The sequence below is a fragment of the Cuculus canorus genome, chromosome 1 (assembly GCF_017976375.1).
Source record: "Cuculus canorus isolate bCucCan1 chromosome 1, bCucCan1.pri, whole genome shotgun sequence".
In the NCBI taxonomy this organism is placed as follows: Eukaryota; Metazoa; Chordata; class Aves; order Cuculiformes; family Cuculidae; genus Cuculus; species Cuculus canorus.
In genome coordinates, this window is record NC_071401.1 from 166514673 (window position 1) to 166658851 (window position 144179).

At 37.3% G+C, this 144179-nt stretch overlaps 1 protein-coding gene and 1 long non-coding RNA gene across 9 annotated transcripts; one reads left to right on the plus strand and one right to left on the minus strand.

Annotated features, from left to right (window-relative positions):
* Positions 1 to 1306: 1306 nt before the first annotated feature.
* On the minus strand, positions 1307 to 57286 carry KITLG (KIT ligand). Of its 4 annotated transcripts, none has more exons than XM_054068904.1 (10): positions 57071 to 57283; positions 31033 to 31146; positions 22618 to 22680; positions 18175 to 18354; positions 16112 to 16274; positions 15117 to 15212; positions 8341 to 8450; positions 7789 to 7865; positions 6231 to 6314; positions 1307 to 5247 (listed from the first exon to the last, which is right to left on the minus strand). In XM_054068904.1, the coding sequence occupies exons 1-9, from the start codon at positions 57083 to 57085 to the stop codon at positions 6275 to 6277; spliced, it is 858 nt and encodes a 285-aa protein (XP_053924879.1). In that variant the 5' UTR covers positions 57086 to 57283; the 3' UTR covers positions 1307 to 5247; positions 6231 to 6274. The 4 variants fall into 4 exon arrangements, with proteins under 4 accessions (XP_053924879.1, XP_053924897.1, XP_053924880.1 ...); XM_054068922.1 differs by lacking the exon at positions 57071 to 57283 and adding an exon at positions 54402 to 54543; XM_054068905.1 differs by lacking the exon at positions 57071 to 57283 and adding an exon at positions 52607 to 52711.
* LOC128852389 (uncharacterized) lies at positions 55087 to 73638 on the plus strand. 5 transcript variants are annotated; one of them, XR_008450218.1, is made up of 5 exons: positions 55088 to 56432; positions 57642 to 57743; positions 59360 to 59765; positions 62315 to 62447; positions 62564 to 73638. It is a non-coding gene; the product is annotated as an uncharacterized LOC128852389 (long non-coding RNA). The 5 variants fall into 5 exon arrangements; XR_008450214.1 differs by having other exon boundaries at positions 55087 to 56432; positions 57642 to 59765; XR_008450216.1 differs by lacking the exon at positions 55088 to 56432 and having other exon boundaries at positions 57551 to 59765; positions 62564 to 62617; positions 65589 to 73638.
* Positions 73639 to 144179: the final 70541 nt, after the last annotated feature.

A 144179-nucleotide genomic window follows, 5' to 3' on the forward strand; every position in this document is an offset into this window, starting at 1 on the left:
TCTTTCTGTGAAGAATTTTTTTTCTGATATCCAGCCTGAACCTCCCCTGGCAGAGCTTCAGGCCATTCCCCCTTGTCCCGTCCTCAGTCACTTGGGAGAAGAGGCCAGCTCCTTTCTCTCCACAACCTCCTTTCAGGACTTAATCAACGCGAGCTTATGACCCGCACTTACTGGGAATTCCTCGTTCACGGGGAAGAATTGCAATCCCCGATCCCCATCACGAATGGGGTTCAACGGGTTACCCGCGCCTGCCGGCGGAGGGTAGGCACAAGCTGAGCCAGTCAGTGTAGCGCGCGTGCGGCCCCGGACATCTAAGGGCATCACAGACCTGTTATTGCTCAATCTCGGGTGGCTGAACGCCACTTGTCCCTCTAAGACATGACTTCTGCTATACCATCAGTGCAGAGTCCATTGCTCCACAACCTTCAAGCCTAGCAGCTCTGCGTTTCTTCAACACCCGTAGCTCTCATTCTTCTCCATGCCTTAAATTCTGCCATCCCCAAATTTTGTTCCCATCTCCCAGCCCATTTACCCTGTTCTCTGCTCCTTCTCATCAGTCCAGCCTGTACGTCACTCCTATTTATAAACCCCTATATCTGCCTATTGCAGTTTCACCTCAATTTCTTCAAAGTCTCCTTACCTTTCTCAAAGGTAGATTTAAAGTCTCAGAAGGATTATCTCTTCCTCTAAGGCTGATGTTCCCCCATTCGCTCTCAGGATCAGAGAGATGCCAGAGAACCCTGAGGAGGTCAGTATTTTCTCCTAAACTCCTCCCCTTTCCTTGGGCTTCTTACTGAAAAAATACAATAAACTATTAAAATCTGAAAGGAAGGATGCCACGCTTACAGGGTAAGCTCTAATCTCAGCTGAAAAACTCTGTTATTTGTAATACAGCTTTGAGTTGGTAAATGCCACTTACTGCAAATGAAGTGCATTAACAACATTCAAACTTTTTAGTGCTAAATTAAATCAAAATCCTAATACATGGCTAACAGCAAGAACAGGATGTGAAAAACCGCCTAAAGCAGGGCACAGATTTAAGTTCATTATGGAGCTACAAGAATCCAAAGTTTGATTAATTTTCACATCACAGATTCACTACGGATCAGCATTGAAGGCCAATAACGAGGATATGTACTTTGATGGTACAAGACTTCAAAATGCTTGATTAAGAAATGAAATGCATTATGAAGAAGTCTGCACCTAGTAGCATACATTCCAGCAGAAAATTCTTTCAGGAGATGACAGGACTTAAAAAAGGTCTGAAATGGGAGTGGCACAAAGCAATATACTAATTATTTGGCAGTGCATAATATCTTTATTTAGAACAATAAAGTATATGTATATAATGTAAATTCCGAATTTGAACTGGTATAAAAAAGGATCAGGGAAAACATCTATCTTTAGGAAGACACTTATATACAGACACATCACATTTTATAAACTGTGTTGATTACCTTCAGTCAGAATGTAACTATGCAAGATTGTGTTGACATTTACCTCAAAATAAATGAATTTGCCAATGATACAACCAGCAAAAGTCTATGTCTCTATCACTAAAGAGTCTGAAGTTTCCGCGTTCCATCAATTTGAGATCTTAATAGCAACATGCCACCATTACTGAAGATTTGCGTTTAATAGTTGAATCAGATTCCTGAATTGAAAAATGTTGGATAATTTCTAGATGTAAATATAACACAAAATATCTGGTTTTATACATAGAGTTAGTTTTTCAATAGCTGTATTGTGCGTGCTGAACAGTTCCAGCATATTACAAAGAGAGAGCAACAGAGAAAACAGCTGGTAGAGATCAGAATCTAAGATGTGCAGATTGTCCACATATTCCATTATATAGCACATTTTATAAGCTTATTTATAAAATGACCTTGTGATGAAATAAGTACCATTAATTTATTCAAGTAAACACACATCTGAAGTAGCACATTGAGTTACTCAGTATATCACTATCTGCTTTTTATTCTCACAGGGCCACTATTAATTGCATGCAAAGTTCAACTACATCAAAGGAAACCTAAAAATGTTAATTTCTCACAAAACCAGAGATATCTGAAAACAAGATTTGGCTAACTTTCATATAAAAAAACCGCAACACTAACTTTCCCTCAATTTCAGTTTAAGAGAAAGGGCGAGTTTTTTCTGTGTTAATGCATGTGTTATTGTCTACTCAAAAACAAAGACTGAAAAACTGATCACTTCAGAAGTGAAATAGCTTATGACTACAAAGAAACAATAAGAGACTATTTCTGCCATCACTACTTCGACTGAGCAGTAAATTATCCTATTTGCATTGATTTAAAATAGGTAGCACAAGTCAGTAGTCTTACAAAATTTCATTATATCTGAAGTAAGGGACTCCTCAGTGGGTGTACAAACTGGGCACAGAAATTTTCAAATAATATCTGATTGAGAACACCCAATGTTTTGTTCAGATGTCTTGAAAGACGGTACAAAGAACAGGAAAACCATGAGCTCCAATTACATTTCTGCCACTTCATGTGTTGTACGACTTTGGTTCATATTCTAAGAATAATGTTTGCAATGTGAAGTTGGAAGGTTTATACATGAATTTTCTTTCTGTTCTCACGCAGCCTTGAATTTACCTTGCTCAATGGAAGAGATTAAAGTAGGTGATATTATTTGAAAGTAACTTAGCTACTATTTGAAGATGTTACTCTTCAAAGGTGAACATTTGGCAGCAGCCTATAAGGGTTTAATGTATGTTTCAATTTACAATGGATAATTACTTTAGTATCAATCAGTGGACTAAAAAGCCTAAAATACAGTGCATTTTGAATATCAAAGTATAATTTGGGGCACAGTGATGTGCAATATTATTGTGTACTTGATTTTCTGGAAAAAAAACATTTAGAAAAACTAACATTCTCATGAACAAAGAACATAAATAAATACAGGATTTGTTTTTAACTGAATTTGAGAAAAAAACTGTAAGACATCAAATCCATAAGCTTGGTTTAAGAACATAGTGTATAGCAACATGAAGTATTTAAGGTTTCTGTAAAATGTGTATGGATAAATTGCTTCCATTTATTATGCATAGTCTTCTACTCCATCAAAACCAATACATAGTTATTCCCTGCACTACCAATAAGGTGCCCATTTCCCATCCATTAGGTCATTCTGACATTTCTTTCAAGCTAAATCTTAAGTAAGTGTGAAACACAAAGTCCAAGGGACTTTTGAGGAAGAGCTACACAATGTCAAATGAGACTGAGTTGCAGATGGAGAATTCCGTTGTTGCAGAGGTAAAATCTGCAATGCACTTGCTGTTCAGAAGTGATGAGTAACCTTGATTTTTTCTTATTAAGTGGTGACAGCTCCACCACCTTCTGAATAAAAATAAAGGCCTAATTCTCACACTGAGCTTCTTTTGATTTACTCTAAGAGAAGTCCCTCAAAACTCTGTTAACATTAATGGAACTATGGTAATTTACACCAGCTGAGAGGGACTTGAGAACCTCCTTCTGACACCCAGAAAGTGCAAAAAGTATAAATAAAAATAATTCCACATGGTCAAATCCTTGTATTAGTGTATTCACAATAAGTTTTGACATTGATCGCAGTAGGGTCAAAATTCCACACAGAATGGCTGCATGCACACGTAAGCTCTGTCATCAGACAGTAGGATTTTGAGGGTTTTTATTTTCAGTAAGTATGAAAGATGAATTTTACCCATAATACACACACACACTCTCTCTCGCGCACGCACACATATATATTATATGTATGTCATACATAATATTCTTTTTATGCATGGTTCTCATAAAATTCAGCAGATGATTAAAAATTAAGTAACAATATATTTTAAAGAGAACAACTTTATGCAAAACACTAAAAAGGTAGTGTTTGTTTTTTAAAAATAACTTCCAAGTTATTTAAACTAAAACTCTTGCTGACCTGGTGAGTTTGATGACAGATGACAATTTGTCATCTGAAGTGAGCTACCTTTACCTTCTGAAGTACAAAACCCTAATACAGATAAATAATTCATACCCATTATCTGGAAAGAGCCAGGAAAAAAAGATGCACAACTACACTTCTAACTTTTACCATAGTATTTAGGATTTACTTGAAAATGCATGTCTGTATGTGAATCCTGTACAGGTCCCATAGATCATAAAACAGCAATAGATGCAAAGACAAGTGAGAAATACAGCCTTTCTCTTTTGTTTCAAGAATTAACTTTAAGAGTGTAGAAAGCCAGGATAACAAAGTCTACTAACCATTTAAAACACAACGCAAATGCTAATCGCAGCTGATGTAAGTAAAAGATAAATACATTCTCAAAATCTTTCAGATTTTCTATGTTATACTTTTAAAGACAAGGTAACAATGGCATGCATTTTCAGGATTCAAAATGCATTTCATGGATTTGTCTTTATTCTGATGTTTGAACGCGATTCAGACTCTTTACTTTCACTTCCATTCGCACGGCTGGAAACTTCACCAGCGTTCACATACCCAACAGTTACTCATAATGCTTCTAAGTTCCATGAGGTACTTTCACCTCCTGTGCACTTTGTCTTCATCCAGTATTTGCTTCTCCTGAACAGAGACCACCAACGGCGATGAATTCTTGAGGCTTTCTAGAGTGGGCAACCAGCCACCTGGCACCCGACAGAGACTACATGTTGCTTTACATGACCTTTGCCAGGCATAAACACAGCTCCTTGTAAGTAAAAGGCTGGAACACAAGTCCATGGCATGACTTTGTTTTCAAGTTTTATATACAATATTGAATGGTATGTTATCTGTATCCATTTCCGCATTTTCTGTCAGTTCGGAGAACCCCATCTGAAGACATGAAGGTAAGGCAGAGGACACAGAACTTAAATTAAGGATGCAAAGGTATTTATGACTTTCCATGATTACACACAGTTGTAGACATTTGAAAGATGGTTATTGTTCAGGACGTGTACTTTGTTTGCCAGAGTCAGGTGTAAGTATTAATGCAATAAAAATCACAAAATGCCACACAAGGTAGATATTCACATAAGGTATAGTCCTGCTAAGTGCACACTCTTCTTGCTGTTGTTCAATTCAGTGTTGGTTTCACAGTAACGAACACAAATTGTCCTCATTTCTGTATCATGTCTATGGAGTCATGGGCAGCAACAACAGATGCAGACTCAGTCTGTCACTCCAGAAGGAATACGAATGTGCTTAAAGCTGCTTCATTTATGAAGCGAACATGGAACTGTTACCTGCCTGAAGAGAAAAACAGAAATTATGATTTTGCTGATTAGATTTCCTCTCTGAACAGAGGAAACAGTAGAGCTTTTAACAGATGTATGACAACAAACTTCCTTTGAGGCAATCTGGACAAGCCAATACCAAATTGAGTTTACATCTTTGAAAAAAATCAAACGACTTGTCCGATGCAGTTCCTTTCTCAGCGAGCAAGTGTCAGAATAAAGCAGTTAGACTCGAAATCTCTCATGTTGTAGCTAACTTGACCACAACGAACACCCTGCAATAAACCTGAGAGAGACCGCTACAAGATGAACTGCAAAACTTGAACTGGCTGTTACACTCTTAGGCTGCTCTTTCTACTCATGATATACAACGAAGTATTCGGCACTTCCTGAAAGTTCCAGACCCTTGCCAGAGGTGCAGTGGGTTAAGTGCAGCACAACTCCTGTTGTACCGCTGCACTGCTAGGTTGCACTGTCTTGTGGAGGACTGCTGGGACCAGGAAAGCTCGCTTGCATTTGCGGCTCACTCTTACATACTAAAGCAAGAATGATGGGTCTGATAAAGCTATGAAGACTTGCTATGCTGAGTAAACAATAATTAATAGGAGCTCAGCACTAGTTGGCCTGTTCTCCTGCACTTATCTGCTGGTTTAAGGATTATGTGTTTTAGGTCACACTGCTTTGAATCAGCTGTAGGACAAAGGCTAAAGACTCCTCCATATTAGCTCTCACACTAAAAGGAGAAGCTGTAGCTGTCCTTCACTTTGGAATTTAAGCATATTTTGCTTTGCAATATTCATGTTAAAAGTCAAATGCCTAAATTAATGATACAAGATTAATTACATTTGCATCTAAATATCTTCACTGCAAACAAACTCTACTGATAATAAGTTTTATTTTATATTTTTTTCTCTGAAATGGACTCCAAATCACTTTGTATTTGCACAGACAGGAGTTCTTAAGCCTATGGTAAGACTCTCAGCTGTAACAACTTACCAGTATATGAAAAGGTAACAGTGTTGAGGGAGAAAACACAACAGCTACACTTGTAGATGTTCTTTTTCTTTTTGCTGCAACACACTGACAAAAAAAGGTACTTTATTACTACATTGGTAGCGTTTCAAAGAAATAGAACAGTAAGTTTTATCAGTTAGTTACAATAAAAACATGCACATATAGTAAAAGGGAACCAAAACTATTAGAATTTGAATATTTCAAATACCTCAAGGAGGAGGGAGAAAAAAACATGCACAACACATTTAAGAAGATTTCTGATGGAGAATATAACCCGTTTAAATTTTCTGTTTAGACCTTCTCCTGCATTTAACTAATTGTTCTGTTTTCTCTTTTCCTCCTATAAAGCAGTGTTTTATACTTCCTGTGACATTAAAAGGAAGACGCATTTTCCATTTCAAAAGTTTTTCTATCTCTGAGGATGAGGTGAGGGTGAGTTATTTTTAGTAGCTGATATACTTAGTGAATACAGTTTTCCATTCTATGTGCTGCAGGTGAAAGAAACTTGTTCCAAGAATGCATTTTTCTGGAAAGTTTAAACACTGAAAATTTCAGCCTCTGTGACCAAAACCTTGCCTGCTCCTGCCTTCAACAGCAGACAGCACCAGGCATTTCACGCAGCATGAGAAACCTACAGTATAAGATATATCCTTTAACTCTCTGCATCAGAATTTTCCCTTATCCCTCACAGTTTAAATTTGATTAAACACCCAGAAATATGAGGTTAAATAATGCCCTCAAAACATTTTAGCATGAACTAACTATCATTCTAACTTAAAATATCCCTAAGTCCTTTTCTGAATTTCACAGACTTCTTGCCCAAGTCATGTCCAAGCCACTTTGAATGCCTTAAACGATTATTTCTGAAGTGATTAACTGAGTTACACAGATTTTTTGTTCCTCTTAAGAATAAGCTAGAGCAGTGTTTAAATATGAACAGAGTCGTGAATCATTCAGGACAACCTTATGAAGTTATTAGGACTGGAATGAGTTCTCATTACCTTTCTCTAAACAATAAAACCCCTGGAAAACATAGATTCTTATATACACACCCTGGAGAATGTGAAAAAGTAAGAGAACATACAAAATATTAATGTAAAAAATACTTAAAAGGATTTAGAAGTGCAGCCAGGAAGACACTGTTTTCTATTTATTTACATTATATCAACCTAGCTTTCCACCACCCAGCAAATGAAGACATTCACTTTTTACTGTTACTTCCCCTATAATTCCCCCTTGGCAATCCTTTCTCACAGTGGAAATAAGAACACCTAAAGTAATGGCAACGTCTCATTAATAAAATTTTGTATACAGAAATCTGCACAGTATCAATTTTTCTATTTAAAGTAAGAACTCCTTTAAGGGACACACCTTAAGCACACATTTTGCCTCTACAGCAAAACTCTTGTGTTTGGGTTTTTTTGTGTTTCTCTTAGTTCTAGAGAGAAACATTCAAGAATTAGCTCTCAAAGATAAACTTACATTTGTATATATTTGCATATATTTGTACATATTTGTATATATAAGGAAAACAGCATACCTTATCTCATTTTCCTCTTGACAATTCTGATATTGTGTAGTTTCATCACTTTCTGGTCTGGATTTCGGATGTGTTTTCTAGGAAGAAAATGCATTATATATCAATATTCTAAATAATTCTTTAACAACTCCCTTAACCATTTTATGTTTCAGTTTGCTTTAAATTTTCAATATCAAAGTAATCATGCAAAATATAGGCCAAATATTGTCATCTAACATACATCTACTACTGGTATAATGTTACTGTCAAAACCCTTGTATTGTAGGCAGGGGCACAAGAGGCAAAAGCAGAAGAATCCTCTTCTCAAGATATAATATAGGAACTGGGAAATCCTGTGTTTTCAGTTTCCAATTAGACATCTATCATGGTGATAAGACATTTGTACTTCAGTGGTAGAATTCAAGAATTTGCCATTAGCATGTCACACAGTTCAGTGAAGATCAAAAGAGATGTCTCTTGCTTTCAAACGGAGAATGGTTCTGCTCTTCCCACCTCTCCATATCTAAGAAAAGTAGTATCACTATGTAAATAATTAAATGTAATATTTCTTACCTTCCAGTATATGGCTCCCAAAATAAAGCCAATAAGAACAGACAGCAATGATGTCAATGCTATGCTGATCCCTTGCAGGCTGGAGCTGCTAATGAAGCCGAGTGCCTCTTCTGCAATTACAGATGTTCTCATTAGTGAAGACAGATTTATAGCAGAAAACTATCTTCAGGGCAAGGCTATTAGCAGTAGCACTTTCATGTAACACATACATAACAGCATCTTAAACAACAGAACAGACACTTCAAAGTGCTGTGTAGATGAGATGCACTTCATACAAAAATCACAGGAAATTTTTGACCACAATGATGCTCCACCCATTTCTGAAACAGATGTGTTGAATAGTTTCAACACTAATTCCCTTTTAGTCATTTGTAGAGCATTTTCTCCTTCCTGCATTTCAAAGTTTGGAGTTTATATATTTTTAAAGGTCCTAAGTTTATAACATAAAGTAATTCTTTGGAAAAGAATATATACGTCACTTCACGCATTTGCTTCAGTTCCGTAAGACACATCTCATTCATTGCAGATAGACATTTCACCTTGCAGTAATAAACAACCCACGTGAGGCCTCCCGAGGGAGGTTAATTTAAAAAAAATAAGCCTGACTTCAATTCTAATGTCTGTCTGGAAAGGTCTCGTTGACTTCAGTAAGATCAAACACTTGTACCTTGAAATCTATCTGAGTGTTATCTTATTGCAATTATTTCTAGGTAGCTTTTTACATTTTATATGGAAGATCTCCAGTCCTAGTCTTTTATGTACACAAGCAATTCCATTCCCCTCACAGGGAGCTGTATGCTTGCTGAGACTAAAATGTGGCCCTCCAGTTACTTAATTAAGAGCAGTACATGAAATATCCAACAGAGGCACCCTGGGATCCACCTTCTGAAATACAAAGTCAACCGGAGGAGACTGCTAGTTTAGACACTATCCACCCAGTTTTAGTTCATTTCAAGACTCGGTGTCTGGAGCTTGGATGGTGGGTATATTGTTCAGGTACAGGAAAAGGACCAAACTGTAAGAACTGGAAAAGTCTAGGTGGGTAGATATGGAAATGAAAATGGACCAATACCACTAGAAATTTATGTGACTCATGCAAACAGCAAATGTCTAAATATATGCGGTATAATATAGAGTCAAGCAACATGTATTTAGTACATTATTAAATAGCCTCTAAGAAAACATTTTAGTCTAGAAAGGAGCATTCTCATAATTAAATAGCAACTCATTTTCAACCCACTGACATCTTCTGGTTGTCATTTTGCAAGCCTTTACACAAATCTTTTTATGTCTGAAATTCAATTGTGTTTTCTGGAGTCACAACTGACAAAACTAAAAAGTAGTAAAACAAAAAGTTTGTATCTTATATACTATGTATACCTCTGCCTCTCATACAGTGCTTACAAATTCCAGGTTCTGACTACGGAATTGAATTTTACTTACATCCAACAGGCTCAGTACACTAAAGGAAACATTGGGCAAACAGAACGAATGCCCTGGAAGAAATCTGTCTACGGAGGAGATGGGAAAGATAGCAAAGATCTACAGAGGTGAACGTCAAATGAAAAAGAGAAGCTATCAATTAGTTTGCCTCTGTCTGCTTGGACATTAAAATGAGGATCAGAAATTAACTGTGTGGGCACATCTTTTCTCAAACTGTCCCAGATTAGGCACAGAGGAGGTTTGCTTGCAGAACTTAGCTTCATGGAATCTGGACAAACTCAAGTGTCATAGAGCAGGCCTGAACACTTAAAAAAAATTTGTCATTACTTTATCTGAATCGTATTTTCAGTTTATTCTTAGCAGAAAAAAAGCTATATTGCTCCTGTGCTTTAGCCAAGGAAAATGCAACACTGATTTTGCCTGATACCATTAGCCATTCTTCCCCAGTGAGAGACTGCTGAGTTATACAACTGAATTATGTAAATCCCAAGGGGACTGTCATGTTTTCTGGATTCTGCTTTGCAAACTTCAGAAAAAAAGGGAAAGTGAAATAAAAATCAAAGGAAAAACCCTCCAGGTCATATAGAGCATAATTTATTTGATAACATGTTATGTTAGAGTGTGTAACCTCAAAAATCCTCTGCATCCTCTGCAATGTTGGGCAGCATGTCATGGCAAGCATGCTCGATTTTTACATGAAATTCTGCAGAAATATTCTGTATGCAGGGTGATCAGTGACAGCCTAGGAACCTCATTTTTACCATCACGTTTTCACAAACTTTAGAGAATCTTAGACAACAGAAGAGCCCCCTTTTAATGAGATATCTAAAAGTAGAAAAATGTGATTTCTGAAAAGAAATCTCCAGTGCAGATGCTTTCTTCAGCATCTATGGGAAACTAAAAGGAATTAATAATTAGATTTCTACGTGGGAACCTACATTCCAGTGATGGAGCCTAAATACAGTCAAATTGTAACATTCACCCCTGCCTACCTTTTAAAAATGGCAATAGATTTCTTTTCATAACTAGATGTCTATGAATTAATTTGAAAGCTACGTAACCTGTAACTACCTTAAAAAGCAAATAACAACAGATTATTCAATTTCACTTTTAAATTCAGAAAAAAGTTTCCTGAAAGATCTGGAAATAAGTCATGGCAGGTTTCTTCACATGCTTTTTATTTATAGTATAGCAACATCTAAAGCAGAACAGGTTGGAGATTTTTCAGTCTGGAGAACATCCCAAGGACCTGTGTCCTAATAAAAAAAATGGAGATATGGCAGGCAAGCTGGTTGCCAACAGGTTTCTATTAGGAGTCTTTTTCTCTGTTAGAAATTTTAGAGCTCTGCACATAAAAATTCCCACTCCCAGCAGCTGTAGAGGCAGAACAGGAGAAGGAAGAGGAGTATCAGTAAATTTGTGAACTCCTTGGGCAATGCCAGAGCAACTGCTGGCTTTGCAGTTAGTGTATTACTCACTTAAAACAGACTCTATTCAGCAAGGTACAAAAAGGGAGTGGAAGCGGGCCAGCACCTCTCAGAGCTCTCATTCTGCACCTTCTGCAAGAAACCCTCAGGAAGCGAGCACATCTGATGTAGATTTATGTATAGGCTTCATGGATATTGGGATATTAAGCTGTGACCAAAATATATTTTCATTAAAAGCCACTTGGCTACACAATTAAGTTACTGAGCTGCTCTCCACCTTGAGCCATGTGTGTAGGTTTAGCAACCAATTATGATTCAAAGCACTAGCTCAATTTTTTTGCCATATACGTCTCAAAGGAATTTTCAGTTTACCTCTGCTCAGCTCCAACACAATTACCACAAGATCTTATCTATAAAAATGCAGAGCAGCTCTCACCTGTTCATTAGGGTTTTCCATTAACTATAAAGTTGGAACAAAGGAACAAAGGCACAGAAGGCAACGCCAACTACATTAAGCCATGGGTTAACATTTTCAAATTATTGAGCAATTACTGAATTAAACTATGGTATTCTTTACTTAATTATAAAAAGAGACCTTCTTCCTAAAAAGTTAGAGGTCTCTGTGTTTACATGTTCTTTGTGCTGTTCAGTACTGGATAATAAAGCTAAATTATTATGAGGAAATTATAGGTAAAAAATGGAAGAAAGCAACACTGAACTTTCCATGAAAATTTGAATTATATCATGGCAGTAAACTGAGTGAGAAGTGTTAGTAACAGCTTGTAAGTTGATGCTTTAATCAGAGCAATATGAGATTCATCTGAGCAGAAGAAAAAAGACTAGTATTTACTGTTTGGTTCAGTCAGCGAAAGAAGAGGTCAGGACTCAAGACTTCTCATCCTAACAGTTGTTCTTTACATGGGAAGCATGTCTGAGTTCTCCAGAATATGTATGGTATAATGATACAAAGAAATATCAATGAGACTGGGACTTGAACTGTTACTTGGAATTTATACTGGACTACAGTCACTTAACACAAAGAAAAGAAAATGAATCAGCCTAAAAAAAATTGGAGAGGTTAGTGATGGTGTCTGAGAATTTTATGGGGGAAAAGATGGAGTGGGAACATGCCACAGATCTACATTCAGTATTACAAGGATGAAAAGAGCAATATTGCCATTAAAAATAATTAGAATGGATAATTGTTCCAGTATACACTTAGCTAGGGTAAGACTTCTATTGTAGATTTAGTCAAGGTCCTAATCTTATTATAGTATAATTTTATTGTTGTGCAATAACTACAAAGTAATGAAATATGACTAAACAAACGTAGCAACAAAATGAAAAAAACCATACTTTGGCTAATTTGTATTCTATACAATTTCTATATTAATTATTTCACAAATTATTTTATTAGATGATGCACTTCTGGTCTGTCTAAGTTGAACTTAGAATTAAGAGCAGTTTGAGCAATCTAACTACACAGACTTTATTAATAGATTCAAAATTTATTATTAATCTGGAGGAATTGTTTTGCAAGCAGTGAATGCTTCTAAGAGGTGTAGAAATTATTAATTTTAAACAGTTTAATTTAAAACTGTTTAAAATGAAAGAGAGCAATATAAAAGAGTAAAATGCAGTAGATTGTGTCTAGATATGCTTCTTTTCAGGTTTCCCCTCTTCCCCAAGTTTTTCCCTTTCTGAAATTTGAATCTAGTGGTGCTGTTCTGAAGCTGGGCTGAGAAGTCTTCACAGGAGAATAAGGGTTATTCATTGTTGTTCCTCCCCAAAAGGTAGGAATTAACTAACCCAGAAAATTTACTTAGCAATAAAGTCAAGACAGAACTAAAATTAGTACTGAAGACTATTTTGGGGGAGTAAGATAGAGGGGCCAATAAAGATGCCACTCCTTCCTCCCCACAAAAAACTCCAAACAAATAACTCAAGTGTAACCAGTCAGCATCCAATGCCCAAGTTAATGTAATTTAATCTGATTATGAGTTCAAACCGTCCCCAGCCCCGAGACATGCAGTCCTCATGTCATTTCTACATAAGGGTGTTAACTGATATCCAATTTTCCAATAAATTGCTTAAGAAAATGATAATCAGTTAAAACACACCTGTACAGCATATGGCCAGCCAAGCAGTATCATTGACTTACTGCATTATTTTAATCAGGCTTTTTTCCTACTGGATTATCAGTTCCATCAATAAAACAAGATTAATAAACCTGCTTCTGTATTCCCCTCCACAGTACAGACACAGGTGCCATACTCTGCAGTGCTGCCTGGCATCCCTCCTGCTACTGTACTGGGTCAGGCTCCCATCATTTGAACTGCTCCTGCAATCTATCTGTCTTTTTTTTGGCTTCTTGATCCATTCCCATTCCTTCAGGCTGCAGCTGAATATTCTTCCTCTAGCAGCAACAGCAAAAATTATCACATGTTCAGACCTGAGAGAGACAAATACGCACTCTTTAGCCCCCTCCTGGTGTCTTATAATTGGCACTGGGCTCATCACGTTATTTGCAGCCAGCTCTGTGACCCCTTGGCAAGGAATTTATGTCAGTAAGACCTCTCTTTTTCAAAGAGGCAGGCTGGTTGCCAGCAATCAAAGGTGGGTTTTGTTCCAACCTTCTACTCAGAGGTTTATGGGAAATGAGGACTTAAGACCTTCTCTTAATTAGAAAGCAATCAGCAAGGGCTTCAAATCTGACAGCAGCTGTGAGCCAACTGAGAGGTAGCACGCATGGTGATAAAACCCCAGAGAATAACTAGATTACAGTTCCAAAGAGAAGCAGTGTGAGAAGAAATCTGTTCTTAGTAATATCTGTCCCACGATCAGGAGCTACCTTTGTGCCTACCAGGCTAGAATAGCTGCCTCCTTGCCCATGTTTTCTTAAGCAGAAGGAGTACCAGCCACACACTTACCCCTCGCACAATTAGATAACATGAATGCATGTGAAGTGAAAAGGGAAATTCTAAAAGAGATACAGATTGCCATCCTGATGTGTCTGGGAAACAGGAACAGGGGAAACAACAATATGGTGAAGCTTTAATCACCATTTCAGGAACTTCTAAGGAAAATCCCCTTCCTTTGTTCACATGGAAAGCTCCAGAGAGTATTCACTTTGTTGTACATGATGTCACTAAAAGCACCTGAAATTTTATTATTTCTCTTCACCTCAGATTACTAAACCCCTTCTGATCTCAGAATAGGTAATGTTGAGGCTATTAAGCAATGATTCATGGTTCTCTTATCTGTCAGTGACCAGTTATGTAAAACACTGACCACAACAGGCGAGAAACATGGAAGATGGCCATGCCAGAGAGATTACAGCCTGCCAAAGGTGTAGTGACTTTCTCTTTGACCTGAGCTGGAAGCAAGCTGCCTGTGGAGCTGGCCGTACTGTGACTACAGCAAGTAAACACCCGGGCTGTCTTCAGGTTTGGTGCCAAACTTGGGATTGACAGTACTCTCAAAATGCAATGTACAGGCAACCTCTTTGTCCACGTGAGTACCCTGGACCCAATCCAGGACAGCTATTCTGTTTGTTTGGAGCAACGTCCTTTTCTGAGAGTGTTTTATGAGGTGTCTGTGGCAGCCAAGTTTGCTGAGGCCATATGACTAGTGAGACCTCATGACAGCCAAAATGAAGAGACCTGCCCTTTCCAAGTTGTAGAGAGCTGTCACATCACTGCAACTTGATAGCATCTCTAAATTTTGATTAGATAAGTTCATTGCATTTCAGTATGACAGCTGAGAAACACATGGTACACCATCAGGCACAAGCAACTTCCCATTAATTTGCACAATTAATGACATTCTTTTCCTCTGAGCTCTCATAACAACCAGCTACTAGAGCAAAATGGAGACACATATATTAATTCAATCACTTGTACTTACTGTTACTGCTAGTGTTACTGCCAATGCTGTCATTCCTAAGGGAGCTGGCAGCAACAGGAGGAAACAAAAATGTTTTTGTGACAGCGACTCTGGAATCTAAATAGAAAATGAGTGTGTCAGCATTATGTAACTCAAAATACAGTTCCCTCTATATAATATGCTGGGTGACAGGGCCACTTCAATGTGGCTATAGGGCTGTTTTAAAAACCTGGCTAAAAGGCTGATGGTGAAGTGGATTAAACTAAAAAAAGACAGTCTTATTAAGAAACAGATGTATCTACACACTGACCTGCTGCTTGAATAACTGTTCTGGAAAAGCAATTGCTTTAAACAAGTTCGTAGGTTATGACACTGATCTGGTCCTAGTTACTATGGGTGTAACTGTACAACTGGATATGTTGCCCTAATTAAAAAGCTAATAGCTGTCATTGGAGAGAGGAAAAGATATGAAAATACAAAACCTCCATTTACTGGAAGGATGAAAATGAACTGCAGCAGCCTAAATTGAGCTTGTTATTTTTTTTTAATGAAGTAATCATAGCTCTTTTCAGGAAAGGTTGGATGAATGTGGAGTTGGCTCGAGGCTGCTGCAATTTACAACTTGTCTTAGCTTCCTATCCTTTCAGTAGTGCAATCTTAGGCTCCTTTACTGCATTATGAAAATTAAATAAGGCATTAATAGAACATAGGAAGAAGAACAATGTGAGAAGACGATCTAGGATATACTGGGGATGAAAAGAAACAGAGCAGAGCATTGTGAGTTTATTTGAATTACATTAAGGAATGATGTCACTAGGAGCGATGGCACTAGTTTTACTGGCAGAATAAACGTGACATAACAGAAATACAAGCTTCAATGTCGGTAGTAATTTTAACTGGCAGTTAAAAGGAGACATGGAGATACAGGGCTAGATGCTTAGCATCTCTGAAATAAAAGCAAAATTACCCATTTATATCTGCTTAGATTCTGTCCCCCAAAATAAGAGCCATCTTACCATTCTCTGGTGTTTCTACCGTTGAAGGCAGAATGCAGTCATTCTTATCCAACGTGTCTGCAAACTCCTTGTAAACCTCAATGGTACTATTAAAATGTCTAAAAAAATCCTCAGGAATGAAGTGACCTTCTTCATAAAGGTGACCATTTTCTTTTACAAAATCCTAGAGTAAAATATTGAATTCAGCTTGAAAAAAGGTCAAGAGAGATCTTAATTTCAGCACCTCAACAGATGATAAAAATATCCAAAGATGACATAAAGTAGTTTAAATGTTTAACCTGCAGAAGACCAGATTTGCTGTATACGGTATTCATAAAACATACAAGCCCACTGATCTGAGGATCTCAAACTAGCTTTGCAAATAGAAATACATTATTAATTCAGCGTTGCAAAACTACCAAGAAATGAAAGGCAGCCTCCCATCCTACACTGAAAAAGAAGAGACTTTTTTTGTTTCCCTCAATAAAAACATAACCTTGATCTCACACTACTTTGCAATGTTCCACATGATCCTTTTAATCTGAACACAGGAACAAAACACAATCATAGCTATTGTCATAAGAGTACAGGGAACAGAATACAATAGCTGGGATACAGTAATGCACAGAAGGAGGCTGAGATCCCTGATAATGTACCTAAAAATAAGAGCAGGACTATAAACAAGGAAGCCAAATCACTCTGAGGTCAAGCAGACAAGTGTGTTATGTCAGACTAAACAAGATGGAAGTGCATGTTAAGATATTTGATGGTTATCTTCTTATTTTCTTTTTTCTTAACTCTGGCTTTCACAACAACTGTTCATTACATGAGCAGGTCAAATTTGGTTACTCTATACTCCCAAGAAGGAGGACAGTGGTAAGAACATGAGTTAAGTATATACTAAAGAAAACTTCCTAGTTCGGGTTCCAAAATTATTTATGTTTAATGCTGAAAGTACTAGACCTAAGATCATTCTTCTCTGAGGATATCAATAAAGAGTTGTTTCTCTGAATTACAGGATATTTACTTCTTCATTCTACAAAAGAAAATACCTCTTCCCCAACTGCATTCCAGCTGAGTGCTTCGAATCATTAGGACAAGAATAGGGGGGTAAAAAAAGACATATTTAAGTCTGGACAGAATTCAGTCTGAAATTGAAAGGTAGGGAATGTCTAAATACCATCTGCAATATAATTCCAATATATGCCAAAGTCACAAGGATATGACACTCTAAATGACATTGAGTATTTTAGTCCATTTGATTAATTCTGAATGTTAAAAATGTGCAATTACAATAGCTAAGGACTTGATAAAAATAAAATGTATGTGGAAGATGAAATTTTTGCCCTAAAGAATGTGATGGATTTTGCCCAACTTGTTCAGTGGAACAAAACCTTCAACTACCAAACTTATTTTTGATCTTCAATAGACTACTTAGAGCTGGGTAAAGGATTAAAAAGTGTTTTTTTCCCTATCATTTTTCACTCAAGAGAATCAGATGTCTCTTGAGTGGGACTCCTGAAATCCTTCTAGATGTGACTGAGATCCAGAAACACACAGAAATAGGCCAATATCCTCTAGTATTTGCTATGTCTTTGTATAGAAGTTCATTAAACCATGGTGAAGCTCTCAGACCTCCACAAACTGTGATCCGCACTAGAAGTATATTAATAACTCCAACCACATAATCTTTAAATTTACATTAGGATCACTAGCAAAATGAATAATGTAAGCTGCATGCACAAGGAAGATTTCTGCCAGTTTCAAACAGACCAGAATAAATTATCTTAAAGATGACGGTTACATTTTTGACTACTTAAATAACTGTATACAGGTCACTGTATATACTGTGATTCCTTGTAAGCCATTTTCCTATTTTGCTTTGAAACAAGAGACATGAATAGCCAATGTTAGCACAGTGTACTCTGTGTTTCTAAACAAAGTAGAATTTCAGATGTACAGGAATAGAAATGAGAACAAATGTAATGAAGTTTTGAACATTTTTAAACTATTACTGAGTACTGTGAAACAGAAAATTCAAATAAAAATATCCAGCAAAAAAGTAGAAAATCTGTATTAATTACCTTATTTTTATCGAAAGCTAGACATGCCATAAGGTCATTAATTATCCTTGTGAGATTATTGATGATTAAATAGTTGCTTAAAACATCAGACATATCTGAAATATCTGAAAACTTCTGGAGAAGATTATGTAGACTCCTTGAAAATTCAGGCACCATCAAATGCAACCAACAGTGATTAGGCTGTCAAGGGGAAAAAGGAGAAAAAGAGAGGCAGATAAAATATCAGATTTTTGCAAAAACCAGTTAAGAAACTCAATATGCAAAAGTAGATTAAACTGTTCCTTCCAATTTAAATTATCTTAAAAGTCTAAATTAAAATTCATCTTGTTTAGTGTGGCCAACTTTCTCCTCAGCCCTTTTGGTAAAATTTCTATTCTCACTATTACTGACATATTTATGGTTGTCTGTTAAGTGCCATCCCTTCATTAAATTCTTAATGAATGTTAAGAATCAGTCTGCTGAGAATTTGAGCCTTGGGACATACTTCCATGCTTTCATTAACCTATTTATTTTTTCAAATAACTACTGCATTAATTTCTTTCTCCAGACTTTCTTTGAAACAATCTGTTTTCATTTTATTATTGTTACCCTATATGACTCAGTTAACCCCATAGATCCTTGATTTAAACCTCTTCTGAGGAAAGATTCTGTAAACATTTTGAATGAAATCCATCTGTGCTTTTATCCACCTCCAAGTTAGTTAGCTCAGTTAACAAATTCTCTTCAGCTTTTTCACTAAATGACATTCCTGAGAACAATTTCCAGATCTAAATGTTTCCCTGTGTGTTTGCTGACAAAATGATTTTGCACAGCCTCCTGTGGTATCTGCCACATCTGTGCCACTGGAATAGATTTCAAATTCTTTCACTGACACCTAAGCAATTAGTTTGCAGATAAAGTTTGTACAGCTATTCACGTGATTGAAATCTGGTCATTCATCTTTCTGCCTTAGAGGGAGTCCTTAACTTCTTTAACTTAGATTTACATAATAGTAGTCAAGCAAATAAAAAAGCCATCCAGCCCAGGAAAAACCCTAACCCAATATGGTCCGAAAAATGCAGTTAATGCATTAGTCACACTGCAACATGTACCTGGAAATCCCTTCCCAATATAAATATTGAATTTTTAATCATAAATGTCATGGGAATTTATTCCATATGTGAAACTAGTTTTCAAAATGTTTGAAAATGTCTCAGGATCATTAAAGCCTGCCATATACCAAGATCTTGGCCCAGCAACTCTTAAGTATGCTGCCCTCATGGATGGGCAGCATCCATTGAATCCAATTCACTCCATCTTCCACAAAGCACAGTAAATGTTTAGCAATGTATCCGCTTCTAGTCTTAATCTCATTTTACTCTGTTTCTGCAATAAACATGCACACAGATTCTTTATTAAAAATAATGTATCTGCTATTATCAATATTATTACTTGGTGACCAATTGTTTTCTTGGTGACACAAGTGGTGTTCTACCTTGATGTGTAAAAGTTTTCAATGAGGGAAAACACAATTCACGCTTTTGAAGACTAGCTGGACTATTAGGCTTCCAGGCTTAGAGAACCAAGTTGTAAATACATTGTTTAGCTTCACATGACTTTTCACTTTTGTGTATACCTCTCTCATACACTGAAAACAAGTTACAAGTCAGTATTATCATCTTCTGCAATTAGCTCAACAATCCCTTAAAAAAAAAAAAGAAACAAAATGAGGAATGGATTGTGTTTGACTTGATTTTGATTCCCTCTTTTCCTTCAAGCACAAGGATGGGAGGGGAGCGACAGAAGCAAATATATCAGAGGAAGCTTGTTTGAAATACACTCTGCTCAAGCAGCTTGTGCTGTGCCATTTCCCACTGTCCTCACGAAACAGACAACACATTTTCCTCTGCTTTCATGCAGGAGCGTGGACACAGAACTTCTGTGCATCCCTGAACTGCAAACCCAGAAACCCGTTTCCTCTGAGGTCTTGCGGGTGTGCATTCTCTGGCACGGACTTGCAAAAGCTTGCTGCTTCTCCCAGTGAGCATTTGGTGATTCCAGCAGGGAATCTAATTTGTGGCTCCCGCGGTTTACCATGTGTGTGGGAGTCTCCTCTGACTGAACTGTTCTGACCTAAAAAGCTGTGTTTCACGAGAGCTTCAAGTTTTCTTTCCAGTAATATCAAACTCTTCAATCGCTTGCTTTCTCAATACCTATCAAACACAGGGATGAAACTGTTGAAATTGAGAAATGTAACGTTGGTTGCAAGAAAAAATGGAGGTTTATCTTTGCCTTTTTGTGCAAACTTTGATCAAGATTTACATTTTAGGACAACTGCAAAACTGACTGCCTCTCTATTTCCAGGTAGTCTTCAGTTTTTTCTCCCTATATGTATACATAGCTAAAAGCTTCAAGTTTATTTCCTCCTTCAAGTTCAGCCCCTGCTGCTGTTATCTTTACCTTTTAACCTTCAGGTTAGACTACACAATTCCCTCTATGTGAGACTACTTTTAAAGCCACTCAGATGTTTTGAGCTAGTGCATAATGCAACAACTCTTCTGTTTAATGGATCGGGTCAGTCTGTTCCTGTTACATGCACTACACTGGCTTCCCATCCGCTTTGCATTCACCCTACCTTTACTCATCTACATTTGAGGCTCGCTACCTTGAGAACACGTCTTACTTTATGCACAAACTGAAGATTGAAATCTGTTGAAAATAATTGTAGAGCACGGTTTCAATCCTTTCAGAGCTCAATAAAAGGTATTCGCTTTATGCAAAGCCACGGGTTTCCCAGCTTGCAGGGAACTTGCAGAACCCAGAGCCACCTATTTACTCATCCAGCCTTTTCTGTGGTATATGTAACACAACCTGAAATCCCCAGAGAGGAATTTGGCAAAGTCAGATGTGAATACCACAGAATACTTCCTCCTATGAAGGCAGGTAGCCAAGAGCTGCACCTTCTAACACTATAACTGAAAGTGGCGTATGAGCAAAGGGAATATGGAAATCCCAGCTCTGAACACCTCTTTCTATTTATTTTTCGGCTGCTCATCATAAATGTAAACAGAATGTAAGTTTCTGGATGTGATGCAGCTAGATGACATGACATTCAAATTACAGAAAAGAAACTGTGTACTGGCAGCCAAAGCTTACCATTGAGCAAGGTAAGACTTAGCAGTGAGAACAACCAGGACTCATAGCTCGAGCAGGTTCTCTGGCCTTCTTCATCTACAGTGCCAGCCTCCCCAGGAGCACAGTGGAGGAAACAGCCCCAGTTCAGCCCAACTCTCACCCACCAGCTATCGCGCTCTGCCACAATAAACCCTAACCTCACAGCTCAGGGACCTTTACCCCACAGCCTCCTTTTCCTCCAGCCGCCTTCTTCTTCTTCTGGTCTGAGAGAGTGCTGCTTCCGGTATCTTTCTCCAATATCAATAGGGAATATTTCTGGATTTGCTACGATGTTGTAGGTTATGATGCTTTTCAATATGTGTATGGCATACAAACTGGGTTTTCATACTGAAGACTTTGTATAGACACAACTTCAACTTTTTACACCTACCAGGTGATTTCCAGCTATTGATGTATGTGTACAATGACTCATTCTTAAGACAGGCACAATATTGTTCAGTTCAATTGACAAATTAGTCCTTTTCTTACTTTTTTCTTTCCTTAAAACTACATAGGACAGTAGAGCTATCAGCATAATTTCTACTTTGACCTTATTTCCTTCTCTCCTTTTTCTTGCAGTGTATGCAACAACCAACAGAGCAGCTTCAATGCATCATTCTAAAAATATATTTCCAGATTAAGGAAAAACATAAAAAATATTTTGTAGAATAAGCAATAAGATAATATGAAAAAGCTTTTAATAAGAAATGTTACAAAATTTAAAGAAGGTAGATGATGCTTATTTGAAAGTATCACTATGTATTAACTATGAGATTATATAGAAAGAATACTACAAATCATGTTTGAATGAAATAATATCCTCACTTTCTAACAGTTTAGTTCCTGATGCTAGCATTTGCTCAACTTAAGAGTTCTCTTTATTGGCTACTCAGTATTTGCTGTACTTTAATGGCATTTTCACTGGCTGAAATGAGAAGGACATTCTACAGCATATTCCAAAGTACAATTAGAAAGGAACTACTTCTTTAAGAAAGAACCAATTTTTGGTCGATGTGACAACACCATAATTTGACTTTTCCCAGAGCAACTGTTAAAAAATTTAATACAGAGAAACATTTTTCTAAGATTCCTATAATTAAAAAGGTTTTAAGTGACTGCTAGAATCTCTCTACGATTCTTTTAATTGAATACTTGCAAAGTATATGTAAAATGAAATAACCATTATTTAACTGTAACTTACTAAGCCATAGGACTAGATACAAAATGTTATGGTCATCACTAGTTCCAGTGGGCTATTTTATTGGATTAACTCGAAGTGGTTGTACATACCAGACTATCCATCTTCGGGACATATTTAAGGGTTATCATATAATCATTTGGGAGATTTCCGACCTACAACAAACAGATCATAAAGATGTTATTACTGACTACGCAAAGTAAGACTGAATTTCCATCACTGTATTCAACAAAATCTGTCAAATGTTCAACATAGAGATGTACAGGAACAGAAACAAGAACAAATCTAATCATTTGGAAGATTGAACACAACTTTTCAGTTATCTACCAAGTGTAAAAGCTTACATACTGTTTCCTGTGGAACTGCTACTGATTCTTATTTGCTTACAAGTGAAGCATATCTTCCACACCTCTGTAACATTCCCACACCTGATCTGACCATGTTCAATGCTACCACTTCCCAGCAGAAAGGGGAATGAGGAGCAGAAACTCCACTGCATTTTCATCTTTTAACAGCATGTCTTGAAGTGTTTACATGGCAAATTCTATGTAACCTCAACCACTCCAAACAGTAGAGGACCCAGTAGTCTCTAAGCCTTTTTCTTCCAAATAATTTCCTACTTCAGCAAGCATCTGAACCTAAAGAAGCACTTGCCTGCCTTGTGCTTAATTAGGTACCAGGTCAGAAAAAGACTTGAGCACAACTAACTTTGAAGCTGTACCTCTTACTAACGATAAACAATATAATTACAACAATGCCCCGAGGTAAAACAGAGCTTCCATACATGTAAGCTAAGCATGGCTTTGCAGATGTGGGTGAATAAGGGGGCGCTGAAGCAAGGAAAAGGAGTGGAAGAAGGGTTATCACTGAATTATACAATGCAGTCTGCCACAGATGGCATCCACCATTACCGTGAAATGCCATTTATCATCTGGGGAATGGGCTGAGTGAAGAGATGAAGAGGGAGATGCTGCCATTATCCACAACCTCTTGAAGAACTTTCTTCAAAAGGTTTACCAATACTATGATGCTTACTGACACAGTAATACTATCTCTGTTGTATCAGTGAAATGTTCAATTGATATTTCTCATCCTGGTTTGAAATCCATTTATTCCAAAGGCAATAAGCACCTACGTAATTCCTTTGGTGAACCAGAATCTACACTTTATTCAGCAAAGCGTTACTACTTATCTAGGTTAACGATGTTATGGCTGCTTTTGATTCTACTGCTATAGCAACCAGCACAGAGGGGTTTTTTCTCATGCATTTTTAGGTAGTATTTTGTTTGACACAACAGAATGTTGTATTTGTTAATTAAAATTTAGTTTCAATTAAAAACCGAAATAGCAATTTCAAAATTATATAGTTCTAGAAATGATCAAGGACCGATGCACAGTCAGTCAGCAGTAAATTACTTTTTTGTTTTAATTTACAGTATGGTCTGAGCCACAGTCTTTCAGTTCAATGACATCTAGCTTTCTCCTACAACTTTAAAATCCAACTTTTACACAAATGTATATTTCTTTTGACACCAGAATTGTCTATATCAGTTTCTATTTACCTGGCATTTTGGGGAATTTTCCAGATGCTCTAAATACTGTAATGTATTGCAAATTCTTTCTTTAGACCATCTGATTTATTCTAAATCCTCATTAATAGGTAATCCAGTTCCTTTTTTAGCTTCCTTTGCGTGCCTAGAGAGGTAGAAGTAGCAGCTCTTCAAGCAGAAAAGATAGTGAAGATGCTACTGTATGTGCAAAGTTTGCCATACTCACTCTAGAGGGATTCAATACTTAGCAATGTCAGCAAAAGCACTGTTCTTTAAGAAAGGTCACTGGAAGATTGAATTTGTTCCAAATCAATGAACACTACAAGAACTGATATGCATTATGTATACTATCTACTTTACTGGCATTAGAGCCTGTCAAGCACTTTTCATGTACAGTTAAAAAAAAAATGTAACTGCCCAAGAGCTCTTACAGCTTCTCAAACAATGCTGGAGAAGGCAGCTCAGCCTCAGATATTTTTCTCCTTGACAGATTGTGAATCAGAAAAGATATTTTTGAATTTACTATTAAAAATGAAGATCAAGGGGGGAGAGGGTGTTAAACACAAAATATATGCCCTGCCTCAAGACAAAACAACTTGTTAAAGTTTTATTGATTAAAGTCCACACGCCAGATGCTCTGCCAATGGTAAATGATGGAGTTCAGTTAAAGCAAGGGAGTTATTTTTGTGTCCCAGTTGGACTTCCCAACTCATGCATGGAAAATAGGGTAGAGCCCCTGGTGGAAGTGTAAGGATATATTTGTACTAAATCTGTGCATTTTATAGTCTCTTGCTTTCCTGAAATGAATCTTGAAATTTCATTGAAGGCTAAGCACCAAGACTATGATCCAAAAGCGAGGACTTGATTTTCAGCTGCTGAAATGATCCTGAAAAGAATGAAAGGACTCTGTGCTTGTTCTGTGCAGGGTGTTTAACTGTTGTGGCTCCCAACAAGGATTTGCACACGGCAGAGGACAAGAGGGCTTTTTGCTGCTTGAGCAAAGGGGGATGGAAAGGGACTGTCCTTTGAAACTCCCTGAGTCCCAGAACAGCTTTTTAGATTCTTGTGCTCAACTCCTTAAGTACAGTGATGAGTGTGGAGGTAACAAAACACCTGCCTGCATGACTTTACTTTTCAGTCAAAAGTAACAGTTTTGATGATTAGAATGTCAACTGATAATCTTGGAAAGCAATGTATAGAGCTAAGATAACCCTGCATTGCAATTAAAATGTTACAAAACCTTTCTTTGATTTAGTGGGGGTGTGGTTGTAGAAATCAGACTTAGAGAAGAGCTGAAGAACAGAGAATCTAGATGTATGTATTTGTATTTGTATAAAACCAACATTAAGTGCTATATTCCCAGTTGTAACAAAATCTCCAACTGAAGAATGTAAGATCCCTTTTGAAATGCAGAGGTTTGAATATTTAATACAGCACTGTTAATGCTGCATAACCCAAACATACTTTTAAAATATGCTCATGGTCACATAGACAGGGAGACGAAAAACGGATGTTGTAAATGCGATTTAGGTTCCATAAACTACTCTTTCATCACAACAGCAGAACAGAAATGAAATGACCTATTTCTGCAGTCGGCTTTGAAACAAGGCCTACTGCTCTTGGAAATTCTTTTTACTGTGACTGTTCAGAAAATTTTAAGGAGACAGTCATACATATCATTATTTTTATATACAGATCAAAAATAAATTTAAGTCCTTGAAGTAAAATTTACCATTTACCATTGTCAATGATTTCTTTTTCTCTGAGGCATACAACAGAAAACCCAGACTTTCCTTTTGGCTACCATTTCTACCTCACATTTTTCTCTTTCTCATTCCCCTTTCCTACTCTTTAATGCCTCTGCATCTCCTTTCTTTGCATCCTTATCTTTTTGTTTCCTGCATGAGCTTCCACTTTCTGTCCATCATTTATGCAATCTACTCTATCTCATCTGCTAATGAAGTAGTTAATAAAATCCTCATCATTTGGCTGAAGACAACATGCTAACGATTTCAGTTCACACTTCTTACAGCCATAGTGGCAGATTATTTGCAAGATAACAACATTGGATCATTTTTTAGAACCCTCTCACTCAGGAGAGTTAGATCCATTTAAAAATAAATATAAAATGTTGCAGAAAGCATAAAGTACACATTTACAGCAAAGATGCAATGTGAAGGTAAAGTGAAATAGCATGTCTCAAACAAGCAGTCTGGTCAGTAAATGATGACTATTGTTTGTGCTTCCAACATTCAAAAGAAAAAAGATTTAGAGAAGAAGATCATGAAAGAAGAGTTGAATATTTTAGATTTTGTTAACTGATGAAACCAAATTATGTAGGTACATTCTATACATACTGCATAGTTCAGTGAAAATTCTTCTTATATATAGGTTTGATGTTCCTATTTAACAAATATATATATATAACAGCTTCCTAATTCTTATGCAAAATCAGAGTCACAATTACAGCAATACACCTTTCTGCTGACTTACAGTGCTGAAAAGAACAATAGGGAGAGATTTTATTGACAGGTGCTGCAATTACAGTTTCATTATATGGAACATTTGTTCATCAAGTAATGTGTTTCCCTCCAGACACCTTCATTAAAAAAGAAGCAGGAGTTCAAATGATTAGTAAAGCAGAATGAACACACTCTAAATAATTTCGATCTCTATAGGCATGAAATTATGCTCTTTTAACATTCTTACTATTGAAAAAAAAAACCCCTTGTTCAATTGTTCTTTGGTTCCTAAAGTCATTTTACTTAGGTCACATTCCTTCTATGAAAAAATTATATTATAAAGATTTGAATAAATTTAATCTTACAGAAAATAAAAGTCATTTTTGTATGAACACATACTAGTCTGGTTTGATCTTAGGTTGATTAATGCTTAGGAGTTTTGTTATTGAATCTGGTCTTCCTTTCCAACTCTAATTTCTGGTATGAATCTTGTATGATGCTAGTGAGAATCCAGATTAACACCACAGAAAACAAGTTACATCATACATCTGTCTTCAATTTATTACTCAACACAAAATGGATTAGGCAAATGACCCACACTGTCAGGCACTGCACAGTGTGCCTTATTTATTCTCTAATAACTTAGGTTTAATAGACATCCCTAATCTACATCCATGGAAAGTGGATGAGATATGTTCTTCTCACATTCCTAGAATACCACGCAGTTGAGCGGAACACAGCCACAACCGTGCTCAGGGGTTTTCTAACAGTGATACAGGAAGTTTATAGTACTTGGAACAAGCAGCATGGAACCAAATAAATGAAGACTACACTGTATCGAGCTACAGGAAAGAGAGTTTGGTAGGCAATTGTGGTACTGTTTTGCTAGCTGTATGTGAACTGCAGCAGAGGTAGGGAAGAACACAGTAGGAAAAAGAAAGAAGAGAGACACGGATTCATGTTGCAAAGCATTTTAGCATGAGATACGAAGAAAGAATTTGCCTGGAGTTCATCAAGGAGCATCCTTTCTGTGCCCATGGACAGCATAGAAATGGAAATACCATGGAAATAATGAGGAGAAGCTAGGACAAGAGGGCAAACTCAGCATGTGTTAAGACATCACAGGCAGTGCTCATAGTTAGTGCCTTTGAAATAAATAAAACAGGAAGCTTGCTGTTGATAATGAAAAAAAAGGAGGAACAGCTTGAAGGAAATAAGCAGAAGATACAGGGTCAGGGTAGCAAACTAATACACAGAAGGGCAAAATTATAGAAGTCAAAGCCAGAAAAAGACTCTTCTGTGGACTGGATTCTTATCCACCAAGAATATGGGGAAAAAAATGCATTTCTGTGTACAGAGTGCTACAAAAATATTTTTTCCCATTATGACAGGAAAAACAACATAGGTTATAAAAGTGAGCATACAAGGGTCTGTGAATTGGCAAGAGCTAAAGTGGACACCTTTGTTATAGACCTGAATGGCTCGGGAGAGATGGTGATATACCTTTACAGTGAGGATAAAAGGCCCAGGGAAGACTACCATTTTGGGGAGATGAAAAGATCATAATACACCTCAGTGGAGGATTCAGGCCATACTGAATCTAAGCTGTAATCTCAGCATTTGTGAAAAGACCAGAGGAAGACAGGTCAATATCCTAAAGTAAATAATGAGACTTTTTTTTTGGTACTACTGCTGAATGGCTGGTTTATTGCACACAGACACAGGACTATATTCCTGACTATGAACAAAAGGGTTTAAAGAACATGACAATGTGGCTGAGAATAAAGCCTTTAGAAATAACTGTCATGCCACCCTCAGCAAGTGTGACAGAGTCTGTGGATAACACTACAACAACTATGGGAAACATAACTGCTTCTGTGAAATTCTCGGTGCTACAGTTTGGGGAGGACACTTATTAAAGATGCTGTGTCCTACTGGCACAAACTCTTTGGATCAGCAGAGAAATAAGATTTTAATGGCCAATAGGTTAAATAAATAACTCAACCACCTATGGGTGCTATATCTATTTTTGAAGATGCAAGTTATCAGAATATCATTCTCTAATTTGATGAATATGTTTTGTTTAAAAAAGTAGAAATGGTACAAAAACATTTATAGTAATTTTCAAGAGTTGTAGGGTCTCCTAAACAGCATTTTTAAGCAAAGTCACCTCAGAGTCCATATTATAAGTACAAAAAAATATAGTCCATATAGCATAAAAACATAAGACGTTTTAGCAAAGAGATGTGATCGGTCAGTATTGTCTGTGAATTTCTCCCTCCTTATAGTCACATTGTCAGCTAATGATATTTTGTTTCAAAAGTGCTCTAAATATTTTTTTCTAATTTGGTCTCAATGTCAAGTTGTCATGGTGTAGCATCTCAAAACAGTGACCACCTTGTAATATAGGCAGTTTCATTGAAACCAGGAGTTCTTATACTGAATTTAAGATACTAAACTTATTTCCATGTTGTCCTGTCAACTCTCAAGCAGCTTTATAGAAATTATTTCTGTGTGAAAAATCTATGCAAATATTAGCACAGACAGACAAAACATGGATACAGACTTTCCTCAAACATTCTCACACACGCAACTCAAAAGTGAGCGATTCCAGGTGTCTGGGCTTTGCATTTTCTAAATCTTTCTGTTATTTCTCCAACCTGAAATATCTTAGGTCTTGCTAATTAACTTTACTCAAATTTTGCATGTGTTAGAGAGATCTGAATGATATGGGTGTAAGTCAGGAGAAGGACCGTACAGCATCTCCACTGAGGAGTGGCTGGAGGAGCTCAGCCCTACCGCACTCTGCTCAGGCTTGGCAGCAGCAGAAGCACGGTGCAAGCAGGACAGCTGGCAGAAGTTTTCATCCAGGACAAGCAGCACAGACACCAGAACAGTTACCATATCAAAAGTCCTTCCCGACCAGCTAGCAGCCCAAGGAAAAGGGCATATAACTCTGGCAAGAGCCCAAAATGCTGCTCAAGTAGGCATCGTGCCTAGGGAGCATGGGAGAGAACCAGCAACCATGCTGCATATGGACAACTGAGAGAAGCGGAGGAGGATAGGGGTATGCAAACAGAGAGCTGCAGGAATATATGCAAGAACTGCAGCTGCTGGACTAGTCTGGAGGAAGATGTAGGAATGTGATATGGAAAGTCACAGTCAAATTAAAGACTGACCTAATTTTCATTATATTACGTTTCTTCCATAATTTATCTCAAAAGCAAAGTATGATTGCTCAAGCTTTATGCAAATGTTTGTAACTTGTATTTATACATTCTTGAAGTTTAAATTGTGCCAAAATGAAAGCTAAAGCATTTGTTATGAGAATACATAACTGACAAAAAGTTATCACTAACACTGTACCAGACAATTTTACCTGGCCTCACAGGAGTTCTGTTGTTCTGTCATGCTTTCAGCAGGTTTAAATCAAAGCTTAGTAGTCTTTCAAGAGATGAAATATTATCTTGAATAAACATGCCAATACATCAGAATTCTGCCTAAAGGGACTAATATGAAGCACTAAGCATTTGAATAGGATCCCCACAGATTTATACCATATGCCAATGTATATAAAAATGTCCACAGAAAACAAGTTAACACTGCACTGGCAGCAAATGCAAGGGACTCCAAATTAAGTGTTTGATAATATTAATGCTGGTATTGCAACCATTTTCCCATAATGAAGCCACAACCTTCATCTGAAGTCAATAAGTAGATGAAAATACACCTCTTAAGTGGTCAGTATATATTATTTCTTAAAGTTATCATATTACTGACTTCAGTGGAGCTAAATACCAACACAAGAAGATGCAGTTTTTCAGGTTAATGCAGTGCTCAATCAAGTAACTGTTAAAATGCACTCAAATTAATTCAGCACTTTCATGAAGCTCTGAGTCCTTCAGACTTGATTTAAACTTATCGGTACAGCATATAGAGATAGAAACATGTAATGAGTGTGGCCCACTCATGCCTAAAGACTATAAGAGCTGTTCGATTGTTATTACCTTGCTTACTATAACGATGTCTAGTATCATGCTACTTTTATATATGGCACAAGTTTCCTATGTACCTAATGTAAAAACTACTGGTTTATTTCAGTTGTGTTTGCTGTCAGTCTGCTTCACAGAAATCGGTGACATAAAGACAATAATCTTTCATCTGCACAGAATACAAGCTGATAGCAGGCAATGTTTGAGGAAATCAAGACTTTTGGCAATTTTTGTGGAACTTTGGTGGGAACGAAACAGATATGTACATACACTGTAGACTGGTAAAGAGGTAATTTTTTAATGAATTCTGAAACTATTCTCCAGTGTCTGCAATAAAGGCTTTAGTTTTGAGCAACTGACAGATATTGATGGATTTTATTCTTTTTTTTTTTAATATTCCGCCGGTTGTAATACAGATTTGCTGACTTTGCTTAAAAATATAAGTACATTAGCCACTGCTTATTGTTTAACATAGAGAATAATTTAAAATAAAAGCTACTTACCAATTTTGCAATGTCATTCACATCATCTGTCACTGGATTCCCGCAGGAACTCTGGGCTTTGACAAGAGGATTAAGTAGGAGTAGTTGAAGACAAAAGCAAGTGATAATCCAAGTCTATTTAGTAAAAAAAAGAAATAAGACAACCCAAATAAGCAATCTCCAAACATGAAGCAGCAAGAGATTGTAACAATATTTTTCATATACAAAGTCTAGATGCAACAATAATTCTTCATTTTTCATAAGGACATGCTCACACTGCTATAGTATAATCTTTATGGCAGGGTTTTGCAGAAATGCATTTAATTGATCTTTTCTGGAAGCAAGTATATTCAGAATAATAATGGAAAACTTGGTATTGAGCCAACAGATTATTCGTGCAGCATCCTGCTTAGGTGAGTTTCTGCAAAGTTTACAGATAGCAAAGAAGAGAAAGAGACAAACTTTGCAATGTTCTTCATCATCAACACAAAGGTAATGAAATACTGTCATTCACCTGATAAGGTATATGATAAACCCCTACCTCTAATGTGATAATAGATTATAAGCAACAAAATTAGACTAAAGCCCACAGCAAGAAAAAAATGAGTAAGTTCATAATCACAGACACTGCATTTGTGCACTCAAACTGCAAGGTAACCCATAACTAGACTCTGCCCAAACACTGAGATCTCAAGCAGCAATGCAAAACATTTTCTCTACGTGACGTGCCCTGGCCTCTCAGGAGTGGCAGCTTGGCTTTGGCACTATATTCCCCTCCAAAATCCTATGAGGACCAGCAAGTCAATGTACCCATACAGGCTTGTGAGTCTCAGCCAGAAAAGCACCAGATAAGTAGCTGTGATGCACCTGGGTGTCTCCTTGGTACACTGCCTGAACTTCCTCGCCTTCTGTTGTTCCTTGTGCTTCGCTGGTTTCCCACAGTGCCCCGTGCCAAGTTTAAGCTGCAGATCTTTATTTCCAGAATGTTAAAGCATTTAAGTTATGGATAATCAAAAGCTGCCTCAGGTTGTGAAGCTTCTTGTGCCAGCTGACTGAAGCTGTCAGCGAGAGCCGATGATGGTGTACATTTACTACAAGTATGGAATTTGCCTGTGCAGGCTCTCAAGCCTTCACGAAGGCAGGAGTTAGACCAGCATTTGTTCTTTGCATTAACTAAGATGCATCTCAGCCCCATTTGTTCCATGTGATAGGTAGACAGAGAGTTCCAGCCCTAACTTCAAATGCCATCCAGTCTTTTAATTTAAGACTAAAGTAAATAGAACAATATAGACAAAAGCTCTCTAGGAAAGGAGAGAGAGAAAATCACAGATTTAAAAGATTAAGTGTCATTATAGTAACCTAGAGGGGCTAAGAAAGCATGATGCTAAACATAGTTCAGGAGCTACATAAACATGACGGAACAGTGCCAGACACTTTTCCTAGAGTTGTTAAAAGTACAAGTAAATTTCTCTCTTCTATCGCCTATCTAAAATCTTACATGTATCTTACATCTCAAGTAAAACCTGTCATTTGCTTTCTTATAATATGGTTTTCTGACTCATTTAAACAAAACCAGTGTGGGTGCTCCTGGAAAAGACAACCTAGCCTCCTCCTCCAGCCTCTTGCACTGGCACTGATGAGATAGTTTAGCCAGCTGTACCAGCCAGACAACTTCCATTTTTGTTTTCCTGTGCTATTTTTTCAGGCAGAACAGTTTTCTGACCCAGGTAACAGAGATGGTAGAAATGCTCTATTAGAGATAGGATAAGCCAGGACTGCCCATTTCAGCAGAGACTGTACTCTGCTTTCCCTAAACTGTACCTTCAGACACCACAGAATGAGTACCCATTATGATGACGCGTAGGCTTCCAGACAGAGAAATTGAAAATATTCTAGGCAAAGTGCACGTTCAACATGCAGCATGTCATTTGAGAAAGCCTCTTGATTAAACACAGCTAGCATTTAGAAATACGGTTAATTTAATATCTGTACACGTAATTATTGAGAATAATTACCTATGTGAAGAATTGAGAATAAGTACCTAACTTTAAGGTTTTCCTACAAAACTTCTGTATCTTATGCTATACAAAATTACAAATATATAGATAGATATATATATATATATATGATCAAGTCAAGCTCTGGGGAGATGCAAGACGTTGCTAGTCTCTGAAAGCACCTTTGAGAGCTCCTTGCTCTGTTTAAGAGCTGAAAGTTGTTCAAGAACTAGCATCTCCTTCTCCTCATACAAGCTCTGGAATCACAGAGGAAGCCAAAGGAGACCTCCAGTTAAAATAAATTACTCCCCTACTGTCATTTTTCAAATAAAACCATTATATGGAAAGGTAAGAAATCAATGACAACCAGTTCCCAAACAGACTAACTATCCTGCTTTCAAGAATTAAAAAAAAGTAGTTTACCATCAGGGTTAAGCAGCACACTAGCAGTTACACACACTGGGGTTCGAGGATTATTCCCTGAATGTGTTCTTTGGAGATGAAGTCCAAGCCAGAAATAGCCAATTTCTTTATTGGGTTCCTCAATACCGAGTTGTATGTAAAGGAAGATGGACTTTGTTCACTGACTTGTGTCACTGTCATAGGACAATGTTTAAATCTAACAGTCTAATAATCAAAAAAGTAACAAAACCCTTTAACTGGAAATACTTTTTTTTTTGCCAGATCAACTGAGTAATATTAATAAAAACAGCAGCACATTCCAAATAAAATCGGAATTCTGCTGCGTCTTGCCAATTTTCATAATTCTGGATCTGGATCTAAAGACAGCCTATATGTGAAGCTTACGAACACTACATATTTTACAATTATGCAAATCAATAGTAACACACTTTTTTCCCTATGTAAATAATGGAATTTAAACATAGCAATTTTTATAACTGCTATAAAAAACTAATGCTTTGCAAATTTTGAGATTATTTGAGGTTTTTCTTCCTTATTTGTTCCCTGTGTCATCCTGCAGGAATTTAAAATCTGCAAAATACTGCTAGTTGCAACGTGCCTATTATCCAAATTCTTTTAATTATTTGCAGTTACAAAATATTTATATGACACATGCCTACAGGTACATAGTATGTAAGGACTGTACAGATCAAAGAGCTAAGTTATTTTTATGTTATTTACTAATGACCAAAGCTGCTGTTTCAGCAAAACATGAATAGACTGAATTAAATCAGGGACAGAATAAAAGGGAACCTTAAACAACATCTTTATACATTGAGATTCCAATTTTACACTTTATTAAGCACAAATGAAAGTTACCACACAGCACTCATAACAGATTTCCATATATAATTACTTCTAAGCTCAACTGGGATTTTCAAAGCTGGCCACAGTATTTAATCACAGATCACCTACCAGCATTAAATTGAAGATACATGACAGACAGGAGGAAGGCTTACTTTCCAAAGAGCCTCTTCCTATTTTTGGCTGAAAATGTATTCAACAGGTTTTATACTCTGAAATACTGATTATTTAATTGTTTTTGCGAAAGGGGGAAAAAAAATTTCATTGGAAAGGATAAATCAAATTAGTGATGTAAAGTACACACTTTTGTTCAATGTAAATGATTTTTATTATTGCCTCTTTGCCACAATCTATAATTTCAATAAATAGCATTTGAGAGGCTTAGCTAGTGTTCCAATGTGTTGAAGGCTATCCTTTAAGTTGCAAATCAACAACTGTTTCATTTATGTTCTTCATTTATGATCTGGAGTGTTGACAAAGGTTGCTGAATGAATGCTTTAGCATCCTTTTTGCAGTATGCTACCAAAGATACTCGATCACTGGTTAATGTTCAGTGAACTCCTCAAATGGAAAGCAGCAAGGGGAATACCACATTGCTAAATAAGCAAAACATTGGAAAGTCTGGACGTTTCCAAATACCTTGTTTATACTGACAAAAAAAATAATCTTAAGTAGGAAGAAATTATAAAAAAAAAAGCTCATAATAAAATGCAAAAAATCATCAAGCATAAAAAAATGTAGTAACTACACAGATGAATGGGTTATTCATTACAAAATTTCTTCCATTCAATTCATTTTAGCCATGGAATTTTTCAGCCCGCTTCCTGGAGCAAATCATCCAATTCACTGCAACCAAGTTGCAGTAGCGTTAGCTGACAACATGGAACAACAGTCACCCTTGGCCAGACTTCTCAAAATTATTTTTTGTTTCTGTTAATGCTGGAGTAGGAACATCTCTCAATATTGGATCCTCAAGCAATGTTTACACGCTGCTTTGCTGAAACACAGCTTATAGACTTCTGCCATAGACAACATTTGTTTGTCCATTACAGATAGTTAATTTTCATGCTCATGCCCTAAAAAGCCTTTTGTAAGAAGATTTGAGAAAATTAAAATAGCAAGAAAAGATCATTCTCACTTTTTTTTTAACCTTAAAGCATCCAGAAACATAAAAGTACAATCATTATTTCATATGTCTACTAATCTATTTAGTTACATAGCTGCGACAGAGATAATGTCTTTAACTAATTAAGAAATTTACTGTAGGCATGGAAAAATCTTAAAGAGAAAGAAGAGCATTATACAGAATGTAATCCGTTTTAATGGTATTCAGCGATACCTTCACCCAGGAAAACGACAAGGCTAACTTTAGTACTCTAAATGGCTGTGCCTAAATGGCGCTTAAATGCTAAATATTGTGCAAGCCCCCAAACAGTGACCCGCCTATGACTACTTAGTTCTGGAAACAGTGAATTATTTTGACAAGCACATTGGGAATGGGGAAGGTCCACACATGCTCTCAGGTACCCAGGAGATAACTTCAGTGCAGTTGGTGAAAACATTGCATGATCCCCGAACAATGCTTTAAATACAGTGTGCAACCATCACCGTCCTTCAGAAGACTGGGTTCAATTTCCTCTAACTAAGGTAATTCCAATTCATGGGAGCTGGGATCTGTTCCTCCAAGATCCACCTCCAGAGGTACTTTCCCATCTATGATGGCTTCCTAGCCAGAATGAGAGTACACTGGTATTCCTGACCCCTACCTTTCAGAAATTATGCATTTTACACCATCAAGCTATTACATAGGGAAAAAAACCCCAACATATTTGCTGCACAGGCATCAGAACATTTATGTATATCCTCACATTGCACACGCTCCTCCATATGGGCACCCTAGCTTCTGGGAAGCTCCCCAGTTAACATGTGAGTTTTCTTGAACAACCTTTTGGTAGTCCCTTGAACAAAACAGAGGCTAACTCCAGCTCAGTGAGTCACACTGCCAGGATGAGACACCTAAAAATCTCTGGATCACACCCTACATCCTTTGTTATGATTACAAAAAGCAGATGCATACTTTTCTAGTGACAGATACTGTTCTTCATTTTTCGTAACAATGATGTGTAGTGGGGAGAACGATGGTAAAAGTAAACAAAAATCATCACAGAGTATCAGAGTGATTTATTTGGATTCTGATTTAAACAGACTACAGAAATGCTGGTCATTCTTTTTCAGATTAATTTTGGAGTGCTTTGAATATGAAATATTTCAACATGTATTCAGTTATTTACAAAATATAGAATAATTTACACAGTTGTGCATATAATATGTAGATTATGTAATATGAGGGTACTTCATGGGGCAAAGGGGAAGGAAATTCCCCTTATGTTACGAACACAAGCAGGGAAAGGTGCCATTGCCCATGCATTCAAGTTAGTTCAACGGACAACCTGCTTTCACAGCTATTTAATCCTTTAGTGACATAAGGAACGGGTGGATGAAGTGCTTAGGGGCATGGTTTAGGGAGTGTTAGGAATGGTTGGACTCAATGATCCGGTGGGTCCTTTCCATCCTGGTGATTCTATGATTCTATGATTCTGTATTTGTGTTACTATGACGTTCTCAATCATAAAAGCTCTTTCCCCTAACCTTTGCCCACTCACATGCTTTCCCATGAGGGACTTCTGGATTGCCTAATGACAACTGGCAAGAGCAGGATTTTTCAGCTAAATGTTCATTTCATGGCAGAATGGTGAAGTGGCACTTGCAGGACTCCACCAGACACATGTACAAAGGAGAAGCCAACTGTTGTATTCAGATACTTACAGGTCTTGTTCCCTTCTAAGGTGCACTGTTAATGAATCAAAAATGATTCTCTTCAGGCCAGTAGATAAAAGTAGTTCCAGATCTGTTAAACACTAATGCAGAACTGCTTTTTCTTCACTACCTTTTCTTCAGCTGGCGGGAGAAACCATTCTCTAGTTCTGACAAGCTATGCACATTTTTCTCCTGAGACAGACCAGTTTAATGCACGCAGTCTTACTGTGCTGAGAAAATGATGAATCACACGATTATTTCCCACCATCTAGACCTTGGGAAAACTAGGAAGGTGCCTAGACTATATGCCAATTTCATTTCTTGCAACCTCAGGCCAATTACTATCATTCTCTATCCCTTCCAGCTCTCCTTGTTAGATGCAGAAGCAGCAGGCAGCTCCAGCCAATGTGCTGCTGCTGCATTTAGCAAGGTGCAACCAAACTCCTGCTGTGTTTGGTTCATGTCTTTAAGCTGGAACCAGCAGGAACATGATAAGCAAGAGGAACTGATACAGTTTGCCTTGCAAATCAATGTAATCCACGCATTTCGTAATTACAACTACAAAACAGTGGTTTTAATGTGTAAATTAATGTACTTATTTTCCACCCCTGTAAGGATACCAATGTGAAATATTTGGCTTTTCTAAAAATGTTGGCTTTGGCTCTTTAAAAGTGTTTTCTGTTCCATAATAAATTTTGTTTGGTCTTTAAACTCACTTGACAATCAGGGATTCAGACAGTTTCCATGTATCCTAAATCTGTCCTGGATGACAGCCCGTTTGTTTAGTTCCCAAACACTGGGAAGTGAAGTTACCAAGAGACAGGTAATTATGTATGGGTATTGCTTCTTTAGCTTGTGTTCACAGTGTCAAAATAAACACTTACTGATAATCATCCATCAAGTGGCATTCTAGTTCCGCAAAGAACCAGGAGTTCTATGGCCAAAAATGTTTCAACTGGAAGAAAGGTTAAAAATAAAATATATATATATATTTTGCAAGAAATTTTCCTGTCATAATCAGAGGTTATGAGGACCTTCAGAGGTCCTTCATTTAGCACAGACTTTTAGGCCACACATACTGGCAAGAGATTTTATTTTTCCTTCCTTATAAAGTTCCATTACAACCATCTATGATTGGTAATGAAATTTTACATTTTTGTATCCCAATTTAGAGTGTAAAAGACCGATATTTACTTGTTCTGTTAACAGAGATACTGAGAACCAAAATACCTACACAATTGAAATAGAAATAAGCAGAAGATCAGACTTCGGTTGACTCAACAAAACCTCCCACAAACTCCAAAGAGGAAGTAATTTTTTTTTTTTTTTTCTCCCCCCTTTCCCCTGCCCCCACCTCCTGGGAAGAGTTATAGAAGAGTTTTGTAGCATAGATCCAAAGGCATTTTAAAGTAATTGAAAGGGAAAGGCAAAGTAAGATTACCTTGGCAAGGAAAACTATTCTCACACTGTATGGAGGTGGATGATCTGGCTTCCTCAGGGAATAAAAGGACGTTCTCTTAAGTAAAATACTTAATTAAAGATTTCTTTTAAAGATTTATTTCAGATGTCTTGCTTGTTTGCCAACTTTGTGCAAAAAAAAAATCCACTATTTTGAATATTCTTTTGGATTAGAATGAAAATGCACACAGAACCATCCTTTTTAATCTTAGATCTTCAAGCACCAGTAAAGGAAATGGAAGAAGAGTTCTTACAGGTATTCTGTACTGGATCTTTAATTATAACCATCTGCTATAAATTATATGAAATTTGAGTTGGGAGAACTATTACACTAACAAATTTTTTTTAAAAGATCAGCTAGTTTGATACTTGGCATACAATGAAACTCATGTACATTATGAAAATGTCTGTCTTCCCTAGTACTTCGTTAGTAGTATGAGGTAAAACACTTTAAGTGTATTCTTACTCTTTCATGCACATAAATTTTACTAGAAAAATCTGAAGAGTTTTCAGCTCATGCTTAAGCCTATGGAAGGAGAACATCAGGGAAAAAAATATTTTTAATAAAAATATTATGTGCTTTTTCTTTTTTTTCTCTTTTTTTTTTTTTTTTTACAATTCTTTTATACTTTATTGCATAAGCAGAGGATGATTTTTGAAACACAAATCACAGGTCTTAAACCAAAGGCATGTCCTCAGAAAGACAGTGTTCTCTTCCTGAACTCTGAATTTCTTTGAAAACACCTCTGATAGGCCCCGTATCTTTAAAGAGATATAAATTCAGAACTAATCTCTCTGACCTGCTTGATACAGGAGATCTCATTGCAAAAGGATAATTGCTGAACACAGACTAAAACTGGAAGCCAGTACAGTTGAGATAAAATTTGTTTTATCCATCTGACTTAAATGTATTATGTTTTTAGAATTACGAGCTTAGATGTGATTAAAAAAACACTGTTTGGATCTTTCCGACATACCAACACAGGGAGAACCTTTGATAGCATTGAAGAATAATATTTTTTCACATCAGAATTGTATTATATATTGTCAGACTATTTATTTCCTGACTTTTTACAGCTGCTGTATATAGTAGTGCTCTACAAGAAAACTCAGGACATGGTGAGAAACAGAGGTTGCATAAATGATATGGTCTGCCTTGTGATAAAGACTGTGGAACTGAGCTCCAACAACTTTCCTCAGCCCCTCTGCCATTGTGATGATTTCATAACCAACACCAGGCAAATACAGTACTCCAGCCTATCCCAAAAAGCTCTGGTATCGTCTACTACTACGACAAATGATATCAGTAATCTGAATTCCAACATACATGGGTAGGTCTAGGCAGTCCTCCTGAATAGGCAGTCCAAAACTTTGTATTCCTGAAGCATAAATCTCTTGACTGATTTTATTTGCTCCACTCTACAGCAGGTATAAGTTTTCAAAGTCATTGTGGGCTTCAGGCAACACCTGGAATAGGTAGGCTCCAGATGACTGTTTTGTTATATCCCACTCCCTAGATACCACAGATAGCTTACATTTGTAATACAACTAGGTAAAACCGAATAGAAAGAGTGGAGGAGTAAAGTAGGAGTGGAGAGAATAATCATTGAATCATAGAATCATTTAAATTGGAAAGACCCTTAAAATCATCAAGGCCAAATATAAAAGTAACTGCCAAGTCCACCACAAAACCATATCCCTAAGCCCCACATCTACATGTCTTTTAAATACCTCCAGGGATGGTAATTCAACTACTTGCCTGCACAGCCTGTTCCAATGCCTGACAACCCTTTCAGTGAAGGCTTTTTTCCCTAATCTCCAATCTAACCCTCCCTTGGCACAACTTGAGGCCATTTCTTCTTGTCCTATCATTTGCTACTTTGGAGAAAACAGTGACACCCACCTGGCTACCACCTCCTTTCAGGTAGTTGTAGAAAGCAGTAAGGTCTCCCTGCACCCTCTTTATCTCAGACTAAACAACCACGGTTCTATGTCAGTCACTCCTCATAAGACTTGGTCTCTAGACTCTTCATCACCAGCTTCGTTGCCCTTCTTTGCAAGCACTCCAGCACCTCAAGGTCTTTTTTGTAGGGGCACAAAACTGAACACAATATTCAAGGTGAATCTTAGGAAATTGTTCCAGACCTTCACTGTTTTGGTGATTAAATGCTGCCTTGTGCTGTCCAGTTTAAGTATACTGATAGCAGTCTATATCGATGTGTTCTCATGGCATCCTGCTCCTTTGCTTATGCAGTTATACTCCCGTCTTTCTGGTTTACTCTCTTGATGCATTTATCCAAGTCTTAGTTATGCCTAATTAAAAAGCACTTCCAGTGCTCCATGACACAGAAGCAACATAAAACCTCAAAAACTCATCCTTTCTCCTACCTCCTTTCATATTACAAATTATATTATTTATTCTCTATAGTAGATTAGTTTCACAGGCTCTCCTCTTCAGCAAATGTAAACAGAGGATTACTCTACCTCTTACTGAACATTGTTGTGGCGATTACAATGGATGCAGTATCCAGCCAGGTGGTTGCTTCTAAAGTGGAGAGAACAACTTAAAATGAATGCTTTAAGTCATGCAACTTTTAAATGAGATTGCTCTTTGATAGTCAGAGCAGTTTCTCCCATTGACAAAGAACAGCTGACATAAAACATATTCACAATTTACTCACACAAAAGCTAGCTTCTCTGGATATATTCCAGAGAGGAGCACCTGCACCAACTTAAAAAGGCTTGGAACAGGAAATTTCAATGCACCAGAACTGGGAAATTTTCACTTTGATCCCTAAACTCCTCAACTGATAACTTTTCAAATTATGTTGTAACATGTATTTTTCTCTTGTAAAATGTTAGTGAGGAAAGTGATTCTATATTTTGAAGAGATTGAAAAAAAAAACCTAAATAACGAGATATTTAGCCAAGCATGTGGTTAGAGTTTTCAACACCAACTACAACACTGATGAAAGAAGATCATTCTGCTTTTCAGCTGCTTTAGATCTTGGATCTTTCGGAAAGTACTTTAGGGGTATATTAGGTTTCCTCCGATCATCAATAGTGACACCTAAGATTTTGAAGGCAAGTAATAAAAGCTGTTACTGGTTGTTTCAGAATTCAAAAGATACTTTTATAAGCACTATTCTAAACCTACAAGATTACCTTCAAGTACATAACAGGGCTGAAAAATATCCTTCACACACTTTTCTAACGTAGGATGAAAGGGTGCCATTGCACAACTCAGCTGCAGAAATAGGGCCAGGTCATCATCTTCCATAGCGAAACTTGAGTTTTTGTTCCTTTTCACTATTTCTCATTTCATCAAGAAATTTACTACATCGGACAAAATGTTTATTAATGTTGTGCCTGTATACCACCCATGATTTAGAAATGTGGCTTTAGAGATTTAATGTAGTGATTTACAGCATCTTGCATACAAAATCCTATCCTAAGTCAACAGAAGACCTAGTAAGTGAATATCCAGAGGAGAATGCAATATAAAAGTATCTGGTTTGTTAGAAACAGTGAGTTTTAAAACAAATGCATAACCCTTCCCATACCATCTTCTGTTTCCAACAAAACACATGCTATTAGGCAATGAAGGCCCTATAAACAGTCACTGCAGAAATTTTAACAATAATCTATAGTAAATTTTTTTACAAAAACTGCAGGAAGTATCTGGAAGATAATTTTTCAGGGGAAAAACTGAAAGCACCTGCAGGCAATCTGTTTAAAAGACAGCATACTAAAAGAGAACAAAATTGAAAAATGAAAACTGCTTCTGCTGACTTTAGTGCTAAGTTTTCATATCTTCCTTTATAAGGAGATGCAGGAAGAACCCTGAGGACTTTGAGTGTGTTGAACTTATTTGACACAATTAAAACTCTACTGTCCTTTGTTCATTTACACAGTGTTTATTGACACAGTAATTGGCTTACAAGAAGGCCTGTCGTGATATTACCCTGGGAAACGCATGATTTTAAACCTTAATGTTAAAAAACTTGGTGCATATGACTGCATTTTTGTCAATAATCAAAATGAAGTTTCAATGAGCCCCTCAGAAACAACTGGGCCAGGCTTATATGCTTTCTAAACCTATTTAGAACTACTCCTTTTCAAGATTTCAGTAGATCTTGATTTTGTACTTCTTATAACTGTGCCTGACAAGCTGAGCCATACATCTTACTAGCGCACTGAAAGATGTTTGTAAGAATCATGCTAGTTTGTCTCAGCTGTTTCCAAAGTAGAGTAAAATAAAACCAGATTTAAGTTTTCTCACTGCAAAACACCAAATTTTTTCCAGTTCCTGATTTCAATTCAATTTTATCATATTTATTTATGGAAGCTTCCCAGTAAATAATTTTGCTTCTAAAAAATGCTCTAAGCATTTTATTTCCTGCATAATTTGAACCACATGCTTTCCGATACATACTCAAAACTCAAATGAACAATTAAGCATTAAAGTAATGATCTCTGGAAGAATAACACAATCCTACATTTACACTGAATAAATGGACATTAAGAATGAATCTTTATTTTTTTCTGAAAAGTATATTTATCCAAAGTAATAGACTGATGGATGAGATTAATCTCAAATGCCTTGAAGTTACAGCTTGTGGGACTGTAGATAAATCAGGTAACTGACATGTCAAATTAGAAACTAATCTTCAAAACATTTAAGTATGCTTGCAAGACAACATAAGCACTGGGCAGGCAATAAGCCATTTACCTCAGCAAGCTGGAATTACAAACACATTATGCCTTGTGTTAAAGCAATTAGGTTGGTATATTAGCAAGAACAAATCAGCTATTTCTCTTAAAGTTTTTGATCTAAATTGAAAGCATTTCCGTAAGTCAAAAACACCTAAGTGATTACTATTCCAACTGCACATTCTTTAACCATAGAAAATAAACATCAATTCATTTTTCACAATTTATTAACTGCATCGTGCCATTGTTAATTCTACAAGTTCTTTCTGAAATTATTTTCAGGAGACGTGTATTTATTCTTTTTAAGGAAAGCAAATGTCCATAATGGCCATTTTAGGAATTTGAAGCCACAAAAGGTTGTTCCAGGACGATGTAAGTTGAAGATGGCAAAAATGGGATGGGACAGGACTGATCAAAATGTTTCCTATAACATAAAAAGTCAGTGACTGCATTACTGCATCAGAGATGCAAGTATGTTTTGAATTCCTATGCACCCCTAGAAGGGGAGGACATACTCCTGCTCATACTGAAGTACAGGATAAGACTATCTTTCATGGATGGTCCATGGAAACTCCACTGTCTTTCAATGGCCAGAGCTATGCAATATGTCAGAACTACATAAAATTTTATGAGTTCTAACCATGCATACTCACAGGCTAAAAGAATGATCTTTCAGTAAAAATGTCTCAGCTGTCATTACTTTCACATGTAATCGGAGTTCAGCTACAATACATTTCAAAGGGTTTTCCTTTTCTCAAAACTAAAGGGTGAATTGTTACAGATGGTAATTTTGGCAGATGGCTGTATATGAAATTGGGTTTATAATTAGGCCAAATCTGACTTGTGCAATTAAGGCAATGAAGATTTGGAAAATAAGAAGTGTCAGATCAATACATGATCAGTCTGGTAGCCACAGAAAAATGAAGAAACCTCGTCATTCACACTTACAGAATATTGCCAATTTGAAAATTTCTTCTTAATTGCATGAATTAGAAGATAAGCAACCTTTCATGGTTGGAGTGTGAACTAAACTAAACATGGCTTTTCACCTACTTAAGAGTATAATCCTTTTTTCCTTCAGTCTAGGTTAATGAGATGGTCTGAAGCAATCTAACAGCTCTCTGCTGCTGAGAGAGGGCTTTCAGCATCTCCTTCTTGGCGGCTTCCCTTTATCTGACATTCACTCGACCCTTCAACAAGTCAGTAAATTCACAGACAGTGACTAGTGAATTCAGCTCACAGACAGAGAACTACTCCCTGAGGAATGAGTGGAGGCGAAGAGATTTGCAAGGATGAGAAGACTCATAGACTACTCCTTTTGGTGGAAGTGACCTCTTGGGCTCACTCTAACATATATCAAGCTGTATTTCAAGCCATAGTATATCTAGTGTAAAACCCCTTTCCAAATGGCTAATTATGCGTGGAGCTAGCATTGCCTGTTTTAGCATCTTCTGACTTTCATTATGTTAAGTATTTCTTTGCTCTTGTACCAAGAAAGGTTCAGTAACCACTCTCTCTACCACTTCTTGCATATCACTCAGTAGTTTTTTGCCCTCAGCTTTGTTTCCCTCGATATGTGCATTGTTTCCAAAGAATGCTTTTGCCTATTTTAGAACCACTGTTTCTGTTACATTCTTTTTTTCTGATGGAGCAATCAGGACTTTTTTTCAAGAAGGCTAACTATGACCATCATAAAAGCATTCCCCTTTTACATTTATTTTTCTGCGCCTACTGAATCCCAGCATGTTGGTTGATTTATCCTACTACAGGTACAATACAAGGATTCTTCATCCATTTTTCTGGACCAAGTATTGCTATAGTAACAAACTGTTGTTATTAATGTAGTTACAATTAGTTCAAAACATTCCTTCCAAAATGAATCCCCCTGCCTCTTCAATACAATGCACTCCACTTGACATCGTGCCATCTGTTCTCCTATGGTCTCTAAACCTTTACAAAGTTCCTCAGAATCTCTTTTAGTTTCAATTAACATGAGTAACTTATGTAGCTTGCACATGTAGTCATCAATCTGCAAGCCCTCTTACCAGATTGAACTATATGAGATTGCTGACAATTAGGGAACATTATCTCTTAGGCTTTTGCCATGTTGTTACAAATTAATGGCTTATTCCTACACTTTGCTTTCTGTCCTTCAATATTTTTTCCTCAAACTGTTATGATAAGGGAGACACAATGTGTGACTGCTTAGTTTTTTTCTTAGATTTGTTTTAAAAATCTAAATAAGCAATTTCAATACTTTCTTTTTATTCATCCATTTTGAAACACAAATAATTTTAGTACATTGAAAGCATTTATTTTACAGTAGCTAGGCTTTTCTATTCCTTTCATTGAACTCTATCCACCTTCCCTCTACTAACCAATTTAAAATAGAGCAAGATCTGCTGCCAGCACAACAATAGAGGCAAGGTGTTAAGAACATTTTTTTAAATTCTGGACATATTCATTGACTCTACAGATGAGAATTAAGAGTTAATGTGTTAAGAGTTACTACATATTTAAGAAAATGGAGGAAACACCACTATCGCCTATATTTATCAAGTTGTAAACACCTTGCATTTACGGTAAATTTAACCCAGTTTAGAATTTATACCCTGCCCTGAACTTTAGACTGCTCCACACAGATGGTAATTCTAATATCCTGGTAGCTTGTGGATGGGTTGAGATGGTTTTTTGTTTGGTTTTTATTGGATATTGTATATTGTAACAACTACCAACTCCATCACAGTGTTTCAAGTACTTCAGTGTTTCCCCACAATTCCCGCCAATTCCCTCACAAAATCCAGGAAGAACAGGCACATTCCAATGATACATATCAACATGCAAGTGCTCTCAGCATAGAGCAAAAAGACATAGGCTATATCCTAGCTAACTTCATTGTCACAGAATTGTGACTACAGAATGAATACAAGCATCATTCAAATGCTGCATCAATGTTTTCGCTTGAGTTATGTTAACTAGAGAGAAATGCAAATATCTAAACTTAAACCTGAAGCTCCACTTGCTGCTTTCCTTAAAAACTTCACAAATCATGTGGCAAACTTACTGAAAGGAGTCAGTCAGTTTGCAGGTTAGTATGACTATGGAGATGTAGATACAACTGGAAGAAAAATAATCTGAGAAAGAAGCTACTTGAGCCTGTACAATTTTGAAGAAACGTGAGTGCCTATTAAATACAGATGCCTATGAAATATAATTCTAAAGACACCAGTAACACAGTACTTTGGATTTAGTAAATAATTGATAAGAAATGTTGGGTGGCCTCACAACATATGCAATGACACAACACAATGCAAGCCTTTGACAAAAGCTATTTTACTTATGATGTTACTGATGACTTTCACAGGGCTCACTTGTAAAAAACCCAGTTGTAAATTGCGTGTGGTGTGTTTACATCTTTTAGAGCTTTACCTTTGATCAAAAGTATTCACATGAATTAGAAACAGCCACAGCTGTAAGTAGTGAAGCTATTCCGGCAAGTGCTCAGCAGCATCTTCATTACAGATATGCTCATAAATTCATGCAAATATTGACACAACTTAAATTATTTATTAGAATATTTTTATACCTAGTTCTCAAAAGCTTCCTAGGATTGCTCTTCTTAAAGAATATCTACTAAGTTGCCTGGCCTATCATGAAATTTCTTTCTAATTAATCTAACAGGAAACATAACTCGTCATTGAGAAGATTACTGGAAATCTCTTCAGAGTATGTACTTTTCAATGTCTACACTCCAAAATCCCAGGGAGACAAGTTAGGTATTCTCATAAGCAAGGCAGCTTCTTAGAATTTTACTTAAGCGATATTTGTCAATTTGTACGGGAAATAAATTCCTCCTGGTTTTGTAGGAATTGTGCCATTTGCTCTAAAATAAGCAATGGAGAGTGTATGTTAAGAAGAAGACTCTATCATAGTGAATAAAGCCAAAAATCGCACTGCAGTTTGACAATTAGCACTTAAAACAGGTACAAATTCAACAGTAACTGAAATAATGTTCTTGGATGCAAAACAAGAGGGACTTGTTTCAAAAGAAATAAACTAGTAGGCTAAAATCAGATTAGCTTCACATATGACTCAGACCATTTGTAAGTGTCAACAACACTCTGCTACAGTGGGAAGCAATCAAAAGTAATGTAGACAATCGGACTATTACTGGCAAATGTCTAGTTGATGTCTAAAACCCATGTGTGAGAAGAGACTTTTTTGAAATGCGCTGAGGCAAAAGAGAAGACAGACAGGAAATTCAGTCCAGTTGATTTAAAGAGCCTTTAAGGCCAGAGTCTTTTAAAGGCCAAATGAAAATCCCAAATTAGATATTTCTAACATGGTTACATAACAAAGCTGAGAGAGATATAAGAGAAAGCAATAATAATTACTTCCAAAAAGATTTCCTTTCGTCTCAGTAAGTATCTGACCCTTAAAAAAAAACAAAAAACAAATGCCCCACCAAGGATTTTCTTAATACATTAAGTAAAATACTAAAATGTAGAGGAAAATGTATTGTCACTCATAGAAATGGCAGAGCAATATTCAGGATAGCTCTTTATAACTGTGTTAATAGCTTATGAGTGCCATCACATAAGTAAACAACATATTCCACAGAACGATGGATTCTTTCTAATCTTGAGACGTTTACTTTTTACAGGCAAGACGAAATACAAAAGAAATCAGGCTATTCAGAAGATTAACATTTGAAGTGGATCTCAAGAAGATTGTGGGAAATAAAAATGGCCACTGGACAGACTACTACAAAAATTGTGGAAAACATGCAGCAGAGATGAAGTTTAGACTGTGTGGAAAGAAACAGGATGGTGACAGAGACACTTTCAGTATTCTGGATGTCAGAAATGCTGAAGTTGTATTGTCCGAGGTGAGGATGCTGCCTTACATAAAGCAGAGGCCAGGAAAGGTGCACAAAAAAATGAGGGTAACATAGTCAGTTTTCCTGCATCTCTGGCAGAACAAAATTGATAAAGGATTATGAACACCACCATGCTTGGGAAGGGGTATACTTTTTAAACAATAGCAAGATTTTTCACTTGATTTAGTAGCCTGAAAAGAGAGCTTTCACTGCCCAGCCTTACACTGTTAAAGGAGCAAATACTAAATAAATTTATCAAAACAGTTTGGAACAGACTGATTATGGCCAGAATTTTTAAAGGACATTGATTTAGAGAAGGCATGGCAAATCTAGGGCACACTCTGTACCAGGGTTTATAATACTGAAGATCAAAGCAGCTTCAGTGACAGTATTTAAAATTAAGGTTTATAAATAAGGTTCATATTTCCTTGAAAATAAAGAATGCAATACCCATCAGAACCACTTAAACTGGTGGCAAATACAGTGTGGTAGGTTTTGCTATTAGAATAGAAATACAATCCACATGTTTCAGAACCACAGTAACTTGAAAGAGACAGCAATTACGAATGTTGCAGATACAGTTTTTCCCCCTCCTTTCTAAAATAACCACCAAAAAGCTCTGTTTATTCAGGAACATACTTTTTAATCCAAATGAAAGAGGGTGCCAAGCAGTGTTATACAAGCTTCCTAAACTCATTTGACTGACTAACGTTCATACTCCTGCTTGCTTCAAAGAAGTAGGAGAAAAACAAATCTCAAGAACTGACACTCAGATCTATATCAGTTTAAAGACATACTGCATAATATTGTCTGCTTGCCATTTAATGCAAAACACACATTTTGCTGAGTTCACTTAATAACAACTAAATGGAAGGTGGAAATTAGAGGGCTGGAACTTAGGACTTCTTTACAATAAAACTTTAGCATGTTTTAATTTCAACCTCCCTAACTTTCTAAGCACTTCTTTTTATTTAATGAATTATTCTGCATGCATGCAGCGTATTATTAGTTTAAATGCATCACGCCTGACTCCTTACTGCCTTGCTTCAGTTCATTACTTCAGTTAAAACATGGAAGTCAGCATCTCAATATTCTACTCTCATTTTATACAATTATGAAATCTCCATAAACAGAGAGGAATTTTTTTGATCAATATGAAATGGAGGAATAAGCTTCACTACAACCTTTAAAACCTCCACATTTACAGACATGGTTCAAAATCACACTTTAAAATAATGAACCTTGTACATTCTGAGTGTATTACTCAGAATTTCAGTATGTGCTGTAAACATCATTAAGTTCATTCTTTTGTTCAGGAGCAGCTCTTAGAAAAAGAGCTGCTATATGATTTGCAGAGTTCATTTTCCTCTTCTAAACGGAAATAGATTGTCGGGACATGCACAACTTCGTTTTACAATCTTGCTTATATTGCCAGAATAACTTTTTTCCAAAAGTAATTAGAGTTCATGTGTTACTAAACAGACTGAAGAATCTATCCAGTGATGATGTCTCATACTGCAGGTATAAATAGAAGACATATATAGTGGTCTGCTGCTGCCAAGCAAGTGCAAGGTAGCAAGGAAAACTTCTTTTCTTTGTACTTTCAAATTAAAATGAAATGTATATACCTATTATGTATTATCATAAAACTCCTTTCAAAAAAATAATTAAGGAATTAAAAAAAATAAGGAATTAATTTCACCTGTCACTGAATTCCAATTTCCACAATAAAGAACAGATATGTACAAAGAAAAAGACATAGATCTACTTGACAAGAAGGGTTTAACATTATTTTGTACAGGACTCAGACAAACCATTATTCTGAGAAGGTTCTCTTGTACTATCCTCTGCCTTACTTCCTTCAGCGTAAAGCACTGTGCCAGTTCACACACAGGTTATGTCTCTACTATAAAGGAAATACACACCGTTGGCAGGTACTTCTGCACATGTCTTATTCTAGGCTGAAAGAAGACACTCCCAGGGTTCTACTGTGTCCACATTACACAGAGATCTTCAAATCTGTCAGGCAGAAGGCTTGCACAACGTGCTTAGGACCTTCACTGTAAGCAACTTTATGCACAGACAGAGGTAGGCATCCAAATAAAGACTACTGAATATGAACTGTTGGTGTGTGTTCCTCTCTGTGTATGTGAACACTGGTTCAACGGGTTGAGATATTTGGATTTCTTCCCAACTTTCACTACTTGCAAGGAACAAACAACAAACAAAAAAAGTGTCATTCATTTAGGAGAAAAACATTGAAAGGCTATCAATACAAGTGACCCTGCCTACATCAAGCCGAGAGATGCCAGCCACAGCAAATGAATAATACTATCATACCGCACAGATTGCATATACATCATACATTTCTAAAGATATATTTAGAGTGCTCCTGAAAACTTCTTCAGGTACTTCTTTAGAAGAGATGGTAGAGCAAACTGGACTACACTAATCCTTGGCCTTAACTGCCAGTGAACTCATGTCCCTGGACCTGATGGCAACAGAACAAATGAAAGGCCACTGAACAAATGAAAGACCAGCTGAAAGAGACACTCAGTAAGGCTTTACTGAGACAGTTAATGTGACTGTGTTGAAGCCAGGTTCAGTTAAATGGGATGGCCATGCTTAGCAGTAGAAATCTTACATGAACAGATAGAACTGGCAGACTGCAATCTGTGAATTTGGATATATGGCCTGAAATATAATCCACCCTACATTTCTACTTTATGTGTCAGCCACACTCAAGATTGAACAAATAAATCTAGCATCTCAGTTAATTTGGTCTTAAAGTATGACTTAACTCAGAGGTGTTAAAATCTTAATCTGCATAGACCCAGTTCAGATTTAAACGCTGAAGTTACACTTTGGATCCAGAGCATGGATTTGATTTTTCTTTCTTCCTTCTGGCACAATACATAATTACTTATACAAAGTAGAACAGCTTCAACAAGAAAGACTGGATGGTTAGATCCTTCTTGGAGACTTAAGTTCTTACTCAAGAAAAGATGTGAACCTACGTCTCTCTCACTCCAGTGAGCATGCTCAGGTAAATTCTAGTAGATTAAACTTTTTCCGTCTGGATTGAATCAAGGTCATTCACAAACCCAGAGGTAACCTCGGGAGACCATACAGTCATTTTTTATTGTGACAGCCCAGCCTAAACCTGCAGGCTTTGCAGAATATCACTTTGAGCTGAAGTGTAAAATCCACCTCTTTCCCAGTCCCAAGGCTCCCACCACGCACCCCCTTCTGACTTCCCAGATCTGCTGCCCCAAATTAGTGGGAAGTCAGTGAAGGTGAAGTACCAAGATACCCAACCTAACTCTTAGAAACTCTTCACTAAAACATTAACGAATACCACGCAAATAGCTGTTACAAACAGGAGCCAAATGAGAGATGGGAGAAGAGGTAGCTCTTGAGGCCTGGGCTAAATATGATCTTGAGGTTCATTCCTGAACCTCATCTTCTCCATCTAGTAGATTTTGCAGCAAAAATGAAGTAAAATAATCAAATGCTGCAATCCTTGCACGCTTACAAGTGCTTTTTAACAGCAGTTAAGGTGTATTTACAGCAGACCTGTTCGAGAAAGCCTTCCAGGACCCCTGACCAGTGTCAATGAGCACTGTTGGCCCTTCAGAGGGGAGTCTGCACTCAGCCTTCCAAGACTGCACTGCCCAGTCTCACCTCTAGCACCAGTGCGAGTAGTGATGCAATAGCTGGAGCCTTGGGACTTAACTACTTTGCAAAACTGCATGCTCCAAAGTATAGTTGCAAAGCAGTGAGTACCACGAAGGCCTCCTTCAAGCAATATCTGTAGTGAAATCTTAGACGATGCCATTTTTGCCTTGGACCTAAACTTAAGTCTGCTCCACACAGCAATGATAGTACAAAAATACGTATGAAGCAGAAAATTCCTAATCATATTTAAAATAGTTATCATATCCATCAACATTGTATAATTTAAATATTATTTAAACAGGAACAACCGCCAGTCATCCACCCAGTGGTTATTAGATAACAATAGGAAATTAGAGGATAATTTATTTCCTACATTATTGTGACCGAAAGTGTTCATTAATCTGAACTCCTAAACTGGCTTTTATTTAGACATACAGTAGAAATAATGCCTTCATTAGCGTATCTGCTTTCATTGACCTCAGATACTATGTATGCTACCAGCTTTAATCAAATAAAATAATTAACATTATTTTTGGTTTTTCTATAATTGCAACACATTTTCTGTTTTCATTTTCATGCTAAGAGATGTCTGATACTACTTACATTTCTCAATCACAAAAAGCATCCAGCAAAGAAATCTCTATTTTGTGTGCTTCCCAAAGTCAGTTATTTCAGCATTGGTAGTCTTTAAGAATGTTGGGTTTGCAGGTTTACATACAACTCAGTACAAAACGAAAACATGGGCCAAACAAAAAAATAAAGAGGACAACTAACCCTCTCTACTCACCTTACATTGATCCATCTCCTTTTTCCACAAATGCACAGGAAAAAAAACAAAACCAAGCGGATCTGCAGAGTGTTTAAAAGGCTGACTAACCTCTGGTTTGGCACACCAAAGACCAGCGCGAGAACAAACGCTTTCGTTTTCATCTGTCAGCTCCCACACCACTCAAGTGGAATTGCGTAGGGAGATTTTTCCTGCCTTGCTTCAAATAAATGGGTGTTGTGTTTACATACTGCATACTGAGCATTGCCCACACGAAGCCAAGGGCTGCATCTTGCCAACTCTTAACTTTCGTACAATATGGCGATTACATGAGCCAGCATACCATTAAGTCACAGAAAAAAACTCAGAGAATGGCACTGTCAGATAGTAGAACTGTACCTGAGCAACTGACATGCAATGCACAAAAAGAGAAACTAGATTTCACTGTGATGGCAGAACTGGGTCAGAAGTAGACTGGGTCAGCGGCCTCAGCCTAAGCTACAAAGCCAAGTGTCACATAGTTCATGGAGATAAAAACTTACAGGTGTACAACACAAGCAGGAGAAGAAAAAAAATAACAAAGAGATCACTGAACATGCCTTACAAAATACTCCTTCACACCAGAGTCTCCTAGGTCATTTGCTGTTTATACACTATACAACACTAGTCGCGGATGTTCTTGTTTGTTCACAAACTGGCCTTCCCTCAGCAGAGTTAAAACCAAGGGAAAAGAGAAAAAACCACTTAGTCCATTACTCAATCTGAATAGCACAATTTCTGGCTCCAGCAAGTTTTCCTTTTCTGTCTTGAGAAGCAGCAGATCTATACTTACCACGAACTCCAAATGCCTTCCAGTGCCTAGTGTTTTGTTTTTTTCTTCGCAGAACGAGTAAGAAAGATCAGAGATCAGACCTCACTATTTCCCCCAACGTAGTGACTCTTCAAGCTCGCACCAAGGTATCGGATAGCTGTTCTGCATTTCAGCCTGCCAATATGAGACTGGAGTGGGCAGTTTGTGTATTAATTCTTTTTCCAAGTACCATTCCATAGTTATTTCTACAGAGGCTCCCACTTCAGGGACACAAACACTACAGATAGGACAACCTAAGGTCATTTAACTATCAGCAATAACGTGCACATTCAGAGGTAAAAAGCTGACCTGAGAGCTAAGCTGATCTGAGGCTTTAAAGAGGTTGTACACCTAACTCACTGCTGAAGATCAAATGCCTGAACCAGGTATCTGTGACACAGATCAACATCAGCAGCCTTCGGAGCTAGCCCCACGGATGACCACTCCTTAGAGCGTATTTCTTTGTAACCTAATCCTATTTAGATTGTCTTCAAGTCAAACAAAGAACAAGCAAATCAGAAATCTGTTACAGGTTTTTGCAAGAATGTCTCACACTACCACCACTTTTTCTGTTTTATTCAAAATGCAAAAGGCTGTCCAGACATCAGTGATATTTTATTTGGTGTAATATTAGCATGCAAAATGACACAAAGTCACTTCTGATAATAGTTTTAATTCCGGAGTATATAGGACTGCAAATCCTTTCAGACAAATAATCTTTCAATAAGATTAATTCATAAAATTAATTTGTTTGACTGGACTCTAAATGTTAAATCACATTTTTAAAGGCATTATTACTTAAAAAAAAATCTAGAAGGTGCTGATACTTTTAAAACAAGGGGCTATTTATTTATGAAAGTGTATAGCTTCAGAAACAGTCCTTCTAGGACTGACGCTGTTGGGGAACATGCTTCTGCAGTTCCTGTGGTTTCTCAGGTTAAGAATGATTTAAATAAACTGACCAACCTGCTTACTTCTAGTCCAGCATTCAGCACGACTCTTCTCTTTCAGCACTTCCGTTGCACTGATGTATGACTCAGCTACTCCTTCAGCTGCACTAGTTAAATATTATGCCTGTGTAACATTACCTCGAACATCAAAGTCCCTGATTTATTTTAAACATTATCCAGGTATTACTAAGTGTTTTCATGGCTCAGTGATAGAGTGGATCTCACGTTCTGAGTTATGTCTATTGCAGAATATTTTATGAAAAGAAATGTTAACTTCTTTCCTGGTTTCCCAGTCCTGTTCTTTTCGCTATGTCAGTTACCAGTCTAGACAAAGGCAAAAGTATTCACAGGAGAGCATAAAAATTAAAATTTACTGTAATGTGCCGAGTGCTCCAGCGCGCCTAAGTCCTCCTCCTTGTATCTACTTCACTTGCTCTCTCTTTGCACAAGGGTCTTCACAGCTTTAGTGGAAAGTCTTTCTTGAAGTATCTCCTGATCTGATCCCCTCAGAAAGATTAACTGTTTGGTATCATATTTGTTTGCTAATCCATAAAATGAAGAAAACAATCCTTTGGAGAGCTAGGAGTCTGTCACTGCTTCCAAAAAGCAGGAAGCATAACTGCTTGAAGGCTGACAGATGCTTCACCACCATGACAAGAAGCTGTTCCACAGGCTACAGCTCGTGAGTCCCTGAGTCAAGCCATATGGTCCTAAATGCCAAGACTGCCTGTCTTTCCCAGTTTACTGGGAGAGAGAGATTGTTTCAGCTTTGCTCTGAATTTGCAAAGTACTCTGTTGGTTTTAGAAGTTTACATTTCATTTGAAATAAAACTCTACCACTTGCATTCAGAAATCCTCATTTGTTTGCTGAACAGTTTTTTCTTCTCTAAAGAAAGAGCCCTACATGTACATTTCCATAGGCTAGGATAACATCTTGTGACTTTATTGATATCCACTCTGCTATTAAATGAATGACTATAACTAAGCAAGCATAAATATAGCTTTTACACTTTAAGACACCCTTCCCAACTAATTTTCTATTCAGCACATTTGATCGAGTTTGTATCTAGGGGCTGAAACGACAGCTTTGAGGTGCAAAGAAGCTTTAGTAATCTAAAAGGAATAAGCAAAATGGGTATATGCTGATAATTTAAGATAATACTTCGCTGTACTTCAGCATCACAAAAATTAAGTCTCCAAGTTATGACTCCTTAAGCATGGGTACATTTACCAGTGCTTTGGCCAGCTGAGATTTAAATATTTCAAAAAGCAAGTATTTCTAGTTCCTGTCACGTCTTGCAAAACTATTTAACTGCCCAAAAGACTTCAGCAAGGTCTTTCCCCTTTTTTTTTAAAGAAAAAAAGCAAAAACATTTTGTGCCTTTGCCAATGACTGTATGCTGAAGTGTCTTCAGGCTACCGGCACACGGGCAACCCAGCAATCGCCAAGGAACAGATGAAGGCAAAAAGTACCTCGCTTCTAAGCAAGAAGTAGAGGGGAAGGCACAAGACCAGTGGTGTTTGTGTCCATGCATGCATTGCTCTGTCTCACAGCTCAGTCACGGCACTGAGGAGCCCCCTCTCACCGCGGTCAGTCCGGATGGAAGGTCCCAGCCCCTTGCAAAGGCAAGCCTTTAAACTTTTTAGAGTTTCCCTGAGATGCCTCTTCTTACAAGATGATTTTTTCACTCGTGTCTCTCCCAGTACTGCCGTTTAAAAAAAAAATGCAGAGCGCAGCGCTTGCAATCCCAATAAAACTCGGAGAAATAATAGCAGGGACCCCCAAAACTATGCGGAGCGGCTCCCCACGGTGGGGGTGGGCAGGGCGAGGGGTGAACGCCGCAACCCCTATCCGGCGCCGCTCGGACCCTCCGGAGCGCAGCACCCGCGGCGCTGCTGCCTCCGCTTAGTCCACGTTTTCGCCCTCACTTCGTCAGCGCAACACAAACGGATTTGCCAAGGCAATTTTCCCAAGCGCCTTCCGAGATCTCCCACGGCTTGCTGCAACTTTTCCACAGGCTGCGGGCGCCGGGAGCAAAACCGCCAGGTAATTTCTTTCTCCCTCCTTGTTCCCCCAAGTCGCTCATCAGCGGCCGCAGCTCCCACCCTCAGAGCCCTTCTCGGGTCGCTGGCGGCCGCCGCTCCCCGCATGCCCGAAGGGATGCAGGGAGGGTGAGGGATGCCCGAAGGGTGAGGGATGCCCGCATGGTTAGGGATGTCCGCACGGGTAAGCGATGCCCGCACGGGTGAGGGATGCCCGCACGCTTAAGGATGCCCGCACGGGTAAAAGATGCCCCCACGGATGAAGGATGCCTGCATGGGTGAGGGATGCCCGCATGGGTAAGGGATCCCCGCAAGGATGCTCGATGCTCGCACGGGTTAGCGACCCCCGTACGGGTTAGCGATGCCCGCACGGGTGCGCGATGCCCAAAAGGTGAGGGATGCCCGTACGGGTAAACGATGCCCGTATGGATGCGCGATGCCCAATGGGTGAGGGATGCCCGCACGGATGAGGCATCCCCGCACGGGTGAGCTATGCCCGCACGGCGGGTGCCCCGACCCGAGCACCCCGCTCGTGTCCAGCAGCCTTCGCTCCGGATCCGCAGGGAATCTGCTCCTTCGGTCCATCCCTGCCCGGCAGGTAGCGCTCATAGCCCCGCGCCCCCTCCGCGCGGTCTCACTCACTTGTGCCTTCTTCATAAGGAACGGCAGCGCTGCAGTCCAGCCCAGCCGGCCGTGTGCAAAGTCCCTTCAGCGGAACTGTAGCTCCAGCATAATGCAGCAGCGGATAGTCCACGCATTGGGGTTGCCCGCGGCGAGCCCCACTGCCTGCCCCGCTTCCCACGCCGCAGCCTCCCTCGCCGCTCCCCTCTCCCCACGGCGACAGCGCCCGCACCCACTGGAGCCACGGCCGGCGCCCCGCCAGCTCTTTTATATCTCCGATCTGCCTCCAGCAGCGGCGGCGGCAGAGCCAGGCAAGACACGCCTTTCGCTACCCACCCTCCTTCTTTCCCTCCCTCCCTCCTAGAGGACCGGGAGCTCGGGCAGACCCTGCGGGGCGGGGGAAACCCGAGCGAACTTATGGAAGTTAGAGGCAGGAACAAGCCGAGCCTGCCCCTTCCCAGGGCAGGACGGCAGAGGGAGGGGTGCGGGGCTCGGAGCTCCCAGGGTGCACGATATTTTTAGGGCAGCAGCCTGCACAGCCGGGAGGCAACTCCGGGGTTGCGATTTGCATTTCACTGCTGCTTTTCCACAGTTGGCAAAGACGGGAACAAGCATTTCAACTTGAAAACTCCTTATACCTGCTCCAGCCACGGGAAAAATTGTTGAGCAGTGCCTCCTAATGCTTGTGTAAAAGGTAATCCTGCAGGTCTTTTAACCTGCCACTGCAGTTTGCTCACGGTGTGTTAGTGTTGGGTGTGGAAAAACAACGCACGGGTTTCCTGCATGGAGTTCTGCTGGCAAGTTCATCCCTGAACTAGCACCAGAGTTTGAGTCTTCTTCAGAGACCACAGCTGTCAGGTTAACTCGGACTAAATCCTGAGCGTGCATCGAATGGAAACGTGTGTTTTATGAAACTAGCATTTCTTGAGACAGCAGTCTTTGGTGATGATTAATAAGCACGTTAACATGGAATGAAGAAATAATGTCTGCCCAAGTCAATGGTCATTTCCTAAAGGAGATTAGATATGCACAGAGTACACAGTAAGGTATTTCATTAGAAAGTTTGTCTAGTTTTAACCTAGGTTTCTGCCAGCTGTTCAGGTACACAAAGATTTTGAACCCCTCTCCAGCTCCACTGTATATTTGGCTTTCACTATAGGGCAGATCAACATCATTTCTTTGTGCATCTGCATCCAATCCGGAAAAACAAGCCAATAATTCTGTTTTACAGCATGACATGGCTGATGAATTCATTACAGGTTATTTTGAGTTTCATGATCATTACCATGCTGAATTACCTTGGACTTCTTTGTTACCTTCTGAGGCTTCTGAGTTTTGTCAGACCATTTTATATGCATATTGTAAGAGTCGCTTCCTCTAAAAGATTATGATTCAAGCAATAGACAAGCAGTGAAAGGGAGGAAGCGTGTAACAACAAAATAATCAAGGACCACACTCACTGAAAGGATATTTTGTATATCACCTGGTGGTGATCAGCCAATGCTGCTTCCACAGTCTATGCATTTAGCAAAGAAGGCCAGGAAATTAAAAGGTTGTGGTTTATTTCCTCCTTAGAACAGATGACACATTTAGTCTCCTGGGGAAAAGGCCTGGAAAGTGTGAAAGAGCAGTCTGTCAGAGGAGTTACATACATTATGGAAAACACTTCTGGTCTTTCTCTGCCTTGAAATCCATCGCAGTCCACTGTCAGACATGACAGGAAATCTTTAGTGGACACTCTGCACCCACTTACCTTACTGATCATCACGCAGATAGGATAAGAGTCTTGTGCCTAATCAAGTTTCTTTATCACCCTGGCATCACGCACCTTTTTCCTACATCGCTGATCTGAGTTCTTGAACCTGCCTTTGTGTTTAACCAAGCCCAGCTACAATGGAATAATACTCTTGTCATCTCTTCCTGGCAATTTGCAAGTCTGTTGCTGCTGACATTGGTCTCAATATGGTTTTGGAAGTCTTTTCTATGAAATTCAGAGTTTACTATTTTAAACGCCTTAATAACTTATGTTCAGAAGCCGTAAAAAGCATGTTTTTATCAGTCTTGCCCATTTCCAACATACTACCAACTTTTGATTTACCAGGTGAGAACTGTTCATCCATGAACCGTTAGCATTAGAGTGGTAGGTTTCCAAAGCACAACTGCAAACCACATTCACTCTTTTATGGCCTCCCTCATTTGCATTTCTAAATGCTCCAGGGTGAACACAGATTTCTGTCACAGTTCTGTGAAAACCTGTTTCTTCACAGGGAAGCTATGGAAAATAGCATTGGTCATCCGAGCTTTCCACAGGTTTTTGTTCTGCTCACTCAGCAGGATTGTCCTTCAGCAGGAGAACTGTTCTGCATATATGCAAATGGAGACAATTTAATTATAAATGAGGTCTTTCCAGTCTAGTGTGAGTGGAAGAGTCCCACCATCTCCCGTACATGAGAAATGACTCTTAAGTGCTGGTTATTCTGTAGTTTTATGGGATAGCTGCTGTGCTTTCTGTAGCTCCAGCTGTGAGAAGAATGACCCCACTCAGCATGTCACTAGCTTGGCGGCTGGCTGGAGCAGCTGGAATTCAAGACTATGCAGAAACAAATCCAGCCGTAGCCACTGAGGATGCTGGGTTGAAAACTGCTCTGCACCAGCTTGGAAAACTGAAACATTTCTCCTATGAAACCGTCTGAGCTGTGAAGGCAAACACCAGTGTGTAAGTATTAGAAAGATAACATACTAATCCCATCTAATCTATTACAGACTGAGCCTGTGGAGGCCTTTGCTGGCACAGAGGCACAGTCTGTAGCATTGGCTTAGTTAACTCTTCTCCCTCTGGTCTTTTTTTTAAGGGCATAGATTAATAGGTACAAGCTTTCTTAACCTACTCCAGGTATGTAGAAATAAAGAATGAGTTGAAAATGAAGTGTTTAGTGCCAAGAAGGTCAAAAGATGCCAAGTTTTTTTAGGTTTTATTTACAGAAGTACTCAATCATAGAGGAATCACTTCTCTTCAGAAAAAAAACTTGCAAATTTGCAAGATACTTTGCTATTGAGGAAGTACATCGAGATAACTGTTTCCTTAAGACACCTTCAGTACCACAGAATGTACTGGGTGTTATTCTGTGATTGAGAACTCATATATTCCAATTGAGCACAAGGACAACTGAGTATTAATGCTTCAGTATTGCACCAAAGTATATATATTTAATTTCTAAGTGAAACTTTTTATGCTTAACAGTTACCAAAATGACTGTTGGGTTTTTTTAGGCACCTTTGTGCTTTATACAAATGACAGGAAGAACTTTTCTGGTTAATTGATATTACTAATCAGTGAGTAAATTAACAACTCAATCAAGAATTTGATCCATGAGGGCACCTACACCACTATGGAGGGACTTTTATTTCATCGACCACCATAAAAGCACAGGATCTTTCTTTCATTCACATGATCTGGCTCTAAAGATTAATTTGCAAAACGCAGTTTCCGTGTAATTGTTTGATTCTGTCTAATATATTAGTATAGACTGGGATTTTAGGGATAATGATGTTATATAGTAAAACCACTAACTAGCTAGTCCAACTGGGAGTAAACACAATATTCTGTATGAAAAGAGGTATCTCCAAATTTAAAAAAAAAAATAAAATTTGAATTGAAAGTCAATTATTTATTGAAATGATAGCATGAGTAGCTCAGTAGTCCTTTATGATGCCTCTAAAAAAAATCTGTGCACTCTGAAAGCCATCTAGATATAGGACAAAGAAGCAGCAAGCAGTGCAGCATAAAAGTAGAGCAAGGTGGCTTTGGACTATTGGAAATCTGTTCAAGAAGTGCCACTGATGGAGACTAGAGTTACATGGTTGTGTGTGGAATTTGTTTGCCCAGAAGGAGTTACGGAGACAAACAGGTAGACAAAGCTAGAATGTAATCTGTTTTCATTGAACAGTGGGCTCTGTTTATCTGACTACAATCCTGGTCTGGAATTCTGATGGAGAGCAGAGAATGGTGAATTTTTACTGAAAGCCTAAAACTTTCTATTATCTTTGCTATTTTACTTTGCAGTAAAATGACAGTTTTGTTTCCATTAGCATTATACAGAAGGATAATTCAAACAATACTCTGTTTTACTAAGGAAAGTTTTTGGATAGGACAACCCCAAAATAGGAAGTTGCAGTGATACTGTTAAAAATTGACCAGAGCCTGTAAAAATATAGTTATAGCTGCTATTAAGTGTCTGTTTCTTGCATGAAATCTTCCTTCTACTATTCTTTCAATATACAACAGCTTTAAAGTAGTCTAAAATGAGCATCTGAAGATCTCATTGGCATTGGGGATTTCTCAGCTAGAATAAAACTAGTACAGGCACAACTTAGCTTGGGATAAACTGCTGCTGCTGGAGTTCTGTTATCCTTGGCAATCCTCCTTTGGCTTCTCATGACCCTCTGGATGTTAACAGACATTAATAGAAATGGGAGGCTGCTTGAAACTCTTCTAAAAAGTTTTGCAGCCACCAAGGTTTCAAGAAGATCAGAGGACAGCAGCAATTCAAAGCTTTTTTTGGTCTTAATTCACTTTTTTTTTCATTTGTGTGCTAAGCGGGGTCTGGTCCCTCAGGGATTGCCCTCAAAAACGCTACATCTGCTTTTGAGGAATTAGTTATATGTGTAGTGTTAAAAGTTATTTAGTTGTCCAGACAAGGGAGACCTGGTGGAATACGCTGTGATTACTCTGTTGGCATGCTTCTGTTTCCTTCTATGGTGAGGGAGGCTGCAGGGCTGAATGGTGCCCATCCAACTGTGGTCTTGGCATTTGGTCAGAAAGAGACCACAGTATGAATTGGGAGGGCCAAATCAACTGTCTTCTAAGCCTCAAATTTGCATGTAACCACAGTACACCGTGCTGCGGCAGTTGCTGGTGGTTATGTTCAACAGTGTTCAGGATGGCTTAGTTTACCAGAGTCCAAACACCTTTGTCCTGTTTCTGAAACGATGAAATACCGAGCCCTTCACGACAACTTACTTTTATTTTCAGAAGTTTCTGTACTGAGTTTGTTTGGAGGATCGAAGAGCAGTGCTCTGCTCTCCTAGCTCTGAAGAATACTATTTCTGAAGTCCACCAGCAATTCACGGTGAAGTGCTCCCTGGCATGTTGGGTGAAAGAACAGCCGTTTATTGTACAGATACTGATTTCTTCAAGATGCTGTAGTTGATATGACTTCTAGGGATGACATTCTATCCTAACATTTATACTGGTGTGTATTTCAGTATCCACAGATCTCCAGCTATAAAGGAACAGGGATGTTTGCCATTACTTCTTAAACAGGAATATCAGATGCACTGGCATGACTATTCAAAAGTGCTGGAGCTCGTGCTTCCAAGGAGCGTATTCATGGACAATGTAAGACACACTTTCTACAGCTTTACAAGGAATTATAGCTACTGTATTGAATAATCACTATTTCCCCAACATTCATATGATTTTTAACTTTCCTCACATTTTGCCCTGTTTTCCAGTTTGCGAGAAAAAGAAGACAATTACTACACTCACCAAGCCAGGCAGTGTTGGAGGTAGAGAGTCTCAAGCTAATACATCGTCTTTGACATCTACTGTGCAACTAGATGTTTATTACAGGACAAGACAGCCTTTGCTTATTATGTCTAAAATGCAGTTGTTTGCCTGTCATGAGATCAGTTTGTGTAGCCTAATGCACTAATTATAGTTATACAACCTCAAAAAAAACCCGTGTTATTTCGCTTGTACAGTTCTGTTTCCAAAGAAAATAACATAGTTTATCATTTTTGCCATACTTAAGTAGCTCCTTGCTATATTCATATTTTGATTCCAGTAATTTAGAGGTGATAAATATACGAGAAATAAATACCTGTGTTCCCAGATTTGTTGCTTGCATCTATTTGCATTAGTCTACACCATCCTATTCACAGTAATTACAGCCCTAGGGAGTGTCATGATAAAATGGGTTCATTTGAAAACAAAAAGCTGTGTAAGTAGGATTTGATATAAATATTCACTGTTTATAGGGAAAGCTGAGGCTATTCCAGTTCAATGAAAAACTGTGATTTTTTTTTATTGTTTTTGTGTGTGGTGCGTTTAGTCTGAAGAAAGAGGTACAGTATCAGGTATGGTGACTTCAGAGCCATACTGCATTATCACTTTTTTCTTTGTTGATGAAGTCTGATTGCATTAGGAGTGTAGGAAGGACTACAACATAGATAGGAGTAAAAAGACTTCCCAGTCTGAGCTCCCTGCCATTAAGAGAAACTGCATCATTCAGTCTTTTTGAAGATTTATGTATTTCCAGCACAAAATGAGTTAAATTTCTTGCCCCTTGCTCTTCTGTGGGAATGTAGTTTTAGAACTTGACTCTGCATATGGTTGGAAACCTTTAATATGAAGCCTAATATATTCATTGTTAATTTATACATGTTTGTTGTTGGGCCAAAGTTATCCTTTACCATAAATAGCTCTTTCCTTAGCCCTACTGCTTTTTGATCCTCCTGCCCAACCTACTGGCAATATGCACACTAATAAAACAAAGATGAAGCGCAAGGGCTCAAGTACTGACATGCAATGGTCTCTGGAGTTTAATTTTTAACACCCGATTTGGCACAGTTTTGGTCCAGCCAGCTCGTGTTCTACAGATCTGAGCTCAGCCAGGGGAAGAGTACATGCCAAGATCCGTTTCCAGTAGGCAGTTCCCCCTTGTTTTGGGGAAGGAAGAGTGCTGAGCTGCATGGATGCAAGCCATCCTCTGCCACTTACCCTGGAGCCAGAGAATGGGTCCAGGCCTAAAGCTGTGGTTTGGATTGTTTCTATTAATGCATGCACTAAAAATAGGATTTTCAAGTTGAGGGAAAAAAAAAAAAGAGTTTGGTAAAACAGGTGTTCAGGAAATCCCCAACTGCAGCACCTGTGCAGTAAAAGTCAACCTTAATTCTAGACTTAATTCTGGAATTTCCTCCCTTTAGAGGTTTGGAAATGCAATCAAAGCATGCTATTAGCATGGGGAAAAAAAGGTGGGATGCAAAAATGACCTTATGCTGAAGTATTCTCTCCTTGACTAGAAGGTCTTCTGCTGCCAGAGAATGAGATCTCACTGTGCCAACAGGAGGTTGTGGTACAGCGAGAAAGTGCTTTTGTTATCCGTATATATTACTGCAGGGAAACATTCAGTTAAAGCTTTTAAACTACCGAAGAAGGGAGGACAGGGAGACCATGCAGCGAGACCATGGATTTGCTCTAAATATCCCTTTAAAGATAAAGTGAGAGGAAAGGTAGAAAGTTAATGATTTTTCCCCATTTAGAAGGAAACCATGTGACTGAGTGTATTCAGTGCAGCTGTAGAGAGAGGCCCTTTTCAGAACTGGAATCCCAGTTAGAATGGTGAGAAATGTTTGAAATTAGTTTTGAGCGATAGTTTAAATCCTCCCAACTAGCTGTTCAGTTTACTGTGTGTTTCTTGTGTAAGAAAATACAGAATTAAGCTATTTTGCTTTAATTTTCAATTTCATTAAGATGACTATGAATCCAAGCACAAGCCTTGAGCTCTGGTAAGACAGATAATCAAGAAATGTAAAGGTGAGATTTTTCCCACCACCTCCCAGTTTTGGAAATAATAAAAAAGGAGAGTTGTGACACATATGTAGGCCTGAGTCATTAATCAGACTGGTTTCATTTGTGGTTAACTACTACGTTCTCTTCTACAGGATACAAAAAAAAGTGCCACTTGTGTGGTAGAAGCATGATGTATTTTCCTGTTCTTTTTTCTTAAGATTTTATAAACAGTGGCAATTTTCATTTAATACATTCAATCTATTAAGTTGTTCACTAATTTTAAAGAGTAGTTATAAAAAGGAGATGTAGTTCAGTCTGCTTTCAGACTGAATGAATTCAAAGGATTGTTTTTAGAAAGACAGATTCATATGACAACCCTTTCCCCAAAGTTTCCAGCTCTGGAAGACTGTGCTTAATGACCTGCATTTTCTATTGCATCATGCAATATTGTCTTAACAGTCATCATCCTCAGCTGTTTCAGAAGGATGATTTGCCATACTTTCTCCCTTAGTCTTAGATTTAGTGAATGGTTATTTCAGAAAGCATTAGGAAAGTATCTGTGAGAGAGACAGAGAGCGAAAATGTAATGCAGATATTTTTGTTATTCATTTAATTTTAATCTAATCTTGTTCAAATTTTCAGAAGCTATTTCTCAATTATTGTATTACAATCAATTTCATAAGCTAACTATGCTTCTTGTAAAATATATGTACTTTTTAATTTTAAACAAATTGCCTTTCAATGTCATTTAGTTACCTCCTATTATTTATTTAGTGTAGAATTTACAAAAGACCACTTAGTGTATTTTTGGGGCTTCATTAGTTATTGCGTATCTAAAACATATCTGCTTACCTTTTCTCTATCTAATAACTAAACCTTTTCAGTGCCTTTTTATAGGAAAATCATACCATGACTTAGATAAATTCCATTCTCTATCTTTTACCATAGCTTTCCCTGTTAAACGAGGCTGAAAGAAGACATATTTGTTCTGATGGACGGGAGCTGAACTTACGGAGTGACATGAACAGCACACTTAAGACCAGTTCTGGAAATGATGCGGTTAATCTGAAGGAAACCAGCTGCTAAAAATTGCTGTCAACAAATTCTGCTGCCCCTAATGGCAGTTTTTCCCCAGGAGCTTTGTCTCTCTGTGCTGGAATTACTCTTCCTCCTCTTCTCTTAGACTGAGTCCTAGTTGTCCCTCCTTCCCTGTACGTCTGTTTGTCTGCATAGGAGAAGGAGAAGCATATCCTTGCCAACGTCTTGCCTCCTGACCTGGCCCTGAAATTGGTTGCTGTTCCCTTGGCAGCACAAGATCCTGGAGCTATACAGCCGTACGCTGCAGCTAGTGACAAATAGACAACTTTGAGTTGCCTTCTTCATCTTCTGTAACACATTTGCTTTCTCAACACATTTATTTTGTCTGTAAAACAAAATGTTAAATCCAGTTCTAAAAGTTAGGAATCACAAATGTGGGAAAAGTGGTTTCTTTAGTGTTTGAAATAACAATTTTTCAGTGAAAAGAAGCTTTGTAAATGAAATAAATCAAGATCCTATGTGCTTTTTAATATTTAAGAGACACTTGTAGCTGCGGAAAAGGTAGAGATGGTAGTTGATCCACCATATACCCTGCAGCAATAAAGAAGTGTTGAGGCACAAAGTCCTCCTAAAGTTCTCACCTTTAATAATCAATGAAGAATTATGTTAACCTTGGTTTAAAAAAAGGTTATTCATTTTGAATACCAGTAAAGCAGGCTTGTATTGGAGGATGCAAGTTCTGTTTTGTGGAAAAGGGGAAAAAGATCTTAGTTTACTCGACCTGGTAGGCCAAAGGCTAATCTGTACTTTTCTGTGGAAGTCAAGGAGGTAAAGCAGGAAAAATAAGGCAGTAGTATTCACACAAGGACATGTAGATATAAACTGGCCAATAGACAGCTTGACCTGGAAACAAGCAAACCACACAGGACTGATGTTCTGGATCAGATTTGTTTTCACAATTGCCTGTTTTCCTGGGGTAAGCAGAGTAGTGAAAAAAATTACAAAGTTAAATGGGTTAGAGCAAAATGTATTCATCCTATTGTAGATTCTTTTAGCCAACTGAAGTTCTGTCTTCAAGCAGTTTAGACTCTGTACTGGATTCTCTGTAAAATCCCTTTGTATTCTACATCTTTTTCCATTTGCTTTTTAAGAGAAATCTAAATGTACAGAGATATAACATTATATATTCTATTCACTGTATGTGCATTCATGTATTCGTTTCTAATTGCTATTCCTGTGGGTGCCGCAATAATAAATTAGGTCTTTGGCCAGCTATTCCAACAATTTCATTTTACTCAGTGGAAATATTCTTGATTTATATACATAGTCACATGATCAGAATTTGACCTTCTGTTTAGTTTTTTGTTATGCTGTACGTACAATAACAATATAATGAACTCGTGTCATTTCAATGGCTGCGCTGACATTAACAAATGGTCTGGAACACAGCAAAGATTCCTCAGCAAGATAAGATACTATAAATTTAGCTACTAGAGCACTGCAAGTGACGATGCCGAGGTTTGATTTTTAAACAGAATAGCTGCGTTAATCCAATCTCCATTGAATGCACAAAGGAAGAATTCATGGTAATTAGGAAGAGACAAATGGCACCATTCACTTCTGGAATTCTGGGGCCACATAAGCATCCAGTAATCACTTTAGGTCTCTAGGTTTCTTACTTTGCAGAAAAGGAATTATATACAAGGGGAACTTGCATACTAGAAGGAGGCTCCACTCTGTCTCCAGACATACAGAACATCTACAGGATGGGTGGAAGCAGGTTTATAATAATTATACAGGGAGCTAGAAACAGCCTCATTGCCTAACATGTTCCATTTTCATTTTAAATTTTCTTGCATCTGAGTTAAATTTCCTAATACCTTCTCTAATGCTGCTATGTATCAACAGTTTAGCCTAGAAAAACGTATTTTCCTTTGTTTCATGAAACTCTCTTTGAGTTTATTTAAATTAGAAACTGCAAAAAAATGCTGTTTCTTTTCTGACACTTGTATTCCTCAGGAAGACTTTAGCAATCTGCTGAAATATTAGCTGAACATGAACAACCTGAGAGTGAATCTGTTCTGTTTTGTAGAGGTACATGCAGAAGTGCAAATGCTCTAAAGCTTTCAGAGCCATGATAGTGGAAGCAGAAGGTGAAGGAGAAAGATGGGTATATTGTCTTTGCTTTCCAGATTCAGCAAAGCAAAGCTTCTAATGATGGGAAAGAAAAGGAAACAGAGTGGACTTGGCTTTCTGGAGGGGAGGTGACAGTGGTGCATCCTACTATAGAATAGAAGCTGGCCCTAGCTTGTGGCTTTTCAAATGAGACTAGCAGCTTCAACTCAGGTCTGTTTATATGCTGAAGAACTGACTTCAGGGGTTTTCCCTGGACATGTCACCTAATTTACAAATTAGAAAACTCTCCTCCCCTCCCCCCTCTTTTTTAAAAGATAGGATATTCTTTTCATAGTGTGACTATTAGATCGTATTTTATGAATGTTCCAGAATTTAATAAATGGTACACGTACTGTGCCTGTTGAAACCACACTTATGTGTCTTTAATTAATTAATTGTACTGAATGTCTAATTATATGTCCATCTATTGTTTCTCCTTTCATTTAATGTGTGGGACAGATACATAAGGATATAAAATGTCCTGACCAGCCAACACGCAACAAAAAATTAATTTGGCATTTCCTCAGATTCCTAGTCCTTGCTTTTGCATTCTCAAAATATTTTAATAAAAACAGGATAGCATTGGTTTTAGTATTTCATAGGCTGGAAAATGCATGCCAGAACAGCTGTAATCTCTTCATATGGCTTAAAAGGATAACTAAAGCTTAGCAATTCTGGAGGCTTCTTATATAGTGACACTTTATATTAGTGTTTCTTGAGGGAGCAGAGATAATAAAGGTGCTTCACTCAGAACATAGTTTCCCTCCCTGTGTATGTATTTATAATATTTAATCCAGACTCTAAGTATGTATCACTTACTACAAACAAAAAAGTTAAAGTATGTTAATTATCACACAGATTTATTAGTGTTTATGAACAGAATGAAAACAGAGGAGAAGAGGAAAATAATTGTCTTAGAATAGGAATCCCCAGGGAGCAAAGCTAAACCCTATCATTTTACGAATTTTGAAACAAGCATCATTTTTACCACATTGAGTGTCAAAGAACAGAATATAACATAAATTCACCAAAAAGGAATTAATTGCCTTGTATGTCAAATGCAATTTGAAATGCCTTTTGAACACCGGAAGAGTGCTCTTTTGCAAAAGATCATTAAATCAATGCATTTTGATTCTTGCTTGTGTGTTGGTATATTGTCTTTGTTTTTAAATCTTATACTTTCATCCTGGCATAGAAATTATTTGAATTTTTAAAATGCAACATAATAAACCTGACATTTTTAAGGAATTCTATTGCAGGCTTGTATTCAGGTGGCCTAAATTCCAGTACTCATCCATATGCTTATCTTAGAGTGCTTATGTACTAGGAGAGATTCCTTATATGTGGGGTACAAACCTGCTTAATATTTGGCCATGCTTGCTATTAAATTTAGAATTAAGAAACTTCTAAGCTAAGAATGGAGTATTTGTCCCTATACTTTTCAACTTTTGTTCATTGGGATTAATCCTTCTGTAACTATGCTATTACTATTCAGCTTCTGTTAAGAGTAATCATGTAAACGTGTATTGGGTTAGATCCTTGGATTGTGATTACAAGTCAGCTCTGGTATAGAAGTTAAAAACTTACTACAACCTAGCTATTATTTGCATGCACTGAAATGGGAAAAAAAAAAGGTGAAACAAAACATGTTTCTTTTAACTTAAGCCTGCGATACCAGACCTTCTGAGAAGGATTGTGTTTCCAGATATTTGCTCAGAAAAATAATCACCCAAACATACCACTTGTCCATATTTAGAAAATAAAGTGTTCTCACGTGGTTATGCTCTTTAAACTGCAGTGATTGCAGTATGGGAGTAGAGATGAAAAGGCATATTCAGAAATTCTCCTCCTAGATCTGCAAATGCCTTCTTGTGAAGCACTGAGAAAATGATCAATAGCCTGATTTTAATAGCAAAATTTTGTAATAAGGAGCTACGCATTTTGTTCATATTGTCTTTCAAGATGCTTTATTTGTGAGGAATTTTAAAGTAAATATTGCCTACTGAAATTGCTTTAAAAGATATTCAGTTAACGACCAAAAGGAAGCTTAAGTATTTGATGCTGTTCCCATTGAAAATTTACTTCCTTGACTTCCATCGAAGCAGGGTTATGCTCATAGTATTGATTTTGCTTGCTCTAGTGATCAGGTTTATTGTTAATTTGATTTTCCCTTGAATCAGGTTTTAAGCAGCTTTCAGATCTGCACTAGCTGCAGATCTGGAAGGAGAGCTCTGGAATGCCACTGTGCTCTTTTTTCATCATCATGGCAAGGATCAGTAAAAAGAAGCTTCAGGGGTGAATTATAATATTTTTAAAAAATTGACAAGCCTTTTCTCTGGTATCCCATAAGAAACACTTTGCACGGTTTGTAATGAAAACTGTAATTAGGGTCATAGTCTAAAATCAGATTTAGGACACTCCTTTTTTAGTTATTGGTAACCTCAAGCTGCTGACTCGCTACTTCTGTCCAAGGGACACCAACAGAGCTTCTAAAGTCTATAGAGAGGAACTACTGCGTCAGAGGCATGTGTTGTTCCTTTCCAATGACTGTTTAAGTCAGGATGCTCATTAGAGTAAATGGAATGTCATCCTCAAGCCATGGTGCTCTTTGTGCCTCAGTAGAGAGATCCTGCATGCAACAACCTTTTCCTGTTGAAAATGTAAAGAAACAGTATGCCTGTTATCACAAAAACTGGACTTTTAACTGCCTGTTAACATTGTTTTGATTTATGGTACTTATGAGTTCATTCCCTCTGGCAGAGACTTGAACAAGAAAATCTGCCTCTCCTCTTTCAGATATATTTCTTTAAAAACAATGTAATCTTCTCCTGGAATTTTACAAAACAGCAGCCAGAACCTTAACTAGTGCAAACTGGCCTCCTGTATTGACTATGACAGAGTTTTGCTAATTTACATTTGCTGTTTATCTGGCCTATGTTTTTTGACTTTCAGAAATGCAGAGGGCTTTTTCAGGGACCAAAAAAGCTTTACTTGACCTTTAAAATTACTTACACTTAAGGGAGATGAGACATGCCTCTGTTTGTTCTTAATCCCTTACTGCTTTAAAATTTAAACAAGTGCTTTGAAAATAGCTTAAGACAATGTTAAACACTTTTATGGGGCTAACAATTTTTTTCTTGTTTTCTAAGACCTTTTCCAATTTCATTTTAGCCAAGGTTAGACCTCTAAGTGCTAAGCTAACTTTGCACTTGGAAATAGAGGAAGCCGTGCACTGAGAAAGACATTTTGGTGTTTGTCTTATTACTGTCTAAATAGTCTGAGAGTAAAAAAAAAATAGGGCAGTTTACCTGGAAAAAGATTGTAAGTTTATCTAATCGTGGTACTCAATCTGAGAAAAAATACTGCTGTACAATCATGCTGTCTTTCCCTCCTGTAGCTTCCATTCTATCAGATCTTCCAGTTACAATTATTTTATCACACAGCTGGCCTTTAGCACCTGCCTATTTTCCTTGACAGTGGCAATGATACGTGTCTGAAAATTTTTATTGCCCATTAACACGAATTGACTTGCCTGACATGAACATTTGGGGCTTTCACTTCATTACCCTGTTCAGCATATAAATTGTCCTCCCAGTTTCCAAGTCAGCACTGCTCGGCTATAATGAGTTGTACCTCAGATTAATTCTGCCTGTGCCTTGTTTCCGCAGCACAGGTAGGTCTTTGCAGGGTGACTTCTGTAGTCCAAGAAGCGTAGACTTATGTCACACAGCACGTTAAGGAGAACAGGCAACACCCTTCCAGTTGTTTTAGAGTTAAGTGCCTGGAGCTAACAGAAGCAAAAGTGTGATGGCTTAATACAGTGGAGCGATTCTCCAGACTTTGTCCACTTTAGACAGGACTAAGTGACTTTTCTTGCTCCAGTAATAGGCAGCCATAGCGCTGCTGCTCGCAGGGATGATCCTGCACTTGTCTGATCACTCGCTCCCACCCTGTTCTCTCTGTGCTGGAGGGGAGGCCATGCAAATAGTGGAGAGTTCCAGCAATGGGAGGAAGAACACAGGGCACGGAAGCCCAGGTAATTCCGTGCCATAAGCCCTCTCCCCTTCTGCTCCCATGCAGAAGATTGCATTGCGCCTGCACCAGCACAGTTTTGCCTTCACCCTCCAGAAGGGCGATATCAATGGGGTATTTCCATTTCTCAGATGAGGGTAAATTTTGATGCTCTAAAGATGAAGGTAGAGTATGGTTTCATTTGCACAGTTGAAGTTTTGAGCTACTTTTTTTATTAATGGACATTTTACGTTATGTACAGTCAGATGAAAAGACCATTGACGCTCCTATATTGAATGTAGGTTTTGTGTGCCTGTGCTGATGCCGTGCAGTAGTGTAGTTTGAAACTAACTCTCAGTTGTCCTCACTTGATGCATGTTGACTTGGTTTCTAGAACAGCTTTTGTTCATGGATACTAGTTCCCATCTGTGTGAAATTAAATCAGAAGCTTTTCTCCAGGAACTTATAGATGTTCTCTGACTCTTACTGGGAGTCCAGACCACTGACCAGTCCTTGGATAAATTATGAATCATGTGCCTGATAGAGATGTTCAGTTCAAGGCATCGGATCAGATCTAGCCTGAAGGACCAGCTCTCAAGCGTACACTGTGTGGATGTGGGGACAACAGCAGCTTCAGTGTGTCAATCTGCTTTTGTTTTATAAATTACACGTTACTGTAAATATGCCCTTAGCTGCCTACAGGGAGATTCATGGGCTCTCAAGATTTTCCATGGAACTAGCCCAGAGCTAGGAGGAAGAGCTAAATAGTCTGTGGGAGGCTATGTCTATGGGAACACCTAGAGGCTTGTATTTTATAGAGTTGTTTGGTGGGAATGCTGCTTCATGCCATCATTTCCTAGGAAGAAAAAAGCACTCCACAAAACAGATGCATTTTTAGACACTCTTCCTTCATTGCACAATTGGAGCTCTAACTTTAATCAATTCTTGAACTTGCCAGTGGGAATAAAAAGCTCAGAGACACAGACTTTATGTACCTTTTGAATATTTTTTATTGGTTGAGCTGAAAGTGAAGAAATCCATGTCATACAATGAAAAGACAGAGACAGTAAGTTATAAGAAAATAGTTTTGTTGACTGGATAATTAAGCTCAGCTGCTTGATTCCTGAATAGCTCTGGTGCTTCACTCCTATATACGAATAATGCCATTTTTCTATCCTTATCTAGCAAGTAATTATATTTAATGTTATACAAATGTATTAAACATATGTAGAATAAAAAATAGATGTTTTTCTTACATTAATTCTGTTAAGATGTAACTATTTTATGAAATCCCTACTGCATAAACCATATAAGACCAAAGGATAAACCCACCCTCCTCAGAAAAAAAAGCAGATGGGGTAAGAAAAAACTTTCTTTCAACTTTTTAACTTGCTTGTTTTTTTCTTGTTTGTTTTGATTTTGTGTTGTAATCATTGAATGAATTCCAGATGTTTTCACAATCTTCCCACTTATTTCTCATACTATGCCATGTATTTAAGTAGGCAATGTTTTCTGTGTTTGAAAGTTTTTCTCCTTTTGGATGTTTTATATAATTTGTATGATTATATAAATACACATCATATACATGTTAAATATTATATATTATATGATTTATATACACGTACATAGGTTGTATATGTTATAGATTGTGCATTATGTATTTTATGTGTGTCATATATATAATGTTTTATATAATTTTCATTGTTAAAGTCTACACACAGATGAGAAGAAAATCACGTAGTGTAATGTCATGCATCACATGTGGCATAAAATTTCAGCCAGTGTCAACTACGGTCCGGCAAATTGTGTTTGCTTTAAATGGGTCTTTTTAATGACAACTTCATAATGATTTGAAAATCAGAGGATCACAATACTTTTGTAATCTGTTTTGATGGAAAAATCACACCATGTCCCTAGAACAGTCAATCGTTTGGGAAAAAGAGGTATTGCTCTTGCATGTTCAACACTGTTTGACTGAGCATCCTTTGTTTTTTTGTAAAATGAACAAGAGAATATGAATGCTCTCTGTGAGTACCTTACCCACTGCTCAAGGGATGTATTCCAATGCATTATGACTTTCTCTGTTTCAAATTCAACTGTGCAGATTTATCCAAAGTAACGTAATTTTGGGGACTGTGAAAAAACTGGTGGATTTACTGGTATCATTCTTCAGCACTTGACCATTCAGTGCAAGCATGTAGGTTAGTATAAACTCCTTACAGATAAGGCTTCATTTTTAGGTCGTGGTGAATACTTTCCCTTCCTTTTGAAGGGAAGTACTCTTTGATGTTGGTGACATTAGCAAGGGTGGTACCAGTGTCTCCCAGAACTGAATACGCAGTCACAAGGACCGTATTAAGAAGGGAGGTGAAACTACTGGAGTCCTAGTTTCATGCTCAATAGAGTTCTGGCTGAGAGCTAAAACAGCTCTTTAGTATTCAAATTATCACTAGACTAATAGAAACACTGCAGAGAGATTATACTATAGAAAAAGAACTATAAAGCTATGTAGCTTTACTTCTAAATTCTAAGCAGTTTAGCTTACTACTTTAATATGTTTTTTTTGTATGCAACTGTTTTTTACATTAGCTCAGATTTGGTAGATCTTGGAAAGGTTTCACGTTTTTAAGAAAAGCATTTAAGAAAGATAGTTACTCATAATTAACATAGAGAAAAGGGAGAAAATGCTACAAACTCAGGACATAAATGTTGACCTATGTTTTTGATAAGACAATGGTTCCTGCATTTTAAATGTCATTAAGCAGCTTGGAAAGGGCAAGGAGTAAGAGTGCTGTTTGCCTGATGCTGACAAGTTCAGAAGCCTTTCTTTTCCTAAACAAGTGTATACACTACTGCTGCTTTTTATATTTAAAAAATATAGTACTAAAATAAAGTATATTTATAGTATATTTATATATATAGTACTAAAATAAAATATATTTAAAAAATAAGTACTGCATATTTTATATTTAAGTGAAACCTGTAAGGCAGAGTAATGAATTTACAGAATATGTTAAGATTTTGCACTTTGAAACATTTTAATACCTAGTTACCTGTGTATCAAGGAGGTATTCAAGATTTCAGAAAATACTCAACTTCCTTAAAACAAAAGTGAACAAAAGACTTATGTGTCCCCAGGAACTAAGTCACATATCAATGAATCTCGTTAATGATTATGACTATCAGTCCACAAAGGATTAATATTACCCCAGGTACAAACAAAATAAACTGTTGGATTTTGATAGAGTTATTCCTGTGTTGGACCGCAGTAACTCTGATGCAATACTGCTGCATAAGTCTGTTGTGTGGCCTTCCCACAGAAGCCATGCGTGTGTACAGAAATGTCTGCTTTTTGACTTGACATGACACTATGCATGTTCTTCAAGATGTGAGTGCAAGTCACATCATCTCCCCTACCCATCCTATCCTGTTGTCAGAAAGGCCCAAAAGGCGCTTTAGTCAGTGCAATAGTTTCTGTGGCAAACATATCCTTCTAGGCACTCACCAGCCCAAGCTAATTTGAGCATATGACTACTCAAAAGAACCTGAGCCAGATTGCTTAATGTACTGTGCCTTATAGTCATCAAGTCTGACTGAATTCTTTTTCTTCACAAAATGACAGAAATCCTGAAATGGTAGAAAAATGGAATCTTCTTAATGTGGCCCAGGAATGCAGTTTCTACACAGCTCCTGAGTATTTGCTAATCAGGGCACTTTTTCTACAAGGCTAGTTTTCTGTAGGACTGGAAGCTGTGGGATTCAGTCTCAGATGGTCGTCTGTTGATCTCCCTTTAATGCCATGCTGCTTTCTCTTTTATTACTCCTAACTCCCTTCTGTTCTCATCCAGTTCCCTTCACCTGCTACTTCTCGATGTCTTAACAATAGCACTTGATTTACCCCATGCATTTCTGCTGCTCCTTTATACTTATTCTTTCTGATGTGCCTTTTGTCATGTTCCACCTCTTGTATGATTCATTTCTGCTTCAGTTGCGCCTAATGAAGCAAAAGCCATTCCTCCTTTCTTCTTTGTGTATCAGACTAATTGTGTGCTTGGTAGGTTTCTTTCAGTAAGTATTTGCTTTACTACTTTCTTTCCGCATTCTGTACCTTCCCAGGAGATCAAAACCACACATTCAAGTGTTAGATCTTATAACATCTGTTTTATTGTCATTATTTTGTTGCTTTCAATCATTCCTTTCATTGCTCTTTTTAAAGTGGTACTACAGTGTTTTCTGATCAGTTGCATACAAATAATTGTCCATTTTTGTATTCTCAACCACTTCTTCAATAGGTCAGTCTCCTCTAAAGCAGCAGCACATTAATAATTCCCTCTACCTCCAAGATAAAAAAAGAGCCTGAGTGTATTGCAATAACTTACTAGAGAGTTTGGGGAAAAGAACTTCTTTCAGATGAAAGTAGTTATAGTACTCTTGTGTCCAGAAAATGTACTACATACTCTTTTTTTGTATTTTACTTTCATTTGTGGATGTTATTCCATTCAGCCTCTCAGTTCTTCCTCTGTATCAGGTAATTTTATAGATGACATATTTTATAGCAGTCTTAATTTACAATAGACTACTTTGATTTTTCCTTAATTTTTCTTCCTCAACATGTCACATATTTGGCAGCAATATATTAGTCTAGTGACTGGCTTGTAAATTGTCCAGCTAGCCTAGTAGCCTGTGTCTCGCAGTGCTGAAAATTAATGAATCATAGAATGACAAAATTATCCAGGTTGAGGAGACATCGAAGATCTCTACTCCAAACTCCATCTACTCAGTAGCCTCCTCTTAGGCACTGGAAGACTGCTATTATATCTGTCCTAAGTATTCTCTTCTCCAGGAGAACAAATGCAGAAGCAGAGAGAGCCTACAGTATTACTTCCCAAGAATACTCTCCCGACTTCCAAGAATTTGTGGCTTAGTGCCTAAATTTCTGTTTCATCGATGATGAATTTTTTAATAGCCCATGAGCATACTGTCTTTTGTAACTCTTTGAAAACTTCCTTGCAAAAAGCTTCATAGCTTAGCTACATTACCCTGTTTTTTTTTGACCCAGCCAATCACTAGTTTTATTTGATGACTCCTCCTTCTATTGGAAGAAAGAAGGTGCAGTCTATTCAGTGGCACAATGACACTGTTTTCTTCTTAATACTTTCCAACACTGTTTGTTTTTCTTACAGTTACTGAGTACTGAGCATAGAAACATCTACTGTAATCCTTGAACTCATTCTTGCGGGGTACTGGTCCATTAGCATTTTTGTTTTCTCTTGTGCAGCACTTTACATTTATCTTTGCTGATTCTTATCCATCATTTTAACATCCAGTCTGTCTCATGCTTTCCTGCTACACATCATACCTGATGCTTATCTTTACTATCCTTGACTAATGTAAGAGTCACAGGAGACATTATCACCTTGCTATTTTCTAAAATCTTGAGAAGGACAGTCCCAGCATGCATACATGCATACTTTATTCCAGGGATCAAATTAATTCTATCCAGTGTTTCCTATCTTCATTCTGTCTTTAATTAATGGGTAAATGTTTTCTGCTATTCTACATCCTCACAAGAGATTTTGAAGAAGTACTTTATTGGACGCCTTTTGGAAATCCAGGTAGACTGCAACAGCTGTGTTATGGTTTAATCCCAGCTAGCAACTAATCACCACACAGCCGCATGTTCATTCTCCCTCTTCATAAGGATGGAGGGGAAGTGAAACGGAAGGATAAAAGCATTTACTAATTTGTATTTATAATGCATTTGCATTTACTAATCTTTTTTTACACTGTTGTTTAGCTGTGCTGGCTTCCTTCTGTTTTTCTCAAATCTTTCATGACAAGGAAGTAGGCACATCTTTTTTACCTTCAGTACAGTCTCAGAATTGTGCTCATGCTGCTGGCAGAGATTTAAATCTTTTAGTGAGCTTTAAATCTCAACCTCGTGGGTTGAGATCAAGAACAGTTTATTATCATTATAAAATAACAACAACAACAACAATAATAATAATGTAATTAAAAACAAAACAAAGAGAGAAATAAAACCCAAGAAAGAAAAGTGATGCACACAAAAACAATTACTCGCCACCAATCGACCAATGCCCAGCCAGTCCTTGAGTAGTGGCCTCTTGGCCAGCCTTCCCTCTAGTTTTATTGCTGAGCACGATGTCATATGGTATGGAATACCCCTTTGTTCAGTAGGGGTCAGCTGCCTCAGCTGTGTTTCCTCCCACCTTCTCATGCACCCAAGTCTACTTGCTGGGGGGACAGTGTGAGGAGCAGAAAAAGCCTTGACTCTGTTTAAGCAGTGCTCAGCAACAGTGAAACTGTCCCTATGTCATCATCACTGTTTGCAGCACAAATGCAAATCATAGACCCATAATAGCTACTACAAAGAAAATTAATTCTACCTCAGGCAAAACCAGCACAAGCTGTGTGTTCCCTGTGAACAAGCTTATTGCTTCCTTCAGACAATGCCAGGAGGCTTGTAAAGCAAAGCCTTTCTTCCCAATAATACCTTGAGATCCTCTGTAATATATTGTATTTGGTTTTGTGTCTGCTGATTCTGTTCTTTGCTGTAATGACCACCAATTTGTTCAGTGCAGATGATAAGCTTACTAGTCCCTTGCTCATTGGGTCTGCCGTGGAACCCACTTTAAAAATTGACATCACATCTGGCCCCTTCTAGCATGCACTTCTAATTCAAAGGTTTCACATCACATTTATTAGCTGACATATTTTATCTTTGAGTTTCTTATTGAATGACATGAGCTCCTGGCTGTTGTTATTAATTTTATCTATTTCTTCCTTAGACTTTTCTACCGACTCCTAAATTTGAATCAAATCCTGAAATGAGTTCCCAGTAAAGAAGGCTTCTGGCCTAAGTGAACACAAATATAGAGGATTAATTTTATTTCTTTTTTATGGCTCTGTCTTCCCTGAGTTCTCTTTTTATCCTCTCAATATCTGCTGGATCTCTGGACTCCCTGTCAGACTTCCTGTCCCTGATATCTTTGAAAAAATATTCATTGTTGTTTTTTATAAACTTTCTTCAAGTGGTCTTCTGGTTTGCCTTACTGTGTTTGGGTTTTTTTATATTTAGCCTGCCAAAGTTTCATCCTCTCTAGTTTCCATATTTGGATACCACTTCAACTTTTTCAAACTTGCCTTCTTGCATTTACTAATCTTTCTTACACTGTTGTTTAGCTGTGCTGGTTTCCTTTTGCTTCTCTAAGATCTTTCATGACAGGAAGTATGCACATCCTTTTTACCTTCAGTACAGTCTCAGAATTGGGCTCATGCTGCTGGCAGAGATTTAACTCTTTTAGCCAGCTTTCAAACATCTTTTAGCAACCCTTTTGAGCATATTTTTAACAAGCTTCATTACTCCTAGGTAATTCATCTTTTTGGAATTAACCACAATCATAATTACTTTTTTACAGGTTTGGGGTTTTTTTTTTGTTGCTGCAGACAATGTTTTAAAGCATATTGTGGTCACTTTCACACACTTGTTCTTTGTCAGTAAATCATGATGAATACAGCTGAGTTGAATTGAAATAGAACATGACTCTAGAGGGTAAAAACACACTATTTTTTTTGTCTAGTTTCTTAAGTACCATGATTTCCCCTAAGAGCTCTTCTGAAATTCTTCATTTTGGAATTGAACTTCCCGCTAAGCTCCAGGCTGGATACAGGTTGAATGATTCTGTGTAGTGCAATCTACTGCATCAGTGTCTGTCTGTTTAAGAGTGTGGGTTGAGTATACAGGCAATTATTTTGAAAATGCTTTAGAATATTTCTTTAGACTCGGCTGCAGAAGCATCCTGCTTATGTCTTGGCACAGTCATATTCTAATAAATGTCAGAAGAACAGAATAAAACAGGCTGCTTGGACCCTAAGGATTCACCTAATGTGGAGGAATCTTCATGAAATTCTTTAAAACACAGTTATAGCCCTTTTGTCTCACTGCATTCAATCTGACTAATTTTATTTCAATGTAATTAGTAATATATGTTCAAAATAGATAAAAAATAGTGCACAATTTTCAAGTGGATATCCCATAACTGTGTTGGAGAAAAAGCCTTCTGAATTTACTGTAGGAAGCATGGCGATATCCACCAAAATATCAGTTTTCACCGTTGTCTCTTATTAACGTGAGAACATTTGTGTTAGTAGTGCTGGCCATTTCCCATTTTTTTTACAAATATGGGATGCGATTCACTGGTGAATGAACATACAGTACAGAATACATCACCTTGTTTTGATAATGTTTTTTGCTAACCTCTGTTATTTTTCTTTGAAAGGTAAACTGCAAAGCTTCATATTTTTCCCAAATATGTTCCAAGTTCATAACACATCAAAATAAATCCATGTAGGTGTGTTAGTACTCTTGTAGTCTTATTGATCGAAGAAGTTTCTTCTTCAGCTAATCAAAATATGACTGAACAATTTTAACAGGTCTTCAGCGTAGCTGATGCCCTTGCTTAGATAACACTGTGTAGCCCCAGAAAGGGAGAAACAGGTTTAGTCTAAGTTAAACCGGTTTAGACATTTCATCCAGATGACATCAAGCAGGAGCACAAGACTGCAACATAACTTTTAAGGTAATCTGTACTGACATTGACAGGATCCTACAATTTGTCCTCTCCAGCTCCATACTCCACACCCCTCATGTCAGGACTTGCAGTCATCTGACTGGAAAAAAAAAGGAGTCAGTTCAAAAAGCTACATTGACAAAAAGATATTTCACTTTTTTTGTTCTAAAAAAAACAGGAGTTGGTTTTCTGCTAGGCCAGCTTCCACATCACCTTGGAGTTAGAAAATGCTGGGAACTGGTGGTAAGGGCAGTGGAGGAAACAGGAAAAGCAAAGTTTCTGAAGCTATATCCCACATACATAGGCTTTGACTTCACTGTTAGCTAGATCTTTGTGAGAATGGGCATTACTTAGTAAAACCTTTGAGATTGCTTGCTGCTGCCTTCCAAGGCACCATTGATCCATCCTTAATGCAAGTACTATAAAGGAAGAGAGGCTGGAGAAACAAAAAGTAGCTGGGATAAACAGGAAAAATATTTAATGCAGTGACTTGTAGAGAACTGTATTTTGAAAGGTGGAGAAAGAACTTTTTGTTGGAAAACGGGGAAAGGAGTAAGTAAGAGGGTTTTTGCCATCAGAAACATTTGTTCCTGCCTGCTTAGTAAAACTGGAATCTACCCCAATTTCCACATTGTCTCACAGCCTTGCTAGAACTGATATATTCACTGGAATGCCAGTTACTTTCACTGTTTCTGCAGTTGGTGGAAGATGTATTTAAATAAATCTGGGTGAAGGGATTGGCACTACAGTGGTTTACACTGTATATCATATTTTTAGGAAAGAAAAAATAAAAACATTTTCTTTCAATGAAAGGTCAAGCTATGAGAAAACCACCAGAGTTGTGCAATTTAGATGGTTATGAAATCTTCACATTTTTGCCCAGGACGTGAAGTATCTAGCTGATGAGTCTGGAACTGGAGTCAAAAAGGAATGAAAGAGGAAATGCTGGTTTGTGTGAGAAGCCTTTTTACAGCCAGCTAATAGTATAACCAAACTTGCTAGAGAGCTGTGCCTCTTGGGTTTTAGTTTGATGATGTCATAGCTCAAGAACCATCTCTATCTGTGATGTCTATCTTCATAGAAAGAGAGAGAGAGAGTACTGAAAATTTAATTTACAATGAATGACACGGTGAACATAAATAATGATATGTGGTATTAAGAACTGATCACTGTGGGTTTTTTTCTGATTAAGCTTATAAGCTTGTTCTCTGGATTTCTTAATATTACTGTAGAATTAGACTTGCATTAGCTAGGTTGGTTTACATAACCATGGTTTAGATGGTGGTAATAATATATTTTATTATTTTTTTTATAACTCATGGAAATAGAGTCTTGGAGACTGTTATTGGAGAGAATTGTAATTAACATAACACTGTAAAACCAGCACACTTACTCCATGCATTTGACCTTTTCATATTAGGAACTAATGTTTATTTTAATGTCAAAGCCAATTTTTAACATGTTTTTGTAACTGTTGCTGTGCAAATTAGTTAACAAGTTTGTAAATTTGTTGAGGGATATTTGAAGACAAAATCATATATTAACATTTTGTGATTCTTTATGCTCTTCACATGTTGTTTTCCAATGATTGTAAGCACTTCTACACAGAGGCTATGGATTGGATTGCACTCCAGGCTGCAGTGCTGTATGAGGACAGCAAAGACAGCTGTAAAGAATACCAGCTGCAATCTGGCTCAACACTCAGCGTGGTTAAATCTCTGACATACAAAGCACAGTGGTTTGCACTGGGTATTGTGGCTGTGACCAGGTACATCCTGATTCTTGTTTACTGTTTGCTCACGTTATCTGTGTTTATTCTGCACAGTTGGACAGCTCGTTGAGATCTAATTGGGTCTATTGAATATATTTCAGTGGGTATATTTCTACTAACTTCAAATTGTATTTGTGCCAGTTCTTTGACACACACATGAGAAAGCCCACAGTGTGACATTTCAGAATGAGTATGCAAGGCTGGAACAATTACAAGAACATTTATTATTTGTAAACTGAACAGATACAACACAAAAAAATTAGAAGCATAATGCCAGTTTCGCAATTTATTTTTTTAAGAACAGAATCATACTTTTAAGACTAAAGATCCACCTTTGTAAGTAGATTTAGATAAGAATTAAGTAAGTCTTTCCTTTAAGTTCTGAGGTGAACTTTAACAGCTTCTGTCCTTAACTTTCTTTTGGGAAGGGTAGACCAAGATTCCTGATGTCAGTGTAGGGAATTACTTCAGTTCCTTCCTAAAACAAGAATGACAAAAATATTATATATAACCTCCAGATATCAGAGGAGGAGGAAGTTACACCTATTAGCAGTGTGAAGAATAGTATAATCATCCTTGGCTTTTCCTCCCTGGAAATGACTTCAGGCACAGAAAGCTGTAAAAGGACTTATGACACTGTGGTTGTCTCCTTTGGCCATCTGAGAGATTAAAACAATGCTTAGTTCTGCCTCTGTTACCATGCTGCTCACACAGAGTCATGCACTTTGTAGCAAAGCTAAAGGAAACCTTTAAGATTCATACTAGCGTTTTTATTGTATAGCCACCAGAGTTGTTGCTAGAACTGAACCACTTCCTTATGGGATTTTATTCAACTCTGGCCAAGAGTTTAGCAAAGCAGATTGTGCAACATTCTGTTTTTATGGTTTCTGTATAAACATATTAAATAGATTTTTAATAAGAACTTCACGATACAGTAATTTATTAATAACAAACACAGAATTCTTACATCTGTTTTGTTAGTGACTTCTAGAAATTCTGATTGTGGGAAACTTGCAAGATTAAACCTAAACATTCTAATTCTAAACGTTACCAGGACTAAGCTTAGTGAGACTCACACCCTGCCAGCTCCACTACAGGCTTTCAGAAATGATCTCTCTTGTGAATACGTATGTTTCTACCCATTCATTCAAAGCATGATCTCTTTTCTTTTTCATATGTTCTCTAAACTGAAGCCAGAACCATTCCTATCTGTTTCCCAGCTTTGATTTCTTTTCCCAGTCCCATTTTTCTGTCACAGACAATTCTATTTCCTTCTTTCTGGCTTTCTTCTCATCTACATATCTCTTCCTTACAATTGTCTTTCGCTTACAGTCTTTTTAAACTCTATATCCCTCCTCATCAACCTTTCTTCTGTTCTTCAGATGACTTTTCTAGTCAACGCTACAACTTGCCTTATCCCCACTGCTTTGAGTTTTCTGTCTCTTACTGTCAGGCTTTCAAAACTTTCCATCTCTGTGTGCCACATTCCCCCAGTTAAAGCTGTAGATCTCAATCTATCCCAGTGCCAGACTCCCAACAGCTTCCGATTTTCTCTGTTTTACTCACCTAGAGGTTCAGAAAAATTTCCCAAGTACTCTCCCACTCTCCCAGTAGGCACATAACCAGCATCACCTGCTGGTTAACAATTTGGATATTCATGAGCTGTGTGCTTACATTTCCTCATGTCTCCTGAATTATGTTCCTGGGTACCAGTCATTTTCAACTGCCGCAGTCCTGAGAGGACTGAGTAGCTGATTGCTCTGTTCTGCCAATATCATCTGTCAAATTGTCCCTCCACACTCCTTCCCTGGTGAGTCCAGCTCATTGTGGGTTCACCTACTGTACCTCTTGAATTTAACCCTGCAGTCAATGGCACTTCCCTCATCTCCTTGTTCAAGGATGTAGTCCAAATTCTTTCCCAGGATGTGGATTCTATTCCCACCTCTTCCTATGGCCCAGACCCTGTAGAGCCCTTTGGAGTAAGGTTTTCCTTATTGCTGAGCCGGTTGGCATACGCTAGCCTAGAGTCCATGGTTTGATTCAATGCATAAACAATGTGCACGGTGGGAAAATTTGAACTCAAAAGTGAGCTGGAAGTCTACACTGCTATCATGGCAGTGTAGAGACATCCACCTAGTCTCTCCTGTTGCATTTGTTCCATTTTGTAGGGAACCATTATATTTTACAAGGGCAGAGAGGAAAGAAAATGATTGAGTGAAAGACAGAATGTGTTACAAACTTGTGAGTCTGCCAGCTGGAATGGCAGCATATCAAAAAAGAACATAATACATATGCAAGACAACATAAATGACTAAATGACATGAGAGTCACAATGAGAGAGTGCCTTCCTTTCAGTACGTGTCAGAATTCCGATTGTGGCAAATGACAGTGTCACCGCACAACACTTCTTACAGGTATCAGACAGTGCTGTCTAGTGAGATTTTGTAATATTTTCATTGTGGTTTTCTAAAGCATGATCATCTGTTATTGTTTGTATAAATGTCGGAATAATGATTCCAGAGACCACAAATCTGTGGTGTTTATTGCCATCTAAAATTGTGTATAAAAGTAAGAAAAACACACCACAGCCTTAAAATGTTCTAATTCAGTCTTTTCATTTGATCCCACGAGTTTTAAATAGGAAAAGAAAAAGCCACAGTCACATTGATAATGGTCTCTCTCTGTGCCATTAAGAATTACAATTTGTAGCTTTTCACTTTCATAGTCATAGTGCTCTCCATTGTTCCAGTTCTTATGAAAGTCTCCTCTGAAATTTAACTACTCTGTACAGTTTTATTTTTGTTATACTCTACTAAAATTCTCTTACTGCATCCTTATATCAACTTAAAGTTTTCTTTTATTCTTAGTGCCTTATCCTCCATGAATATAAATGAGCTTAGCTACTCTGTTGTCAAATAAGCTGCACAGATTTATAGTAGATGAGGTTTTGTTTCCAAGTATTTGGACATGAGTAATAACTGTGAATAACAGTCTTTTTCTCTAACCATATCCTAATAAAGAAAAAAACCCCCAACCTCCATTAATTTCTTCTTGAAAGTCTTCTTTCTTAAAGCACTTTAAAAAAATTTGGTTGTCTGGACTCTTTCCAGTTTGTCCATGTTATTATTTTTCTGACATAAATTTCATTCCACATGTTTCGTCACATCAGTAATGGAAGAAGTAACGTTTACTTCTCTGTAGTGTGACTTGATTCTCCTCTATGTGAAATCTAAAATGTGTTAGTATTTTTGCTGCCAAATATCTCACATATAATTTGTTGAATATGATGTCTTTCAGACATAGAGCATATCTTGACAAGTATCTTGTCTTTATAATTTCTTCTCCAAAATTTATTGCAGTTATTTGCCTTTGGATCAGATTCTGGTAGTTCTAATAAAGCTGGAGCAATTGCATTTTATTTCAACAAGTTTAATAGTAATATATTTATGATATTCAGTGTCAGAAAGTCTAATAGTCTGCTGCTCAATATACTCTGTCCATATTTCTACTCTTACTTAGGTCTTTTAAGTGATGTTATTCTGAAATGTGTTGGAATTCCTAAGTGAGTATAACCTGTGACTTTTATATTTTTGCTTTTATATATTCCTGATATTCCAGTCAACAACATTTGCAGAAAGCTCAAAAGAAGGATGTAATACACAAAAGCTAGAGAATACAAATAAATTAATGGATGTATCATTATGTATTTTTATGTATTATCTTTACACGTACATGAAAACTTGATTATATGACTGCCCTTCAACCAGTTCTGAGTTGCCAATTCCTTAAAGATATCATTAGGCTTCCTAAGAAAAATGCTGATGGAGTCTTTAAAGAATGTTTGGGTGTTGTAATGAGTTAAACGACTTTTAAAGAACTCAGTTTTAAGTGGAACTGTAGAAAACAGAAAGACATCTATAATCAAATGCTTCATTTCTGGAAGAGCCGGAAGTGTTTTAAGCTATGGCTGAATAACTTCCAGAACACTAGATTAAAATAGAGGAGTAAAACCTTTGATGCTGAGAAGCAGCAGCTTGAATTTTGTTCAATGGAGAATTCAGAGTAGCCCTAGGAAGGTCCCAAAGGTAGAAAAAAATATATCCTTGTTCAGAGTAGATTGAACAACATAAGTGTCAGAAAATTCAAAAGAAAAGTTTGTTTGTTTGAGTAAATAAGTTCAGAGATGAAGATTTGAACAAATCTCTGTGTGTTCAAGAAGAATAAAAACTATCTTCTCTAAGGTAGTTGAAGCCACTGTGCGGTAACAGAAAAACACTTTTTAATAGAGCAGTGATTTCAATTGGACTAATAAATTTTGTTAAAAAAATTGTTTTAAGAATAGCTAAGGTGACAAAATCAGTCCTTGGGAGTTATGAAATTATATATGCCAGTGTTTCTGTGAAATGAGATTCACCCTTCTCTCTCCTTAAGACCGCACATGATGATGTAATATTAATTCATAGAATAGTGTGGGGTTTTTTTTCATCTGCTGCTTATCAGCTAGAGGTAAAAATTTCTGGAGTTTTGACAAGGAAGAAAATTCTTTACTGAGGGAATAAAAAACTTAAGTGGTATCAACATTCCTAAAATTTCCTGGAATACTGTAAGAAATTGTGATTTTTGCTGCAAAAGTAATTGAGGACAAAACAGTACTGAAGTATTGTAAACAAGTTAGAAGAATATATATCAAAAAGTTGATTGGCAGTGTCGGGCTTGCTGCATGAGTGAGTGTCACAGACTGAGAACAAAAAGATTAAACTGGTTATGCTGTCATCATTGGTGTTGCTTACTGGTGATAACAAAAGGACAGGGCTTGATGCAAGCAAAAAAAGAGCTTAAAAACTAACAGATTAGCGGATAATGGGAGATAAACTATGCACAACAAGGGAGCTTCGGGAAAGAATGTAAAGAAAAGTGTGCAGAAACAAAAAAGAAAGCAACCCACATGTTTAACATTACAGCCAGTGATGACAATGATTTTTTTGGCATGAACATTGCATCTACATAAAGATGTTGAGCACTTCCTCCCCTTTTCTCCCTGCCCATACCCATCCTACTCTTCCATCTTCTTTTGGACACTACAACCAAAGGTTTCTATCAATGAAAACTGTGAAGAGAAAAGTGTCTAGCATTCCTCCTACTCAAATCTCTCAGAAAGCAGGGGTGAAAATACCAGCAGCACGAGTTAGATGGGAAAGCAGTCAAGAGCATGTGACATAATCAACAAAGTGTAAATGATGGCAAAGCAGTAGCAAGGATAAATGGCTAGAAGGATCATTGCTGCGCTACTCAGAAGGTGAATGAGCTTCTTGACAGGGCGGGACTGGTTGCCAGTCACCACTTATTAGTCACTGTTGCCGGTGACAGATTAAAAAGGCCCAGGAGCAGACAAGCACAACCTAGAGCATGAAAATATGACTTTTTATCTTATGGTACCTTGTAAGATTTTCATTTTCTCAAAGAAGACTTAAATTGGAAGAAAAGTAGGAGATGCAGAGGTCATGCCACGAATAACAGGAGGAACAGCTTTGACCACAAATTAGCCAAACTTGTGAGGACAGCTTTAAACTAAGATTAGTGGTTGTCAGTAACATGACATCAATCAATATTAGGTAGGCAAATGTGTAAACAAGACCAAAAAGTGGGAGAGCTGTGGATACTCATAATAAGGTCATAGAAGACACAAATAGGAAAACAGTATGGGAATCTGAAATATCCTCAGTGTTCAAGTAGCATGGGCAGTAAAAAATGAGGATTTGGAGATCTTGATACATTAGTCTTTTTATTATTTATTGGATCAAGAAAAAAAGGCATTTGGGATGTCTCACATGACTACTATAACATAAATATTAGTACAGCTTGTTTAAGGACTATTTGTGAAAAGAAACAGAGGGAGGAAATGTCACTTCTGAAACATTTTGTCTGAGGCATAGAATATAGAATTATGGAATCATAGAATAGTTTGGATCAGAAGAGACTTTTAAAGGGCATCTAGTCTAGCCCTCCTGTGATGATCACGGACATCTTCAACTAGATTAGGTTGCTCAGAGCCCCGTCCAACCTGACCTTGAATGTTTACAGGGATGAGGCACCTAAACTCTCTCAGCCTTTCTCCATAAGAGATGTTCTAGCCTTCTGATCATCTTTGTGGCCCTCCTCTGGACACGCTGCAACAGGCCCTTGTCCCTCCTGTACTGAGAACTCCAGAGCTGGACACGGTACTCCAGGTGGAGTCTCACCAAAGCAGAATAGAAGGGCATAATCACCTCCCCTGATCTGCTGTCCATGCTTCTTTTGATGAAGCCCAAAATATGATTGGCTTTCTGGGCTGTAAGCACACGTTGCCACATCATGTCCAGCATGATATGCACCAATATTCCTAAGTCCTTCTTGGCAGGACTGCTCTCAATTCCTTCATGCTCTAGTCTGCATTGATACCAGGGGCTGCCTTGACCCAGGTGCAGGACCTTGCATTTGGCCTTGTTGACCCTCTTGAACTTCACACGGGCCCACTTCTCAAGTTTGTACATACAGTGAAACAGATTGTTGAAAACCATTAGATACTGAACAATGGAGAGAAAAACTTGCATACTCATGCTCTGAACTTCCACTACATGTCACCTAATTGAGAAGATCTTTGCTTGTGTGTCTATGTGCAGCAAACCTAAGACTCAGTGTTAATATATAACTTGAAAACTTTTGTTGTGGAAGGTTTACTTCCTGGAAGATCAACCTATGTTGGTATTAGTAAACTAAGCAGTCCCAGGAGCACTCTGGGACAAAGGGACCCATTTGCCTCCTCTGTGAAGTTAGAAATGTCCTTGACAAGGTTTTGGCATGGCTGGAAGTGCTCTTGATACCCATTGGAGTAGCAGACATTTGATGACAAGTCACCCCTGTCCTGAAGCCTGTAATAGATTCGAGTGCAAAAAAACCAGAGCATGGCCAAGACTGTAGGAAAATATTTCCTGATGAAGAAAGAGAAATTAAGGAGGAGGCAGCGTGCTTCAGTCAACCACTTGCTTTTGTGAGAAGAGGTAGAGACAGACACGCACAAGAGGCACGTAGGAGTAGGACTGAGTTTACAGTCTCTGGTGCATAGCATCAACCTGAACCATTCTTGAGGAGCATTGAGTAAGGGAAGGGCTGTTGCAACAGCTGGGGGTTGCTTCAGGAAAACCCCCAGCACAGATCAGTTGATAAAGACAGACGCGCTGGAGCCTGTCTGCCACAGGCCCTGAGAGGGAGTGAGACAAGAACTTTAACAAATATTGCTGGCTTGATCGCGGGTACTTGTTGAATGGCAGGAAATTGTCATTAAGTGAGGCAGAAGACCCTTTTGTATTAGCCAATACTGAGCTCGCTTTTTGTAATATGTATGAGCCTAAATTAGCTGTAACTGGTATAAATATAAGTTAGCTGCACAATAAAGATGACATTTGCTTGCATCAAGCTGCGTCTCGTCTCTTAATCGCGGCAAAGGGCCCCATCCAGACTTCTGATCATCCCAGTCTGCAGGTGGTGAAGAAGGCTCATCCCTAGTGTACTCAATCCTTTCTCATGTCATGTCCATTGTTTTTATTGCAGAGTGGATGGGGAGAGGACAACTTAGGATTTTAGAAGGCTGTTAGTAAAAGGGGCAAGTGTGTTGTTGGCTGCCCCAGTGCGAGTGGTATTGAACATGCAGCCATTCAGGGTTTATGTCTTGCATTTTCTAAAAGAGGAGCAATGTTCCCTGCTTCATCTGCACTTCTACTACAAACAGATCATAGTTCTTAACTCAATCACAGAGACCAGCTGGTAGAGCACAGGAATTAAAGACTGGCAAGTCAGGAAGCAGAAAGATTTGTTAATTTTTAGAAGAGATTAAATAGTGAGACTGTTTACTGGCAAAGGTAAAATTGATGTCATTGACAGGGTGTAAAACTGGTTGAATGGTCAGGCCTAAAGAGTGGTGGTACACAGAAAGGATCATTTGGTGCTGGCAGAGGCTGCCCAGGGAGGTGGTTGAGTCACCATCCCTGGAGGTATTTAAAAGACAAGTGGATTAGATGCTCAGAGGCATGGTTTAGTGGTTGATCGGAATGGTTGGACTTGATCATCCTGGAGGTCTTTTCCAGCCTAGTGATTCTGTGATTCTGTGACCATTCCCCCAAACAAGTTAGAAGAATATATATCAAAAAGGTTTTTGAGGATGGTCAGTTTGGCCTTGGGACAGCTGACTGGATTAGATAATACTACAGGGTTCCTTGGTCTTGTTTCCTTGACATCTGTTATCGTATTTGAAATACAATGTATGTAAGAAAAAACATCATTTTGGTCTTTATTTTAGCATTTTTTTAGTTACACAGCACCAAAACATACTAGCAGAGAGTAGCTAAGAACACTTTTTCCTTCCGGAAAGACCAAGTCTTTGTCTGACAGCAATAAGAAAAGAGGCAAAAATTAATAGAATCATTTAGTATTGAAAAGCATAGCAAAATAAAGGGTAGAAAGATTATTTGAGAAGCAGTTACAATTTGCTGTCAATAGTAGACAGAGGAAGATATTATGAAACAAAGTTCTAAGTTTTGTTTGCATAACCAAAGTTGGCTGTCATGATTATTGACTGAGAAAAATCTTTAAAGTATATAATACCAACACCCTTTTTAAACAAGTTCTTGCAGAACCTTTGAAAAAGAAGTCAATAAGCCTATATAAGACTCTGGACTTCTACAATTAGCTAAATTGTAGAAGATAACTGATAAGCAACAAAACATTTTATTTTTATATGTTTGAAAATTAACACTGTTTATTTGACATATACTTTTGAGATATATATATCATATATCTAACACATACCCAAGAGAAAATATTGAAACTGTATTTATTAGCCTCTGAAGGTAGTATCTGGAGTAAGAAGCATATAAAATAAAAGGCATTTTTATCTGAAAAACTGTTTTTCAACTTCTTTGGCTTTAATAACTAAAGAAGTAGAAAACCTGTAACAGAAGTTTCATGGAAGTATGACATGAATAGGCACAACCAGAGCATAATCTCCATTGTTTAATGTGACACAGTCTCTGTCCTGACTTGCAGTAAATCTGCTTCCATTTTTAAGTAACTCTTGCTTATTTGAATACAAAAAGTGCATCATTAGAAGTAGGAATATAGCTTTGCAAAACGAACAAGGATGATGTAAAACAAATGGAGGGCCTCATTCATGGTACTGAGCAAAGACAGAACTATGTTGCAGCTGGGAAGTTCAGTCATGAACACTGCGAGCCTGCAAGGTTCTCCGTTATGCAATTTTTTTTAAATATGTCTGTGTGGAACATGAGGGCATTTCTCGGTCTGTAGGTAGCAGCCAGCATGTGGTAAGCCATATTTAAATTTCTTCATAGCGATAAGAAATATATTAAAACAAAAAATGTCAGAGGTGAAAAAGGTCTTGTATTTATGTAGCTTACGAACATTGTAGAAAGAGAAATGTGTATATGATAAGGAATACTGGATTTAAATTAAAAATATTTTCTGGATGCAAGTCTGAACAGCATTCACAAAAATGTACTTTAAATAAGAGCCTCAAAATATAAATATTAATGCACTAAACTAATGTGTTGTCTACTACTCTGCCAAGGAATATTATCACAAAGGAAAGTTGATGGTTCTCTTTCTTCTAGGAACAGACTAAATCAGAATATTTCAAATGTGAACTCTAAGAAAGACCTGGAGACAGAATGACCTTGAAACTCTGATACATGTGGCTGCTTTCTCACGTCAAGCTGGACACTGTTGGCCTGGGAGGCCATTCTCTTCCTCTTCCACTGTATGTCTGGACTACACCAAACTCCCCGCAATGTGGACTGCAATAACTGACCTTTTGATACTGAATTAGGTCAAAGATCTTTAAGCTAAGGCTACCGCAGAAATGCTTTTCATTTGTTGGACAGATAGCCCATGGAAATTAGCCTCTAAATTTGGGTATCAGGGTTAAGTTATTGAAGATCAGCAATGTAAATATATCCATTATAAGCTGCTGTAAAAAGAAAGCACCAGTAGGTCTATAATATTAGGAGTGTTCATGCTTGTGAATGAGTATATATAAATTATAATTCCCATATTCTTGGTTTAAAATGTGTTGAATGAATTTCTAGTTACAATAATTACTGAGTCCAGAGCACTGGCGTTGTCCTTAAGCAAGGAATTGCTGAAGTGCAAAGTCATGGCCTATGCTCCAAAGCTAAATCCAACTCAAATATGATATATGGTTGAGTCTAGCTAATAATCTGCTGTCCTATTGAAGGTGAAAACCAGGGGAAAATGAGGCAAGAAGCGTCACTCATCTTGAAATCTATTTTTCTTGAAAAGACATTCCTGCTGATCAGCACCTACTCCCCCTGCTTTGCCTCATACAGAATCACTTTTTGTATTTAAACAATTTGATCTAAAAGAAGAATAGCAGATGTTCAGTGAATTACATTTTCAGTCTATTGATAATTTGATTTTAAAAAGGAAAGAGGAAATATATTCTTTTTATTAAAAGAAAAACACTGGTTCAGCCCCTCCTTCCCATCTTTTTATTCAAGTACCAGGGATTAGAACTCTTCCTCACAGAAAAAAATCTAAAAATATCTGATGCATATTTTCATTGATTTTTTTTCTTGCTCCTACTAGGACAGTTGCATGCATGTGTTTAAAGACCTAAAAACTGCCTGAAAAAGAAAGTGCAAGATTAATAGTTAAATAGTTTATTAGAAATTTGTCTTAGAACAACATGAAACAATTGCAGTAGGAATCTGTAAAACATCTCTTTATTGTCTTTATAAAATAAGATTTCCCATTCATTTTAATGATTTCCTCTCACTAAATGCTTAGCCCTATATTCCAATAATTTTAGATGGAGAGAACAAATGACCCAGTCAATATTGAAATACATCAGCTACTGCCAGACTCCCATCCCTGTAGAAAATTATATTTCCAGATAGTTACAATAGAAATCTAAGTACATTGTCAAGCTTATTCTGAGATCATCTTGTAACTACAGAGGCTCTATACTGGCCTGAATTAATGAAAGAAGCATGATTAAATGTAGGTTTTAAAAGTAATAATTCACAGAAATCACACCTAAATGTAGAACAGTGTTAAGCAATGAATTTTAGATTGTCAACGTGATCTTTGAAAAAAATCTACCTGTCTAGTGAGTGACATATTATGTTACATAATTTGTTCTATAGCAAGATGGTATAATACTGAAAATTTTATTATGATGTAAATAAATTAAACCAGGGACTTTAATGTAGACTTTGCTACATAAAGTTTACAGTATGCCTCAACTTGCTGTGTTTAGTGCGATTTTAATGGAGCAGATCAAAAGTATTTTTACAGCAAAATGAAGTGAAAATATCTTTGGTATTTGTGGACTATAATTTTTATAGTTGTCTTACCTATTTCAACTAACTCAAAAGTATAAGTGTTTGAGCACATAGCAATCTCAGCAATAAAGGGTCTGCCGTCACTCTTCATCGTAAAAATAATGAGTTAAACACACAAATCCACCTTCTGGGCAATAGTATGTTCTCTGTGAGGTGGGAGATCAAATGGGGAAGTATTAATTGCTTTGCAGGGTGTCTAATTTTAATTTTACTTTTCAGGTTAAAACTTCTTTTTCACCTTTGGCTGCATATTAAACATGTTGGAAAGCTTAATAACACAGTAGATGAAAGGCTTAATAACTTTGGAGAGACAATAGCATGTATGATGATAGAAGGAGATTGAATTTATTATCGATGTTCCACAACTTTGTCTAATTCTTCAACCTTATTGGAGAGTCATAGTTCATGCTTCATATCTACCTAGCTGACCTTTGTCTGTGAACCCACGAAAGTGTTGCTTAAAGAAGGTCAAGGTTCTGACATTTTTCAACTGTGAAATGGGAAACTGGACAAAGGCCAACAACCCGCTTTGCATAGCCCACTGATACTACTAGTGTACTCCCTCACATTTCTCTCTATCCTCTCATCTTTTCCCAGTTTAGTCTTTGCAGAACCTTTTTTTTGGCTCTAAGCACATCTAAAGAGTGTTTTCCTAGCCACTTTGATCATATTTATAGTTCCTATTTGTATGTTTTATAGCTTTCTTCTCTGACTTCATATCAATATGATGTAGAAGACCACCCAAATGCTAGCCAAAGCTCTGCACGGGCTACTCTCCCTTTGTCATTCATGTCTTATTTAATCCTAAAAAGCTGGTTCTTCACTTTGATCAGTTTAAACTACCAGCCTCCATTGCACACTTGCTCAATTTTTTAAGAAGTACGTCTATTCTTCTTGGCCAGTTACACACACATGGGTTGTTTCTCTGAAATTTCTGAATATCCATCTAATTCTTCCTCTTCTCAGTTCTCCTCCAAATTGTCATTTGCCTTATGCAAAAAAGGTTAGATAGACATTCTGAAATGAGTTGCCAGCGTATTGTTAGAGGAAAAAATCTATGTCTAGATGTAGAGACTAAATAAATAAAGCTGTAATGAGTTGAAGAAATTATGTTTATACCTAGTTGTGCCCTATACTGGAGTACCACATATGATCTTGTTATTTATTTTTTAAAAGTAATTTTAAAATATTGTGAGAATTAGAGAAAAGAATAGCAGCAAACCGCAAAAAAAATTCTAATATCAGAAAATTGCCCTATATTGAGAAGCTCAATCTGTTCACATTATTCAAAATGAGATCAAGCAATGATTTGATAAGATTTCCCTGTAGAAGAGTGGTTCATGCTATGCTTATAAATGAAACTTGAAATTATATATTTTCTAAACAGGAATAAGACTCATGTTTTTAAAAGATACTGTAATGAACTACAGTTCATTCTTCCAGCTCTTAGAGTCTTTATTGCCAAAACTGAATGCCTTTATCAATTATACCATGGATGAAAGCCAGTTATGATTCTTTTAATGGAGTGACTAGTTCTGCAGTCTGTAGGACTAATAATGTAGTGATCTAATAATATTGTATCATTTAGTTAAGTTTTGCAGATAAAGTAAATATTTCCATGTGAAGGGTATAATGATCTCAAGTATTTGCTGCTGATCACTGCAGTTTCTTTGTGTCCCAGTCATTTCCATGTGACAAAATGGTCAAGGTATCATTCTCTTAGAACAGACATTAATTCATCTGCAATTGTGTTTTTCTACATTAGCCACCATACAGTTTCGTTTTGTGTGAAGTTGGAAAGGGAGTTGAAAATGTTTCTCTGCTGTGAAAAATACTTTAATTTTAAAAATACTCTTAATTTTTAATTTGATACTTTAATTTTATGAACATGGGTGGGCTATTTTTTTTTCCCTCTTGAAGCTATGTACTAATTTACAACAGGGCCTTTCCGCAGAAACTGTCTGCATATTCTCACTCTGTGGAAACATGAGAGAGCATATCCTTCAGAGAGAGAGGAATAATCTCCTTAGCATTTACCAGCATGTGCCTCAGGGTAAGAACATTACATATGGGAGTTCCTGAAGAGAAACTGATGTGGCAAAGATTCAAACATTGCTGTACCTTGGAATAACCTGTTTTCCTGCTCATGTCTTTAGTTTTCTAATTTCAGGAATGTTTTCAAATGTGTTTGTTCACAAGCAATATGATGGCTACTACACTTAAATGAATTTGAAGAGTATGAAAAATATTTTTCATAAATGAGAGAGCAATTAGTATACTTTCATGAGTTTGTATCAACAAACCTAATTTGAGACTGCAACTTTTTTGTAAGACGGAACAAGAAAAAGAAACCAACTTTCTTCTTATTCCCATGTAAACTTCTTACAATCAATGTAAAAGTAAGTGTGAGAGCAAGATCTGCTCTTTAGCCTCCTGTTGCTCCTACAGTGTTTCTGTTAAACAGAGGCATCTCCATATCTATTTACAAATTTAAAAAACATGCTTCTATCTTGCAGAGTTTCATTGTAGTGGAACTATAATCAGCTATTCAGCTTGAAATCAGAATTGTGTAAATAACCTTGATTTATTATTATGTTTTTTAAAACATGTCCTTTTGGGCCTCCTGGACTACTCAATTCATATACCTCATCTGTCTGCCTAATTAACTCCTTTTGATTTGTGATTTTTTGAGCTAGAGTATCTTACATCCTTCTGTTACTGCTAAGCAACTCCCTTCGGGCTTTTTTCCTTTTAATGGACTTATGTACTGCAGATTCAGGCTGTTAAATGAATCTTTATTTTAAAAGGGTGGTTGATATTTGCTCACAAATTTGCTTTTAGGTAGCATTAAGGTCTTCACTAAAGTTGCTTATATCATTCATTTAAATGTTTTCATTAATTAGTGTCCAGGAGATATTCTTTCCAGTCTTGCCTGCTGTAGAATTTCTATCTCTAAACTTATGACCCTTAAAGCAAATTCACTTCATGGAAGGCTTATAGCTTAGGAGTTGTGGGCATTTAATTAGATCACATAATTCAGAACACATAATTTTTAAAAACTGATTTTAAAATACCACACAAATCGCACGGTTTTCAGCGTAATACAATAACACTGTTGCTATACCTAATGCCAGTGGAACATGAGTAGTATAGCAAAGGTCTAAGTTAGAAAAGCATATTTCTGTGGCCTCACTTCAGATTATTTTTGGATGTAATAATGGCCTTTCAAATATAAAAACGTTCTTTGGGAAATTCTATAAATGTTGCAAGAGTTGAGAGCTCATGGGTTTCTTTGGTTTAATGGACCTAGTTTGTAAAGTGGTAGGGGGAAATGTTTACCAAATTGATGGTATAAGGGAGGCAATAATATAAGCAGTATCTCTTATAGGACACAGATTTTGCCAAGGCTCCACTAACAGATCTGGAACTGCATTTTGTAATGAAGTTTTGCTTTAATGATCTGTGTAACTGTATACTGTAAGAAATATCTATATGTCACTTTTTTAACAATTTGGCGTTTGATGAAGTGCTTCGTTGGCATTTGAGTTGCTCTTTATAGATAAGGAATGAAAGTACATTGTGATTTTAGCCATTGTTTCACATCAGCAGGAGGGCTTAATAAAAGCCTCTGCCTGAGATTAGTTTTCTGTGATCCAAAAGGGAACACCTGATTAATTGAGGCCATCTCTCATTAAGAAGAAAAAGTGTTTGTTAAGTTTTTACGGATTATTTGAGAAGTATTATTGTTGAAAATTATTTGTAGTAACTTAGTCTAACGATTCGTCTGCCTAAATGGATATTGTCTAATTTGTCTCTACTTTTTAATTTACTTTTTTTTGTATTTAGTTAACATTTCTGTTTTCAAATGTAATCCTTTTAGTGTTAATTATTTAAATGTCTAAAAATATATAAGCTTCTTTTACGATGTAAGTTTCCAAGGGATTCATGTGTAAATAGTCTAAAACTTATTGCTGCCACTGCTGTGTGAACAGCATTTTTTTTCTAATATAATAATGGGAAATCAACTGACCTTTAGATAACTGTACAGAGGATTATAATGGCTGAACAGATAAGGTGTCCTATTTAAGAGCCCTACTTGTGAATATCAATGGCCAAATCTATCTCCTGTGATTAATATGAGTCACTAAAACGACTCTCATACAATTTTGTTTTCTTAGCAGTAGAGAAGTGTCTGGATTGGAGATGCTTGAAGAAAGACTTGAAGAGAAATGACTGTGGCATTTGGGAACATTTTGTCACTTAAAGGAGGCATGCTCGTTCTGGCCTGGATGTGAGGTCAGAAAGGGAGCTGAAAGCTTTCTCAAAAGGATTTATCTGCTGAGGTCTATTGACATGGCTGTGGGAAAACCACTGATACCATAGGATGGTTCATTTTCCTGTCCCATGCAGGAAAACAACTACCTTTCAGCCCCATCAGTCTTCAAGGGAACAGCAAATAGTTTCTCTTATCAGTCCCCATAAACTCATTTGTTTCCTGGAGGGACAGGAAAAGCAATAGCAAGTGCCAAATCTTTGGGAGCATCCTGGAGAGAAAGTTAGCTCTCCAGGGTATAAATGCAAAATCTGAGATTGTTTCAACGAATTTAAGAATGCAGACTGGCAAAGTAATGAACAGTTGCCTATGATTATGGATTACAAGGTAATCCATTTTGTAGCACAGGGAATTCTCACCCCACATCTTCGTTACACATTAGTGTTATTAGGATTTTAAATTAAAAATTGATTTAACTGCTTTTCTTTTTCTTTTGGATCAAATGACACTAAAATATTTCTCTTAGCCAACAGTCCTCTCTGCATTCCCATGCATACTGCATCATCATTGCATTCCCATCCAGCAATGCCTCTTCTGTGCTTTTGTTTATCTCACATACTATTAGAATCATAGAATCATAGAATAGTTTGGGTTGGAAGGAACCTTGAGTTCATCTAGTTTGAATGCCCCTGCGATGGGCAGGGACACATGGCGCTAGACTAGGCTGCCCAAGCCCTCATCCAACCTGGCCTTGAACACCTCCAGGGACGGAGCATTAGATCCATATCTGTGAAAGCATTTTGCAAACTGCTTTGGAAAGCTTTTGGAAACTTCTGCTTTAAATTATTTTCTGCTGTACCAATAATAAATCTTATGCCTTCTATTGAAATGGGTATCCCACCCTCAGCCCTAGTGTGGCAGCACCTGCGGATAACGGCTGCGGCCATCAGCTGCTACAAATGAGTTTACACGTCTATGAAATGAATGCAAACAAAAATGTGAAGAGCTAGTGAACACCTTTAGAAATTTTAATGAAGAATATATCACACCTATCTAGGGAATATCTTTAACTGACTTTTTGAAATGTATTTATGCAGAAAAACAGGAAAAAATCTTGTGTAACTCTTTTTAAAATGGCTTTAATATGTACAGTGTGATATGACAAAGGAAACTTGGAAGGAAATTCTACTTCAGTATGAAAAACTTCATTAAACATTTTCTTGACTATTGTGGCAATCATACCAGTTTACATGTTAACTAGATCTAGCTCACCAAAGAAAAGGTGAATTTTACCTATTTTTAACTGATGAGAAGATTGAGTGGCACCATAATCTGATGAATAGCAAGAGGAAACAGAAGTATGATAGGAAATCTATAGGTGGAAAATTTCAATATCTATGCTAAATAGCATTTTTCATTGCAATACTGACCTCATTGAAGGATGAATCACTAAAAGAATCACTAAAATTATTTAAGGTTTTGGGGGGCAGGGGAGGAAGAGAAAGAAACTGTACTAAAACCAAAGCATACTGTCTTGGATTAAAAAAAAATTCAGATCAATCAGAAATTAAGTTTTCAGTATTTTTAATACACCAAATTTGTTCTCATTTTTCCTTCCTAGTTCAATATGAACACATTATTGAATTCTTCTTTATGTTTCTATGATCTTTGTTCTATCAGTGGTAATGGTGATTTATCATTTAATGTCTGTATGCTCAGTCTGAAAGACAGACAGCCAAAGCTAGATAATTATGGGGTTTTTTTAAGCCCTTTTCCACTTCTTTTTCTCTGTAAGTGTTGATAATTCTACTGTTCTCGAATCCACACATATCTTTAGTTAAGGTATTTTTTTCACTTACTTGAGAACTAGGTATACAAACTTTATAGAAAATTTAGTGACTTTTTTTGCTATTTATTTTCATAATCCAAAATTACCTATTTCTCCACAAGCTTTCTCAAAAAGTTGTGTTTCTCTGCCTCACACCAAAGATTATACCCTTGCTGAAGATTATATATCTTAAAAAATACATTTACAACTGTGTCAAACAAAGTGTATATGTAATGAATCATTCCATTATTAGGACATTTTATTGAAAATGTGTTTTGGTAAAAATCTAATTTTGCCTAAAAAAAATCCCACAAAACGTATTTTGCTCTTTCTAAAAATTTGCGGCTTTTCATCAAGAAACTGAACTTTTCTGAAGTACCCAGGATTAAGATGAGTATTTCAGAATTTGAATGTCTTCCCGTAACAGTCTAAGTAATCATTCTTTACATTGAATAAGATACAGAAGGCTCCCAAGTTGGATGCAAAATTAAGGTGTTTTGACTAGGATCTATTTGTGTTCTCTTTTCCTCTTCACTGCTGGACAGAGGGCTGTTCTCTTCAGAAGACCCCTGCCTGCATAATCCTCTTGGCTTTTGGAGGTTGTCACCAGCTTTTAAGATCAAGCTATAGAGGAAAATAATTAAGAAACAGTTACCAATATTGGAAGTTGAATAAGACAGTGTCAAGTAGTCTTTCACTGACCAAGTTATGTTTAAGAAAAAGAAGGGGAAATTAGCAGAAGCGGTAAACAGGATACGCAAGTGAGACAGGATCAGATCAGAAGTCATGAGCTACAGGGGCAGAGATCAAAAACGCCCTAGGGGACTATAATCAGAGATCAAAGAAGTGTTTCAAACTGCTGAGGAAACTGAGTCAAGGGAAAGCATGTAGGTGTTTTATTTAAATTTGTATGCTTATCTTAATGTAGAAGGTGTAGAGATTTGCTGTCCTTATATAGCCTGTAAGGTTGTTTGCTCTAGGTATAATTTGTCCTGGAGAAGTGGACTTTCCCTCTTGGGTTTTCTTTTATTTCTTTTTCTCTTTTTTCAAAGGATAGTCAATCCTAGTGTTACAATTACAGTGTTGTGAGGTTGTGTCGTCTTTGCTCTGCGAAGAGTAATGATGAAGAATGCATTTCACAAATTCCCATGGTGACAGATGGAAACAAGGAATCATCAGATCTACCACTGTGGAAAGTACTTTAAACTTCAGTGTGGCAGGACCTAAACAGAGCAGTCTGATGAATATCCTTTTGAGAAAGCAGTATCAAAGCTCACTTGTCTCTGTATGTTTGTGGTAGTCCTTTACACACTTATCCCAATCCAGGTGGCTGCTACACTGCTACATTGAGTATTATTCCTACACTTTTTCTGGGGAGGAAAAACAAAAATAAACCATCAAACCTGGGCATTTTACTGGGCAACTTTAATTTCTGATACATTGCTGAAGCAATATCCCAGAAAGCTCCAGGTGTGATGCAATGCTTTAATTTGCTCTTTTCAAAGAACTGAATGAGAGTGTTCATTCAGCATGTCCTTCATCTTATTTGAAAACACGTATAAAAAGAAAAGAGAAGGGGGAAAAAAGCCAACAGCTAGATTTAGTTTGTATCCATTCTTTTTACTTGCAGAAAAGATTTACTAGCCTGCAGGAACTTCAACCCTCACTTTAGCAGCGGGTAGATATGAAAGAGTAAGAAACTTGTCAGAACAGGTGACACAAGGGTGAAATTGCATAAATCTGTTTTAACTCGTGGAATCACCTTTGCCTTGATAGCAATCTCTCTGTGATTTAGAGAGAGGTTAGAGTCTGTAATACTTTGAGCCGCTATCTACCAGGCATGATCTTTCTACGCAGGCTGTAAAACTGACTTGCTGTTGTGTCGTATTTAAGCCATTTCTATATATGTTTCAAGATATGAAGTCCTATACCACTGGTACATTATAAGACACAGATAACGTGTTTGCAAGATATCCCGAAACTGCAGAGGGGTTTGCATATATTCTCTGTGACTTGTGGCATAAATCAGTAAGCAGAAACAGCTTGAATAAATGTCTACAAATATTTGGTAAGTTTTGGAACATGCAACTAGAAAAAAATAAGAAAAAAATAAGAGCCCCCTTTTGAAATAGCAGCATGGCTTTCTGGGAAAGAGATTAATTTTCTTCACTCTTGGTTAACTGACAAGATATTTCTGCCTTGAAAGAACTATCTAAAAAGCAACAGCATTATGCTGTTTTCTGTGTACTAATAATTCAAATAGCCTTTTGTAAGTGATTTCATTGAAAAGTATGTATTTGGCTAGAAAAAAATCATACACCTAATAATACACTTATATCAGCCCAATAACACTAATGAACTTGCATGTCACCGTTTAATATTTCATAAGTAACCAGTAAAACTGCAGCATTTCATTTTGGTGTAACTCAACACCTTTGTACTTCTAAGGAAATTCTGCAGCAACATCCTAGAAAAGACTGGAAAATCTTCAAATATTAAGAAAGACCCATCATGATGTTTGAAAATGTTTTGTTAGCTGCTAAGTTTGACACCGTGCAGATAAGCTTGCACATTTTTTAAAAAGTTTTCTCTTCCCTTTTACTTCATTTATCAACTTGTAATAATATGAAAATTTATAATAGGAATTATAACTCCTTTCTCTTATGACTCCTTTATTTTCTTTATACCCCATGTTCCACTGCAACTGTGTGGAGCGAGGTTATTTATTAGAAATTCCAAACCCACAGAAATGTCTGTCTTTAATATTGAAGTTTATTATATCAACACTAAGAAAAACAGCACTGAACTGTTTCCAAAACAGTACTTTAACTACAGCCAGAAATATAACTAGTATCCAGAAATTACAACTACATGTCTGAAAAAATGCAACAAGCTTTGGAAGTATATATGAAAGAGTTTGATATCATTATTGAATTATTAAATTATCACTATTAAATATGTTAAGTGCTTTGAGTAAAACAATTTTCAAAATTATATTGAATAGATGATTGTATGCTGTTTCAAAGATATTCCAGGAGAAATGAGCTGCTTCACACATTTCTAGCAAGCTTCTGGACAAAGATCAAAAGTGAAGTAAAGAAGATCAGAGGTTTCCATATTTTAATGCTATTAAGATACTATCTTCTAGCAATAGATTCAGATCTCTCACAGCATTCTGTAAAGAGATCTCTACAAGTACAACATTATCATATTTAAAGTACTACTGGGTGTAATTACACATGAATTTGACAGTCTTGATATATTGCAAGCAAGTCAAGTGGTTGCTGAACAGGGCAGTATCTGAATTATTGATTGTCTAAATTACCCAATAGTTTGACTATCAGTCCTGCTCCTTACTCACAAGAATGTATTAGTGCAGAAGCATCGGCTTTGGGCCTTAGTAAATATCTGTACCCCATTCTACAAAAAGAATAAGTAATAGAAATCAACTCTTTAATGATCAAATCCTTTGTCTGATTTGACAGGCTGTTGTTGCAAAATCTTTGTGATGTGTGAATGGTGGCGGCTCAGAATGAGATGCCATTAATGTCTTAAAAAAACAGAGATTATTAATGTGTTAATCATTATCTCTTCCTATTGTAGATTGCATAAAACATAGTGGGGGATGCTGCTGATTACTGAGCTTTCAGTTTAATGCCTGTGAAGTATGTCGTGTGTTACAAACCTGCATAAATGGTTGGATATCTAAATTTGAGTCAGCAAAAAATTGCTGAGAAACTGCTTGTAGCTGTTCTTTTTTAAAGTTGTTTATTATTATTTTCAGATGACAATGTTAAGTTTGTATTATATGCATGTGTTTAAAACTATAGACTTACCCTTTGATATCATAAGGATTCTCTTGCTGTGAAAACATTTTTTGTGTCATCATTATAATATATATAATTGAGTGCTGTCATCATTATAATTTTCTTCAGTTAACTATTGAAATAATAAAACATGTAAGCCCAAAATACAATATAAGTTTATGTGTTACACAAGTAACCTGTTTGCATAAGTTAACATGTGATTTCATTAATTACCTATCAACTGAAGTGGAGAACAGTAACACCTTTCTTCTTTAATCAACTCGTAGCACTGTGATCTTTTTTAATATCGTCTCTTTTATACTGGCCTGGTTTTTATTCTTCTGTTGTACTTTTCTTGTATTTTATTCAAGTGGTTTCGCTTGCACAGTGCAGCTTCTCAGCTGCAAGTTCTCCTCCTGTTCCTACAATGTCTTCTATAACTCCACTGTTCTTTATTACTTAAAAATCAAGAAGCATCAGATCAAGACATCTAGTCCAAATTTAATTTGTCCACCGTTTCTCCTCTATGAATATATATTAGAAGACATACTCTTACCGAAGCTCCGTGTCTTTTTCACAAGGTCACATGGCTCTTGGATAGCTCAAGGTGATTCACTTTGTGTTTGCATTTGCTGAGTAACAAGGTAGCTTTTGAATGCCAGAGCAATACTGTGCAATTATAAACTTCAAGAGCTGACTCTGCTGCTCAGGTTTGGAGATTCAAATTAGCCTGGTTTGGTATCCATCTGCTCAGTTCCTTCTGATTTGAAAACATAATATTTTCTCCCTCCTAATGAAGAGGTAGGTGTGATCTCTTCCATCATGGATTACCCTATGATCCTTTGTCTTCTATTAGTACTAGTTCTGGAGAAGGGGGATGATTTGGAGTATAGCCTTTAGCTTCAGGTTTTCTAAAGGCTTCTCCTCACTGAGTGTACTGTTCTTATAAACAACAGTCCTAGAAGACTTAGTTTTCCCTGTGCATTGTTTGGGGATACTGAAAACAAACTGACTTGTGTCACAGAAGCTGCAGGTAAAGCATCATAAGCAGAAATTTCCAGAGAAACACGTATCCTCCTAAAACTCCCTTCTTACAAAACACAAATAAACTATGTTACTTGGTCTGTCCAGCACACATATTTTTCTGATATTTCTATCCACTAACTTTCTGAGATTTATTCATGTACTGTAAAAGAAATACAGTAATACAATTTGTGACCCAGCAGAAGAACTGCACAATTTTCAATGAAAACAGGCCTATCATGCTTTGCACATGTAATGAATACAAATATTTCAGACTATCATGCCTTCATATTGTGTTTGTGAAAACCACTGGTCAGATGAATTATGAAATCCAAATTGTAAAATGTTATTTAGATTAAAAAAATCTTACTGATTGAGGGAAGATATGGAGAGTGAGGTACTGTCATTTTACTGGAACACATTACGATCAGCATTTGCTGGAGAACATTGGATTTTCATTTCAAGAGCCATTTTAAAAGTGTCTATCAAAGGATTTTAAAAGAAAAAACAGAAATCCTCTCTGAAAGTTTCTGCAAGACGAACTTTCAGAATGCAAACATCTTAAGTAATGTTGTGGACCCACCCTTTGTTTCCACAGGACATGTTCTCATTCAGGAAGTCTGCTGCTAATTACTTTGAATAAAAGAGCCGGACAAGCATATCCTTCCAGTTTGGAAGATATGCGTCTGGTGGGTTTAAGAAGGGATTCTGCTAATGCTCAGGTAACTGCTACGTGGGAAAACATTGCCACTCATTCTTCTGTGTAGCAGAAGTTATTACTCATGCATGAGTCAGAAATAAATGGGAGAATAAATGGATTAGACAGGATCATCTTTTAACTCTTCATTTTCTTTATCCGCATACTTGTCCACCAAAATTTTTTGGGATGCTGGATGCTGTAGCATAGGAAGAAAAAAAAAATAACTCAAACAGCAACAAAAAAAAAAAAAAGAAAAAAATCCCTTTGTTAGGTAAATTTTATGGTGATTTGAATGAAATTTAGTTACTCTGCCAAATCGAAAAAACATGGTCAGGGTCTTACAGTCATTAGGAATTCCACTGTGAGACACTGAAGGATAAGTCCTATATTGTTATCAAGCTGTCTCTGTGCTTTTATTTTTTGTTCTAAGTCTTCAAATGAACAGAGGAACATTTCATTCTGTGATACTATAAAATGGTTGAAGTTTTTCCTAGAAAAATGTTCCTACATAGCCACAAAGTCAAAAAATGTATAGTTTCACATCAGATTTATTGCATCATCTATTTTCTGACATTGGCAAATGTAAATCTGTGTGTTTGTATAAATATTGCTTGGATCTGTTGGGTGCTGCTGTAAAGATTATACCCCCGCTCATGTCTCACGTTGCTCCGTAGCCTTAAATCCAGTATTCTCTCCTTCAGTAAAACAGAATCACAGAATCACAGAATCACAGAATCACAGAATCACACAAGGTTGGAAAGGACCCATTGGATCATCGAGTCCAACCGTTCCTAACACTCCCTAAACCATGTCCCTAAGTACTTCATCCACCCGTTCCTTAAACACCTCCAGGGAAGGCGACTCGACCACCTCCCTGGGCAGCCTGTTCCAGTACCCAATGACTCTTACTGTGAAGAATTTTTTTCTGATATCCAACCTGAACCTCCCCTGACGGAGCTTCAGGCCATTCCCTCTTGTCCTGTCCCCTGTCACTTGGGAGAAGAGGCCAGCTCCCTCCTCTCCGCAACCTCCTTTCAGGTAGTTGTAGAGAGTAATAAGGTCTCCCCTCAGCCTCCTCTTCTCAAGGCTAAACAACCCCAGCTCTCTCAGCCGCTCCTCATAAGACTTGTTCTCCAGCCCCCTCACCAGCTTTGTTGCTCTTCTCTGGACACGCTCCAGAGCCTCAACATCCTTCTTGTGGTGAGGGGCCCAGAACTGAACACAGTATTCGAGGTGCGGTCTCACCAGTGCCGAGTACAGAGGGAGAATAACCTCCCTGGACCTGCTGGTGACCCCATTTCTGATACAAGCCAAGATGCCATTGGCCTTCTTGGCCACCTGGGCACACTGCTGGCTCATGTTCAGTCGGCTGTCAACCAGCACCCCCAGGTCCTTCTCTTCCTTGCAGCTCTCCAGCCATTCTTCCCCCAGTCTGTAGCGCTGCATAGGGTTGTTGTGCCCCAAGTGCAGGACCCGGCATTTGGTCTTGTTAAACCTCATCCCATTGGTCTCGGCCCAGCAGTCCAGCCTGTTCAGATCCCTGAAGACATTTGGCTTTACTTTCAAAATTACCATCAATTTTATACCATTCTTTGACTTTCATTAATAGAAAACATAATTTGACAGTAAACGCTGCAGCTTTTTCTCTGATTTAGAAACATTGAATCATAGAATATCTGAAGTTATGTGGGACCCATAAGGATGATCATGTTCCGATCTTCACAGAACTACCTGAAGCTCAATCATGTGACTGAAAGCGTCATCCAGATGTTCCTCATACTCTGACAAGCTGGGTGACCACTTCCCTGGATATCCTCCTCCTGTGACTGACCACCGTCTCAGTGAAGAACTGCTTCCTAGTGTCCAATGTGAACTTCTCCAGATGTAGCTAGATTTCATTTCCTTGTGTCCCATCGCTGGTCACCAGAGAGGAGATCAGCACCTTCCCTCTCTACTGCCCCCCTTGAGGAAATTGTAGGCTTTGATGAGGTCACCCCTCAGCCTTCTCATCTCCAGTCTGAACAAACCAAGTGATCTCAGCCTCCCCTCATAAATCTTGTCCTGGAGAACTTCTACTATCTTGATTGCCCTCCTCTAGCCACATTGCAATAGTTTGATGTCCTCATACTGAGGTTCCCCAAACTGCACACAGTAATCAAGGAGAAGCAACACCACTGCAATGAAAAGTTGAACCATCACCTCCCTTGACTGTGCTTGATGCACTCCAGGACATGGTTGTTTTTTTTGCTGCCGGGGCACACTGTTGACTCATATTCAACTTGCCATCAACCCAAATCCCCTAGACTCTGACATGTCTTTCTAAGCAGCTGCTCTCCAGCCTCTCATCTTCTGATTTGTATGTGCAGCCAGGATTACTCTGTCCCAGGTGCATAATCTAGCGCCTGCTCTTTTTAATTTGCTTGGTTCGTGATTACCCAGCTCTCTAGTCTATATAGATCCCTCTGTAAGGCCTCTTTGCCCTCAAGGGAATCCACAGCACCTGCCATTTCAGTTTCATTGGCAAACTTACTTAATGTATTTTCAAATTCTGCATCCAGATAATTTATGAAAACATTAAAGAGCACATGCTTTTTATTACGTGTCAAACAAGAATTCTTGTGGTTTCTCTCATGTGTAGATCTCCCAAAAATCCAGCCAAGTAATTTAATATTTGTCCTTCAAATTCTCATTTGCCACGGTGACTTCAAAACATGGCAGCAGTGGAGATGCTATTATACTTAGTAGTATTTTATGACCTTATGGTCTTATGCTTGTTGTATCCTTTTGTTATATCTTATGTTTCTATCACAAACTCCTTTGAGATAGGGGCCACTTGGTGTTTGTGAAGCCCTTAGTGAACTGAAATGTATTTCTGTGTTACCATAGGTCCAAGAAATTACCATATTATAGTAGTGGTGTAGCAATAGTTACTTGAACTTTTGTGCTCAAGAAAATGTGCAGTAACTCATGTATTAATATACAGTTTGTCCAAGAGTAGCACTTTCACAAGTTGCTGAGTGTCTTAACATGAAGTGTTAGTAAATATGAGATCTGCATCTGTTACATAGTCTTGAAAATCAGACTCTGGGTAAATTTCCTTCTCCAGTTCCAAAGAGCAAGAAAAATGAATCAGAATTAGGAACTCTTCATTTTGCTACTGCTGGATGCATAGTGACAAAGCAAAATTTGCTATTCGTGTCTTTACACTGGCAATAATGAAGGCAATAGCACTAGAAAGGTACTACAGAAAAAGAGCACAATCTGTTCTCTGTATCCAAGGTGAACGGAAGGAAACGTGATGGGCTTAAGCGGCAAGAAAAGGGCTGGTTCAAGTTTAGGGAAATGTTTTTTCACTAAGGAGAGTGAAATGCTGGAAAAGAATAAAATCTGCATTCTCAAAACTATGTAAGGAGAGATTAGACAGAAATCAGTTAGACGTGACAGAACATGGTGTTTGGCCTCTGAAGAGCCCTTCTTATTCTTATCTGTAAATTTTGCCAATAGGTACACATATGATATAGTTGGTGCAACACTTTTCTAGATCTCAAAACACCAGGAAAAAACAGTGTTTTTAAAAAAAGATAATTAAGAAGCAAAATAATGATGAATCAACCAACCTCAGAGTCCAAGAAATACTGTTTAAACTATTATTAATCTGATATATAATATTTTTGTGATCTTTATTATGTTTAAATTAAAGTCTGTTGTTATTTTTAACATTATGTTTAGTCATATAGATAGGTCTGAAAGATTCTATTTGAACAAAATCCTTCTTTTTCTTTCTATATGTCTATCTATTTTCAAGTCAAATCCCCTGGATTTATTAGGTATTTTTCAGTCTCAGAGAAGATAACTGGAAGTTTTACAAGCAGTAAAAAGTAGACGTACAGAAAACTGTTACCTAGATACTTTGTTTTCTGAGACTTGTTTTAATAAGCTGTAAGCAAAACAAAAATGAAAGGCTTGGGTTTGTAGACTCATATCTGTTTGCTTTGAACTTCTGAAGCTTCACAGAACAGATAGAAAAATGCTTAAACGGATTAGATTAGTTATATGAGAGTCATGTCAGAAGATGAAGAAATCACTTCCATTTGTGAAGATTGGTGTAAAAGTTAATATTAAATTCCTGGAAGTTTGGCTACATTGACTACATACAGTAGTCAAAACAATGTGAATGGAACTAGTAAATGCAATTTAATCCAGTTCCTACGCTGCTTTACTGTAGGCACTGAGCTGCTCACCTTTGGGCAGTAGTGATTTGGTGGAATGGAAATGTAGTTTTGAAAATTGACCTTTCTTTGTATTTTCTTAAATCAACTGAGGGCAAACTTGATTTTCTGAATCAAATAATTACACTGAACTGAATAAAAATCTCTTCTGCTTTCTGCTAACTGAATTTCAGTCAGTAGATTCTTACTTTCTTAAACATAGCTTTTTGATCATCTCCTGAATGTTCCCAAATCTGTAAGACCTTGATTTTTCCAGTGAAAAGGCAACAGAGAGATAAAATTCGGGGGCTGTGAATCAAAAAGAAGAAATTTATCACACTTCTATTTATATCACATCCACACAACACTCTCCGAGTTCCGTATTAAACCACTATAAGCTGTTGCTGAGACAATGGAAGAAGAATATAAAGACTGAGAGAATGTTAGTAGTTTTTGTTTGATCTAGAAATCTTTTACAGTTACAGAATTCACTTTCTTCATGAATGGTAAATGACAGTGTCGGTATTGCTATTCTGACATTTTTAGCAGGTTTATGTTGAAAAAAAACTGTCAAAGGGATAGTTCTGGTAAATTTTTCTACAGTTTGTAGTATGTTCTTGTCCTGTTGCATTATCAATTCTGAACACAGTTTAGACAATGTGGATGTCCTTATATTAGCTATTTAGTAATTCTATTTCCATCACCACTGACAACTAAGAGCTTAGCCAATACCACATCTCAGCAGCCTCCTCTGGCTTCATGGTCCATTTGGAGGAAGTAAAAATCTCTTTAGTACAGTGATGTTTCATTTAACCGTTGGCACACCTCACCAAGGCAATGTGGGCAGAGTCCTCCTGGTGTTGGCTAAGTACCAGTACAATCTCTAGAAGCTGAAATTATCTTTTTTTTTTATTGTTAAAAAGACAGAAAATTTGAAAAAAAAAGTTATTAAATACTTGAACAAATATTAGTTTAAAACTTGTCACTGGTGTCTTTTTTATTATTATTTTGTAATATCTATTGTAGCTATTAGAAGAATAAAATATACATAAATAAATTCATTCATTATTTTGGCTTATGGCACAATATTACCAGGCAGGTGTTACTGCAAAATTTGTAGTTTCTGCTAGGGAGGTGCCAAACCCAGTAGCCCAGCGGAGGTATAGCTGCCACAGCTCCATGGTCTCAGGTCCCACCAGTCAGCAAGACTTAGCATGTATTCCCAATAGGCACATGCATAAACACACAGAGAATCAAAGAATCATCTAGGTTGGAAAAGACCTTTAAGCCGTATACAACACCAAAAATCCATACATGCATGCACATAACCACAGACAGACACACTCAGCATTCACACAAACAGTACCAATGGCCTCATGCAGTTTCCCTCTCTGACTGAGCAGGATGAGGATCTGCTAGTGGGGATAGACGTACAAACTCCTGAGTCTGTAGCCCCATTCCGGTTGCTGCAACAGATACACACATAGCAATTATGCACAACCTCCATGTGATCTTCCCATCAAAGCCCCCAGACTTTCTGCTACCTTTGACAGCAAGAGTTCCCTTGGTCCCTTCTGTAGCCAGGTCCATCGGTGGTGGTCTCACTCTTTGAGACACACATACCCCCCCTTCCTTTCTTGGTGCCCCCAGATCAGCCAGACACATGAACTCTTTGTGCAGAGCACAGTCAGACAAGCCCACTGACCACCCACTGTTTATGCTCTGCCAGCCCAGTTATTATTTTATCCCTGTATTTTCTTGTGCATGTTCCTCCTTAAAATTAGGCAAATCCTTGTTAATACACATAATAAACTGAGAGCAAAGTGCTGAAATGCATCAAATTTCAACAGTAGTGAGTGGCATCCTGTGGAAGAAGTAAGTCAAGACAGTGGATACTTCCAGTACTGAGTCCACAGAACGTGATTCCTAATCACGTAATGTGTGATTTAATAGTGCAATTTTAAATGTGATATCCTATGTTTAAAAAAATCTAGATGTAGAGGCAGTAAATAGAAAAGAAAACAAAAGCTTCTTAGTGAAAGAAGAAGGTAATCTGAGTAATCATGCTAATTTCTTGGAAATTAGCTAATTTTAATCTGCTCACTTAAGTATTTCATTATCTTAGAATTTTCTTTAGGTTCTTAGTATCTTTCAAATACTAGTTTACTAGAATGAGTTCATAAGATGAATCAGACGTGGATGTTTGTGTCAAAGGAGGCTCATTTTGACTTAGATGAGCCATTTGTTCCAGGAAAATAAGTGTTGAGCAAATCTCGCATATTTCAGACTATATTAGCATATCATTATGATATCAGACTTACATATACTGGAACTTCTCCTGATTATTTCTCTACTTTTTAAAAAAAATACACAGTGAAAAAAAACCCTGAATCTACATGAGTGATACTTGTTATACCAGTTCAAATAATTTTGGTTATTTTTGGTTTGTTTAATTCATTAATGCTTTGGCGGTAGGAGTAGGAAAATTTTTTGCAACTAGAGAGCAACAGAACCAACCTCAATATGAACTCAGATATACAGTGTAGAGCAGTGGATACTGGAGTGCTTAGTTAATACTCCATTACTCTTATCTTGTATGAGGGAGTGAAGTCTCTGCTGCTATGTAAGGGGGTATCAACCATATATGGGTATAAGCCCTACCCAAAATATGGTATTATGGTTAAAATTCTGATCCTAATATTTTATTTAAAAGAAAGTGAGCCTAGATAGCGTAAGGTTAAATCAGAACGGCTTCTGAATGAGGCTTTTTTTTTTCCAAAACCAATGGTTCAATTGGATGGGATATCTCTGTGTTGCTCTGATGAAGGCAAGAATTTAGAGTAAATCTGTGATGCTGGTGCCATTGAACAGAGTTTTCATGATGACTAACTGCAGCAGTTGCATGAGGTGTTGCTGCAAGGATGATGTGTCTGGTAGTTAGCATTTTCCCAAGAGGAGAAACACGGCTAGTCACACACTGCATGTCTGGGACATTAAGCATGATTATTATGCTCCGAATCTGATGCATTAGGAAAGGAATGTTCAAGGAAACTACTGACTATTGAACATGGAATTTGTAGGGATACAGTGGATTTTAGCTCAAGACACCACCAGAGTGACCATTTTGTTTGCATGATAGATACATGGTCGAACCTGTTGTGTCTTCCGACATTAATGCTCTTGAATCCTCCTCTTTCAGTAAAGTTGATTCTATTTATCCACAAATGCAATACTTTTAAGAGAGGATTCCTGTGATTGAAAAAAAGAGGTGTTTGTTTTCCCAGGTTTTGGATTAGGGCTATAGCCAATGGTTCTGTTAATTTTAGTCCAGCCCTAGATGTTTAAACCCAGCCTTTGTTACCACCATCTGAGCCTGGCAAGGAAAACACAGTTATTAATTTGTGAAAATGAATGAGCAAATTAATGTTAAAACTCCAAAGGCAATTATTACATATCCTCAAGGGATATGCAAGAATCATAACAAGTCCAGTGATGCCATGCTGCTATTAATAGTCTTACATTTATTTCATGACACTTTAGAAATTAAATGTTCTGTCATTTAACTTTTATTCAGCTAATCATACTCTGTAAAAAATCCATTTTATAGTCCAGCCAGACTGCTAAGCAGTCATTAATCAGAGCTTCATGCAAGGAACACTTTATTATTTTACCTGTGGCAGTATTGTAAAATAACAAATTATTTTAAAAAGAACCTTGATCTGTGTTAAGACTGTGTTACCACTCGTTATTAACTTGTCTTCTATGATGAGAAACTGTGGCTGTTCAGTGTATGGACATAGTTCTTGAGACAGCATTGACTCAAAATTAGTATGTGGTTTAGTTTGTATTTGGAAAAGTTTTTTGCTCATTCAGAAATTATGAAATTTGTTTCCATATAAAAAAGTTATGTCAATAGACATACAAGAGATTTTCCTCTGGGAAACAAATAATGACCAGATGTCTAAAGTGATGTTTTATGAAATCTGCTGCTGATCTCTTTGTGAGCTGTATGATGAACCTTAAGACCTTGGAAAAGCAAACAGAATAATTCTTCATTCTTGTCCTTAGAAGAAATCTTAGTTAATAGTCTCTCCCAAGAGAAGTCTCAAGCATTGATTCCCATCTTCCTCTTCAGATTGTATTCCCCATTGTTAGGGGAGTTGTTAGGAGGAAGAAGAAATGGTACTGGCAGTAAGATGCTTGCATGTGGTCCTGTGTCTGTGGTTTGGATGTTACAGCAAAAGACAGCAGTCATTATCTACGTGAGCTAAAGATATGGAAGGGAGCGACTCATCTGAAATGTAGACTGAGTTTGTGATAAAGAGTTATGAAAATAGATTCAGAAAAAGAAAACAGAAAATGAGTGAGAATAGAAGTCTGCTATTGCTTACTAAAATTCATGAAAATGGGAATTTAAGACAATTTTAGGCTTCCTAATTTCTGTCTGTTGATCTTATGAGTTACATAGTAAGCTTATTATAATCTGTGCTTTTTTAGTAAGTTGACATCTTTTGAAAGCAGTTATTTTTGCCATTGGTTTTTATCGTTTTGCTACTTTGAAATTAGACTTTTGCACTGAGCTGATACAGACAGTCAGGGTCTGAAAATGATAATAAAAGTACCAGTTAATTTAGTGAGCTATTGAACTCTGGAAAACAGGCATCTTCTAAGGTCTGCACTGGTTGCTTAATTGCTTCCAGAGGCTGTTTAGGATGTTATAAATCATGTAAGTCTGAAAAATGTTTTGTTATCCAGTGTCATATTACCACAGCTTATGCCAGCAGAGAACTCACTACTGATTTCTTTGCACTCTCCTCTCCTGTTCTCCGTCTCTTTTCCCTTCTCCATGTTCACATGCATGCAATCAGATGTGTTGTCTACATATGCTCTAGTACTGTAAACATTACCACTAGCACCACCTGCGTCTGAAACCACCCAAGTACAATAATCTTTAGTTTTAGGATGCAAAAGACATCATTTTGAGAGGGGAGAATAAAGATGAGAGATTGGAAAGGAATGTTTGTACATTTTCTGTTTGCTGGGTTTCCAGTTCAGTTAATGATGATGTTATTTTATGTACTGTGTTATTAATAGGCTACCTGAAGCTTTGGATAAGTGCATATTATTACCTATATGAAGTAAAAACATCTAAAATTTTAGTTATAATGGCAATGTATAATGTCATTCATCCGTAAGTATTTACCTTGAGCTCTAGTCCCAGTGGAATGAATTCTAATAGTTGAGGAACAAAATAATGCTAAATCTAAGTTTCATAGTTTGTACTAAATTATAATGACCAATCACATACGACTTCTGGAAAAAAAGTTACAGAGTATTTTGTGTTTGGATTTCCCTAATTGAATTTATTAGGGACAAGAACTACATGGATATCATTGCATATGAAACAAATGGCATATGTAATGAGAAATATTCACTGTTTTTCTTTAATAGAAAATATTTTACAGACCAAGGAAATATTTAATAATAGGATGCACTATACTTAAAGAACAGAAACTATTATGATAATTACAGCTTAAGACATATCCAAAAGAACAATGGCTCTAGACAGAATTTTCATTCTCATTCCTTTGATAGGTTAACATTGCCTTACTGTTGTTTGGTGCTATGTATTACCATTTTACATTTTATAACAATATTACGTTAAATTAACAATGAAAATTAGAAAGACAAAAAGATAAAGTTGCTTCTTACAGGTTATTTCCTATGTCAATGTTTTTGCAGAATAGAGATGGCAATTTTTACAGTGGAATGCATCTCAACATTAGCACTTAAAAATTAGTGACTTACTCTAACTAAGATGTTTAGGTGTCCTCTACAGTTGATGGAAAGGGGTGAGTAATTTCTACATACTGACTTGAGATATATTTTAGCACCCGAAATTAAGTAGGAAAAATTTGGTTTTCTGTATTGATATTTATGGTTATAAAAAAGCTTAATATTTATATATATATATTACTATTGCAGCATGCCAACAGTGTTATGACTATACAGCTACCTAATTGAGGAAATAGCTTTGGATTAAGTTGCATTTGGATTGGATTCAAATCTGTCAAAAAAACTATAAAGTCCTTTGGTGATGTCTTGGGTTTGTATTTTGCTTGTTTCAATGTCCTAATGAGATTTCCACTAGTATTGTCAATGTGATTTGAAGGGTAAGGATTAAAAGACAGATTTGAAAGCCATATTTACTACTTGCCTTTTTCTTTTTTAAAAAAAAAACAATGACAAGTGAAAGATACTATTTATGTATGCACAATTTATAGGAAAGATTGAAACAATTAATAACTCTATAAGTTCTACTTGCCTCTAAAATGTTTTTTGAAAGTATTATAATGGAAAGGAATATCGTAATAATTCCAACTGCAACTGGATACAGCACAAGGGAAATTGATACATGAGGGAACATTGAACATTGGATGTGATGGTTTGTCTTTAGTCTGTTGAAATTGTTTTCTTCCAGTTCTTATTTAGATATGCTTCAATACTATCACTCACAGTGCTGTACCCCAGTTGTAACCAAAACCACAAAGAAATGGTAAGGAACATATTTTTTTTTGAGAGTTAAAGACGAGTTAACATAAGCAAGTATTTCAAATACATTGGAGTTATTAAACTTCCCAAGGCTTACATATTTTACAAATAGAAGAATAAAGATATAATCATAATATTGAGCAATGAGCAGGTGTAATTTTCTGTGTCTCATTTATTATGAAAAGGTAAAAATGTAGCAGAATATTGGAGGGATCATATTATACTTGTTTTTTGCAGCTGACAGCTACTCTCCAAAGGACAGTGTGTGCACTTACTGTTGTAACAGTGATGAAAGCATGGTATAATGATCCAAAACCGTTTTACATTATATCAGAGTTCTGAAGAAAATGAACATAAAAAATTGAAAACTTAACTTCAGTGAGTAATGCATCTTTTTATAACATACTTTGCTAGCATACAAAACACATAAGCATGAAACGCTATAGTAGACAAAGTGCAGGAAATATTTAAATACTGGTTAATGGTAATTAACAATAGGACAGTGTGTTCTGCTCTTGAATCTAGCACTTAACATTATCTTTTGTAGACTTGTTTAAAAAATTATGGCATAGAAAGAATTTAATTCCAAATTGGACATTACAGACACCATGGACTCAGGCTAAAGTCTCAGTTCTATAAACCATCAAACATGCTGACACAGCTGTTAAATATAGTTATAAATTGTAACTCCTCTGATTTCTACTGTTTAGCTATAAAGCACAATTTTTATGGAAATTATCAAATATTTGAAATTGCACCCTTAAAACAGTTTCCAAATATAACTCCACCTATGAGGTTCTTTGCCATAGAAACATGCATTTTGCTATGTGCATTGCTGACTGTACTTTAAAAGCCAAATATAATGGCTGAATTCTTATGTGAGTATAAAACTTATTTTGAAATTTTAAAAGATATGGCTATGTGTTGGCTAAGTAGTCATGCTTAAAACTCAGACTGTGGCATGGGAAAATACTTTTTACAGTATAGTAGATGCCTTTCGATGTCTTAAGGGGAATTTAGATTTTACTGACATCAAAAGAATATAATTAAACACCCATGATGGCTAAACAAAATAATAGCAAGTAGAGGCTTCTCCATATTACATTGAGTAACTATACTCTCACAAATGGGTTGAACATTTCCTCTGACAGCTCATACATGAAATTTGATTTGAATTAATTAAAATTTGTGGTGGAAACAGCATGTACATGTATTCCACATCAGAAAAATGAAAATAATTAACAATTGATCTCTAAATGTGGGCTTGTTACTTCGAGCAGATTTCTAGTATGAAAGGTGTTGCCAGTCTACTAAGAAGTGTACTGTAATTAAAAGCACAAATAAATATATGGAAAAGAGCATGGCTAACCACTACAAAAGTCTGCTAGACAAGAATTCTCGGTATAGGATTTACGTGAAGAAGAACTTTAGGAGCTAAAATTTGTGTGACTGAAATTTTGAGACCTGACATTTTGATTCCTCAATGAATGTAGCTGTATTTTCCATCTTTAACTGATTTGATCCTCTAATACCCATGTTCCATACATCTTTTCATTTCTAGTTTGTCTCTAAATTTACTCTCATGCAGAGTCCCACTCTGGGTGCCTAACATAGGATGTGGGATGCACAACTTCTCCATACCACTCCCAGCTGTTTCTAGAAAAGGACTATATGTAAGACAAATTGTTTATGTGCCCAGCTCTTTAGTGGATGAAGCTACATAAGACTGACATTTTTTTCATATAATTGGAAAATGTATGTCTTTTCTACAACAACTACTTGGTCAGTTGGCAAATGCCACAGGTTAAGACCCCTCTTTTTCTGTGTTAGCATGATATCTTCATTGAGGAAGTAAAATTTCCTCTAATACATGAAGTCATTTTCCCCAGAGACCTTTTCCGATTTTCCAGTCTTTAAACTTCAGATATTATTCCCTTACTAATTCCTCAAGGCACTGTAAGAATGTAAGACTTTCACAATTTTCTCCCTCTGTCAATGGACTGAGGGATATATTTAGAGATAAATTATATGTGCAGTAGTTGGATTCAAGTTCTTTTTTCCTGTCTTCCTTCCCTCCTCCACTTCCAAAGCATCTACTGGTAAGTAGCTTAGGGATTTCCATTTAGCTGAATCAAAGGGCTCCAATAATAAAAAAATTGAGTTGCCTTGCATAAAAAATAGTATTACCTAGTACTGTTTGGTGAGATTCAGAATAAAACAAATTCCTTGATTTTGAATGCTTCATGAACAATGTGGATGTGTAGATCTGTATCTACACTATACTAAAGACAATTTCCCACAAGTGAAAACAGAGGTTTATATTTTTCCATGAAGTAGAGGCAAAGATATAAGAGAGTGGATGAAAATATCCATACAGTGAAACAGAAGGAGGTAACGTTAACCAAGATATTCACATGCATTTAGACAGTATTGAGGGTGAGTTTTTGTGCATGCTTTGACAAAACCGCACTTTCTTGCCTCTTTCTTATTTTACAACGTAAGTTTTCGGCTAAATGTTGCACCAACAACCTCTTCAGTTTACTCTCAGGGTACAACCAGAAAATATATACTGAATGTGGAGTTTGAATAGAAAAAGCCAGACTTGGGGAATTAATAACTACTATAGCAGTGTATTGTGGACAAAGTCCCACAGAACTGGAGACCAAGCCCTGCCAAATGTCTCCATTTCAGATGGCAGACAACGTAACAGGAAAAAAATTATGCTTTGGTTGTATGCAGCAAGTTCTGTCTGGATTGTGATAATAGGAGAACAGTATCCTACCCCATTTGTAATACCAACTCCAAAATGAGATTGCTAGTGTGACTGGTTTTATGGGAAGAGTCAGAATGCTACAGGCTTATTATTGAGGTTGTTTATGGCAAGGAGTCATGAATTCTGACACAAACCGAAGGAACCATCATTGGCATGAATATTTGAAGTCAGTTTCAGAAGTCAACATTAACATCACATTGAAAAGGTGAGTATCATGGGAATAACCATCTTTAAGGTGTTTAAACTTTGTGTGTTATCAAAAGGTGTGCATGCTCAGACATTTTTCTGATCCATAAAAAGATGACTGAGTTGAAAGCCTGTGGCCAAGCAAAAGTGACCTTTTGGAGAAGAGGCAGTCATTTTTTCTTTTTAATCATTATTTACTGTCTGAACCCTGAAAACAAAATTCTATAGAAGCTCAGAGAAGTGAGTTTGGACCATGTGGAACCTCATCATGTCAGCAGAAAACTTTTGTATATATAGCCTTCAGCACAAGAGAATACTGTATATGCCACATTCAATATCGGCCAGCCTGTGGCTCACAGGATGCAGAAAATAGGCTACAGTCTATTGACTTAAAGTATTGAAGAACTGTCCTATGGTTAAGAAACAAAGCAGCTTATGTCAACAGATTATTCCTCATTCTACCTTAACCTAGCTTGTCTGACAGGGTACACCTCATAAATTTTACTTTGTGAGTCTTTCACAGCTTGCTCTTGGAAGCTCACACATTTTTTAAATGATGGTTTGACAAATGACTACTGCACCTGCAAAGGTGATTTTATAATTTACAGACTAGCCTATCTGCTACAGAAAGCAAACAACAAAGAGGAAGGCTAGAAAAGGCATTCATATGTTTATTGAACTTGTGTTATTATAGGTAATCTACTCATTATGACAAGAACTGTATGTCTCACATGGCTATTTCTAAAACATCCTTGAAATTTTAAAACATTTTTGTTTTCTAATAATCTAAACCTAAAGCATTATCATAACCAGCCCAGTGGAATGCTAACACAAGCCTCATTCTGAGAGACAGAGTGAATAGCAAACAGAATTAAAAATAAATACTGGCAGACTTACGAGCGATCTTATCATAGGAATTGGAATAATTCAGGCCAGATGAGACCTCAGGGAGTCTTTAGCCCAACCTCCTACTTAAAGCAGGATCAAATCTGTGATCAGACCAGGCTGCTCAGGTATTCATTCAGTCAGATAAACCTCCAAGGAGAGAGGTTGCCCAGATCCTCTGGGCATCCTTTCCAAGTGCTTCGTTAGTGTCATAGTCTGTTTCTTTAATGTTAGGTAAAGTTGGCATCTCTGTTTTCCTGTCACATACCTTGGTAGAGTGTCTAACTTCTTGTTGATGACCTCCCCTTAGGTATTGGAAAGCTGATATTAATTTCCCACAAAGTCTTCTTATCTTCGCAACAATCAAGCTCTTCCCTCAACATCTTCCCTCATCTGTCAGTATATTTCAGAGGATTACATTTACAATGTACATATAGAATAGAATACATAAAAGTAAAAAAGAAATGCAATGATTTAAAGTGACCCCGTCATAAAGCCAAAAATCACTTATAACTGAATAAGATAGTGGGAAGAACTTAGCAAGATATAAAAGACAGTTGGATACTACTTACAAGCACTTTACTAGGTGCAGCCAATCTTGCTCTCACACCATTAGGAAGACTATTTTTTATCAAAAACAAACAAGGAAATGAAACTAAGGAAAAGCCCCCAACATGTAGAAAGGAAATGAAGAAATCAACAAAAATGTTCATAAGAAGTAGAAGATGGCAGAAGCCAATGCTACTGAACATCAACCAGAAACTAGTAAGTGTGGGTAACTGGTAAAGATAAATGGTACAAAGAGAAGGTCATTGCAGAAATTATGAAGAAGAATAAGTTTACAATGGAATAGGAAGAAAGGGCCTCTTCTAAGTTATCGTTTGTTTTCTAGTAAGTAAATACTAGAAAAAATGTCAGTGAAACAATCAATAGATTATTCTTTTCAATAATAGTTCAATACCTAAACCAAACGAACTGTATATTTAGAGGCCTGCCCAGCCAACTTCAATTAAAGGCAGAATAGAAAGTGCTTAATACTGGACATTATTAATAAAGCATTGAAAGGGAATAACCTAATTAATACCAGTCAGAATTGCTTTATAAAGAATGACAGTCATATTATCTACCTTGATATCTTTTCCTTATAAAGTTAAAGTATAGTTTGTAAAGGTGTTGATGCATTTTTTGTAGAAACTTAAGAAGAGCTGTGGTACTGCACTATGTTTTCATTAGGTGGATTAATGTTAGAGCAACATCAAGAGTTCAGTGGCTTGCAAATTACAGGCATTTGTAACGAGGTCTTATCTGAGCTTATTCTTACTTCAACACATTCAAAGTATTTTATCAATAATATGATTCGAAATTATCACTGGCAAAGTTGCAACTGTGACAACAGAAAATGCTTAGAAAGACAAATCAATGATACTTAACAATTTAGATCACTTAACAAGCTTGAAGCTATCAAAACATAAGCATGAAATACAACCAAGTGTAAGATTGAGGGGTACCTTGAGTGTATTCATCCAACACAGAGCAGAGAGGCTTAAACTGATGCAGGTCACAGTGAAAACACATGCTCAGACTACTGAAAAGTGCTCAGGCATCTGCTGGGTATATAAATAGTGGAATACATTCTAAAGAGAAGCTTTACTCCTTTCACAATTGCTTTGCTGGAACACTAGAGCCCATTAGGAATAGATAGTTCAAAAAGGAACTTGAAAACTCAGAAACTGAGAAAAAGCTGTGACAAGTCTAAAGTAATATGAATTTTATTTCTTATTATACAAGACAGAAAGATGGTGTGACAGCAGAGTCTTTCCTAAAGATAATAATATTCATGATAAATAATAAATCTGCTCATTCTTTTCATTCCAACAGACAAAACATTATCTGAAACTGAGGATGGAATAGAAATGGTAGACAAATAACAGTAGTGAATGTAATTTGTCCATGGAGAAATTTACAGAGGTGTTCTGTGGATTTTTCATCACTGGAAACTTTTAAATTGAGTTTGAGTATAATAAAAAGAGAGATGCTTTAGCTCATCCATAGATTTTGGGCTGGATAGAGTAACTGAATCTGGAAAGTCTCACACCTTGTCATGTGGTATAGGTTAAAGATGAAATTAAGAGTCTTTATAGTCTTAAAATCAATTAAGTATGGTAATGCAAGGAGATAGCTCTATACGGTCAGTTCATTATGGTGAAGATGTTGACCACTGATGTTTGTGGAAGTCGCGTTCTTCACTGTTTCATTAGCAATTAAAGTAGAATGTTGATATTGGTTGCTAAGTGTTATAGCAAGCATAGCAAATAGCAAAGCTGTGAATGCCGTGCCTATGTTGCTTATCTCTAAACTCGGGGTGTGCCTTATCTGTTACTGACACCTATCTGCTGTATCAAGCAGGCTGATATATGAATATCTGACTGGGTTTGAGGGAATGTTTTGGAGGTTAGATTTCACATATACTGATTCATAAAGCATAAAGCAGTCTTGTGGACAGGTTAAGCACCATGCTTTTGCTGTGAATGGTTGGAAGGCTAAATACTATAGATTTTAAAATTTCCTGTAAAATAAGAATTTTTTAAAAAGAAAAATGTTTATGATTTATGGCTTGTTTGATTCTGAAAGATTCCATCATCTTTTCTTGTATTTATTTGTTGTAACTGAAATTTCTTATTCATCAAAGGCTAATTAATTATATTTTATAAAGTGAGTTCTTTAAAGTATTTGCTTTGAAGGTGGCAGCTGCCTCACATTGTTTTGGAATGAGGTTAAACAGCTCTTCAAGTAAGATAGTGAGTCTAAAAACACAGAAGTAATTCTTTGTGTGTTTAGTTTAAGTGAATTTAAAAGATGTGTGAATGAAGATGCAAAAGAGCACATGACAGAAAGCAACAAGAGATAAGGGTGAGAGTGGAAAAAACATTTTCTACAGTGGTAAAGTGGAATTATACTAGTTATTTTTTCCAGCTAAAATTAAGTAAGTTCAAAAGGTAAAAGGGAACACTGCTTAAGACCAGTTACAATCATCAGTGCACTCCATAGGAATTTGAGTTTGTTTAAGAAGATTGAAATATTAGTCTTTGGTTATAATCAAATAATACCTTGCTGTTCTACAAACATTTTTTGCTTCCTGTTGAATCAAGTCAGAGTTGTTCTTATCTTTCTAAGGCGGATTTGTATTTCATTAAATATGGTGTATCAAGCATACTGGGCAACAGATAACAAATGTGCTTTGTAGCCTCAAAACAGTTTTCTTTTTCTTAGAGTATCTTTGTGTCTGTATTACCCAACTTCATAAATATTAAGCTTATGGTAAGCAATTATGTATGATTTTGGACTATTGCAAATGATCTGAAGAAAGACAGGATTTGATTACAAGGAACTGAAATAAAATTCAGAACATCGAGAGAACTGGTGTGTTAAAAGCGGAAAACAATACAGAGGATAAGGATTTGTGTTACTTGAATGACACCATTCAATGAAGGCCAGTTTAGTGAAATATGTGTTACATGGAAAATTATTTGATTAGTATACGTGATTAAGTGCTCCCAAGTGAGCGTCCAGACAGTTCAGGGACTGATATGCAATATTTGTGACATGAATCACATTACCGCAAGCCTGCATGGCTTCACCAGGGGCAGGTGCTGCCTGATCAACCTAGTGGCCTTCTGTGACAGAGTGACCATGTCAGTGGACACAGGAAAAGCAATGGATGTGATCTATCTAGATTTCTGTAAGGCCTTTGACACAGTCCCTTACGACATCCTTCTCTCTAAATGAGAGATATATGGGTCTGATAAGTGGATTGTTCAGTGGATAAGGAATTGGTTTGATGGTCCTATTCAGAGAGTCATGGTCAATGGCTCGATGTCCAGATGGAGATCCATGTCTAGTGGACAGTACCGGGAACAGTGTTGTTTGATATCTTCATCAGTGATATAGACAGCGAGATTGAGTACACCGTCAGCAAGTTTGCAGATGACACCAAGATGAGTGGTACAGTTGCCATACCAGAAAAACAGGGTGTCATCCAGAGGGACCTGGACAGTCTGGAGAAGTGGACCTGTGAGAACCTCATGAGATTCAACAAGGCCAAGTGCGAAGTCCTACACCTGCGTCAGGGCAAACCCTGATTTCAATATAGGATGTGGGATGATGTGATTAAGAGCACTCTTGCAGAGAAGGACTTGGGGGTGCTGGTTGATGAGAAGGTTAACATGGGCCGGCAATGTGTGCTCGCAGTCCAGAAGGCCAACCGTATCCTGGGCTGCGTCAAAAGAAGCGTGACCAGCAGGTCAAGGGAGGCGATTCTGCCCCTCTGTTTCTCTCTAGTGAGACCTCATCTGGAGTATTGTGTCCTGTTCTGGAATCTTCAACATAAGAAATATATGGAACTGTTGGAACTGGTCCAGAGGAGGGCTACAAAGGTGATCAGAGGGCTGGAGCATCTCTTCTATGAGAACAGGCTGAGAGTGTTGGAGTTGGTTCAGACTGGAGAAGAGAGGCTCCAGGGAGACCTCACAGCGACCTTTCAGTACCTGAAGGGGGCCTACAAGAAAGCTGGAGAGGGACTTTTTACAAGGGCATGTAGTGATAGGACAGGGGGAATGGCTTTAATTTGAAGGGGGGGAAGATTTAGGTTAGACTTTGGTAATAAATTCTTCACAATGAGGGTGGTGAGGCACTGGAAAGGGTTTGTCCAGGGAAGTAGATGTCCTCTCCCTGAAGGTGTTCAGGGCTAGATTGAATGGGGTCTTGGGCAGCTAGCTTGGTCTGGTGGGAGGTGTCCCTACCTATGGCAGTGGGGTGGGAACTGGATAATCTTTAAGGTCCCTTCCAACCAAAATCTATGGTTCTATGATTATATGGTTCTATGATAATAGCCACTTAAGAAAGGCATGATAAAAAATGTGGAAGAAAGCAGTAGCCACCATAATAATGTGTTGAAATAACAAAGTACTTGCCTGAGGAGGCAGGATGTTTTAACATTCATATTCTAGTAGCTGCATGAGTCAGACACTGTATTTTACTGTTTGATAGCAAATACCAGTGTTATGTTTGCTACCTCTCATACACTCTAGTTAAGAACCTCGGATTGATCAAGTCTTGTGAGTAGGCAAGCCTTAACAAGCATGAGCCACTGAAGCACAATTAGAGACAGACTCGTTGGCGGTAAATTACTAACTGTACTTCACAATGCCTAAAGGACACTGGAGCTCCTTGAGTGCCCAGTCTGATCAGTATACAAAGCATACTTGCTGTATATAAAAAAAAAAAAACAACCTTCCTGCCCTTTTCTGGGACTTCTCCACGGGCAACGCTTCCATTCTCAGGGGAGTGATCTATTAAAAGAGTATTTTAAAAACTACTTCTGGTCTAATTGTCTGAAACACATTCAGTATTGGTCTAAAATGTGTGGATGATTTTGCATATTCATACAATGATTTTTGAAAGGGTGTAAAACTTATTCCCCTTACTCAATAACAACCAATTAGCACTTCAAGCTGATGTTGCGTTGAACCACACTCCAATTAATCCTTCCATGTGTCACAACCATTGCACATTGGAGTTAGGCCATGAGTATTTTTGTGTTTACTGTCTAAAATGTCAGTAGCTGTTTTGTAGCTATAGTCCTCTTTAGCTGTGCAAACACTTCTCTTGAATATAAAAGTTTGTAGGAGATTATAAATATTTACCTTTATAGCATAACTTCCTCTCTACCAAGAAAGCTCCAAATCAAAATAACTATCCAATATAAAATTTTTTAAAGCCAGTTTAACTTCCCTGAGTGGGGTGAGAGAAAGTGTTTGTATCCAATTAAAAATTATTATCCTGTGATCTGCTATCTATATTGGATATGAATATGACAGACATTTTCTTTATAAATGATCTCACCGTAGCAGCACTTAGTGTATCAAAGGATATACCAGACATACTGGTATTTTGTCCAGAAATTTTCTTATTCCTTACCAGAATTCTACATGAAGAAACATGTTGTCATTCATCAAAGCACTCCCTCCATTTTTTCAGATCTTAGCTACTCATAACTCAGCAAGCCACTGATTTGTGTAATTCCATTCAATAAAGTCACAGCATAGTTTCCCAAAAGCATCACTGAGATGCCTGTTTAGATTAGTTTTTCATTATTTTGTTTCTAAATTCCTATGCACTTGAGCAAAAGTAATCCAAGCAGTTTTAAATGTGGATCATTATAACCAAAACTAAGAACCTTAGCAGTAATTCATCTGAATAATGTGTTGCAAACATACTGTTCTTTTCAGGAGAGCATCATGGCTGCATCTGATATATATTCTTCTTATTCTGATATATTCTTTTATTCTCATATATATTTCTTTTACCTTTTTTCTCTAACTTACGTAGTTTGCAACAGTTGCTGAAATTAATATAAACAGCATGTGAAAAGCTAAGCAAATTAGTCAAGGTACTGTATAATATATTTTTGAGTCAATAAACCTGATTTGTCTAAACTATTATCTTCACTTTATAACTTATCAGTTGTGATCATTCACAAGCTGTCAGTTTGCACTGTAGTTACATGCAGAGGAATTTCGTAACATCATATAAACTCTGAAAATTCACTAAGCAGTAACAAGCCATTCATCTATGCATTTGCATACAAAATATGAATGCAAGCACCTACCCTCTTTTAGGCATGCATTTAATGAACTTTTAAATTAAGTTTTCTATTGATATGTGGGTGAACTAGATATGTACTGGATATACAGTAATGACTAGAAACTGCCTGTTGTGCATATTACTACTATACTTATTAACTGCAATGGTGCAGTTCTGTGAGACTTTGTTTTCACAAGGTAAGTTCTGAAAAGCAATCTTAAGTAGCTTTCAAAGGATATGGGAGAAACTAAAAACACAAAACTACATTTTATCATCTGGAAATCAGACCCTAGAATGGATTAATGTGCCTTCTTTACCACATTCTTTCTACCTTTTGATTTCAGTGCATGCCATGAGTAATTATTTCGATGTGGTTTTCACATTGAAATAAACGTTCTTTAGCAACTGTAGCTTGAACTCTACTAATCAAAATGATTGTATCTGGAAAATAACATACAACAGTGTTGTGGATTGACTGCCAGACACCCACCTAGCTTCTCTCTCTCTCACTCCTCTACTCCACAGGGCAGGGTAAGAAAATAAGATGGAAAAAGGGTTGAGATAAAGTCAGGGAAATCACTTAGCTATTATCATGAGCCTCACAGACTCTACTTAGGGAAAAATAGTTTAATTTTATTGCCTATTAAAAATAGAGTAGGAAACTGAGAAACAAAGACAAAAACTAAAACAACTTCCTCCCTTCCCTCTCCTTTTTTTTCCCACGCTTAAGTTCATTCCTTCATTTTTGACTCCTCTGCCCAGCCTACCCCTGAGCGGCACAGGGGGACAAAGAACAGGGGCTTAATCAGTCCATAACAGTTTATTTGCACAGCTTCTTCCTCCTCACACATTTCCCCTGCTTCAGTGTAGATCCTTCATTGGCTGCAGTCCTTCAGGATAAACCTTCTCCAGGCTTGACTCCTCTTCACAGGCCACACTTCCTTCAGGGTACATTCACCTGCTCTCATGTGGGATCCTCCACAGGTTGCAGAGAAATACCTTGATACTCCCCACAGGTGGCAAGCAAGTCTCTGCTCTAGCACATGCGGCACCATCTTCCCCTCCTTCTCACACTTTGATGTTTGCAGCATGTCTTCTGACATTTTTCCTACACTCCTCATTGCCAATGCAGTATTTTCTTCTTTCTTAAATACGTTTTCTTGGAGGCACCACCAGTATGGTTGGTAGGCTGAGCTGTGTCCTCTGGTGGGTCCTTTTTTAGACCTGGCTGGACCTGGCTTTGTTGGCATGGGGCAATGCCTGGCTTCTCACACAGAGGATGCCTGCTGCAGCTCCCTTGTTGCCAGCATCTTCACACCTATACCCAATAAAAACAGTACGTTAAAAATATTCAACCAGCAAAAATTATAAGTAGGGTCACTTGGCAACTTTCCAAAAGTATTTCTATGTTAGATCAGAAGTACCATCACTCTAATATTTAACCTTTTATTACTTTCAGAACGTAATCTGCATTCTGTTTTCATAGATTTTAATGATGTTAAATATTATTGAAATAAGGTCTCTTTTGGTGATAATACAAATGAATTAGTGTTCACTATGGGAAATATCAAATTGCCTCTGTTAAATGCTTCTGTAATAACATTACATGGCATCCCAAAGGAGCCAGGAGCAATATAAGAAGAGATGGGCAGAAACTTAATAAGTTTGGCTTATTTCATTCTCATTGAGACTATTATTAATTAAATGCTACTAATACTTTTGTGAGTTATGGAAATGACCTTAGGAAATGTCTGTTAATCCTCCCAGACATCATAACCTCAGTAAGAACAGTTTTATTTTTCCCTAAATAAAATGGAGGACAGAATGGAAAAAAGTCTCAACCATTTTGCCGTACAAAAAATTCATATGCCCATATCCAGAGTCAACTATGTTCAATTTTTGTTTGTATGTAAATGTCTCATTTAATTATTCCTTTTCTATCTCATCACAATAATAGGTGCATGAAAAGATATAATCTGCCCTCACTGCCTCTAAGTTAAATGTGTAGTTTACAGGAGCTGCTTTTCTTGTAATATTACTAGGAGTTGGCTTCTGGAAACAAAGTTAACATCCCAGGCTATGGTTATAAATACACGATACATTATAAAATAAATCTATTTGTACTTTTTTTTTATTCTTATGGGAAATACTTTCCAGAACAATTATTGCTTTTTTTTTTACTCATTAACTCATTTAAATATCTTTTCTCTCTCTCTTTTCAGTATCTACTATCTTTTCAGCAGTTATCTTTTGAGCATGCTCTTCTATTACAGTACCAAAGTAAACGCTGTCTGCTTTTTACCTTGTTACCTGAAGAAACTCAGAAATGTCAGGTTTTGATATGCAGCCATATTAACTATTTTATTGACACGGACAGTGATAAATAAAAAATATAAAATATCCCAGCAATAAGACTTCTTAAAAGAAATTGGAAACACTTCCCTAAAATTAGAATTGCTTTCAGTTTGCATGAGTCTATTCTAAAATTTCTGAGGGGAAAGCATGTATTAACATATCCAAAATATGGTTTAAATGCATACATAACTGTAGTCCCTGAATGTTGTTCCAAAGAATAAGGGAGACAAAGAATTTGATGGTAGCACTTCATTCTATTGATACTTTAACTATAAAAAATGCACCAGGTCTTGCTTCTTCAATGCTTGAGGGTGTAAACACATTACCAGTTTCCAAGAAGGTCCACTCTAAATATTCAAGGCATAAGAAAATATCCTAGATGTGGGAATCCAAGCTCAATTGACTTGTTTTATTAGAAAGAATGTTGAGGTTTGGTCATTAATTCAGCAACAGGGTTTTCCAATTTATTAAGCAAAGTTACAATGGTGACTAGGGGTTAACACTAGGCAGAAAGATTCTAGAAATAACGTGTAGCTCTAACCACTACTATATCAGATGAAGAAGGGTCCAAGTGATAAAGCTTATTAATCACTAAATATTTTTTAATTCATTTCAAAAACGTTTAGATTTTTTTCTAAACTAATGTGATCTGGTCCGGTACTAAATTAATCTGGAATATCATATGGCCACGTCATACAAGTTGAACCACGAAGCACTTTTCTGGTTTTACAGTCAATAGATCTATACAGCTAACCTTTGAAATCTATGTAATTTCAAACAATAATCTTCATGAGATGAGTTGACTGTTCTGTGTGGATAGACGGAATACAGTAAGGTTCTTGTAACTAGTTAAGTATTTATAGACGACTGCCTTCCCAGTAAGAGGCACTGGGAATAATGAGGACTCAGTTTTCTTCAGAGTAATAGGCAGTATTTTTAATATGAAGCAGAAAAAAAGTATAAATTAGAAAATACACAATGAAATATTTATATTATTAAAAGCTAATGAATGTTTATTTGCAATGGCTATAAAGACTCTACCCCGCTGTTCCTGGGAATCCCATAATTTTCACAGGTAAGAAAAATACAGCAAATGTTAAAGACTTCTGAGGCAGAGAGACAACACATCCAGCACTGTATCACAATAAAAATGTCAATTGTTATGTGTTTCCTGGTTTTATCTTTGCAGAGGCAACAAAAAGACTAACTGGCTTTATTGCAAAGGAATTCTAAGTATTTCTGCCCAGCAGCAGGTGAACTGGCCTTCTGTATGAATAGAGGTAATAGAGGCAATTGAGATAAGCTTCTATTTTTGCATTCATATTGGTTATGTTATGTTGAGAAGCTTATTCGAAAATTGAGAAAAAAAAGATCGTACTTTACTTGAAAATAAGGCGGATGTACTTCAAATGCCAAAGAATGTTGGGTAGGTCTTGGATATTTACAATGAGAAAACAAACTTCAAAAGAAGCTTCTGTCTAGTGTAATCATGGCAGTATACACACTACTTGTTTGCATTCACATTTCTCATAAAAAGCTGATATATATTTTCCAGAAACTAGTAGAACCATCATTTAAGCTTAGTGATGTACTAAATTCTTTTTTCATGCTTTTTAGGAATTTGGATTGCTATATTGTATTCATTAGCCGAAACTAATGAATTTTACATAGTTAGTGGGAAAGTAGGCAACCTCCGCCTATGTTCTTCTCTCATTTATGAAATATAATTTTACCAGTGAATTTTTACAAAAATGAAAGATGTGTAGATAGCTGGCAATTCTTGTCATTGGCAATTATTGTCCCTTCCTAGTATTTCTGAATCAAGACACACACTGACTGTTTTTATCTTTCACTTGTGCTAAATTTCCCTTTGTTTTTGTTCAGCATACTTATCAGTGACCTGGATGAGGGGACAGAGCATACCCTCAGTAAGTGTGCTGATGATACAAAACTGGAAGGAGTGGCAGGTATAACAGAAGGCTGTGCTGTCATTCAACACCACCTAGACAGGCTTGGACAAAGAACTTCTGGAGAGAGTCCAGCGGTGGATCACAAAGATGATAAGGGGACAGAATCATCTCTCTTATGAGATACCTAGATCTATTTAGCCTGGAGAAGAGAAGACTGAAAGGGGATCGTATCAATGCTTATAAATATCTAAAAAGCAGGTGTCAAGAGTATGGTGCCAAACTCTTCAGTGGTGCCCTGCAACAGGACAAGGGACAATAAGCACAAACGGAGATACAGAAATTTCCATCTGAACGTGGGGAAAAACTTCTTTGCTTCGAGGGTCACAAAGCACTGGAACAGACCACCAAGAGGGATTCTGGAGTCACTTTTGCTGGAGATTTTCAAAGCCCGCCTGGACATGTTCCTGTGCAACCTGCTGTTGGTGAACCTGCTTTAGCAGGGGATGTTGAACTAGATGATCTTCAGGGGTGCCTTCCAACCTCTACTATTCCATGAGTCTGTAATTTTCTTTATTTCTGTGACTGGTAAAGCTACAGAAAGTCAGACAAGTGAAAAAACTCTAATTTTTAAAAAAATAGCTCTGTATTTATACTGGTAGCTAGGACTACAACAACACAGTTCACTGCGATCTTCATAAGGATGATTTCATCTGCAAGTTCCCTTAGTTTGGTCTTTCTAAACTAATTGCTTGGTTAATCCATGTTTATCACTGAGGACTATAACTATATGGCTCCCAGAAGCCTGGGTATATAAAACTAGCAGTCACTAAGAGCTGATAGTTATGCACAGATTTAAATTGTGTTACTGTAAAATGGTGCTCCTGCACTCAGTGTATCCAAGATAATATATGTCCAGAAGGAAGGCCGTGCATTACCAGAAACTAGATCACATGAAATAAATTAGTGCAGCTATGCTTCTCTCCAAACAAAATCTATAACTGGCTTTGCTCTATCCAGTATCAGTATCTCATGCAGAGAACACACTCTGGCTGGACCACTTTGAAATTGTGTTCTACATAGTAAGAGCAATCTTCTTTAAAAAAATCTGAAATATTTGTTGGACAAAATTATTAGTCATCTAAATATTTCTATCAGATCACTGTTTTAATTTACTTTTATGACTGGAACATGTACTGAAGAGATGCAGATGCAGAAACGGGCAGGGGGCCATACATGTCACCACAGTACATCTCTGGAGATGAAATTTTATACTGCACTGGCTGGTGAGAATCTGATAGGAATAAAAGTAGAGACTAAAATGCTGAAATCTTCTTTTAACATTTCCCCACTACCAGAAAATCTTTACCTATAGTCATATTCTGGGAAGTGTTCCCACTCTGTTTACTGTGTCTTTGGTGCAGCTGAAGTTCCCTTCTTTTTCTAAAAGTTTCAAAGCCTTTATTTCCTCTTCGATATTTTGCCTGAAGGTAGTCCATTAGATTTGTGGTATGCTGAGGCTTCCTTCACATGTTTCATTATGGTTGTGGCCTTTCTCTGCAGCAGCAGCAGCCTGTGTTTATAACTTAGCAGTTCAGTCTGTTTGCTCAACTCCCTTCGCATTCCTGGGACTTACAACTCACTGCAATATTAGTTCTTGTTGCCAGGGCACTTTGTATAACACTTGACTCTGTTTTAATGTACACCTATTTTTGGAGCAGTGCAATGAACAGAGCTTCTCCTTAGTCGTTTATTTTGCTCAGACATTTATTTGGAAGATATTAGTTCTGTTAGGGTATCCACAGATGACAGATTTCTCCATTCATCGGTAGTAGACCAAATATGGCCAAGACCAGATGCTCACGGCTTAAAAGTGAGCACAGAAAGCCTTATACTCTGTGTGTTAGATTAGTCCCAGATAATCAGCATTGATAATACATGTCTTCAGTTTCTTTTCTTTTAGACTGTGTTCAGTTACTTGTCTGTGAGAGCAAGCTGGGTGTAAGGTGCTATGATTAGTAAGTGGATTACTCTAGTTTGGTGCCATACTGTACCAGCTTTGAACTAATCCAGCTAATACAGCCAATATACACCAATATAAAATGGTATTGCTCTGAGGGGCTAGCACAAAGCTAAGTCTATACTGTGTACTTATATAACCAGTACACTGATACTTGTCTTTGGCTGAACCGTCTGATCTTTTCTGCATATGTTGTGCAGTATCAAGTAAGGCTGCCCCAGGCTCTTTCAAGCAGAAAGTCAAGAAATCTCTGGCTTCTTTAGCATGTATTACATTAGCTGACAAATGCAGCTTCTGTGTGCAAGCATCCTATGCTAGAGGCTAAGAGGTTGGCTCTCCCAGCTCTGCTGTTTAAATGTGAGGCAGGCATTCCCAGCAGGAGAAAAAGGAAGTAAATGCTGACACAAGTTAAATGAAGGACTATTTTCTCATAGGAATCTTTTGTGCTGTCTGTATTTGAACAAGACTTGGCTTTAAATCTCAACTGAAGTGAGGTACCTGATCACAGACAGCAAGGCAGCCTGTAAAACCGGGAATTGAGAGTCTTAAATGCACAATAAAAACACAACATTAACAATAGCGTGAATGATGCCTTTGTGGAAAGATTGTTATTCAAGTTCATTAAAAGACAAAGTAAAATTACAGCTGGGTGTGGCAAGGCTGGGGAGCTAATCGGTATTTTCACACTATTATAAAATGCCAAGGTTTTCTTCTCCAGATTTTATACAAATAGCACAGCAAAACTCTTCAAGCATTCACCACTGTTAACTTGAACATATAGTCAGTAATTACAGTGAATTTCACTTTTTTTCACCTGCTTCTTCTTTGTCTAATGTTTTCTTCCTATTATCTCAACTGATGCAAACCGGTATATTAAAATATTTTTCTAAAAATAGAATACTTAGTTGTCATTTACTGTGCAGTTACATCCAACTTTTCCTGTTGTTCAGTCCATAGACCCCTGTCTCTGGTAGGCTTAACCCAGCACATGTTGGCAGCTGTATGGATTGACTGGTATTAAAAGGAAATGAAAAAAATCAAAGAAGCTGTCTCAATACATAAGGAACCTCTGAGGCCAGTTTTTTCCCTAAGAGATCAATGGGGATATGGGGATGGAAAAAGCATAGCTTCACACAGAAGGGATATATCCTTCTGGATTTTGCTGTACTACAGCAATCTATCTTATGTTATCTAAGTGGAAAAATAATTTTCAGATTTAAATAATAACTTCTGATATCCACATCACAAATATAACTGAGAACATAATATCTGAACAGTAGCTCAGGAAGACATCATCATCAAAAAGTGATAGAAAAATATTCCTTGGCTCATGAGCATGATCAGTGTTATTAAATTCTTCCCCCAAAAGCCATGCAAAGCAGAGAACATGATTTTGTCTACTCAAACCCACTGTTTAGCCTTGTACAACAGTGCTAGCAGTGGTCTCTCTTCCTCCTTTTCAACGGGCACATCTGATAATGGACTTCTATGCATATGTGCTGGAAGGCATCTCTAAACCTAGGGAAAGGCAACATTGCTTTGCAGAGTTATTTTCCTAAATGAAACATAATTGTTAGCACAAAACCTTCCAACAGTTTTGGAATGTATACTGACACTACACATCTCTCTAGGGAGAGATGGGAAGATGTGCAGTATCACAAAAGGTATAATCACGAAAAGAAAGAATGCAGTAACAAATGTAACTCTCAAACAAATTTATGTTCTTCTGAACAGATTTTATTTGGGTATGAGAGTCAATTATCCTAAATGCAGACCAAACAGTGGCATATTCTACTATTCTACTCAATACTCCAATGGCACAAAGGTTCTGGCAGCAGATAACTCATATTTTATCTATCTTTGCATGTTGTAATACACCCAGATCAAGCCATTTGTCAGCATAATGACAATTCCTGTATTCCCTGATTGCCTAGAGGAAGAGCTTTAAATACATTGTTTCTGGCTTAAGGGCAGCCATCTAAAAAGCCTGAAACTTAAGCCTTTTGTTAGTTTCACAACATCTGGGAGATCTGGTACAGTATGTTCCTTCAAAAGCCCTGCTTAAATCTGAGGCCAGTTTCTCCCAAGCTATGATCAAGACAGAGAGTATGCATAAGATGTATTAGTTAGGTTCCGCAGTATTAAAGGACTGAGGCAACCTGGCAACTGATCATTTTAAGAAAATACTTAAAATAAAATGTGTGAAATCAGCTGGGCTCTGTAAACTCTCAGGGCTTCATTCCTTTGTTAGCATCATAGTACTGGACACTGGTTGGACAGAGGAGGATACTGTGAAATGCAGAAGGGAACAAACCTCTACAGTTTTCTTTTCTCCTTTCTAATGTGTTACAGATATGGAAAGTTCAGAAGCCTCAGACAGAGGCCTGATTATAAAGTTAAATGGCAATGTGCAACAAGCTACCTGGCCTTTTGCCTGTCCTTGGTGGAACAATTTGAAATCCAAAATAGGTCACAAGTCAATTTATTTTGTAGACTTGACCTTGTACTCAGTGGACATTTAATTCCTTCACAAAACCACTGCATAATGTTAGAAATGCCGATTTTGAAACAGCCCTTTTGGGACAGTATCTTTATCTTGGCAACTGGTTTCTGCTGAAAAGGGGAAAAAAAGAGTTCAGGATAAAAACTCTTCTAAAATACTTTTCTTCTCTTACATCATGTGCACTTGTACATTGATAGCTTGAGAGCTAGATGGATATTCCAGTTACATTAATTTCTTAGGTATCTGAAGGCACATACAGAAAATGCAGCTAGATATACAAACTGGAGGTGTAGACTACACTCATAGCTCTACTGCTTGTTCTCTGTTTAGGTAGCCATTGTTTTATTTGCTTTATTTCTCTTATCTTTTTTTCTTTTTTCCTTCTTCTGTTATCTTTGCTGCCCTTCTGTCCTACTACTGAGATTTAGCAGCAGCCAGTGAATAGTTCATCTATGTGAATAGCCTTAGAAAGGAGTCCACTATGAAGACTTCAAGCCAAATGGAAGAAGGACGTGCAGTGAAAGATAGGACCTAGCCATTAAACTTTCTGTTTATGATTAAATATGATCAAATAGAGAACACTGAGATCTGGAGTTATTCCAAGGATGAACTTGTTTCTTTTCCTTAACTTGTGTTGTTCTTGCTGAAAAAAAAAAAATGTAAACCATGTTCTTTGGGCTGAATTAACTGTAGCTGAAATTCTTGGCAGCTTTAAAGACAAATAGAGTCGTAGCAGTGCTTCATAGAAACAAAGCATTTAATATTGAATGTCCTATTGAATGTCCTTATTTTCTTTTAAATTTATTAGCTTTCCTTTCTGTTTTCAATAATAAAATGTGGTAGGGTTGCAATTTGGGATTGGAGGGTGGTATTCTTTTTTTTCCTTTACAGATGGATCTGGGTTGGAAAATAGTGTGATTTTATCTCCTTTAATGGGATCATTAGAAAAGTCAGTGCCCAGATTTTGAAGTTCTTCAGAGTCCTTCTGTTAACAAGACAGGGCACAGGAGATGCCTGGAGTGAGAAACAAATTAAATTTGTCAAGTTTTCCATTGAAACTATAGAACTGATTTTACTTTATTCAAGACCTAGGAAGCCCCCAATGCTAGGAGCTATTGAAAAGTGACCCAGGCCTATGGGAGGATTGACAGACTCTTCTGAATACTTTGGCAACTTGTGGACCATGACTTCTGCATGAGGGCAAAGGGCCCCACCAAACCTGTGCTCCGAATGTCTGCAGAAGTTTCACCATAGATCTAAATAAGGGAGGAGAGGACAATGGCACATACCAGGAACATTCATGCAAAGGGATAAAGTTACAAGGAAAGCACGTTAAAAAAAAAATAGATAAGTTAAAATAAATATTTGACTACCCAAAACAGTTGGGTACTTTCCATCAGATGCAGGAGATCAATTAATGCATTCTAATGAAGAAATGGAAGCCTCTAGTAGACAATAATGCTTGTGTATTAATAGTATACTTTATGCTTTAGCTTCAGCTCACTAATATTTTGTTTGATCGATCTTGTTAGTTTCCACTTTTCCCATCATCTATTTTTAACATCTAATTGTTTTAATTAAAAATACAGGATAAAGATTGGAATTTAGCAAGTGATTTATCTTTGATAATTTAGATATCTAAAAGTTAAGTATAAAATTACACTTACACAGTTGTTCAGGCTTTCCCAATAGCTGACAGAGGTAAATAGACACTTGCAAGTAGTGATTTAACCCCTCATAATGTATATATGGGACTTGTAGAATTAATTAAACCTGATTTTTCTCTTTCTCTCTCTCTTCATTGCAAAAGCAGTCTAGATAACTGTTGTAGACCACTTGCCCATCCTTTAGGCAGGGGAAATTAAGTAGAATGAATTGCAGTTCTACTTCATAGCTTGAGTAGTCCTCCATACAGTGCAATCTTGAGCTGGTTGATGACTGCAGTAGTTACTGTAACCTAAATAAACACAATATGTTTAGCAATATTTTAACTGGAACAGAGTGATAAATGTCTGTGTTTTCTTTGCTGCTGTGTATTTCACATTAGACCACATATTAACACTGAGAGAGCTAATCAAATAACTCAGATTCTAATATGTTAAATTACAGTTAATATTACCCCTGTCCCATCAAGAAAGAAATGGTGACATCTGCAATCCTGAACTGTTTGATTTTTTGTATATTTAGCAAATACCATTTTAAGCATACTTATATTTTATGGTGTATTTTAGTATTAAGTATGGAAATGGAAAGGGATTTCCTCATGTAGCTAAATATTCTTGGAGTTAAGCCCTACTTTGTCCTTCTAGGAGGCTCTAGTGATTGTTCTTAAGATAGAAATATGTATTGTGACAAAGCCAATGCAAAGTAGAGCTGTGTGAGAATGCAAAAATACATATCTACTATGTAGCTGAGCCCAAAATCTGATTTTGGATCCCTGTCTTGGTAAAGAAAAGAAGAATACCTGTTATAACATCACTGCCTGAATTTATTGCCTTTTTCTTCAAAGGGTCGTTAAATGTTTTGGAAAAAAACTGACCTAATTCATTTTAAGATTGTTATGAATTGAGATGCTCTAACCAATGTCAAATTGCTAAAAGAAATGAGGACAAACCCTAGACCACACACAATACAGTAGTTGCACTGGTGGTGTTCCCTCTGATGTCAGTAGATGTAAGCTCAGTAGTAGTCAACGGCAATCTTGATAGTCTAACACAGTGGTTGATAGTTGCCCTTAGGGCAAACTCCATTTGAGTAATTTCTGCAATGCATTGTACAAAACATGCAAAAAAAGTAACATTTTTTATTACACCTTATGATGTGTCTAAGGCTGAGAGTACATGATGGATGAAATAAAATTTTCTGGTTTTTTCTGTCTAATAAAAAATATTACTTACGCATACCTGCCAAATAAGAGCACCTTGACTCCTCTGCTCACTTCTACTCCTTCAGACCTTAAGAATAGAAATCCAGTACCATTGGCCTTTGAACTGAACAAAAAATTCATGTTTACCTAAGACCAAACGTGATGGGCAGCCCAACGCTTTAATTGTAGCCATTACCAAGGTATAATTAGGGAACATCTGGTTGCCCTTCTAGATATTCCATTAGCATTTCCACAATTATTATAATTCACAGAAATATTGCACGCATCATTGACTTCTATTCAAGAATCATCAAGTCACGGCCACAGATGGGTGTATTAAAAGATATACAGGATAATGCAATTATACACTGAGAACAATTAGAGATTGCTATGTTTGAGGACTGGTTTAGGATTTTCTCTCAAACACCAAGACAGCCATAACTGTGGCTATATAATTTCTGTGAAATTCCTTAGTAAACCCTACGGGATAAATTCTGTTATATAGCAACATGAGTATTCTGTTTTCTGTGGCTAAAGACAATTATAATTTTTGGCCACTACTGAACAAGTTAAAGAAAGTTCACAGCTGTGGCAATGAATTTCCAGATTATCTCTGTGCATGAGGTTTACTGCATTGTCAGTAATAAAAGATCAAAGAATTGTAGAATCACATAATGGTTTAAGTTGAGATCCTTAAAGATATCCTAGTTCCTACCTCCCCTGCCATGAGCAGGGACATTTATTTAGGTCAGGATGCTCAAAACCCCATCCAACCTGACCTTGAACTTTTCTAAACATGGGGCACCCACAACTTCTCTAGACAACCTGTTCCACTGTCTCACTCACCCTCATTATAAAAAGACTTCTTCCTTATATCATATCTAAATTTATCCTTTTTCATTTTAAAACCATTTCCTCAAGTCCTGTCACTACAGGCCTTGGCAAAATGTGCCTCTTTGTCTTTCTTATAAGCCCCCTCTATATACTGAAAGAATGCAATGAGGTTTCCCTAGAGCCTTCTCTTCTCCGGGCTAAAGAACCCCGAGTGTCTCAACCTTTCTTCATAAAAGAGATGCTATAGCCCTCTCATCATCCTCTGGACCTACTCTAACAGACCCATGTTTTCCTCAGAGCTGGATGCAGTATGCCAGGTGGTGTTGCATGAGAGCAGAGGCAGTGAATCACCTCCCTCAGTCTTCTGGTCACAGTTCTTTTTAAATTGCCCAGGATATGATTTGCTTTCTAGGCTACAAGCACATGTTGCTGGTGCACATCCGGTTTTTCACTTAACCAGTATTCCCAAGTCCTTTTCTGCAGAGCTGTTCTCAATTAGGTTATCACCCAGTCTGTACTGATATTTGGGATTGCCCAAACCGAGGTGCAGGACCTTGCACTTGGCCTTCTGGAATTTCATGAGGTTTGCTAGGTCTCACTCCTTAAACATGTCAAGGTCCTTCTGGATGATATCCCTTCCCTCAAGCATATCAACTGTACCACTCAGCTTGATGTCACATACAAACTTGCTTGAGGATACAGTCAATCTCACCATCTATGTATTTAATAAAGGCTTATAGACTTGATTAATAAAGATCTGTAGTCTCTTGGTGAGAAATCATTATCTATTGTTTCCTGTGGAAAATCATGTCAACTTCCACATTGTCTGTAGTCACAGTCTCATGATACCTATGATATATGTGGACCAATTTTAGCAGGCTGCAGGGACACAGCTCATTCCTTGTCTTACATCTGAGGTAACATGTCAGTGACTAGTGGGAAAGAGCAGAAGAAAGGGTGTAATAGCACGGTGAACTGCAGAGAACATCAGTTTTGTCTACAGCCTCTATTGGAGGCTGAGAAGGCACAGGGAGAATAGAAGGCTCAGACAACAACCATTTCTAATGCCTACTCGTCCAGCACAGGTTTAAGTCATTCCTTTCAAAGTTCCCTACCATTCAATTTTGCGTACACTGCTAACAAGTTTTGAGGTAGGTCCAACCTTGAGGTAGAGGATGCAAGCCTAGGGGAGGTAGGATTGTAAGGAGACTTATTAGCAAGAGCAGGGAGCATGGTTGCCACCTACTGTTCATGGTAACTGAAACATCATAAAAAGGTCACTGGAGTCCTGTAAGCAGGCTGCAGTGGAGGTGATAGTCACCTCTCCAAAAGCCTAAGAAAATAAGTGCCAAGACATACTGTCTGGGCTAGCTATCTAGCTATTTGGAGAGCATTCGTGGAAAGCAGCAACTATAATCACAACGTCTATGCGCCGAAGCAGATAAATAAATCAGGATTTTAAATGCATGTTTTGGCAGCAATTTTGAAGCTAAAAGCCTTTTGTTAAAGGAGACAGAAGAAATTTGAAAAAGACAGGAAGCAGCCAAAGGAAGTCTCAGGAAGCTACAATAAAAGCTATGGGGATATATTTTCTCCACACATTTATATGCTAGAACTTTTATTAGGCTGTTTCATTATTACTCAGTAGGTTTTGTTCAACTCAATTAGTTGTAGTCCTAGTTTCACTTTCACTAGCCAGAAAGACACAACGAAGCATGAGAGCTGAACCTATTTTCTTGGTTCCTCTCATGTGATCATATGCTTCTTTTTGGTGAAACTCTTTTCAAAACATGGTCAGTCTTGACATATATCACCTGCTGTGAATTGAGGTGCTTCAGTATGGAAAGGAGAGGGCAAGCCTAATATTTTGCAAGGCTAACTGTTGCTAACTGTTGCAGGATAAATTCTATAATGTTTATAGGCTTGACTATCTCGTTTACTCATTCTGCTGACCTGCATTCTGCAATGGCTCTATGAAGGCCCTGCCTTTCTGGCCATCATTACTACCTGCAGCAGATGAGATTAGTCCCTGGAACTCCTTCCCCTGGTCTCTCCCAAAGAACAATTTAGCAAGAAGTCCAGATTCTCAAGAAAAACTGGGAAAGGTGAATTTTTCCCACCCTTTTAGTCTTCCTCTCCCTCCATCTCCTTTAAAAGGAGGCATAGCCAGCCTATCGGGAACCTATGTATTTCTGATTTAACATAGTTATTACTCTTAGCAGAGTTGTTTAAAGACTAGAATTTAAACTTTAACCATTAGACACCAGAACCTGAAGTCTTAAGACTGAAGGTTTCACAATTTGAGATAACTTAAATTGTTTTGCATTTCAGAAAGTGCTGGATATTCCATCTTAGGTCAAACCAACTCCTTGAAGGTGGCAGAATATTGCAGAAGTTGCAGAGTGCTCTTACCTACTCAATTGTGAGTACCTTCATGTGATTGGGTTAGTGCATTATACAAGCAGTCAGGGGTGACTAAGCTTTAAATCAACTATGCTAAATGAAGAGAGAAATATCAAAAGGGTTGTAAAATCCACTTTTCATACTGGTATCCAATATATCCTTTGGGTGTAACCATCTAATGAAATTCTAGTCCTAGTCTAATGGGATTGTTGTAGTTTTCTGCTAGAATTTCCACTGTGATCCAGTTACTTGATTAAATTTTCCTGCAAAAATTAAAAAGAAAAATAAGTTTCCTTATAAAATATAAAGATTGCAGCTCTGACAGTTGTTATATCTTTTGTGAGTTGAAATTAAAATTAATTTCCTTTTTGCATCTGACGTGAAAGTTCAAATTTGCATTTGTAAAGAAAAGAACACATGCTTCAGTCATGAGTTGCAAATGACAATTAGGTAATATAAGTATAAACTTAAACTAAAAGAAAATTAAAAATTGGAAATATTACAAACTTAGTTATTAATTAAGGAATCTTATTCATCATTTCATCAGTTTAGTTCAATTCCTGAATACTTTGGATTCAAGGCACAAATTATCCAAAGATAAATATGTTGTACCAGCGTCTCTCAAACTGTGATCTCTGCAATACCAGCATTCTGCAAAGCCAAGGCAATTACTCAATGGTACTCTTTGTTTAATTATATTTAATCTTAGTCATTTAAAGTACATTTAAAATGAAACAAGTCTCCTTACTCCAGAAATAGTCTAGTACATAGGAAAATTAATCATCTCCTCACTCTAGAGTGTGATATGCTACTGACCTTGGCTTCCTTTGATGAGCTGAAAACATGCAAAAGAACCCAATAAGTACTCAGAACTCATCAAGATGGGGTTCTTTATTTCTTGCAAATCATACACAACTTAGAACAGTTGTTCCCAATTTGCAGTCAGTGATCTGCAAAGAACATATGATGTGACTTCCTTTCCTTCTAACCATTAAATCACATTAAATGACAGGAAGGAAGGGAGAATACTTTTCCAATATTATTATTCCATTTAAACCCATGCTGCCATTTCGTGCTGTTAAACAGCTGCTGCTGTTTAATTGGGGAAGGATGTGGTCTGCAAATCACATTCCTTTTCAGGTGTGACGCATTATGCAGAAATATTGTCAAAATCTAGTGCATGTTATGCAGTGTAGGATGATAGAAAATCTATATGGGTATTCTAATATCAGTGAGATCAACTGAGCACCATTTGTGTACCATAGTACCAGTTGACTTCATGTAGACTTCAACATTCACAAAGAATGCAAAGTGGATAGCTAGCATGCAGAAGGATCTCTGCAAGTATCCTCAATATGGAAGTAGTGAATATAGGTGTTGTCTATATTAGAACAATAGTTGACTAGAACATTTTGTAAAGTAGAATTAAAAATGACACCACTTTTTCTGGAACCATTAAATGGACCTAACTTGACTATATAAATAGAAAAAAAAAAAAAGTAACTTTATGAGGAAAGAATCCATCCACTTTAATAAGTGAACTATTTAATTGAAGAATACTATTACTCATTGTTTTTTAGTTCTACTGTGTACTGTACACAGCAGAGTAAGTGGGACTGCAGTACAGAGCTGTTCAGTCAGCAAGTTCGGTATAATTCATGTGCTACAGATATCATTTTATTGAGCATTGCTGTTTTTATTATAATCAACCTACGACTGAGAACATCCAGCAAGAAACTGTTTTGAAATTAAATTTGTGTTACTATCACCTTGAGATTTAGAGTGTTACGTAGAACAAGAACTGCTTAGGATTAGGAACATGGTACCAGACATAATCTTCTTGCTAAGTAGCATTTGACTGGAAACTATATTGAAAATAACTATCCAAAGGAAGCTGTCATGGGCATCCATGAGTAATCAGTAGTATAAACGCTGACTGACTTAGTTTACACTTGCTTTAAGATGATCAGATTGACATCTACTATGATTTAAAACTATACAAAGAAAGAGAACAAAGTATGACATAAACAAGTCCAGAATGTCTGGAAAGCAGTTCTGGAGAAAGTTATTTACTGCCAACATCTTCGCACAACATTTCTCCAAACCTTCATTTCCAGAGAAAACATCCTTAATTTAAGTATGGGCACTGTGGTGACATGTATTCAACATGGTAGAAAAGCCTGAATTTGTCCTAACATAGACAGATATTAATGAAAAAATAACCTACTGCCTAATAGAGAATATACTGAGAGGGAGAGCGGTGCAGTGATGTAGTTTTCAGAAAGTTAGAAATATCTATTTGTGTATTAGTAGCAGGATTATTAAATTCCACCACTTTCTGGGCAAGGCTTGGGAAACATTTCAACTGGTCAGTTTTGTTTACTAGATATTATGATAATGAGTGGCCTGTTTAATACTTACTCAGTGCATAAATTAATTAGATGAGGAGTTTGATTTCCTCATGCAAATACATCAATGCCACAGGCGTACTTTTATGTGCCAAACCCCTATTTTTATGCTGATCCATTATTATTCAGTCCATGACACATCACCTTCTAAACTCTTCAGTGGCTGCAACTGCCCAACCTGTAGTTCACATATCTCCCTTTTCTGCTGGGGCTCTACAAGGCTCTGCCCTGACTACTTGTCTGAACTTACTGCCTATTGCTTTTTTTCCCACAGTTTTGCCTTGTGGTCAGTCTCTTTTCCTCTAGGAGTTGAATTGCCTTGACTCAGCACACAGATCATTGAGCCCTTATCACCGCACTGTCTCCTTCTTTCTGTTTAGTCACT

What these genes read in the sequence shown, in the direction of transcription:
- KITLG (XM_054068904.1), bottom strand. An exon ending in TCCCGAAGATGGATAGTCTG is followed by an intron (nt 18,355 to 22,617) that starts GTATGTACAACC and finishes TCCCCTTGACAG; the next exon opens with CCTAATCACTGTTGGTTGCA. An exon ending in GGTAGAAACACCAGAGAATG is followed by an intron (nt 15,213 to 16,111) that starts GTAAGATGGCTC and finishes TTTTCTATTTAG; the next exon opens with ATTCCAGAGTCGCTGTCACA.